The following is a 117,909-nucleotide window of genomic DNA, read 5'->3' as shown; positions in this document are numbered from 1 at the left end:
TTTGAGAACTTGACTGTATTTTTAAATTATGAACTATGTAAGTCAAACCTAAAACAGCAGTTTACAGCATAAAGCTAACACCTCCTCATATCCACTGTTAGACTTGATTTGTAACCTTTCACCTTTTCCTATGCTAGTAATAGATATGTAGGGCTTTTCCATTTAAATGAGAACACAATAAAATATCTGAAATTTCATTCTTTTTTTGAAAGCCAGTTGCATGCCTGCAAAACGACTGTGGCAATGCACAGAAACAGGGTGAAAAGGAAAAAAGAACACTAAAGGACTGTGCTGTGTTAGTCCGCTACAACTTTTAGGAATTTGGAATGAGAGAAATACAGGGTTACCTAAATAAACTCAATTTCAGCAAAGAACTTGGAAAAATGAAAGCTTACAAATACTACATTAGATCATCAAGAGATCATTAATTCCTCTTTTCATTTTGTTATTCCTACTGGCCCAATTAAACACGGAAATAACTGGTTGTGCCATCTGAAATGTACTGATTGGTTCACTGAGTTGGCCACAGTTCCTTGGAAAGTGATCAAAAAAATTTTTTTTTTGTTTGAGAAGGTAAAAAACTCTGCCACTACTTAGCCATAAGATCTTAAAGCAAGTTCCCCAGACTCTCTGAGGATGTTTCCTTCCCTGCTAAAATAAGACGTATGGAAATGTATTTTGCAGGGTTGTGTACATACCAAAAACAATGTATAAACTATCTGGCATGTAGAAGAAGTTCATTGAATGGAAGACATAACTTTTAACTGAAATAGTTTATCTGGTTGGCAGGGTACTAGATAACGACCCTAAAATATTTTAACTTGGATCTTAAATCCAGTTAACTCTTGTATTTAAGGAACTGTAGGCATGGATCAAAAACTCGTCCCTCTCCCAGACCTTTACCAATACCACAAGCAAACTTCATTTTAAAATTTGCTCATCAATCACCTTACTCTTTAATCAATGGGGACTCCTTCCCACAGAAATTTGACAAAAGTCAGAACACACTTTCCCTTGTTTCAAAATACTACTTTTTGCACTGCAGAAAATACTGAGTATTTACTACAAAATACTTTGATGAAAATTACAAAATGGTAAGTTCATCCACAGTGTGCAAATTCGATACACTAATCTGAAACTATCATTCCAAAATAAATACCTTACTGTTTGCCTGAGAACAGCCAGCTGTTCTTAGGTCAAATGCTTGGGGGATAATATTGTAACATGACGAGAAACTCGTTGGCATATTTAAAGCCAGTTAAAGAAGCATTTCAACGTCCAATTCGGAGTGTCCAAAGATATTTTTACTAAAGCTCTGGCCTTCCTCTTTTCCAATTTTTCCTTTGAAAACACTCAAATTGCAAATTATATGCCCCATAAAGAAGAGTTAACATATTTCAAAAAATGGAGATACTGGCTTAGACCAAATAGTTTGGTTTATGGAATGGAACTGTATGGTTCCATTCTACATTAACAGTTTGCAAGCCCTGAGAGATCAATGGTGCTCAACTCTAGTCCTGTAAGGGTCCCTTCTAGATCTTGACCTAGTGCTCATTTCCTACAGGATTGGAACATGGAACACACAGGCTCCAGCACGAGTCTGATAAGGTGTGGGCCCGAGGACCAACTACGACGGAGTAACTTGCCAGCCTGCAGGCGATGGCCAGGCGACGCTGGCAGAGCCAAGAGTCACCTTTCGCCAGCAGACTCCAAAAGAGTAAAACAAACGGTGCCGGGTGGTGGGGAACCTGGAGGGCGGGAAGGAGTTGAATCACTCCATAAAATGCCTCTATGCCCGCGCATAGTTTTCGTCGAAACCTCTACCTTTACAGAACCTTAAATAATTGTCCCTACAAGCTATCTGGATTCCCCTCCCCGAAGGGATATCAAATTGGGCGGGAGCTCCGTGAACTCTGACCTGGCGCCTCCACGAAGGCTTGGGACCGGGAGGAAGGACAGGGTTGGGGGGGCGCTTTAAAAAAAAAACAAAAAAAAAACGCCGCTGAATGCTGCTTCCTGCCCTCCTTCCCCTAAGATGCTCTCCCAAGACGTACGCCCTAAACCATATTCTCCCTACCCTGCCGCCACCAGTGACCTTAGGGTTTCCCTTTGGCCTCCCCCTCGGGACTTCCTCCTCCCGCTCCGCTAGGCCCCAGGATCCCGCGGCACACACGGCGCTCGGCCTGAAGGCCCGTCAAGGCAGGCGGGCAGCGAGGTACCATCCCGGCACATTCCCGCCGCCATTTTCCGGCCACCGTCGCCGCCGCGTAGGGGGGACGATTCCGGAGGAGGAGACTGCGCAGGGGCGCACCGGTCTCCGCCGCAGCGCGGGAGGTGGGGGGGGGGGTGTTCGCCGGCACTAGGATGATCCTTAGGATCTCCGAAGCCTCCCCTCGCTGGCCACTCTGTCTTAACCTAAGGGCTTCTACCAGGCCTTACCAAGAAGCCGCTGGCCTCACCCCAGCTCCCCGCGCTTCTACTTACGCGGAAGAATCCCGCGTCCATCTTGCCGCCTCGCTCGGAGATCGCTCCCTATCCCAGGGTGCACCGCGCCGCCGCGACGGAGGGCGGGACCGGCGGAGGGAAAGCCGAGCGCCGGGACGCAGCGCGCGCCGCTCCGCCCGCCCCCTCCGGCCGACACGAGGCGGCGCCTGCTCAGTGCGCCGGAAGCTTGCCACGCGTGCGCAGGAGTGCCAGGGGGGCGGGCTTCTGTCAGGCCCGAGGCTCCCCGGTAGGCAGTGAAGGAAGCAAACCTGACCACCGCAGCCAATGGGAGCACAGGGGAGGGCTGTCAGGTCGTCCCACCCTGCGGATCCCTTTGTGGCGCGTGACCAGCCTTGTTCGCGCAATGTGACGTGACCCATTCTTCGACCCGTAGTGGGGGAGGCCTGGCGTCCTGGAGTTCCTTGAAGCGGTTGCAGAGAAGGGCTGTTACCTCAGAGTGACGCGAGGGAGGCGGCCTCCCTGTGGTTGTGAAAGTTGTGATTGTGCGGGGTGTGCGCGTTTGCCAGACGAGAGGATTGGCTGAAGGCAGTCGGGCTCGGTGGCCGACCTGCCATCTGCGTCGCGGCCCAGCTCGCTCGGCCTCTGGAGGAAGCTGGAAGGGGCCGGCAGATGAGTTCCGGGTTCGGCGGCCCCTCGCCACGCCGCGGGACTGGACGCCGGCGACACGGCCGTGGCCCTCGGGCTCCGCCTGGGGCTCTCGCCGGCCCGAGGCTCGGACCCCGAGAAGCACCAGCGCCTCTGCTCTGGCTGCGGGGCCTCGGGTTGGATGCGCTCTGCTAGACTTTCTTATGTTTTGAAAATTATTTGTATCTAGTAAAGCAGAGACGGGGGGTCTCGCTCTGTCGCCCAGGCTGGACTCGAACTCCTGGCCTCCCGCAGCGCAGGGACGAGGCCTGAGCCGCCGCGGCCGGCCCCGCTCTGCCAGCTTCTCCGCAAGCGCTCGCCCTCCCTTCTTCCTCGGAGGGGGAGCCGGCGCCCCTCTCCCGGGCCGCCTCCGGCCGTCTTTGGTCTGGCTTCCGCGCCCGCCTCCGCCCCCCGCGCGCTCGCCGTCCTTTCTCTGTTGGCGGCACGTCGCCCCCCTGGATGTGTCTGTGGAGACGCCAGCCGTGCGCCGGCGACATCCGTGCGCCTCCAGCTTGGGCTTCTCTCCGGAGCGTCCCGCGCGCCCCGGCCCCCGCGCCCTCCGCGGAGAGCGCAGACCACGTGCCCCTCCCGGGGCGCCCGCCGGCCGCGGGACGCAGGACTCGGTGTGACCCTCGGCGCTCAGACCGTCAGGAAGCCCTCCCTGCTGTCATCCCGGTCCGGGGCTCCATCGCCTCCCGCCTGGACCGCGCTCACCCCTCCCTGGATTTCCTGCTTCCAGCCTTGCCACTCCGCTGCTGTTTGCAACGTAGCCGGCGGGCTCGTTCCGTTAGAACACCTTCATCACTTTTTTCAGAACCTTCCAGCGGCCTCTCATTTTTCTAAGAACAAAAGCCGGAATCCTACCTGATGCTCACTGTTCCTCCTTTTATGTAATCCTAAACGCTCTACTCCCAGGCATCTTTTTTTTTTTTTTTTTTTTTTTTTGAGACGGAGTCTCGCTCTGTCACGCAGGCTGAAGTGCGGTGGCTCGATCTCAGCTCACTGCAACCTCCGCCTCCCGGGTTCAAGTGATTCTCCTGCCTCGGCCTCCCTAGTCGCTGGGACTACAGGCACAGGAGCCACCTCGCCCGGCTAGTGTATTTTTAGTAGAGATGGAGTTTCACCATGTTGGCCATGCTGGTCTCAAACTCCTAACCTTCAGTGATGCGTCCGTCTCGGCCTCCCAAACTGCTGGGATGACAGGCGTCAGCCACCACGCTGACCTACTCCCAGATGTCTGCTGGGCAGACTTACAAGTTTTTACTCGATTGTCACTCACTGAGGCTGCCTGGTTGGAAATTGCTCGCATATCCTCTCTACGTCCTGATGCCCCTTACTCTTATTTTTTCATAGCTTTTATCAACTTCCAATATGCGTTTAACCTGGGTTTTTTGTTGTTGTTGTTGTCATTTGTTTGTTTGTTTGAGACCAGGTCTGGCTCTCACCTAGGGTGGAGTGCAGTCATATGATTTTGGCTCCCTGCAGCCTCGCCTTCTGGGTTTAAGCCATCCTCCCACCTCAGCCTCCTAAGCGAGTGGCTGGGTCTACCGGCCTGCATCACCATGCCCAGTCAGTTTTTGTATTTTTTGTAGAGATATGATTTTGCCATCTTGCCCAAACTGGTCTCCAACTCATGAAATCAGGGGATACCTTCCTTGCCCTCCCAAAGTGCTGGGATTACAGGTCTGAGCCAGCCACCACGCACAGTCATTTAACCTGTTTTTGATGTTTGCTTATTACCTGTTCCCCACATTAGAATTTAAGTGCCTTAAAGTCAGGGCTTACTGTCTTGTCTTGTTCATTCATATGTCTCCAGCACCTAGAAAAGTGACACATGGCACGAGCTCAATAAACATTTGTTCAGTGAGTGAAGGCTTTGTCAGATGGCTGAAGACAGGGAAGTGCAGGCCTCCACAGAACAAGCTACTGGACCAGATGGGAACTATGAAATCACAACACCCCACATCTCTCTGACTATTCTCTATGCTTCTGATTAGTCGTTCTGTTCTCTGCCTCTTTGCTGTCAATCCTATAAATGCTGGTTTTTCTGGTGGTTCTGTCATTGCCTATTTTTTTCTTCAACAAAAGTGCCCTCTCTTACCTCTCTTGGTTTTGATTACCTTTCATATTTCAAACCTGTGTATCTCTGGCACAGGTCTGCTCCAGACCTATATTTTCAACTTCCTGCTCACCTATTCATTTGGTTGTCCTGTAGACACCTCAAACTCAACATGGCCTAAACGGAATTCATCTTCATCCACTTGCCTTCAGCCTTCTGGTTTCCCATTCTCAATGAATGAGCCCACCTTTCTTTCTATCATGATTCTTCTCTCTTTCTCACACACTATAACCAAGTCTTGCCTTTTCACCTCTTTTAATAGCTGGTCCTTTCCTCACTTCATCCCTCACTTCTAAGTTGCAGCCACAATAAACTACAGATGCTTGTCTGATTAGGAACAGATTTAGGTTTCAAATGACAATTTCTTAGTCTATATATTGGTAGCCTAAAATGACTAAGAGGTGATTCAAATGGCACCTCTTCATCAAGCCTTTTCTGAACAATCTTCCAAAAAGGACACCCTCAATCCCCTCACTCTGTCCTACCTTTCTTTTTTTCTTTTCTTTTGGAAACGGGGTGTTGCTCTGTAACCCAGGCTGGAGTGCAGTGATGCAATCACAACTCACTGCAGCCTCCTCGATTTCCTCTGCTCAAGCAATCTTCCTACTTCAGCACCGCGAGTAGATGGGACTACAGGCATGTGCCACCACACCCAGCTAATTTTTAAATTGTTATTTAGAGACAGGGGCTTCACTATGTTGCCCAGGCTGGTCGTAAACTCCTGGACTCAAGTGATCCTCCCACCTCAGCCTCCCAAAGTGTTGGGATTACAGGCATGAGCCACTCTGCCTGACCTATTATTCTTTTCTTTTTTTTTTTTGAGACAAGGTCTCACTGTGTCACCCAGACTGGAGTGCATTGGTGTGATCCCAGTTCACTGCAGCCTCCAGTTTCTGGGCTTACGCAATGCTGCCACCTCAGCCTTATGAATAGCTGGGACTACAGGCTCGCACCACCACACCTGGTTCATTTTTTTCTTTTTTTGAGATGAGGTTTCACTGTGTTGCCCAGGCTGCTCTTGAAATTCTGAGGTCAAGCAGTCTGCCTCCTAAAATGCTGGGATTATAAGCATGTACCACCGCACCTGGTCCTTTTTTTTTTTTTTTAATAGCACTTAACATTATCTGGGATTATTATCTATTTTGTTTATATGTTTACTACCTTCTTCCCCCACTTTTAAAAATAAAAATAATAAAAGCTCCATGAGGTTGTGGATTTGTCCATCCTTAGAATGCAATAAACATTTGTTGAAATGAGTATATGAATAAGCATCTAAGGCTGGGCATCATGAATCATATCTGTAATCCCAGCTCTTTGGGAGGCTGAGGTGGGAGGATTGCTCCAGGCAAAGGGTTTGAGACCAGCCTGGACAACACAGTGAGACTCCCCCATCTCCAATCCGACTGCCCCATCTCTTTTTTTTCCTTCTTTGTTTATTCAGTCTCCATAGAGACTGTCAAAAATTGCTAACGCCAACTATATTGCAAGTCATCACGGTGGGGTATTGGGAAAAGTTTTCAATTAGCAATAATTGTGCCTGGGTTAAACCTCATTGGCTACGATACTGCCACTGTGCAAAGCTTGCCCCATCTCTGTTTTTAAAAAAGAGTCTAAGGCTCAAGTTTCCAAAGGCATTTTTATCAGTGAGTGAGTCTGTTGGTTAAAATGTTACAACCACTTGTTCTTTTTTTTTTTTTTTTTTTTTTTTGAGACAGAGTTTCGCTCTTGTTACCCAGGCTGGAGTGCAATGGCGCGATCTCGGCTCACCGCAACCTCCGCCTCCTGGGCTCAGGCAATTCTCCTGCCTCAGCCTCCTGAGTAGCTGGGATTACAGGCATGCGCCACCACGCCCAGCTAGTTTTTTGTATTTTTAGTAGAGACGGGGTTTCACCATGTTGACCAGGATGGTCTCGATCTCTTGACCTCGTGATCCACCCGCCTCGGCCTCCCAAAGTGCTGGGATTACAGGCTTGAGCCACCGCGCCCGGCCACAACCACTTGTTCTAACACAGTATACACTGGAGAATCTGCTGGGGACAATGAGCTGCTTCCCCGATGATCCCTGCAAAAGCTGTGGATAACTACTTGGCAGTGAAAGTTTTTGCATACACCACCTGTTGCTCACTTTGATGCTGGGAAGATCAAAATAGGTCTTGGCTGGGCAAGGTGTCTCACGCCTGTAATCCTAGCACTTCGACAGGCCGAGGAGGGTGGATCATTTGAGGTCAGAGTTCAAGACCAGCCTGGCCAACATGGTGAAACCCTGTCTCTACTAAAAAACACAAAAATTACAGGCGGTGGTGGTGCGTGCCTGTAATCCCAGTTACCCAGGAGGCTAAGACTGGAAAATCTCTTGAGCCTGGGAGGAGGAGGTTGCGGTGAGCTGAGATGGCGCCACTGCACTCCAGTCTGGGCAACAGATTGAGACCCTGTCTCAAAAACACAAACCAAAAAAAAAAAAAAAAAAAAACCAAACAAAATAGATACTGTCAAGAAGCCACTCATAGAGAATCCACCAGTGGCTCTTTTGCTGCATCTGCTCTTCTGTGTGTGTGTGTGTGTGTGTGTGTGTGTGTGTGTGTGACAGTCTTGCTCTGTCGCCAGGGTGGAATGCAGTGGTGCCATCTCAGCTCACTGCAGCCTATGCCTCCCCAGTTCAAGTGATTCTCCTGCCTCAGCCTCCTGAGTAGCTGGGACTACAGGCATGCGCCACCACGCCCAGCTAGTTTTTGTAATTTTAGTAGAGACAACTGTCCACCAAGTTGGCCAGGATGATCCTGATCTCTTGACCTTGTGATCTACCCGCCTTGCCCTCCCGAAGTGTTGGGATTACAGGCTTAAGCCACTGCGCCTGGCCATGCTGTGTTTGGTCTTTAAGTCCTCAAACTCTGAGTCTCAGAAGACGAATAGGCATCCAACCTTAGTGCTGATCCTCGAGACACAGACTCAGATTTTTCCATTTCATCAACAGCTTTTCCCCATTTGCTTGGTGATTTATGTTGATGGTTTAGGAGTTTCACCTGTTGCTTGTTCCTTATGTTCTTCGGAATCCCTCCTACTGAACATTTATTCCATAGGCTGGGGCAGGTTTTGTAATTTTCTTATTTTTGTTATCTTCACTTTTGTTTCCATCATTTGCTTTTTCCTTCCAACTCTGCTTTTGTGTTTCCTGGATACAACAGAATTAAAAATCTTCCTAAAATACTTCAAAAATGTATAAAGCATAAATTTACCAAGCAAACTATGGAATAAAATAAACTGATAGCTGAGATGAAAATGACTGAAGAATAGAAACAGATGCATTTTGCTCCAGGAGATATTTTTGAGCATATTAGTGAGTATATTATCAATTGCTGCATAACAAATTGCTCCCCAGATTTAGCAGCTTAGAACAATAAACATGTGTTATCTCATTGCTTCTGTGCATCAGGAATCTGGGGAGGCTTAGTCGGGGAGTACTGGCTCAGGGTTTCTCGAGGCTACAGTCAACTGGGGCTGGAAAATATATTTTCAAGAAGACTTGTTCGTATAGCTATTGGCCAGAGGCCTCAGTTTCATGCCACAGTGATAGGGCTTCTTTGATTTCCTCATGACATGGCAGCAAATGATCCAAAAGAGAGCAAGACAGAACCCACAATGTCTTTTGTAACATAACCTCAGAAGTCATGCACAGTAGTTTTCATAATATCCTATTGGTTACACAGGTTACCCCCAGTTAGTGTTGGAAGGGACTACAGAAGGACATGAATATTAACAGCGGGGAGGGTCATTGGGGGCTATCTTGGAGGCTGGCTTCCACAGTAAGTGTGTAAGTGGAAACCACGGTAGATGTATAAGTTGTATACTTCCAGATTTAGAATGGACTGTATTATTTCTCTTCCTCCCCTCAGATCTTTGCACATATTCTGTTCCCCTGGTCTGAAACCACTGTTCCTTCCCAGCCCTGCCTTTGCCCTCTCCACCTTGCCTTTCTACCCTTTAATCCTTTAACTGGCCAGCTCTGATTCTTCCTTTAGGATTTAGTTTAGATATTACCTCTTCCAGGAAGCATTTCTGCTTAGTAGACTCAGTACTTATCATCTGATTATCTTTTAGGGGGTTGCTGAGCCTCCCAAAAGCCCTGGGTCCAGACCTTTCAAAACAGGATTCCATTTTTCACCTATGTTCTCATAGCATATTTTCCGCTATATTCTAATTATATACATACTAATCTCTACTCTGTTCCCTATATAAGAGAAACTCTTTGGAGACATATACTGTGTGTGTCTCTCTCCTCTCTTTGTCCTCAGTACCCAAACCAGAATTTGGCAAATAATATGTTCTAAGTAGATATGAAACAAAAATGCATCTTGGCCAAATGCGGAATGGTTGAATGTTTAAACCAGTATTCTGCTAAAGCTGACGATTTCTGTCATACAATAAACTTTTGAGATAAAAGAGTAAACTTTTTTTTTTGAGGCAGAGTCTCCCTCTGTCACCCAGGCTGGAGTGCAGTGGTGCAATCTCGGCTCACTGCAACCTCCACCTACTGGGTTCGAGCAATTCTCCTCCCTCAGCCTTCCGAGTAGTTGGGATTACAGGCATGTGCCACCATGCCCAGCTAGTTTTTGTATTTTTGACAGAAACGGGTTCACCATGTCGGCCAGAAGGATCTTGAACTCCTCACCTTCAGTGATCCACCCACCTCAGTCTCCCAAAATGCTGAGATTTCAGGCATGAGCCACCGCACCCAGTCAAGAGTAAACTTTTATCAAGAGAGTATGGGGGCTCCTGCCGCACCTCTCCTCCCACTCCCTGTGCCTTCTCAACCCTCCTGTTCAAAAAGAAAAAAAAGGAAGTATGACATAACAGGTATAACTACAATTGTATTACTAAAAGTTGTATTAGTCAAATTGTTTCAGCCTCTCATTATAGTACAGGAACAATAGTTTCACATCACTGGAATGTTCCCGCACTTAGTATACTGCATTTTTTTCATACCAAATCGATGCTTTATGGCTTCTGAATTTCTCATGGCCATCTGTATAATTATTCCATTGTCAGTGGTAATTCCATACCACTTTTATTTATTGCTTCTCCGTTCTATAAATAATCAGATTCACTGAGGTTAACTATACGAAGGCCAGAAGTCTCTTGGCAATTAAGGGAAATAAAAGCTTAGTTGAATTTAGTTGAATTTATCATTAATATATAAAGCTGCCAAACTATAAGATATCTAGTTGGTTTTGCATATACAGTTATCAAATAGATGAGACATGGAAGTAACAATCTGGAATTTCCTGAATCTCACAGTTTCCTAGTCTGATAACAAGAGTCACTAGATGGCATTCTACCCTCTCAGTATAATGTGCCTTTGATTGGGCTGGACTTGTTACTGAGACTAAGCAAACTATCACAAGAACATGTGGTTTGATTAGTTATTTTTTTACTGAGTCTTTCCTATGAGCTTAGCATGGTGTTCTTAGATAGTAAGGGGCACCAAGGAAGCGTAAGTCCTTGGAGAGTTCATAATATTACTAGAAGAATAACAGCAAGAAACATCAGAGAAAAACATACCATCTTTGCTTGTCATCCCGTAGAAAGACCTCCACAGATGTTACATTCAAGTATTATGTTTGCTTTTTTTTCTTTGAGACACGGTCATGCTCTGCGGCCAGTCTAAAGTGCAGTGGTGCAATATTGGCTCACTGTAACCTCTGCCTCCCAGGTTCAAGCAACTCTCCTGCCGCAGTCTCCTGAGTAGCTGGAATTATAAGCATGCACCACTACGCCTCGCTAATTTTTGTATTTTTAGTAGTGATGGGGTGTCACCATGTTGGCCAGGCTGGTCTTGAATGCCTGATCTCAAGTGATCTGTCTGTCTCGGCCTCTCAAAGTGCTGTGATTACAGACGTGAGCCACGCTGCCTGGCTGCATTTTTTTTTTAAGAGGAAGTCTCACTGTGTCACCCAGGTTGAAGTACAGTGGCATGATCTTGGCTCACTGCAACTTCCACCTCCAGGGTTCAAGTGATTCTCTGACTTTAGCCTCCTGAGTAGCTGGGATTGCAGGCATGTGCCACCACACTCAGCTAATTTTTATATTGTTAGTAGAGACAAGGTTTCACCATGTTGGCCAGGCTGGTCTCGAACTTTTGACCTTAAGTGATCCGCCTGTGTCTCAGCCTCCCAAAGTGCTGAGATTACAGTTTTGAGGCGCTGTGCTCAGTCATGTTTGCATGTTTTTAAAACAAGGGCTGGCATCAAATACGATGAGTTCGTGTCCTTTGTAGGGACACAGATGAACCTGGAAACCATCATTCTCAGCAAACTGACACAAGACCAGAAAATCAAGGCCGGGCGTGGTGGCTCAAGCTTGTAATCCCAGCACTTTGGGAGGCCGAGGCGGGTGGATCACGAGGTCAAGAGATCGAGACCATCCTGGTCAACGTCGTGAAACCCCGTCTCTACTAAAAATACAAAAAAATTAGCTGGGCATGGTGGCACGTGCCTGTAATCCCAGCTACTCAGGAGGCTGAGGCAGGAGAATTGCCTGAACCCAGGAGGCGGAGGTTGCGGTGAGCTGAGATCGCGCCATTGCACTCCAGCCTGGGTAACAAGAGCGAAACTCCGTCTCAAAAAAGAAAAAGAAAATCAAACACCGCATGTTCTCACTCATAGATGGGTGTTGAACAATGAGAACACATGGACACAGGGAGGGGAGCACTACACACTGGGGTCTGTTGGGAGGAAATAAGGGAGGGACAGTGGGGGGTGGGGAGTTGGGGAGAGATAGCATGGGGAGAAATGCCAGCTATAGGTGAAAGCAAGGAAGGCAGCAAATCACATTGCCACGTATGTACTTATGCAACAATCTTGCATGTTCTTCACATGTACCCCAAAACCTAAAATACAATTAAAAAAAAAACGGGCTGGAAGAACAAGAGCAGCACCTGTCAGAAAGGAAATGAAGAGCCATGGTTGGAATTCCCTCTTCTCGCCTGTGTTTTCTCTGTATTTACTTAGATGGCAGTATTTTTCTTTTTTTCTTTTTTTTTTTTTTTTTGAGACAGTTTCGCTCTTGTTACCCAGGCTGGAGTGCAATGGCGTGATCTCGGCTCACCGCAACCTCCGCCTCCTGGGTTCAGGCAATTCTCCTGCCTCAGCCTCCTGAGTAGCTGGGATTACAGGCACGTGCCACCATGCCCAGCTCATTTTTTGTATTTTTAGTAAAGACGGGGTTTCACCATGTTGACCAGGATGGTCTCGATCTCTTGACCTCGTGATCCACCCGCCTCGGCCTCCCAAAGTGCTGGGATTACAGGCTTGAGCCACCGCGCCCGGCAGTATTTTTCTTTTATATGGGATTTCATAATAACAGTTACCATTTTATGTCAGGCTTTATGTTAATACCTTAAACACATTAGCTAATTCAGTCTTCACAATAATACCCAGTAGATTGTTATAGGCTGAGTTGTCTCCCCTTCTCAACGCTTGCCCTGCCCCTTCACCACCTCCAAATTCATACTGAAGTACGAACCTCCAGTACCTTGAAATGTGGCTGTATTTGGAGATAGGTCCTTAAAAAGGTAAGTAAATTAGAATGAGATCATTAGGTGGGCCCTTATCCAAAATAACTGGTGTCTTTATAAGAAGGGGAAATTGGCTGGGCACAGTGACTCATGCCTGTAATCCCAGCACGTTGAGAAGCTGAGGTGGGTGGATCACTTGAGGTCAGGAGTTTGAGACCAGCCTGGCCAACATGGTAAAAACCCATCTCTACTAAAAAAAAAAAAAAATCAGCTGGGTGTGGTGGCCGGTACCTGTCATGTCAGCTACTTGGGGAGGCTGCCGCAGGTGAGTTGCTTGAACCCAGAAGGCAGAGATTGCAGTGAGCCAAGATCGCACCACTGCACTCCAGCCTGGGTGACAGAGCAAGACCCTGTGTCAAATAAATAAGAAGAGGAAATTAAGATACACACATACACACACACACACACACACACACAGAAAAGACTAAGTGAAGCCACAAGGAGCAGATGGCCACCTATAAGCCAAGGAGAGAAGCTTCAGAAGAAAACTACCTTGCTAACACTTGATCTTGGACTTCTAGTCTCCAGAACAGTGACCAAATACACCACCTGTTGCGTAAGCCCACCAGTGTGTGGTACTTTGTTATGGCAGCCCTAGCAAACTAATACATAGGTATTATTCCTGTTTTGCAGATGAGTACAGTGAGATGTCTAAAATCACAGGGGCAACAAACAACAGGACTTACTTTCAGGGTTTGGTCCATCTGCTTAAGGTTGAGAAAACAACATTACCATTGCTTGACATTCATGTAGCTGTTAAAGCAAATGGTCAGAGGAAGGAATGTAGACAGATCTTATCCTCCGGTGAATGAGCAAACAAACCTTTCTTCATCTGGCCAGTGACTGCCTCCCAGTTGGTTCCCAAACCCACAAGGTGAGAGGAGGGGAAAGCCAGTGTGGCCTGTGCCAATTTTCCTTACCTTCAGGCCCAAGAACACGTATAGGCTGGGCGCGGTGGCTCACACCTGTAATCCCAGCACTTTGGGAGGCTGAGGCGGGTGGATCATGAGGTCAAGAGATCGAGATCATCCTGGTCAACATGGTGAAACCCCATCTCTACTAAAAATACAAAAAATTAGCTGGGCATGGTGGCACGTGCCTGTAATCCCAGCTACTCAGGGGGCTGAGGCAGGATTGCCTGAACCCAGGAGGCGGAGGTTGCGGTGAGCCGAGATCGCGCCATTGCACTCCAGCCTGGGTAACAAGAGCGAAACTCCATCTCAAAAAAAAAAGAACACATAGACCGCAGTGGCCATAGTGGTCAGTGATTAAAAATCATCCTTGACTTCATTTAAAAATAGTCAACAGCTCTTATTGCTCTAAGTGGCCTTTCTTTTTTCTCTTTACCACCGATACCCCAATTCCCTAGCTAGGCAGGGTCCTTAACACATTGTCTTATAAGTGTAGGGCTGCTAGAGACCATTTGGCATATGTAAATTTGGAACAAGACTTCTCCTTTGGCCCTGGGAATTGCAGTCCAGTTATCCATGGGCCATAGATAAAGACCTTAGGCTGGATAGGTATGAAGTCTGTGAGTCCATGAATTATTGAAGTCCCAGTTCTAGCCCATGAGGGTTGCTTACATTGCAGGGAGGGTCATTACCTCTTATCAAGTGGACAAACTGTGGCTGTTTGTTTACATGTCAAACCTACAACCAGATAAGTGGGGGTGGTAGAACCAGGATGTGCAGCAATCATATCTAGAATCAACATAGTCACTAATATGCATATAGCCAATATGCACATAGCAAGGATGAACAGCACCACCCCCATGGAAACCATTCACAGAAAGGAAGCTCCCAACTACAGAATATAAGAAGGCTGAGCTTTCATAGCTCCATGACACTGGCTTCCACAACAGGAATGCCTGTTATTCCCCCATTCTGCTAAGGCTCAGGCAGCAGCTGGAAAGAGAGTGAGGAGTTTCTGTATGTACAAGGCAACTAATGGACCATCATAGACACTCACTGTGGCCTTGGCTGGGCTCAGTGGCTCATATCTGTAATCGCAGCACTTTGGGAGGCCAAGATGGGTGGATCACTTGAACCCAGGAGTTTGAGACCAGCCTGGACAACATGGTGAAACCCTGTCTTTGCAAAAAAATAAAAGATAAGGGCCGGGCACGGTGGCTCACGCCTGTAATCCCAACACTTTGGGAGGCCGAGGCTGGTGGATCACGAGGTCAAGAGATCGAGACCATCTTGGTCAACATGGTGAAACCCCATCTCTACTAAAAATACAAAAAATTAGCTGGGCATGGTGGCACACGCCTGTAATCCCAGCTACTCAGGAGGCTGAGGCGGGAGAATTGCCTGAACCCAGGAGGCGGAGGTTGCGATGAGCCGAGACCGCGCCATTGCACTCCAGCCTGGGTAACAAGAGCGAAACTCCGTCTCAAAATAAAATAAAATTAAATTAAAATAATAAAATAAATAAAAGATTAGCTGAGTGTGGTGGCATGTGCCTATATTCCCAGCTACTCTGTATAAGGGTAGCCAGGAGAAAGGAGAATAGACCCCAAGTCAGGCAAGCAAGTTTTATTAACCTGCGGCTCCGTAACAGTCAGAGGAGGCAGTCCTGAGCTTACAAGACACAGGTTTATATGGGGTGAGAGGGGCAGAATGGAGTTTCAGGTTACAGGCACAGAGATAGTTTGTTAACTTGCAACAGACCTACAATACATCACCCTGTGACTTCTGTGGCAGCAGTCTTTAAAAAAAAGACAGTAACCAGGATTTTTTACAGATTCGTGTCAAACAAAAATTTACAAGTATGGTTAACCAACATATGTTTTCCCTGTCCTCCCTGGAGCTGCCCGGATGGCTGTAATCAGGCTTTGCTTAATTGCCACACGTCTGGCAGCCTTGGTGTGGCGCCTGGGTAGGGGTTCAGCAGTACAGCTGCAGAGCAATCAGAGGAGGATCCGGTCAGTCTGTGCGGAGGGGGTTTTCTGAGACATCACAACTCATCCCTAACACTGGAGGCTGGAGGACTGCTTGAGTCCAGGAGTTAAAAACTACAGTGAGCAGTGAGCTGTGATTCTGCCACTGAACTCCAGCCTGGGCAACCAAGGAAGACTGCCATATCTAGAAAAAAAAAAAAAAGGCTGTTTTAGTGGAAGCTCAGGAGATGGGTTAATGGCTGAAGGAGAGAAATCATTCTAATGCCCTGAGAGGCTAGAGGCTGAACCAATCTATATAATGAAGAGAAAAGAGTGTGGGCTGGGCATGGTAGCTCACGCTTGTAATCCCAGCACTTTGGGAGGTCAAGGTGGGCGGCCCACATGAGGCCAGGAGTTCGAGACCAGCCTGGGCAATATAGCGAGACCCCATCTCTACTAAAAATAAAAAATTAGCTGGCATGGTGGCACATGCCTGTAATCCCAGCTACTTGGGAGGCTGAGGCACAAGAATTGCTTGAACCCAGGAGGGAGAGGTTGCAGTGAGCGGCCATTGTGCCACTGTACTTCAGCCTGGATGACCGAGTGAGACCCTGTCTCAAAAAGAAAAAAGAAAAAAAAGAGCGTTAACGAAAGAAGACAGATTTTGGAGAGGAAGAGGCAACAGAGCTGCTACAGGTATCAGGGAACTGAAAAGAAGCAGAAAAGATTATTAACTGGATCCCCCTTGCTGGTGTTTAAAAAATATGATTGGATTTTGGAATTTGTTTTCACTGTTTTTGACTATTGGACTCTTTTTATTTTAATGTGTGGTACTAACATCTGGGCCATAAAGGACCCAAAATTTATTCATATTATTCAGATTCTTAAAACAGAGGAAAATGACTCTTCACTTATTATGATCATTATTATTTTTAGAGACAGACTCTTGCTCTATCACCCAGGCTGGAGTGCAATGGCACAACTATAGCTCACTGTAACCTCAAACTCCTGGGCTCAAGCTATTCTCCTGCCTCAGCCTCCTGAGTCCCTGGGACTGCAAGCATGTGCCAAATGTGCCAACATCCCTGGCTAATATTTTTTTTCTTTTTGTAGAGATGAGGAGATCTTGCTATGTTGATCAGGCTGATCTCAAACTCCTGACCTCCAGCAATCCTCCCACCCAGCTATGCCTCCCAGAGTGTTGGGATTACAGGCGTGAGCCACCATGCCCAGCTGCAGTACATTTTTGGTGGTGATGGTTGGGAGGCTCGGACGTCAAGCTAGCTTGCCATAAAACTCAAGTTTACTTCTCCTTGATTATAAACCCCTCTCAAACCAGCATGATTCCAGTTCATCTGAAACTCTAAGAATATTCTGCCACCTTGGTAGATGGTCCTCTGTGATTGCTGTCATCAGTTACCAAGGTTCTGTTTTGTGTTTTTTTTCCTGACTGCTACTTGTGAATCCAGCCATGTATCAGAGGTTTGTCATAAACCCCTGGCCTATGAGGCCATCTCCCTGGACAAGATAAGTGTTTTTGGCTGTAACCCACAAAAACTGGGGAGGAAAGGAGAGTACAGTCATGTTTAGATCTCTTGGGTTATGATGAAGATTGCTTAAGAAAATAAGATTTTAGACAATTTAAGTATGGGCATGTGTCAAAGTTTTGTTACAATCATGTTACAAGGGAAAGGATTTTAGTAGACCAACTAATAAATTTGTTCTCCTAAAGAAAAAGAACATGAGTAAATAATCATTGCTGGAAAAGATAAAGAAAGAAAAAAGGATTGGATAAGGATTACTAGGCTCTTAACATAATACTCACAGGTAGCCTCTTAGAAAAAAGTCAGTTGGTGGCTAGGTGTGGTGGCTCACACCTGTAATCCCAGCACTTTGGGAGGCCAAGGCAGGTGGATCAGGAAGCCAGGAGATAGAGACCATCCTGGCCAACATGGTGAAACACTGTCTCTACTAAAAATACAAAATTTAGCCAAGCATGGTGGTGCGTGACTATAGTCCCAGCTACTCAGGAGGCTGAGGCAGGAGAATTGCTTGAACCCGGGAGGCGTAGGCTGCAGTGAGCCGAGATCGTGTGACTCTACTCCAGCCTGGGTGAAAGGAGACTCTGTCTCAAAAAAAGGAAAAAAGTCAGTGGGATAGGTGAGTAGTTAGTTTCCCTGAAGAAGTTTTTTTTTTTTTTTTTTTTTTTTTGAGACAGAGTTTCACTTTGTCTCCCAGATTGGAGTGTAGTGGTATGATCTTGGCTCACTACAACCTCTGCCTCCCAGCTTCGAGAGGTTCTCCTGCATCAGCCTGCTCAGTAGCTGGGACGACCCGAATGCGTGCGCCACCATGCCCGGCTAGTTTTTTTGTGTTTTCAGTAAAGGTGCAGTTTTACCATGTTGCCCAGGCTGGTCTTGAACTCCTGATCTCAAGTGACCCACCTGCCTCAACCTCCAAAAGTGCTGGACTACAGGCTTGAGCCACCATGCTTGGCATCCAGGATAAGGTAGTGAGTTGATTGCTCACAGTCAGTTACAGATCTCTTTGTTCTGCTCTTTCACCCTTCTCACTGCTGCATTTAACTAGTCCTAAAAAAAGAAAAAAGAAAAGATGTTTGACTGATCAATGCATGACAAGATGTTCAATCTCTCTAGTAACCTGGGGAAAATGCAAATTAAGGTAATAAAATACCAACTTATCTCTGTTAGCTTATTCAAAATTAAAAAGTCTTGTAATGCTAAGTGTTGTTGAAGATGTGGATAAAAAAAGAAGATGTGGATCAACTGTAACTCTTTTTTTTTTTTTTTTTTTTTTGAGACGGAGTTTCGCTCTTGGTACCCAGGCTGGAGTGCAATGGCGCGATCTCGGCTCACCGCAACCTCCGCCTCCTGGGCTCAGGCAATTCTCCTGCCTCAGCCTCCTAAGTAGCTGGGATTACAGGCATGCACCACCACGCCCAGCTAGTTTTTTTGTATTTTTAGTAGAGACGGGGTTTCACCATGTTGACCAGGATGGTCTCGATCTTTCGACCTCGTGATCCACCCGCCTCGGCCTCCCAAAGTGCTGGGATTACAGGCTTGAGCCACCGTGCCCAGCCAACTGTAACTCTTATATACTGCTGGTAGGAAGGTAAATTGGAAGAAACACTTCGGAAAACAATTTGGCATTATTGAACAAAATTAAAGATGTACAAATTTTATGGCTTAGCATTTTCATTCCAAACTCTTGCATGTGTGCATCAAGAGAAATGTATGGAATATTCCTAGTGATATGAATGTATGGAAATGTATGGAAAATTCGTAGCAGTTTTTCCCACTGGCGCTAAACTGGAAATAACCTAAATGTCTGTCACCAGGATAATAGATCAGTAAACTGTAATATGTTTTAAAAGTGGAATATTATGCAGAAGGAACGAGAATTAAGTACAGCTACAGGCAACAAAATAGATACAACGAGAAATATAAAATTGAATGAAAAAACAAACGAAAAAGAATGAAAAAAACAAATTGCAAAATATATGTTATGAGTTCATGTATAAAAACTGGAAAAAACTAGCAAAGCTAAATATTGTAGTATTTTGGGAAGCATCCGTTTGTGATAAAATCATTTTTAAAGTGAGGAATGTTCAGGAAAGGGGTTCCCTCTGGAGGACAGGGTGGAAGAAGAGAGGGAAACAGCACAGAGGTGAATTGCTTAGCAGTACTGCTGAGACTTCAACTCCTGATTTGAGTTATGGGGTGTTCAGAGCCATTTAAAAAATTGTTTCCAAAAAAAAATTGTTACATGTGTGGTTGCTCACACCTATAATCCTAACACTTTGGGAGGCTGAGGCAGAAGAATCACTTGAGCCTAGGAGTTCAAGACCAGCTTGGGCAACATTAGAGAGACCCTGTCTCTACAAAAAGAACAAAAATACACATGCCGGGCTCGGTGGCTCAAGCCTGTAATCCCAGCACTTTGGGAGGCCGAGGCGGGTGGATCACGAGGTCAAGAGATCGAGACCATCCTGGTCAACATGGTGAAACCCCGTCTCTACTAAAAATACAAAAAATTAGCTGGGCGTGGTGGCACGTGCCTGTAATCCCAGCTACTCAGGAGGCTGAGGCAGGAGAATTGCCTGAACCCAGGAGGCGGAGGTTGCGGTGAGCCGAGATCGCGCCATTGCACTCCAGCCTGGGTAGCAAGAGCGAAACTCCGTCTCAAAAAAAAAAAAAAAAAAAGAAAAAAAATACACATATATATGCATACATATGTATGTATATGTATATATGTATAAGTATGTATATGTGTGTATATATACATATGTATACGTATATACACACACACACACACACACACACACACATATGTATATATATGACGAGTGCAGTGGTGTGGGCTTGTAGTCCCCGAACTTTGGGAGGCTGAGGTGGGAGGATCTCTTGAATCCAGGAGTTTCAGGCTGCAGTGAGCTATGATCATGCCACTGCACTCCAGCTTGGATGACAGAGCAAGATCCTGTCTCAAAAAAAGAAAAAAAAAGTTACATTTACAGATATAACACAATATGGGGAGAGGAGAAACTTGTGGAGAGAAAAGCAGATTGTCAACAAAAAAGCAGATTGTTAACAAAATATACGTATATTTTTTTCTGAGAGGGTCTTACTCTGTTGCCCAGGCTAGAATGTAGTGGTGGGATCTCAGTTCACTGCAGCCTCAACTTCTGGGGCTCAAGCAATCCTCCCACATGGCTGGGACTACAGGTGAGCACCACCACGCCCGGCTAGTTTTTGTAGAGACAAGGGTCTCGCTATGTTGCCCAGGCTGGTCTTGAACTTTTGGGCTCAAGCATCTGCCCGCCTCAGCCTCCCACAGTGCTGGAATTATAAGCATGAGCCACCATGCCTGGCCCCAAAAGAACTTCTTAATTGCTGGGATGCAAAAAAGCCAATGAAGTGACATTTTCAAAATGCTGAAGAAAAAGAACTTTAAAACTAGATTTTTTTTTTTTGAGACAGCGTCTTGCTCTGTCACCCAGGCTTGAGTGCAGTGGCACAATGTTGACTTACTGCAATGTCCACCTCCTGGGGTCAAACGATTCTCCTGGCTCGGCCTCCTGAGTGACTAGGATAACAGGCGCCCGCCACCACGCTTGGCTAATTTTTGTATTTTTAGTAGAGATGGGATTTCACTGTATTGGCCAAGCTAGTCTTGAACTTCTGACCTCAAATGATCCACCCACCTAGGCCTCCCAAAGTGCTGGGATTACACGTATGAGCCTCTGTGCCTGGCCTAGAATTTTTATCTCTAGATGTACTGTGAATTAAATGCTAGAATGTGGTCAATATTTATTCAAGGCCTCAAAAATGTTGCCATTTAAAGACCTTCTTTGAAATCACTGCTAAAGTTAAGTACAAAGCAAGAGAAGAACTGAATCTAGGAGGAAATGATGAGCTATGCAGAGTAAAGGTGAGTAAATGACTTAATATATTTTGTTAGTGTTTAAATAAATTGTGATCTTTCCCTTCTCCCCCCACAAATGTTACAGACCTTAGAACTAAACTCTGTGAGCTCTAGCCTGGTAATCAGACAAATCCAAATGTAAACAACAGAGATAATATAATATATCCATAATACTGCCAAAAAATAGACAAAGTAATTCAAAGGGCTGGCAAGGATGTGGTGGAACAGGAATTTCTACAATCTGCTAGCCAGGATATAAATTACGTGTGCCTTTTGTCTGAGAAGGCCTTTTGGCCCTACTTAGTCAAATTAAGTACATCTGTGTTTGTCTTATGACCCAGGAATCTTGCTTCTGAGTATATATATGATCCTTGATTTATGACGGGGTTACACTGTAAATTGAAAATATCATAAGTTGGACCATCATAAATCAGGGACTATCTCTATAAACCATCCCCAACTCCTCCCCCTCAAAAAACCAAAAACAAACAAGTGAACCCTCTCTTACAGGTTTATAAGGGTATATTTTGAGAAAGTTTATTTCATGTTGTGTACGTAATTGGAGCTGGAGGCAGACTGTGAGTCTACCATTAAGGAAAGGGTAAGAAAAACATGGCATTTGATGAAGTATTATGCAGTGTCTAGAAAGAATGAATTGGATTCACATTCAGCAATATGGTGAGGTCTTATTTTTCTTTTTTTGACACACAGTTTCACTCTTGCCCAGGATGGAGTACAATGGTGCCCTCATGGCAAACTGCACCTCTCGGGTTCAAGCGATTCTCCTGCCTCAGCCTCCTGAGTAGCTAAGATTTCCGGCATGCGCCACCACGCCTGCCTGATTTTGTATTTTTAGTAGAGATGGGATTTCTCCATGTTGGTCAGGCTGGTCTCTGACTCCTGACCTCAGATGATCCGCCTGTCTCGGCCTCCCAAAGTGCTGGGATTACAGGGATCAGCCACCGCTCCCGGCCAATGCGGTGAGCTCTTTTAAAAAAAAATATGTTGAGTGAGAAAAATTAAAAAAAGAGTATCTGGATCACACTTAAGGAAAATTAGTGCAAACTTCTCTCTAATAGGGTTGACCTTTGAGCTGAGTGAGGCCTGCTTTTCGAGGAGGAGGAAGACTGTGGATTTGTGAGGAAGGAAATTCCAGGTGAGAACAGGAGGTGAAAGGTCCTGAGGTGGGAGCCAAGATCTTTTTTTTAAAAAAGTGCTCGGCCGGGCGCGGTGGCTCAAGCCTGTAATCCCAGCACTTTGGGAGGCCGAGGCGGGTGGATCACGAGGTCGAGAGATCGAGACCATCCTGGTCAACATGGTGAAACCCCGTCTCTACTAAAAATACAAAAAAATTAGCCGGGCATGGTGGCGTGTGCCTGTAATCCCAGCTACTCAGGAGGCTGAGGCAGGAGAATTGCCTGAACCCAGGAGGCGGAGGTTGCGGTGAGCCGAGATCGTGCCATTGCACTCCAGCCTGGGTAACAAGAGCGAAACTCCGTCTCAAAAAAAAAAAAAAAAAAAGTGCTAACCATAAAAGAAAAAATTGAAAACCCGACATTGAGTGAGACACATTTGTTCATCAATAGATACCACAGAGGGTCAAAGACAAATTGCAAACGGGAAGAAGATACTTAATTTAAACAGAGCAGCCACTACTAATGGGTGGGTATGAGAGAATGAGAGGAATCAAGGATGTTGCTGAGGATTTTGGCCTGAGATTCTGGAAGAATGCAGCTGCTTCTTAATGAGTAAGAAAGACCAGGGATTGACCGGGCGAGGTGGCTCATACCTGTAAGTTCAGTACTTCAGGAGGCTGAGGCGGGTGGATCATGAGGTCAGGAGTTCCAGACCAGCCTCGCCAACATAGTGAAACCCCGTCTCCACTAAAAAATACAAAAATTAGCCAGTTGTGGTGGCACACGCCTATCGTCCCAGCTACTCGGGAGGCTGAGGCAGGAGGATGGCTTGGGCCCAGGTGATTGAAGCTGCAGTGAGCTGAGATTGTGCCGCTGCACTACCGCCTGAGTGACAGAGTGAGACCCTGTCTCAACAAAAAAAACAAAAAAGAAAAAAAAAAAAAGAAAAGAAAAAAAATGGAAAAGGAAAAAGGATATCCAAGTGTCTAGGATTATATCCAGGATTCAGGAGAGAGGTTTGCTGCTCCACATTTAGAAGCTGCAGCATATAGATGGCATTTACATCACGGGGGCTAGATGAGGGTCCCAAGGGAGTGAGCTTAGGTAGCCTGAAAGTCTAAGAGCAAACTCAGGCGCTCTATTGTTTAGAAGTAGAGAAAGTGATGAGGAGCCAGCAAAACAGATTGAAAAGGAATGGCCACTGCATTCCAAAGAGAACCAAGAGAAGGTAGCGTTGCAGAGGCCAAGCAAGAAGGTAATTCCAGGCCAGGTATGGTGGCTCACGCCTGTAATCCCAGCACTTTGGGAGGCTGAGACAGGGTGATCACGAGGTCAGGAGTTCGAGACCAGCGTGGTCAACATGGTGAAACCCTGTCTCTACTAAAAAACAAAAAACCCAAAAAAACAAAGAAACAAAAATTAGCCAGGTGTAGTGTCTCATGCCTGTAATCCCAGCTACTCAGGAGGCTGAGGCAGGAGAATAGCTTGAACCTGGGAGGCAGAGGTTTCAGTGAGCTGAGATCATGCCACTGTACTCCAGCCTGGGTGATAGAGTGAGACTCTGTCTCAAAAAAAAAAAAAAAAAAAAAAGTAATTCCAGAAGGAGGGAATCTTAGACTATGGCCAATTTGGCTAAGTAGATAGATGAGGGTGGAGGATTGGGTAGATTTGGCAAGGCCAACCTAGTGCAACGAGGGATCAGAGCCTGATGGGACAGGGCTCTAGAGAGGCATGGAAAAGAAGGCGATGTAGCTGTAGAGACAGCACTTTCGAACAGTTTTGCTGTCCAGGAAAGTAGAGAGGTGGAGCAGCACTTTGAAGGGGCCTGTGTGGGCTGGGTGTGGTGGCTCATGCCTCTAATCCAAGCTCTTTGGTGGCCAAGGCGGGTGGATCACCTGAGGGTGGGAGTTCAAGACCAGCCTGACCAACATAGTGAAACCCTGTCTTTAAAAAAAAAAAAAAAAAAGAAGGGGCCTGTGTGGTCAACAGAGGGTTCTTATTTGTTTGTTTTAAATTCGAGACATATTAAAGAAATTAGAGGGGTATGTCTATAGTGGAGAAGAAAAGTAGGAGTGGGGCTGGGCGTGGTGGCTCACACCTGTAATCCCAGCACTTTGGGAGGCCGAGGCAGGCAGATCACCTGAGGTCAGGAGTTTGAGATCAGCCTGGTCAACATGGAGAAACCCCGTCTCTACTAAAAATACAAAACAATTAGCCACACATGGCGGCTGGCGCCTGTAATTCCAGCTACTGGGGAGGCTAAGGCAGGAGAATGGCTTGAATCGAGGAGTCAGAGGTTTCAGGCAGAAGCTGCAGTGAGCCAAGATCACACCACTGTACTCCAGCCTGGATGACAAGAACGAAAATGCGTCTAAAAAAAAAAAAAAAAAAAAAAAAAAAAAAATGTAGGAGTGGAAATTCAGGATGAAGCAGAAAAAAATTATAAAACAAGAGGGGTTCTACATGGTCAAAGATGACAGTGTGCTGTGAATTGGAGAGAATGGTAGAACCATCTCATGTGGGGACCAAGAAACAAACAAAACAAAATAAACATTACCCTCTTATCCCCTTTTCTTCTTTATCAAGTGGAGCAAACTGTCCAATTCACAGATCCTTCGATTCAAGGTTGTAGTTACACATATATTAATTTTTAAAAATCCCTTTTACTCCCATGGGCCTTCCAGGGCGAGAACTGCAAAGCTGGAAAGAATGAATAAGTTGCTTGTTATATTTCTCTGAGGTCAATTAAGTCACTGCAGCATTCTGTAAGAGCATGGGGGCTCAGGTAAAATTTATTTAAGAGGTTGGATTTGAGCCAGCGAGCGATCCTCCCTGATAATAGCTGAGCTGAAGTCAGACAAAGAGGGTTTCGTATCGCCAGAGACCTGAAGGTCATTCTTGTTTCTACCTGCTTCTCCCAAATGTGAACAGACTGGCCGCGGCCAAGGCAGTAGCATTGCTGAACTACAGCAGTTTGCTTCTTTGCCAGGAAATTTTCTGTGAAGGGGATGGGTGTCCCGGGACAAAGGGCTACAGAGCTGAGACAATGCCCCTGCTGTGTGCCCCCATCCAGTGGGCCCCAGACGATTCCTGGAGACATTTTTGTTGGGTTACTCCACACCCACAAATAGCCACTTAAAAAAAGAAAAAGAAAAAGGACAAAACTTAACAATTAGAGGGCTATTTGGAAAAGGCATTTTAAAACTAACAGATACACAGATGCGCCTGTCGCTTCTTGCAATAGACTCTAAATTGTTCTTCCAGCCTCCAGTCTCTCCCACACCGATCCATTCTGCACATTGTCGAATTAATCTCCTTAAAGCACAGATCCCATCTTGCCACTTCCCCACTCAAGCTTTTTCAGTGGCTCTCCACCGCCTTCAAATAGCCAAGGAATGAAGATCGTTTGGCTTCTTTTCTCTTGGCAGCCCATCTCCCGCTACCTCCTTTGGGCTTTTGCAAAACCGAAGCTTTTTTCTCCTGCAGAACTCTCTTCTTTATCTCTCTTCTTCTCCTGCTTCCCTTCACTCACTACTACTCCATTTTTTCTTTTCTGAGTTTTGCTTTTTTTCTGGAGTTTTGCTCTTGTTTTTCAAGCTGAGTGCAATAGTGCGATCTCAGCTCACTGTAACCTCTGCCTCCCAGATTCAAGCAATTCCCCTGCCTCTGCCTCCCAAGTAGCTGAGATTACAGTCTTCTCCACTAAGCCTGGGTAATTTTGTATTTTTAGCAGCGCAGGGTTTCACCATGTTGGTCAGGCTGGTCTTAAACTCCTGACCTCAGGTGATCTGCCTGCCTCAGCCTCTCAATGTGCTGGGATTAAATGTCTAAGCCACCGTGCCTGGCCCTACTCCATATTTTGTTTTTTGTTTTTTTTGTTTGTTTGTTTTGTTTTTTTTTTTTTTGAGACAGGGTCTCATTCTGTTGCCCAGACTGGAGTACAGAGGCATAATCACAGTTCACTGCAGCCTAAAATTCCCAGGCTCAAGTGATCCTCCTGTGTCAGCCTCCCAAGTAGCTGGGACTACAGGCATGTACCACCATGCCAGCTTTTTTTTTTTTTTTTTTTTTTCTGCTAGAGACAAGATCTTCATAAGTTTCCCGGGCTGATTGATCTTGGATTCTTGGTGTCAAGTAATCCTCCTGCCTTGGCCTCCCACAATGCTGGGATTACAGGCATGAGCTACTGCTTCTGGCTCCTACTTAATCTTTTACTCTTAGTTTATATGTTATTTATTCTGGGGAGCCCTTCCTAATTCCCACTCCCAACCTATGAACCTCCAGACTGAGCTAGGTGCCTCAGCAAGAGGTGTATGTAACACCTTGAACTTCCTCCTATCACAAAAGAAATTGTTCTATATTGTGGTGTTTGTTTAATTGTCTGTCTTCTCTGGTAGAGGATGATATAGCTTGGCTGTGTCCCCACCCAAATCTCATCTTGAATTGTAGCTCCCATAATTCCCATGTGTTGTGGGACGGACCCAGTGGGAGGTAATTGAATCATGGGGACTGGTTTTTCCCATGCTGTTTTCATGACAGTGAATAAGTCTCATGAGATCTGATAGTTTTATAAAGGTGAGTTCCCCTGCACATGCTCTCTTGCCTGCCACCATATAATATAGGACTTTACTCCTCGTTCTCCTTCCGCTGTGATTGTGAGGTCTCTCCAGCCATGTGGAACTGTGAGTAAATGAAACCTCTTTCCTTTATAAATCACCCAGTCTCGGGTACGTCTTTATTAGCAGCATGAGAACAGACGAATACAGGGGATAAGTTCTGAGGACCATGGGTAAGTCAGGGACCATGTTTATCTTCCTCATCATGTTAACTCCAATGACTGGGATGCACTTATAAAAGTAAGCAAGACAGATACTGGCCACAGCAGCACCCCTATAGTCCCAGCTACTCAGGCAGGAGCACTTTGGGAGGCCGAGGCTGCAGATCATGAGGTCAGGAGTTCGAGACTAGCCTGGCCAACATCGCGAAACCCCATCTCTACTAAAAATACAAAAAATTAGCTGGGCATTGTGGCAAGCACTTGTAATCCCAGCTACTTGGGAGGCTGAGGCAGGAGAATCACTTGAATTCAGGAGGCAGAGGTTGCAGTGAGCGGAGATCATGCCGTTGCACTCCAGCTTGGGTGACAGAGCAAGACTCCATCTCGTTTTTTGTTTGTTTGTTTGTTTTTGTTTTGTTGTTCTGGTCTTCTCAGTATACAAAAAGACTCCATCTCAAACAAAACAAAAAAAAGGAACAAATGAATTCAGTGTTTTTCCTTGATTTCAAAGTTTTACTATTCCCTTTATTTACCCCACCTGACTTACCTTTGCCACAATTCCTATCAATAAAATTTCTACTGAAACCAAATGTAAACAGTCACTGAATTTATGATAAGGTGATATTTTAGTAACACAGGAAAAGAATCATCTTCTTGACAAATGATTCTGAGTCAATCAGATGTCAGATATGGAAGAAAGGAATCTTGACTCCACCTCCCATACAAGGCAAAATCAATTTCAGGCAGCTCTCATATCCAGATATGAGAAGTAAAACAATGTGACTTTTGGAAGAAAATATAGAAGAAAGATTTTCAAAACCTTTAGGTAGGCAAAGATTTCTTACGCAGGATACAAAGAGCACTAATTATAAAGGAAAACATTAATAAGTTAACATTCAGATTAAAAATGTATTTTTACTAAAAGAAACTGTTAAGAAATATAAAAAGGCAGACACCGGATAGAAAAACAATAGAGAAAAAAATAAAACCAAAGATTGGATTTTTGTAACAATCAAGAAAATTAAGAAAGCTTTAGCTCAATTGAACAAAGGAAAAAAAAAGAAAAAATTCAAATTACTAAAATCAGGAATGAAACAGACAGCATCACTACTGATCTTTCAGAAATAAAAAGGATTATAAGGGAATAGTATAAAAAATTGTGCCCTAAGAAACTAGTTAACCTAGATGAAATGAACAAATTCCTGAAAAGACACAAATTACCGAAACTGACTTAAGAAGAAATAGAAAATCTGAAGAGACCTGTAACAAGTAAAAAGACTGCATTAGTAATAGTAATTAAATCAACAACAACACACTTCTCACAAAGAAAAACTCAGACCCAGATGGTTTCACTGGTAAATTCTACCAGATGTTTAAAGAATTAATACCAATGTTTCCAAAAAACAGAAAAGGAGAAAATGCCTCCCAACTCATTCTTTGAGGCTGGTATTACTCTGAAACCACAACCAAACAAAGACATCATAAGAAAAGGAAACTACAGACCTATTATGTCTTATAAATATAGATGGAAAAATCCTCAACAAAAAACAGAATCCAGCAACATATAAAGAAGATTTTACACCAGGACTAAGTAGGATTTATCACAGGAATGCGAGTTTGACTTAACTTATGAAAATCAATTGATGTAATATTCTATATTAAAAGAATAAAAGATGAAACAATATGATTATTTTGATAAATACAGAAAAAGCATTTGGCAAAATTCAATCCTCTTTCCTGATAAAAACACTCAAACTAGAAACAGAAGTGAATTTCCTCAACATAATAAAGGCTATCTGTAGAAAAATTCATGGATAACATCATATTTAATGAGTGGTTGCTTTCCTCTAAGATCGGGACAAAGACAAAAATGTTTGCTCTCACCACTTCTATTCAACATAGTACTGGAAGTTCTAGCCAGAGCAATTTGGTAAGAAGAAGAAATAAAAGGTATCCAGATTGTAAAGGAAGAAGTAAATTATCTCTATATGCAGCTGACATGATCTCATATGTAGAAACCCTAAAGATCCCGCAAAAAAACAAAAAACCCATTAGGGCTGATTTTGGAAATTCCTCAATATTGCCTTATATAAAACGAACAGGTAAAATTAGTTGCATTTCTATGAATAGCAATGAAAAATTCAAAAAGGAAATTAAAACATTTATAATAGTATCAAAAAGCATAAAATACTTAGGGAAATATTTAACAAAAAAAGTGAAAGACACACTGAAAACCACAATTTCTTTGAAAAAATTTAAAAAGACCAAAATAAATAAAAATACATCCATGTTCATGGAACAAAAGATTTAATGTTACTAAGATGGCAATACTACCTAATTTGATCTGCAGATTCAACTTTAACTTTTATCAAAATCCCAGCTGCTATTTTTGCAAAATTGACAAGCCAATACTAAAATTCATATGAAGATACAAGAAACCTAGAATAGCCAAAATACTCTTTTGTTGTTGTTTTTAAGACGGAATTTTGCTCTTGTCCCCCAGGCTGGAGTGCAATGGTGCAATCTTGGCTCACAGCAACCTCCACCTCCGGGTTCAAGCAATTCTCCTGCCTCAACCTCCAAAGTAGCTGGTATTACAAGCATGCACCACCAGGCCTGGCTAATTATAAAGATGGGGGTTTCACCATGTTGGCCAGGCTGGCCTTGAACTCCTGACCTCAAGTGATCTGCCCACCTTGGCCTCCCAAAGTGCTAGGATTACAGGCATGCACCACCATGCACAGCCCAAAGTGATCTTGAACAAGAAAAACAAAGATGGAGGAAAGAAAAAAGTTTGAGGACTCACACTTCCTGATTTCAAAACTTATTATAAATCAGCACTGTGTGATAATGGCAGAAGAATAGAAATATAGATCATGGAACAGAATTCAGATATAAACTTCATATAAAATATGAAGTTTATATCCAAGTATAAACCTTCATATTTATAGTCAACTGTTTTTCAACCAGAGTACCAAGATAATTCAATCGGAAAAAAAAATAGTCTTTTCAACAAATGGTGCTGGGACAAGTGAATATCTACATGCAAAAGGATAAAGCTGGTCCCCTATATAACAATTAACTCAATAACTTGGTCCTCAGTTTGATCAGATGAAAGAAAAAAATTAACTCAAAATGGATTATAGACCAAATTGTAAGAGCTCAAACTAGAAAACTCTTGTAAGAAAACGTAGGAGTAAATCTTCAGAACCTTGAATCAGGCAATGATTTCTTAGATATGAAATCAAAAGCACAAGTGACAGAAGACAAAAATAGATAAATTGGCCTTTGTAAAAATTAAAAATGTTTGGGCCCAGAGTGGTGACTCACGCCTGTAATCCCAGCACTTTGGGAGGCTGAGGTGGGCAGATTGCCTGAGGTCAGGAGTTTAAGACCAGCTTGGCCAACATGGTGAAACCCCACCTCCACTAAAAATACAAGAATTAGCTGGGCATGGTGATGGGCACCTGTAATTCCAGCTGCTGGGGAGGCTGAAGCAAGAGAACTTCTTGATCCTGGGAGGTGGAGGTTGTAGTGAACCAAGATTGTGCCACTGCACTCCAGCCTGGGAGATAGAGCAAAGACTCCGTTTCAAAAAATAAAAAAAAAAAAAAAATTTGTGCTGCAAAGGACATCACCAAGAAAGTGAAAAGACAACCCACAGAACAAGCGAAAATGTTTTCAAATTATGTATCTTATAGGGAACTTGTATCCAGAATACATAAAGAATTCTTTTTTTTTTTTTTTTTTTTTTTTTGAGACGGAGTTTCGCTCTTGTTACCCAGGCTGGAGTGCAATGGCGCGATCTCGGCTCACCGCAACCTCCGCCTCCTGGGTTCAGGCAATTCTCCTGCCTCAGCCTCCTGAGTAGCTGGGATTACAGGCACGCGCCACCATGCCCAGCTAATTTTTGGTATTTTTAGTAGAGACGGGGTTTCACCCTGTTGACCATGTTGGTCTCGATCTTTCGACCTCGTGATCCACCTGCCTCGGCCTCCCAAAGTGCTGGGATTACAGGCTTGAGCCACCGTGCCCGGCAAGAATTCTTACAACATGACAACAACAAAAATCAAATAACTCAATTTAAAAATGGGCAAAGAAGTTGGAATAGACATTTCTTCAAAAATGATATAAAAATGGCCAATCTGTGCATGATAAAGACACTCAACATCATGTCACTAGGGAAATGCAAAGCAAAGCCACAATGAGATTCCATGTCTTTTTTTCTTTTTTTTAATTTTTTTTTTTTTAAAGATGGGGTTTCACCATGTTGGTCAGGCTGGTCTTGAACTCCCGATCTCAGGTGATCCGCCTGCCTTGACCTCCAAAGTGCTTGGATTACAGGCATGAGCCACCACGCCCGACCTCCATGTCTTACTCATTAGGATGGCTGTAACAAAAAAGATGGACAAAAAGTGTTAGTGAGGAAGTGGAGAAATCAGATCCTCATGTGTCACTGGTGAGGATATTAAATGGTGGAGCCCCTTCAGAAAACAATTTGACATTTCTTCAGAAAGTTAAACATAGAGTTATCATATCATGCAGCAATTTCTCTCCTAAGGTATAGGCCCAAGAGAATTAGAGCCTATGTCTGCACAAAAACTTGTATGTAATGTTCACAGCACTGTTATTATCATTATTATTTATTATTATTTTTTAGACTGAGTCTTGCTTTGTCACCAGGCTGGAGTGCAGTGGCACAGTCGTGGCTTACTGCAACCTCTGACTCCTAGGTTCAAGCAATATCGTGCCTCAGCCTCCCAAGGAGCTGGGATTACAGGCGTGGGCCACCATGTCCAGCTAAGTTTTCTTTTTTTTTCTTTTTTGAGATGGAGTCTCACTCTGTTCCCCAGGCTGGAGTGCAGTGGCATGATCTCAGCTCACTGCAGCCTCCACCTCCTGGGTTCAAGCAATTCTGCCTCAGCCTCCCGAGTAGCTGGGACTACAGGTGCACACTAGCACACCCAGCTAATTTTTGTATTTTTAGTAGAGACAAGGTTTCACTATGTTGGCCAGGATGGTCTCGATCTCTTGACCTTGTGATCTGCCTGCCTCACCCTCCCAAAGTGCTGAGATTATAGGCATGAGCCACCATGACTGGCCGTCCAGCTAATTTTTGTATGTTTAGTAGAAAGTTTCACCATGTTGGTCAGGCTGGTCTCAAACTCCTGACCTCAAGTGATCCACCCACCTCAGCCTCCCAAAGTGCTGGGATTACAGGCATGAGCCACTTCGCCTCATCTCACAACGCCATTATTTATAATAGCCCAACAGTGGAAACAACCCAGTTGTTCTTCAACTGATGAATGGATAAACAAAATGTGGTATGTCTATATAATGGAATATTATTCGGCCATAAAAAGGAATGAAATATGGATACATGCTACAACATAGATGATACTTGAACAATTATGCTAACCATAAGAAGCCAGTCACAAAAGATCACATAGTGTGATTCTATTTACATGAAATGTCCAGAATAGGCAATCCATAGAGACAAAAGATAGAGTAGTGATTGCCAGGGGCTCTGGAGAGAGGGCAGTGGGAAGTGACTGCTAATGGGCATGGAGTTTCTTTTGGGGATGACAAATTTGATAGATGGCTGCAAAAGTCTGTGGATATACTAAAACCACTGAATTGGGCCCTTTTCAAAAGTGAACTTTGTAAAAAAATTCTATCTCAATAGAGCTGCTATGCTTTTTTTAAAAAAAAAGGCAAGCCAGAGATGGCTCACACCTGTAATCCCAGCACTTTGGGAGACCAAGGCAGGTGGATCACCCGAGGTCAGGAGTTTGCGACTAGCCTGGCTAAAATGGTGAAAACCTGTCTCTACTAAACATACAAAAGTTAGCCAGGCGTGGTGGTATGTGCCTGTAACCCCAGCCACCTGGGAGGCTGAGGCAAAAGGATCCCTTGAACCTGGGAAGCGGAGGCTGTAGTGAACTGAGATCACACTGCACTCCAGCCTGGGCGACAGAGGGATACTGTCTCAAAAAGGAAAGAAAGAAAAGAAAAGAGAGAGAAAGGAAGACAAAGAAAGAGACAGAAAGAAGAAAGGAAGCAAGGAAGGAAGGAAGGAAGGAAAGAAAGGAGGGGGGAGGAGGGAGGGGGAGGGAGGGAAGGAAGGAAAGAGAAGGAAGGAAGAAAGAAGAAAAGAAGGAAAGAAAAAGAAGAAAGAAAGAAAGGGAGGAGGGAAGGAAGGAAAGGAAAGGCAGGAAGGGAAAGAAAGAAGAAAGAAAGAAAAGAAAGAAACAGAAAGAAAGAAGCAGAAAGGAAGGAAGGAAGGAAACAAAGTTTAAAAGGCAAGCCACAAGACAACAAATGACTTATTAATATATCCAGAATGTATCTAAAATGCCTACAAATAATAATAAAAATGGCAGATAACCAAATACAAATATACGAACTGAGCTGAGCACAGTGGCTCATGCCTGTAATCACAACTACTTGGGAAGCTGAGGCAGGAGGATTGCTTCAGGTCAGGAGTTTAAGGTCATCCTGAGCAACATAAGGAGACTTCATATTAAAAAAAAGTAAAACAAAAAAATAGGCTGAAAAGTAACTTCTTAAAAGATGAAATTAAATTGGCCAATAACTTATGAAAAGTGATCAATTCCGTTAGTCATCAGGGAATACAAATCAAAGCCACAGTGAGAGACCATGGCACACATATCAGGATGACTAAAATTAAAGATTCTGGAGATACCCTAGTGTTACTGAAGGATGGGGAGCAACTGGAATTCTCCTACATTGCTAGTGAAAATGTAAATTGGTACAACTCTCTGGAGAACTGTTTGGCTCTGTTGACTACGGCTGAATACACACATATCCTATGACCTAGTGATTACTCTTCTGGAAATATTCCCAACAGAAACACATATGCAATCACCAAAATATTCATAGTAGTAACACTGGACAATCACCAAAATGTTCATAGTAGCGCTATTCATTACAGACCCAAAGTAGAAACAACTTTTATGTACATCAGACAGCAGAATGGATACATAAAATGTAGTTATACTCACAAAATGAAATACTACTGCAAGGAGAATTAATTATCTTCGACTGCATGTGACGACAAGAATAAATATTATGAATACAATGTTGTAAGAAAGAAACCAGAGACAGAAGAATTGATATTGTATTATTCAGCCTGTAGGAAAAGTTCTAGGATGGTAGAAGCCAAGGGAGTGGTTACCTTTGTCAGAGGTGAACAGAGCAGGAGGAAAAGGAAGGTATCTGGGAGGCTGATCATACTTTATTTCTTCATCTTCATGCTGGTTACATGGGTGTTGTCAATTTTTTCAAAGCTGTGCTTGTGTGTGTGTGTGTGTGTGTGTGTGTGTGTGTGTGTGTATTGCATTTCAACTAAAAAAAAAAAAAAAACCTTTATTTAGAACCATTCTACCCATTCTCCCAGATTCTTTTTAAATACTCCCCTACCACTTATTTATTTATTTTTTTAAATTTTTTGTTATTTTTTGAGATGGAGTGTTGATCTGTCACCTAGGTTGGAGTGCAGAGGCATAATCTTGGCTCACTGCAACCTCCACCTCCTGGGTTCAAGCCATTCTCCCACCTCAGCCTCCCAAGTAGCTGGGACTACAGGCATATGCCACCATGCCCGGCTAATTTTTGTATTTTTAGTAGAGACACGGTTTCACCACATTGGCCAGGCTGGTCTTGAACTCCTGACCTCAAGTGATCTGCCCACCTCGGCCTCCCAAAGTGCTGGGATTACAGGCGTGAGCCACTGTGCCCAGCCAATACCCCTTTATTAACATTCACCAAATCACAAAGTCTCTGGGATACCTGCAGTTGGAGACAACTCTACTTTCTCCAAGATTCCACAGCACTTGGTAGAATCCTTGGATGACTCAGCCTCATGTAGAAGCATCTATATGGAAAGAGCAAGAGCTTTGGAGCCCTGGGTTCTAGTGAGCCCCTTCCCAGGTGGGTGACCATGAGCAAATTCCCCACAGCTGATCAGTTGTTCAGTTCTTAGCTACACACAGCATGAAGTGATTTTTTTTATATATAAGGGGCTCAGGTAGTTGCTGGAATCTCCAGAAGACCCGAGAGAGGCTCAGAGGTATGCTGCAGGTGTGTCTAAATCACACTAAAGAATTCATCTGGTGCAGGCACCATTGCTGTTGCTGTGGGCATCACTCAACATAGCCAACTTTATGGACACTCAGTATTTCTGCTAGAATTCTTGATATAGCTGCCCCTTGAAATGGAGGGTACCATATACACACCACCAGGGCAGATTCTGCTAGGCTAATTTAGTGTTTTTAGTAGATTTTGTATTTTTAGTGGAGACGGGGTTTCTTCATGTTGGTCAGGCTGATCATAAACTCCTGACCTCAGGTGATCTGCCTGTCTCGGCTTCCCAAAGTGCTGGGATTACAGGCATGAGCAACTGCACCCAGCCATCTTGGGACTCTATTTACTTTGTCAGGGAAAGGAAATTTTAGAAAAGGTATTTGTTAGCTCTAAACTTGACTGAAATCAACTCAACACGTTTGATTTAAACCTTTTTATTGTCAGATAGTTTTCTTTAAGCATTTAATAGCTTTGATTGGTTCAGTGGCCAAATAAGGCAGCATCTACTAAGAAAGGCACCTCATCAGAAACAAAATACACACATAATCACGTGGTAAGATCCCCGCCATGAGACCAGCTGCTACCTCCTTGAGAGCAGCGGTTGTGTCTTAATGTACTTAGTAGCACCTAAACTTGCACATAGGAACCTTCTTACAGGCTGTTTATTGAGTTATTTTCATTAGTCAAAAATGAGACACAAATCCTTTTATTAGCCTCCCCCTCATGACTCTATCCCCTCCTCTTTTTCCATCTCCAAGCCTTCATTTAGCAAAAGAACATATACTAGAGGGTAATCCCTAGAACTCTGCACTGTGGTCAGAAGAATCCAGTTTTAGGGCTGAAATATGCTTTGAGACAGGGTCTGGCTCTCTCACCCAGGTTGAAGTGCAGTGGCGCAATCTCGGCTCACTGCAACCTCTGCCTCCCAGGCTCAAGACATCCTCCTACCTCAGCCTCTCAGCCTCTCAAGTAACCGGGACTACAGTCGTCCACTACCACACTTGGCTAATTTTTGTATTTTTTGTAGAGACGAGGTTTCACCATGTTGCCCAGGCTGGTCTGGAACTCCTGGGCTCAAGCGACTGCCTGCCTCTGACTCCCAAAGGGCTGGGATTACAGGCGCGCATCACCACACCTGCCCCAAAACAACTTTTTAAAGCAGAATATGTTTAGGGGAGCATATGTATTTATGGCTTGAGACCTGAAACAAATGGCTTCGCTCTGGTTAGATGCCATTCTATCCCTTGCTCCTTGAGTCTAAGTAGTAGGATGAATGAAGCAGGAATCCTTAGTGCTTGGAATGGGTTGAGAAGGGGCATCTTTGGCCGTGATCATGGAAGCCCAAAGGAGGCTACCAAAGTGCTTTCCCTCACTTCCGCCTGGAAGCCAGAACCCTGATTTCCACCCAAACACATGGACAACCCTGTGCTCTTGTACAGCCCATAAACTAATCCGTGCTGCTTTGAGCCTGGCCTGCAGAAGAGTGTGATATAACAAAAAAGACGGGCTTTGGGAGTCCAGAGACCTGGGTTTGAGTCCCATCTTTGTGACTCACTAGCTGTGTGACTTTGGGAAAGTACTTTTTTCTCTCTCTCTTTGAGTCAGAAATTTTCATCTGTGTTGGAAAAAATAAGTCCTCCCCAGGTTATTGGGAAAATTTAATCCTATGAGATAATTTATGTGAAATTATCTGGCACGTGGTGGATATTTAAACACCGTAAGAAGAAATAATGGCCAGGGAGGAAGAATTTGCTAGTATTTCTCCAGAGCTATTCCACGGAGTATTTTTATAGTGGGATGTCATGAGCTGTGTGACCCTGGGTTAGACTTCTTACCTCCCTGACTCTTACTTCCCCCACAAGGGATTTCTCTTTTTTTGAGACACAGTTTCACTCTGTTGCCCAGGCTGGAGTGCAGTGGCATGATCTTGGCTCACTGCAATGTCTGCCTCCTGGGTTCATGCCTCCCTATGTCTCAGCCTCCCTAGTAGTGGGATTACAGGAGTGCACCATCATGCCCAGAATTTTTTTTTTTTCTTTTTTTGTATTATTAGTAAAGACAGGGTTTCGCCATTTTGGCCAGGGTGGTCTCAAACTCTTGACCTCAAGTGATCTGCCTGCCTCAGCCTCCCAAAGTGCTAGGATTACAGGCATGAGCCACGGCACCCAGCCTCAAAAGGGATTTCTGATCCCAAGAAGGAGAGACTCCTAAGATTTGAGATTAAATGTCAAAGTGTGTCACTTTCTATAACAGAATAGAGATTTATTACCTTGTGTCCAAGATGCCATCAATTATAGGATAAGCAATTGATTAAAAACAACTTTTTGAGAGGCAGTAAAAAACTACAATTACATTAATTAACCCATTAATTGCAAGATATGTTCTGAGTTCAGAATCATTAAAATGTGAAGAAATGTCTATCTTGCAATTGAAAAAAAAAACCTGTAATAATAATAATGTTAGTTCTTAGGCTGGGCACCGTGGTCCATGCGTGTAATCCAAGCACTTTGGGAGGCCAAGGCAGAAGAATCACTTAAGGCCAGGAGTTCAAGACCAGCCTGGGCAACACAGTGAGACCCCATCTCCACAAAAATAAAAAATAAAAAATAAAAAGTTAGCCTGGTGAGGTGACACATACCTGTAGTCCCAGCTACTCCGGAGGCTGAGGAGGGAGAATCCCTTGAACCCAGGAGGAGTTCAAGGCTGCAGTGAGCTGTGAGCATGCCACTGCCCTCCAGCCGAGGTGATGGAGTAAGATTCTGTCTCAAAAAAACAAAAAACAAAAAAAAGGAATCCTGGTTCCCATTTATTAAGCATCTCCCGGGTGCCAGGCACTAGAATCAAGGTGTTTTGCTAAGCCCTTCCCTTGTTACAGTGCCCCAGTGCGGCAGGTGTTATCATTTCCACTTCACGCTTAGGAAACTGAATATAAAGAGGTTGAGTCATTTTTCCAAGCCCACACCACTAGGAAGGAGGGCTTGGATGGCAGGACTTCTTAATTCCAGATACTTTCTCTTTTTGGTAGATTGTTCTCCAGGCTAGGGAGTCAGAGACAAGGTCTCTGTAGAATAGAAACGGGTTGTGAACGTGGTACTTTGAACATGTTTTGAATCTCTGAAGGTGACCAGGAAGGTCATAGATGACATTGATAGAGCTGGAGTCTAATTAATCTCCAAATACTGGTCCTTGGAGGTAAGGTGTTAACAGGACAGTCAAGGTTGCTGAGAATCAGATAAAGGGGAGCCAAGAACTGAGACAGAGTCAGGGTTGCCTCAGCCCAGTGTGGAAGAAGGAGCCTGCTGAGCCTCCAGGATCATTCCAGGCCCACGGACAACGCAACAAGCTCTTACGTTAGAGGCCACTATTCTGCAGCGTCACCCTGTTCCTTCACTGACTCTTTACTAATGCAGCAGAAATCTTTTGAGAAGAATCTAGTTCTTCTCGCAGCCTTTCTTCAAGAGGGAAAAATGTGCTAAGCAGTCATCATCAGTCAGCAGGCAGACATCTAGAACAACTAGAACAAGTTACACATTCACAAGGTTTTCTGGTTAGTCAGCCCAAGTTAGTTCCCCTGTGCCTGGTTATGGGATCGGATGTTTTGCTCTGGGAAGCTGTGGATATGGCACTTACTCTGATACGAACCCCGTGACAGATCATATTGCGATACTCTCAGCAGTGTTCCCTGACACCCGGCTCCTGGGCTATCTGTCTAACTATAGCATGGGGGAGAGCCAAGCCCACCTGAGTGGATTCCCAACATAGCTCTACTTCATCAGATGACAAAACAATGTTCTGGAGCTTTTTGGTGGGGCGGCAGAGGGGATGTGGACATAGTTGGGGTAGGGCAGGGGAGACAAGGTTGAAAATTGCTGGAAGCATCAGAAATTGCGTAAAAGATGTTTCTGTTGACCTGACCAGGAGAAACTCATCGTCAAGCTGCCAGAGAGTGTGCCTCTGGGTCTTGACTCTGGAGAGGCTCTTTGGACAGTGGTGGAGATAGCACCAGGGTAGAGGTCACCGAGTCTCCATGTGGACGTCAACAGGGCTGAAGGTCACAGTCGCAGGCTGTTGGCTGACGTTGTTGTTTGGGCCCATGGCAGAAGGGGCGGTTGGCTTGGGGCCCTTGGGCTCCAGTTCCCGCCTCGTCCTCATTTTCCTGTAGGGAGATAACGTGCACATGGTTGAGTCTTTCCCCTGATAAACTGTGGGGAATGGGCTCTGTGACTGCAGTTCTGGCCAAGAGATTAATGTAGATTAACGTAGACATTAAATCACATTGCTTACTTGCTGCCACATAATTTTACAACTGGAAGGGACCTCACGAATCAGCTAGTCTGCCCTTCAATTTTTACTTTTTATTTTGAGACGAAGTCTCACTCTGTCACCCAGGCTGGAGTGTTGTGGCACGATCTCAGCTCACTGCAACCTCCGACTCCCAGGTTCAAGCAATTCTCCTGCCTCAGCCTCCTGAGTAGCTGGGACTACAGGCATGTGCCACCATGCCCAGCTAATTTTTGTATTTTTAGTAGAGATGGGGTTTCACCATGTTGGCCAGGATGATTTCAATCTCCTGACCTCGTGATCCGCCCACCTCGGCCTCCCAAAGTACTGGGATTACAGGCTGAGCCACTGCTCTTCAATTGTTTAACTTAGACCAGATATTTAATTTGTTTGTTTCTTTTTTTTTTCTTTTAGAGATGGAGTTTTTCCATGTTGGTCAGGCTGGTCTCGAACTCCCAATCTCAGGTGATCTGCCCGCCTTGTTTCCCAGTGTTGGGAATACAGGCATGAGCCAACGTACCTGGCCAATTTTATTTGTTTCTATTAAGGAATGAGTAAAATGTCAGAGGTGGCTATATAAAAGATAAAAATAAAGATATTACATTTTTTCCTGTCCAAAGTGGCATTACATTTTCCATGTATTACATGTATTACATTTTGCAGCCTCACTCATTAAGCTTGCTAAGTTTATTGTTAGAAGTATTTAAGAACTTTTTACATAGTTGAAAAGAGAATGTACTTAAAACATATATCTTGGCTTCATTTAATATGCTGTGAAATTCGATAATGAACAATTTTGAATTCTTTATTATTTTTCTTTTTTTGAGGCAGAGTCTCGCTCTGTCACCCAGGCTGGAGTGCAGTGGTATGATCTCACCTCACTGCAACTTCTGCCTCCCGGGTTCAAGCAATTCTTATGCCTCAGCCTCCTGAGTAGCTGGGATCACAGGTGCCCGCCACCACGCCTGGCTAATTTTTGTATTTTTCAGTAGAGACGGGGTTTCGCTATGTTGGTCACGCTGGTCTCGAACTCCTGACCTCAGGTGACCACCTCGAACTCTTGACCACTTCGGCCTCTCAAAGTGCTGGGATTACAGGCATGAGCCACCATGCCTAGCCAAATTTTTGTATTTTTAGTGTAGATGGAGTTTCACCATGTTGGCCAGGCCGGTCTTTAATGCCTGGCCTCAAGTGATCCTCCTGCCTTGGCCTCCCAAAGTGTCAGGATTGCAGATGTGTGCCACTATGCCTGGCCAACAATTATGAATTCTCGTGTCTTCACGATCTTTCATCTTGCTGACATGTCATATATATATATATATATATATATATATATATATGAAATTTATTTATTTATTGAGACAAGGTCTCACTCTGGTTGCCCAGGCTGAAGTACAGTGATACAGTCTCAGCTCACTACAGCCTCAACATCCTAGGATCAGGTGATTCTCCCACCTCAGCCTCCCAAGTAGCTGGGACTACGGGTGTACACCACCATGCCTGGCTAATTTTTTGTATTTTTAGTAGAGATGGGGTTTCACTATGTTGCCCAGGCTGGTCTCAAACTCCTGGATTCAAGCAATCCACCCACCTTGGCCTCCTGGGGTGATGGGATTACAGGTGTGAGCCATGGCACCTGGCCTTATAATTCTTTGTTAAAAATGTCAAATCTGCCAGGCGCGGTGGCTCAAGCCTGTAATCCCAGCACTTTGGGAGGCCGAGGTGGGTGGATCACGAGGTCGAGAGATCGAGACCATCCTGGTCAACATGGTGAAACCCCGTCTCTACTAAAAATACAAAACATTAGCTGGGCATGGTGGCGCGTGCCTGTAATCCCAGCTACTCAGGAGGCTGAGGCAGGAGAATTGCCTGAGCCCGGGAGGCGGAGGTTGCGGTGAGCCGAGATCGCGCCATTGCACTCCAGCCTGGGTAACAAGAGTGAAACTCCGTCTCAAAAACAAAACAAAACAAAACAAAACAAAACAAAACAAAACAAAAAGTCAAATCTTCAGGAATGTTGCACTTATAGTACAATTAATACTCTAATACCTTTGCTGTGATTTGAATGCAGCCCTCAAAAGCCTGCATTGAGAACTTAATCCCTAATTGAACAGTATTTAAAGGTAGGGCCTGAGGGGAGGTTCATGAATCCGTTAATGCCAATTACCCGAAGGGCCAATTATAAAAGGGCTTCACAGGCTGTGAATTTGATCTTTTGCTCTCTCTGGCTCTCTCTTTGCCCTTCTATGGTGGGATGACAGAGCAAGAAGGCCCTTGCCAGATACTAGTCCCTCAATATTTTAGATTTCCCTGCCTCCAGAACTGCAAGAAATAAATCTCTTTTCTGTATAAATTACCCAGTCTCAGATATTCTGTTATAGCAGCACAAAATGGCCCAATTTGCCCCACCTGCTTTCTTGTTTTTCTTTCTCTTACTTTTTCTTTCTCTATTTTCAAACACACACAGTTTGTTTTGTTTTTGTTTTTTCTTTGAGTTGGAACCCCCAGGCTGGAGTGCAGTGGCGTGATCTCAGCTCACTGCAACCTCTGCCTCCCAGGTTCAAGCAATGCTCCTGCTTCAGCCTCCTTAGTGGCTGGGATTACAGGCGCCGGCCACCACTCCTGGCTGATTTTTGTACTTTTAATAGAAATGGGGTTTCACTGTGTTGGCCGGGCTGGTGTTGAACTCTGGACCTTGTGATCTGTTCACCTTGGTCTCCCAAAGTGCTAGGATTATAAGCGTGAGCCACAGCACCCGGCCGACACACACAGTTTTAAAAAATCATGAACCACTGAGCTGGGCGTGGTGGCTCACACCTGTAATCCCAGCACTTTGGGAGGCTGAGGTGGGCAGATCACCTGAGGTCAGGAGTTTGAGATCAATCAGTCTGACCAATATGGTGAAACCCCGTCTTAAAAAAAAACAAAAAAGTCATAAACCATTTGTCAGTTGCAGGCATCATGCCACTTTACTCCTAAATACTCCTAATGACAGAGACATTCTCCAATATATCCATAATGCAGTTATGAAGCTTCGAGACTCTTCATTTTAAACACGACAACATACAGGCAGGTGGGGGTTAAATAACTTCCTTGATTTTGACAAACCAAAGACTACTGGACCCAGGTCTCTCAATGCCCACTAGGCATCACTACAGACAGGGTGGGTTGAGTGGATTCTCCATTCAGATTACAACCTAAAAAAGAGGTTTGGAGTGCCAGCAACAGTGGAGATAAATAAAGGTTAGACATTGGAGTTTGATACCACTTCTTACTTTGGGATAGACCAAAACTGTAATACCCTGAAGATTTTTTTAAAATAAAATTTTAATATTATTATTATGTGTAATTGTGGGAGTATTTTCTTTGAAACCAAATGACCTAGGTTTGAATCCCAACTGTGCTAATTAGGGCTGAGCAACTTTGGGCATATGACTTAATCTTTCTGTATCTGTTTCTATACCTATAAAATTGAGGATAATAGTAGTACCCACCTTGTGAGGTTGTTGTGAGGATTAAATGAGTTAACACATGTAAGGAGCTTAGAACCATGCCTGGCATTTGGTATGAGATCAACATATGTTAGCTACCTTTACTTGATTGATTGATTTATTGATTGAGACAGAGTCTCACCTTCTCCCCCAGGCTAGAGTGCAGTGGTGTGATCCCAGCTCACTGCAACCTCTGCCTCCCAGGTTCAAGCAATTCTCCTGCCTCAGCCTCCCAAGTAGCTGGGATTACAGGCACCCGTCACCACACCCAGCTAATTTTTTGTATTTTTAGTAGAGACAGGTGTTAGCCAGGCTGGTCACAAAATCCTGACCTCATAATCCACCCGCCCCAGCCTCCCAAAGTGCTGGGATTATAGGCGTGAGGCACCGTGCCTGGCCTAGCTACCTTCATTTTGAAAACTGTTTTTTTCAGAGACAGGGTCTTGCTTATTGTCCAGGCTGGTCGCAAACTCTGGGCCTCGAGTGATCCTCCACCTCAGACTCCTGACTAGCTGGGGTGACAGGCAGAGCCACCACACCTGGCAGCTACCTTTATAAATCATAATCATATTTTTATGAAAACAATGCATATGTACTGTTCCTCAAAAATCAGGAACATCCCGCTCCCAGCAAAAACTAACAACACCATCATGCAGGCATACCAGTGGTGAAGACCTTGCTGTGTTACTCTTTCTTGGGGATGTGTATGGGCAACCTATGTGTATGATCATGATTACAATGTATATATTGTTTTGCAAACTTTGACAATATATTGCAAACAGCTTTCCTTATTAACCAGTGCACTTAATGTATATCTTTACATATATATATATACACACACATACATTTTTATAGACAGGGTCTTGCTATGTTGCCCAGGCTGGACTCAAACTCCTAGACTCAAGCCATCCTCCTGCCTCAGTCTCCTGAGTAGCTGGGATTACAGATGCACACTACTGCACCTGGCCATATCTTTTTAAAGAAATGGCTTCTAGGTCTTCTATGATATGTTTAATTTATAATCTTTTAATTTTGATTTCTTCCCTGAAAAAAATTACCTTCCATCAAGGTTGTGACTGACAGTAATTACACATAAGGTGATAACATATAACATTTATTTTTTATATGATCAAATTATATTCTTTTATTTTCCCTTATATGCTTCCAGAAAGCAGAGTCAGGGTACAGGTATTTATCACTTCAAATACTTATGTGGCCAGCTCATGCAACCGAGCAGAGGGGTCTCTGAGAGAAGAGGCGTAAACATTCCTCTATGAGCTGTAAATTACATACAAATGTTTACCACGGTGCTCAAGACAATTAGCACTGTCATTAACATTATTATATTTATTTATTTATTTATTTTTTATTGCATTTTAGGTTTTGGGGTACATGTGAAGAACATGCAAGATTGTTGCATAGGTACACACATGGCAGTGTGATTTGCTGCCTTCCTCCCCATCGCCTATATCTGGCATTTCTCCCCATGCTCTCTCTCCCCAACTCCCCACCCCCGGCTGTCTCTCTCCTATTTCCCCCCGACAGACCCCAGTGTGTGATGCTCCCCTCCCTGTGTCCGTGTGTTCTCATTGTTCGACACCCGCCTATGAGTGAGAACATGCGGTGTTTGATTTTCCATTCTTGTAACATTATTTATTATATTTAAAAAATATTTCTCCAAGTACAAAAATAGTCACTTTGAAATTCCTTCAACAGAACAGACTTCAAAAAGGACCCTCAAGGGACAGACCATTTACTAAAGGCTCAGGGATACTGCCTGCCAGGCACACGCTGGCCACCCACATATCAGCTCCCGTTTATTCTGATGTCACTGAAGGGTCTGGGCAGTTCCAAAGCCCAGGACGTGCGTACCTGTTGTACATCTTCAGCAGGATCAGAACCACAGTGAAGATGATGATGACAACCACCACAATGCCAGCAACAATGGCTCCAGAACCTACGGAGAGGAGAGGAGCAGAGAGCGTGAATGTGCCAACCGAAGGAAAACCGGGAGGGCACCCTGCTGTGGTCCCTGACATCCTCACTGGGGCAAGGGAAGCAGGAGAGAGGGTAACGTCCTGGGACACTCCCAGTTGACTGCAGGACAGTCACATCTGGAGTGGCTGTGCACCCCTGCCCTGAGCTGGGCTTGAAGGACCCCGTCCTCAGCACATCATCTTCCAAAACACAGCTTCCAGCTTCTGGGAAATAAATAAGCAAAGTACCCTCCCTTCTTTTTGGTGATGCATAGCATGTGATTTCTGTAGATAATAATTTTGAAAATATAAATAGGTGCAAAAAGGAGGGGGAAGTTGAAGAACTCGTTGGCCCAACAACTGCTGATTATCTACCTACATTCACCAACATGATCGTGTTGATGCATGGTAAATATCTATCGGCCAGGCCCAATGGCTCATGCCTGCAATCCCAGTACTTTGAGAGGATGAAGTGGGAGGCTCGCTTGAGCCTGGGAATTCGAGACCAGCCTGGGCAACATAGCAAGATCCTGTTTCTAGAAATAAAAAATTAGCCAGGTGTGGTGGCATGCACCTGTAGTCCCAGCCACTTGGGAGGCTGAGGAGGAAGGATCTTTTGAGCCTGGGAGGTTGAGGCTGCAGTGAGCCAAGATTGTGCCACTGCACTGCAGCCTGGGTGACAGAGCAAGACCCTGTCTCAAAAACTAAAAATAAATACATAAATTAATATCTGGCTAGGTGCAGTGGCTCACATCTGTAATCCCAGTACTTTGTGAGGCTGGGAGTGAGGATCACTTGAGCCCAGGAATTCCAGACCAGCCTGGGCAAGATAACAAGACTCCATTTCTATGCATTTAAAAAAAACATCTATCATAGTTTTAAAATAATTTAATAATTATATATTTGAATATTGATCCTAAAGGAAATATTTCTAAGTATGGAAAAACATTCACTTGGTAAAAATAGTACCATGTTTCATATACTGTTGTTTTTTTTTTTTTTTTTTTTTTTTTGAGACGGAGTCTCACCCTGTCACTCTGCTGGAGTGCAGTGGTACAATTTTGGCTCACTGTAACCTCTGCCTCCTGGGTTCAAGTAATTCTTCTGCCTCAGCCTCCAGAGTAGCTGGGACTACAGGCCCGTGCCACCATGCCTGATTAATTTTTGTATTTTTAGTAGAGATGGGGTTTCACTACATTGGCCAGGCTGGTCTCGATCTCTTGACCTCATGATCCACCCACCTCGGCCTCCCAAAGTGCTGGGATTACAGGTGTCAGCCACCGTGCCCAGCCTCATATACTATTTTATAATAATACCATAATCATCCTTCTGTTGAATTATATATTTTTCTTCATGACTTTCCATGGCTGCATAGTATTCCATTGTTTGGATGTGCCAGAATTTGTTCACCAATTCTCTGTTGAGAATACTTATGTTGTTTACAGTTTTTCACCATTAAAAACAAGGCTGTGATGATGTCCTTATTGCTTAATGTCTTAGACTCTAATTTAAATATTAGTTCCCAGTTCCAATGTCATACTCCAATTTTAGTTTAGGTTTTTGATTTCTGTTTTTTGAGAGGGAGTTTTGCTCTTATTGCCCAGGCTGGAGTGCAGTGGTGTGATCTCGGCTCACTGCATCTTCCACCTCCGGGGTTCAATTGATTCTCCTGCCTCAGCCTCCCAAGTAGCTGGGATTACAGGTGTCTGCCACTATGCCTGACTAATTTTAGTTTTTTTAAATAGAGACAGGGTTTCACCATGTTGGCCAGGCTGGAGGCCACCACGCCTGGCCTCCAATCTTAGTTTCAAGATCAATATCCTTGTCAGAATTGATATTGAAAATATCAAGAACCTCTGGGTGTGGCGGCTCATGCCTGTAATCCCAGCACTCTGGGAGGCCAAGGCAGGCAGATCATCTGAGGTTTGAGACCAGCCTGCCTAACATGGTGAAATCCCATCTCTACTAAAGAAACAAAATTTAGCTGGGCATGGTGGCAGGCTCCTGTAATTCCAGCTACTCAGGCGGTTGAGGCAAGAGAATCACTTGAACCCAGGAGGCAGAGGTGGCAGCGAGCCAAGATTGTACCATTGCACTCCAGCCTGGGTGACAAGAGCAAAACTTCGTCTCAGACAAAAAAGAAAAAAATCAAGACCCATAAGCATGTTTATACTTTAAAGCAATCTATTTGCTTCTGGAGAATTTATCTTAAGAGAATAATTCTAAATACAGAAAAAGTTGAGTGAATCAAGATGTTTATTATGACAATATTCATATTCTAAATATGAGAATGGTTAAATAAGGCATGGTAACCTATAGAATAATATATTATACTGTCATTTATTTATTTGTTTATTAGAGACGGGGTCTTGCTCTGCTCGCAGGCTGGAGTGCAGTGGCACAATCATAGCTCATTACAGCCTTGAACTCTTAAGCTCAAGTGATCTTCCGTTTTAGCCTCATGCAAGCTAATGTTTAAAACAATTTTTGTAAAGACAGGATCCTGCTATATTGCCTAGATTGGTCTCAAAATCTTGACCTCAAGCAATCTCTCTGCCTTAGCCTCCCAAAGTGTTGGGATTGCAGGTATGAGCCACCACTCCTGTCTATAAAATAATTTAAACGATGATTATGAAGACTATGGTAACCTGGGAACGCTTTTGATGATGTTAAGTATAGACAGCAAGTTGGGAGGAGTGGCTCATGCCTGTAATCCCAGCACTTTGGGAGGCCGAGGTGGGCAGATCACCTGAGGTCAGAAGTTCAAGACCAGCCTGGCCAACACGGCAAAACCCCATCTCTACTAAAAATACAAAAATTAGCTGGGCGTGGTGGTGCATGCCTGTAATCCCAGCTACTCAGGAGGCTGGGGCATGAGAATCGCTTGAGCCTGGGAAGCAGAGGATGCAGTGAGGCAGTGAGCCGAGATTGTATCACTGCACTTCAGCCTGGGCGACAGAGTGAGACTCTGTCTCAAAAAAGGAAAGAAGAAAAGAGATTATATACATCCACCCAATATGTATTTATATACCATATGTTACAACCGTTTAAATATGTGCATACAAGTATAATGTAGAATGAAAGAAGCCAGATACAAAGGAGTGCATATGGTCTATCTATGAGCCATTTATATAAAGCTCAAAAGCAAGCAGAACTAATCTACGGTGGTAGAAGTCAGGATAGCGGGTCTCTTGGGCGGGTGGAGGATGGTGATTAGAAGGGGCACCAGGACTTCTGGGATACTGGTGGTGGCTCTGTTTTTTGAGATGGGGGTTAGTTGCACACGTATGTTCACTTTGTGGCAATTTACCCAACTGTGCACTTATGATTTGGCCACATTTTGAATGTAAGTAATGCCCTTATAAAAAGTTTGCTTAGTAAGCAAACAACCATGTGCGAATATTCATAGGAAGAAATGCTGGAAGGGAAAAAACAGAGGGCAGGAAATCCGTCGTGGGCAACTTAGCTTTTTTTTCTTCTTGGGGAGACTTTAGTTCCGGGTTTTTCAACCTCAGCTAGCTAATTCTTTGCTGAGGAGGCTGTCCTGTGCTTTGCAGGACGTTTAACCTTATTTCTCGCCTCTGTCTGCCAGATGCCAGTTGCAATCCCTGCAGGCTCCCTCCACCCACACCAGACTGTGACAACCAAGGTATCTCCAGACAATGCCAAATGGTCCGTGGTGGTGGGGCTGCCGGATAAAAATCAGAATTTCCAACAAACAATGGATAACATTTTAGTATAAGTACATCTCAAATACTGCATGATACAAACTAAATAAAGTATTCATTGTTTATCTTAAATTCAAATTTAACTGGGCATTCCATATTTTAATTTGTTAAATCTGGTAACTTTACCTGGGAAAGCAAAATCGCGTAGCTGAGAACGCTGCTTTCCTTCCTTTCCTTTCCCCTCTCCCTCCCTCCCTTCCTTCCTCTCCCTCCCTCCCTCCCTCTCTCTCTTTCTTTCTCTGTCTCCGTCTCTCTCTCTTTCTCTCTTTCTTTCTTTCCTTCTCACCCAGGCTGGAGTGCAGTGGTGCAATCTTGGCTTACTGCAACCTCCACTTCCCAGGTTCAAGCGATTCTCCTGCCTCAGCCTCCCAAGTAGCTGGGATTACAGGTGTGCCTGGTTACTTTTTGCGTTTTTAGTAGAGATGGGGTTTTACCATGTTGACCCGTCTCAAACTGTCAACCTCAGGTAATCCACCCACTTTGGCCTCCCAAAGTGCTGGGATTACAGGGCATGAACCACTGAGCCCAGCCAAGAACCACTTCAGTTCGATAAAACAGAATGATTCTCGTCTTTCTGATAGTGATTCTCTCTATCCTGCGTTTCCCTCAGAACTGTTTGGAGACACACCTCCCTAGGCCTCTGTAGGTGGCCTCTGTAGGTCTGCCCACCCAGCAAGGAGCAGAATACCCATAGGACCCCATCCTGGGAGCGACCCCTTCTGAGTCTTCACGGAAGAGATATATCCTGCCATTCATCCAGCCAGCTGCCAGAACCACAGCCTGAAGCTGTTCGTCACTGTGGAATACCCGCCCTGTGTGTGGGGAAGTCTGTCCCATGCCCAGCGGTATCTGTGTAGCCGGCTGAAATGGCTGACAGGCACCCAAACTTCTCCTTATACAATCAATTGATTTTCTGAAGAGTCATCCTGAATGTTTCCTTCTAGGGACCACTTGTTCATGGCAAATGTCTCCCCAGAACTCCCCTACATTCATTTACTTCTTCATCAACTGATGGGATGTTTTTTTTGCCTTGCAGAAATGATATACAAATAGCTACTTGGGATTTTTATTTGTTTGTTTGCTTGTTTGGAGACAAGGTCTCGCTGTTACCCAGGCTGGAATGCAGTGGTGCAATCTCGGCTCACTGCAGCCTCGACTTCCCAGGCTCAAGAGATCCTCCTTCCTCAGCACCCTTCATGTTGCCCAGGCTAGTCCTGAACTCCCAAGCTCAAGGTGTCTGCCTGCCTTGGCCTCCTAAATTGTTGGGATCACAGGCATGAGCCATTAGCTATATTTTGAGGTGACCCATTTACAGCCATTTTACAAGAGATCCAAATTTCAGTGCCCTCTAGACCCCAAGACTTTTTTTTTTTTTTAAACACAAATAATAGTAATTGTAGTACTAGTAATATTTGTTTGTTTGTTTTGGATTCTCACTCTGTTGCCCAGGCTGGAGTGCAGTGGCACTATCTTGGCTCACTGCAACCTCTGCTTTCTAGGTTCAAGAGATTCTCCTGCCTCCGCCTCCAGAGTAGCTGGGGCTACAGGTGCACATCACCATGCCCATAATTTTTGTGTGAGGTCTTTTAGGCTGACTGATGGTGCCGTGGATGCCATATTAACCTCTGTGACCTGCATGGACACTCCAGATGAATTCCTGGAAAATCTGAAGTAACTGGAAGACCATGAAAAGAGGAAGAAATGATTAACCCCTGTGGCACCTAATTAACTTTGAGACATTCTCTATCGTTCCTTATTCCTGCCCCAATTGACAAGTCAATTGGACTTTGTAACCGATCTTGGTCAGTCTCGTGACTCCAGACCCTACGAACCCCTCCCAGGTTGCAAACCTACGACCCCCTCCCCGCTTGTAAAAAACCGCCCAAACCTATAAAACCAACTCCTATCCCACCACCCTTCGCTGACTCTTTTTTTGGACTCAGCCCTCCCGCACCCAGGTGAATAAACAGCCATGTTGCTCACACAAAGCCTGTTTGAGGGTTCTTTTCAGCACTCGAGTTTTAACACATTGTATTTTTAGTAGAGATGAGGTTTCACCATGTTGGTCAAGCTGGTTTCAAACTCCTGACTTCAATGATCCACCTGCCTCAGCCTCCCGAAGTCCTGAGATTACAGATGTGAGCTACCACACCCAGCCATCAGGAATTAACAATCATCATCATCATCATTAGGTACTTAGTATGTATCAGAAGCTGTGCTAAACTGTCTATCTGGATTATCCCCTTCAGTCATCACAACTGCCTTATGTGATACCTTCATTAATATCCCCATTGTATAGATGAGGAAGTGGAGGCACAGAGCAGTAAAGTCATGTGCTCAGGGCAATACAAGAGGCAGGTGGCAGAACTGGGCCTGAGACCCAGGCATCCCACCTCTGGAGCCCACACTCTTAACCTCTGCACCATGACCACAGCCATCCCTCCCCGAGCCTCCAAGCCAAGTCGACCTTACTCTTATACAGGAAGTCTTCTCCCCTCGTGGTCATGTTCAATGAGAAGAAGGTGGTATCCCCCAGAGGAGTGGCTGTGGTCATCTCGATCCTGATGAGAAAGAAGAGATTTTGTTTAAAGTTAGATCAATCCATATTATTGCTACTTAATGTCTCTTTTGGTCTTTATCTAGATGACTGTAGACTATTCAAGCATGCAGTTTCTCTTGGCAGCAAGTAAACACAAAACTCATGATTAGATACCGTGGGGGATTTAATAATAATACCTGACATTTGTAAGTAACTTTGATTTTCAAAGTGGTTTAAATTTATTCAATAATATGTATTCAACTCCTTCAAATATTTAGATCAATCTCTTGAAACTATGTGAGGTGGGTGACTGTTGCCATTTTATTGGTGAAACCAAAGCCCCCAAAGCTATCTGGAGTCCCAAGTTTACCCAACAGAATTTTTTTTTTTTTTTTTTTTTTGAGACAGAGTTTCGCTCTTTCTTGCCCAGCCTGAGTGCAGTGGTGCAGTCTCTGCTCACTGCAGCCTCTGCCTCCAGGGTTCAGGCAGTTCTTCTGCCTCAGCCTCATGAGTAGCTGGGATTACACATGCCAGCCACCATGCCCAGCTAATTTTTGTATTTTTAGTACAGACAGGGTTTCACCATGTTGGTTAGGCTGGTCTCGAACTCCTGACCTCGTGATCCACCTAAAGTGCTGGGATTATAGGCGTGAGCCACCACACCCTGACAAATTTTTGTATTTTTAGTAGAGATGAGGTTTCACCAAATTGGCCAGGCTGGTGTTGAACTCCAGACCTCCTGATCCATCCATCTTGGCCTCCCAAAATGCTGGGATTACAGGCATGAGCCACCATGCCCTGGCTACCCAACAGAATTTAACCCAAGATGTCAACTTCCCACTCTAGTGAGCTTCCCTCTGTGCTGTAATGACACTTGAACTGGTGTTCCTACTTTCAAAGGCTTTATTATCTGAGGATGCAAAAATAAATAAATGAACAGATGAAAATTAACTATGTTTAAAAATCTTTTTTTTGAGACAAGGTCTTGTTCTGTCACCCAGGCTAGAATGCTAGGTGCAACCACGGCTCTCTGCAGCCTCGCCCACCCTGGGCTCAGGTGATCTTCCCACCTCAGCTTCCTGAGTAGCTGGGACTACAGGCGTGTGCCACCACACCTGGCTAATTTTGAACTATGATCATCAAGCAGTCAGTGACACGAGCCATTGGGCTGTGAGGAACAATTTCATGGAAGAGATATAGTTGAATAGGCCTTGAAGAATGCGCATGGTTGGGGTGGAAGGGGTAAGAGAGCAAGGGCTGGTTCGAACAAAGCCCTCAGTCGGAAGAGTTAATGCAGTTTGGGAATCTACCATGTACCAGGCTCTGTCTCAGAAGCCTTCACACAACATATCTTCTCATTTAATCCTCTCACTCACCGAGAAGTGGCTGTCATCTACGCCCTCCTATTGAGAAGCTGGGACTCAGAGTGTTTGAGTGATTCAACCAGTCGTACAAGCAGGAGGAGGTGGAGCTTGGACTCAAACACTCTCTAGTGTAAAATGTATTTTTTTTTCCCTGAGGCCATTAAGAATCAAAATGCACAAGGCTATGATGTTCCATGTGAGGAGTGAACCGGAAGTTACAGTGAATATGATGTCACCCCTGGAAAGAAGTGTTGAGATCCTCCACCAAGAACCACTGCACGATGATATAAATAATTGTTCTGGGCCAGCATGGTGGTTTACACCTGTAATCTCGGCACTTTTGGGAGGCTGAGGTGGGCACATTGCCTAAGGTCAGGAGTTTGAGACCAGCCTGGTCAACATGGTGAAACCCTATCTCTACTAAAAATACAAAAATTAGCCAGGCGAGGTGGTGGGTGCCTGTAATCCCAGCTACAAGGGAGGCTGAGGCAGGAGGATTGCTTGAATCTGGGAGGTGGAGGTTGCAGTGAGCAGAGATTGCACCACTGCACTCCAGCCTGGGCAACAGAGTGACTCTGTCTCTAAACAAATAAATAAATAATCACTCTGAACTATAGGGATCAAGAAAAGAGGGAAGCAAACCACTTTTGGCCTCGTTATTTCAGAGTGGGACTTTTACTCCAGCCGCTGACAATTTGGAAGCCCACAAAGAGTCTACGTCAAGAGAGTTACCTAGGCCTGTTCGTAATCTTAAAAGCCATAGGCTTCAATATACCATCTACCTGAGAAAGAGGTATTTCGGACATTCAAAAAAAAATGGTGTATAAATTTATTTTCCTTTTAAAAGTAAGAAATGTGTTTTACGTTATGAAGATGAATATTATAGGAGCCCACATACTTACCACTCAGAATTTTTTTTTTTAATGGAGTCTTGCTGTGTCGCCCAGGCTGGAGTGCAGTGGCACGATCTCTGCTCACTGCAACCTCCACCTTCTGGGTTCAAACAATTCTTCTGCCTCAGCCTCTCAAGTAGCTGGGATTACAGGAGCACACCACCACGCCTGACTAATTGTTTTTGTATTTTTAGTAGAGATGGGGTTTCACTATGTTTGCCAGGCTGGTCTTGAACTCCTGACCTCGTGATCTGCCCACCTCAGCCTCCCAAAGTTCTGTGATTACAGGTGTGAGCCACTGCGCCCAGCCTGATCACTCAGATTTAACAAATGTTTACAGTCATGTTTTCTTCAGCCCACCTTTCTTTCTTCCTTCCTTACTTCCTTTCTTTTCTTCTCTTTCTCTCTCTTTTTCTATTTTTCTCTTTCTTTCTTTCTTTCTTTCTTTCTTTTCTTTCTCCTTTCTTTTCATTCTCTCTCTCTCTTTCTTTCTGAGAGTTCACTCTGTTGCCTAGGCTGGAGTGCAGTGATGTGATCATAGCTCACTACAGCCTCAACCTCCCAGGCTCAAGTAATCCTTCCACATCAGCCTCCAGAGTAGCTGGGACTACTGGCATTCACTACCATGCCTGGGCAATTTTAAAAACTTTTTTTTTTTTTTTTTTTTAATACAGATTCTCACTCTGTCGCCCAGGCTGGAATAGAGTGATACCACCTCCGCTCACTAAAACCTCCACCTCACACGTTCAAGTGATTCTCCTGCCTCAGCCTCTCAAGTAGCTGGGATTACAGGCGCCCGCCACCATGCCTGGCGCCTAATTTTTGTATTTTTAGTAGAGATGGGGTTTTACTATGTTGGTCAGGCTGGTCTCGATGTCCCGACCTCAGGCGATCTGCCTGTCTCAGCTTCCCAAAGTGCAGGGATTACAGGCGTGAGCCACTGCACCCAGCCTAAAAAAACTTTTTTTTGTAGAGGCTAGGTGTCACTACGTTGCCCAGGCTGATCTCAAACTCCTAGAGGCAAATCGATCTTCCTGCCTCGGTCTCCCAAAGTGCTGGGATTATAAGCACGATCCACCAAGCTCAGCCAAGTTGTTTTTTTTTCTTCTTCTTCTTTTTTCTTTTTGAAGAGTCTCACTTTGTAACCGAAGCTGGAGTGCAGTGGTGCCATCTTGGCTCACTGCAACCTCTGCCTGCTGGGTTCAAGTGATCCTCCCGAGTAACTGGGATTACAAGTGCCCATCACCACATCCAGCTATTTTATATTTTAATAGAGACAGGGGTTTACCGTGTTGACCAGGCTGGTCTCAAACTCCCGACCTCAAGTGATCCACCCGCCTCGGCCTCCCAAAGTGCTGGGATTACAGGTGTGGGCCACTGTGCTGGTCTCAGTTCTTCTTTATAAGAAAAAAAGTCAGACATAGCTGAAATCCCTTTTGTAGTCTATCTCAATCCCATTTTCTCCCTTCCCCAAAGTAACCACTCCCTTGACCATTCGTGTGTATTCTCATCAAAGTTTTAAAATGTTTACTATATAACATACATATCCATAAACATTGTATATATTGTGGCTGTACATATCTATTAAACATGTCTATTAAATATCAACCTGGCACCTACTAAGTGACTGATGTTGTGCTCAGTGCTGGGAACACACAGGGCATACAAGACTAACTCCTTGCCTTGGGAAGCCCACATTCTAGTGAGCACAACAGACTATAGATTTGATCACAGGATTCTGGGGCTCAAAAAACAATCATTTCCCTTGTCGACTCTTCAATATCTGGTAGTGAAAGTCCTTCACCAGCTGGTTCCACCCTCTGTTTCCAGCCTCTCAGCTACTCACACCACCCTCTGCCAAACTGCTGTGACAACAGGGCACCCCATCTTCCCCCATCATACTTGGTCTGCCTCTGGGCTGGCTGCCCCAGGCACTGGCCTCCCCAGTCACCACCCAGGGTCTCTCCAGAGAGTCCCTATCTATGAGCTGCAGCTTCCCTGCCCTCCCAGCTCTAATGGAAGCAGACTTGAAACATGCAAAGTAGGGTCAAGGTATCTGCAGCCTGACTTGGCTCTGGTGGCAGTGACCTGCCCTGGGGGCTCCTCGGGGTCAGAATGGCCTCTGTGGCCTGGCCCTGTTCATCTGTAGGGTGGGCTCTGCCTCTGCCTCCTCTCAGCTCCCTTAATCCGGGGCCCTGTCTAACCCTCCCTAGCTCTTATCTACCCCTCCTTCCAAAGATCAGACCCTCCAGACTCCCAGACTCAGGCTCCCACCGGGAACCCTGTTTGGCTCCACCTGAGCTCCCCACTCCTGCCACTCTGTCTCCCTGCCTGGGCTTTCTGTCTCCCAACACCTGAAACAGGCTCAGGCTGGCTATGCAGTATCGCTCCCCAAGAAAAAGAGCACAGTCTTCAAGACACAGCCCAGGCCAGGCACGGTGACTCATGCCTGTAATCCTAGAAGTTTGGGAAGCCAAGGTGGGTAGATTACCTGAGGTCATCTATATCAAGCTAAGTTCGAGACCAATATCAAGCTAATATCACCAATATCAAGCTAAGACCACCCTGGCCATCATGGTGAAACCACCTCTCTACTAAAAATAAAAAACTAGCTGCTCGTGGTGGTGTACACCTGTAGTCCCCGCTACTTGGGAGGCTGAGGTAGGACAAACACTTGAGCCCAGGAGGTGGAGGTTGTGGTGAGCCAAGATCACGCCACTGCACTTCAGCCTGGAAGACAGAGCGAGACTCCGTCTCAGCAAAAAGACACAGCCTAGTCCCCAGTCGCCCCCCAGGAAGACTCCCACTCAGACAGAAATAGCAATGCTGTCCCCTACCCTCCCACAGCAGTGCCCTGCAAAGGAACACTGCCGAGGCACGTGTCCATTGCTTCGTCTGCCATTAATGCCGCATGCTCATTGCCAGGTCCTTGAAGAGAGAGACTATTTCTCATTCCTTCTCATGTCCTTCTACCTCCCTCAGATAAAGTGTCTGGGTCTTTTCTCCTTTGCCAGTGCAAGGGCTGGAATGAGTAACTGGATTTTTCCCAGCTTCATCTGCTCGTCTGTAAGGTGAGCTGCCTTTCCCTTTCTCTGAGGGAGCTGAGAGTGAGAGGTGAGGTATGGAAAGTGTTTTTTATGCCCTCACCCCTCCCTCCCTGGAAAGTGTTTTAAAGTGCTCACTAAATTGTAGCTCTAATTATTATAGTGAATATTAGTAAATATTTGCTGAACTCAATCAGAGACAGGGGAATCTGGAGCTGAAAACTTGGAGACATTCTTTCTATAAAAACAAGCACAAATTAGCTGGCCTGGTGGCAGTCTGTGCCTGGTGGCGGGCTGTGCCTGGTGGCGGTCTCCCTCTATTTGAGAGGCAAAAGAGGAAGGATCACATGAATCCAGGAGTTTGAGGCTGCAATGAGCCATGATGGCACCATTGCACTCCAGCTGGGTGACAGAGCAAGGCCCTATATCTAAAACTAAATAAATAAAATAACATTTTTAAAAGACAGACGAATATGAGAATTTGGAATGAAAGCCTTCCCACCCAGCACTGCCCACCTCTACTCTCAAGGGGATATGCCTGCCCCATCTCAGCATGTGAAGGGTATTAGTATGCATTTCCCTAAACCTTCTCCTTCTAGCCCCACCAATATTAAGCTAAGAAGACTCACCAAAAGAAAGTGAGGCTTTCTATTTATTGATTTATTTATTTAGAGACAAAGTTTTGCTCTTGTTGCCCAGGCTGGAGTGCAGTGGCATGATCTCGGCTCACTGCAAACTCTGCCTCCTGGGTTCAAGGGATTCTTCTGCCTCAGCCTCCAGCCTCCCGAGTAGCTGGGATTACAGGCATGCACCATCACACCCGGCTAATTTTGTATTTTTATTAGGGGTGGAGTTTCTCCATGTTGGTCAGGCTGGTCTCGAACTCCTGACTTCAGATGATCTCCCCGCCTTGCTTCCCAAAGTGCTGGGATTACAGGGGTGAGCCACCGAGCCTGGCCAAAAGTGAGACTTTCTTACAATTTCTTTTAAAAACAGAAAGGAGGTACAAATCGATGGCTGCTGATCAAGGTTTGCCTAGTGAGAGAGACATGGAACAATCACTGGCAAACCCAAACCCATGGACATATTCGCCGTGAAACCAACATGCACAAAATGACAGAAGCCACCATCTGAGTGTTTGGCATGTGCCAAGACCTTGCACCAGATATTTTCTGTCCATGCCCTGATTTAACCAGCAACATGCCAGGTAAGGTAAGTTTTCCTTTCTCCTTCTCGCAAATGAAGACCCCAAGACTTGATAATATACAGCTAACTTCGGCTGGGCGCAGTGGCCCACACCTGTAATCCCAACACTTTGGGAGGCTGAGGCAGGTGGATTATTTGAGGTCAGGAGTTTGACGCCAGCCTGGCCAACATGAAAAATTAGCCGGGTGTGATGGCAGGCACCTGTAATCCCAGCTACTCTCTAGGGAGGCTGAGGCAGAATTGCTTGAACCCAGGAGGCAGAGGTTGCAGTCAGCCGAGACTGCACCACTGAGCTCCATTCTGGGTGACAGAACAAGACTCTGCCTCAAAATAAGAATAAAAATGAAAACCATTGAGCTGAGGTTGTGCAATTGCACACCAGCCTGGGCGATGAAGCGAGACTCTGTTTAAAAATAAAATAACATAAAGCGAACTCTCCGTGCTCACGGAGCTCCGAAGCTACAGAACTGATGTGTGAACCTGGGTGTTGCGAGCGGCAGTGCCTGCCCTCTTCCTACCGTGCCACCCTGTCTCTGACACACACTAGTGGGGTCTATGACCGATGGCTGCAGGAATACATGCATGCACACACATACACACACTGACCAGTAATGCAGCCACCTAAGGCCACCAGGGCGCAGGCTCCACCACAGGTCCTGCAGGGGTGACCTCCTGGGTGCCGAGTTCCAGGTGCAGACTGTCTTTTGGATGGGCTGAGTTGCTCTTCTCTCTCAGAGAACAGTGAGGAATCTCAGAGCGTATCTTGCCTCATCAGGGAGCGAGGGCTCTCAATTGCATCTCTGTTTGAGAAGGTGGGAGGGAGGGTGGTAGAACAGCCATGGCCAAGGATGTGGGTGTTTTCATGTGTGGGGCCCCAGCAACTGCTGTTAACCAAGTGAGGGCCAGCAGGGCCCTTCGGTATCAAACGTGCCTATGAGTAGGGGCCATGGTCCCAGAAAACAGGGAGAGGACAGGGAAAGGGAGACCAGTTTTCACAGGCAGAGGTTAATTTAATAAAAATAATAATCATGCACTATGTGCAGGCACTGCACTTTGTGCTTTACGTTTGAGATCTCATTTAATCCTCATCCCAATCCAGTAAGGAGGGCAAGGCACTCTGTCCTCTACAGATGAGGAAACTGAGGCTCAGAGCAAAGAAGAAACTGCCTTAACTTCACAAGGCTAACATGAAAACCATGCCAGGATTCAAGCCAGGGTCTGTCCGATTTCACAGCCTCTTCTTCAAAAACCCTCCTAGCAAATGCACAAGGCATAGGTAGCCCAGCTTCCAGGGCCCAAATCAATGTGGGGCTTTGAGGAAAAATCCCATACAGGCTAGGATGCAGCAGACAGAGCGAGGGCCCTTGCCCCAGGCCCCTGACCCTGACCCTGACCCTGACCCTGACTTCTACCCAACTTCTCCTGCCCTTGGCCACACTCTGAGCCTTCGTCTTTGGCAGAGCCTCAATCACGTTTATGGAACCTACAAGGGACTATTGTTTTCTTGGGGTTGTTTACAAATGGCCCGAGTGGGAGGTCAGTTTGGGAAGTGATGGAGGGTCATAACCACTCACAGATCCATTGCTGTCTGCCTAGCTCTTGATCAAGTGTAAGAGTTGAATCTGGAAGATGAATGTTGGTCCTCCCCTGCCCAAAATATCTCCCCTGAAGCTCTGCCCTAGGGGTACCCCTTCTCTCTTTGGCCTGGCTTACAAGTTCCTCCCTGGATAAGACAATAAAGATAGTGCCAAGCCTGGCAGACCTCTCCTCAAATGACCACGTGTCCCCTCAGAGCAGGTAACCCATGAAAGCCCTTGATCCCCCACAACTTTGGGATTGATGTCTCCCAATCCCCAGAGAGATGGGAGATTCAGCAGGACTTGATCTCCTCCACAGACAAGCGGCTCACTACTCCCAAGCAGCTCCTGGAGATATTGGCATGTTTTAATTGACAGCAAATTGACCTTCAGGCCAAGTGTGGTGACATGAACCTGAAATCGTAGCTACTCAGGAGGCTGAGGTGGGAGATTCACTTGAGCCCAGGAGTTTGAGGCTGCAGTGAACTGTGGCTGGGCCACTGCACTTCAGCTTGGGTGACAGAGCAAGACACCGTCTCAAAAAATTAAATTAAAATAAAAAGAAAATTGGGAATTTTCCTCTCAGAAGTCCTCTCTTTCTCACCAAAGACAGAGCTGTTTTCCTTTGCTTTTTTCCCTTTCTTTTGCGTATTAAACCTCTACTCCTAAACTTCTAAAACTAATAATAAAAATAAAAGATAAAAGAAAAAGAAAATTGACCTTCATATTGGCACCTTGTAATTTTTACTTACTGGTGCTAATTATCTTCCCACAAAGGTAAATCTGCTACCTTTTCTAAGTGAAAGCCTTTCAGGATTAAAAGTACTTTTGTGGTGGGGAATGGTGGTTCATGCCTATAATCCCAGCATTTTGGGAGGCTGAGGTTGGTGGATTGCTTGAGCCCAGGAATTCAAGACCAGCCTGAACATGGTGAAACCTCTTCCCTACAAAAATACAAAAATTAGCCTGGCATGGTGGTGTGTACCTGTAGTCCCAGTTACTTGGGAGGCTGAGGCTGGAGGATTGCTTGAACCCAGGATGTGGAGGCTGCAGTGAGCCAAGGTCGCACCACTGTACTCCAGCCTGGGAGACAGGGTGAGACCAGTATCAGAAAAAAAAAAAAAACAGAAAAGAAAAGAAAAGAAAAAAGAAACAAGGCACCTTTAACCATTGTGTATGAAAGGGTCAAACTTCCAGGGCTGGAACAGAGCAGTTAGGGTAGCTGGTATCAGCACATCAATGTTACTTCCCACCAATAGGTGGCGACAGCGGGTGGCTGTAGGTTGGTAAACACCCTGCTGAAGCCAACCTGTTTTTAAGCAGTGGAGCTTTCTGCTCTTGAAAACAGCAACTGTATGTTTTCTGATGATTTTCTTCTCTGGGGTAAAGATTTTCAGCTCCTTCAAACAAGCCTTCGGCTGAGTGTCCCTCATGGGTTCCTTATTCCTCTGTGTCAAGGACTCCCTTAAGAATGACCCCAAAACTGGACACATGACTCGAGAGGGGGGCTGACATGTTCAGAATGACACTTTTCTTGATACTTATCAGACGTGACCTGAATTCTGCTATTTACTAGCTGTGTGACCTTGGCCAGCTTTCTTCACCTCTTGGTTTTCTGGTCTGTGAAATACGAATTACAATAGTCACAACTCCACAGGGTTGTTATGAGAATTAAATGAGATGAAACATGTCATGTATTCAGTGCAGCGCTGTATACAATATCTTATTGATATTACCCTAGATCGATGCAAACAAATAGCTCTCTGGCCTTACAGGCTGCCATAGCGCACTGCTCATATGCACCTGCTAACAGACACCCCGCCCCCAGCCCTTTTTCAGACTTACCCTTACATTCATTTATGGTCAATCAAAGCCCTAAGACCAGCAAGTGAAGGGGCTTTTTTTTGAGATGAAGTCTTGCTCTGTTGCCCAGGCTGGAGTGCAGTGGCACAATCTTGGCTCACTGCAACCTCTGCCTCCCAGGTTCAAGGGATTCTCCTGCCTCAGCTTCCTGAGTAGCTGGGATTACAGGTGCTGGCGATCACGCCCAGCTAATTTTTTTATTTCTTAGTAGAGACAGGGTTTCTCCATGTTGGCCGGGCTGGTCTCAAATTCCTGACCTTGTGATCTGCCCACCTCAGCCTCCCGAAGTGCCAGGATTACAAAGCAAATGAAGGGGCTTTATGAACTGCAAAATGGAAAGAGAGGGGCAATGACAGCCGCATGATGAGTAGCGACAATATAATGACCGTCTGCTGTCCAGTTGCCAGGACCCCATTCTGCACTTGTGCAAATGACTTTTTGACAATCAGGACTTTGCACTGATCCCTGCTAGCTTTGACCTTGTTGATTTGGACCCTCAGGAGAAACGTCAGCTCCTCCTGGATGGCTGCTGAGAACGCTTGATGGTGCTGTGACACAACATTGTCCAGGGGCTCACGACCCAGCAAGGGCTCTGGGGTTGGGTAGACTTGGATTTTAATCTTTGCTTTATCACTGACCAGCTTGAGAAGCTGAGCTGCTTTTTCCTTTGTAAAACAGGGCTAACATCTCCTATCTTGTGGGGTTGTGAGAATAAGTGAGATGCCATAATTGCCCAACTGAGGGCCTGGAGTGCTCATGCCAGTTCCCAAAGCCTCTTTTCCTCTCCCTGGCTCCAGTCTGTGTTCTCCCTAATCTCTTTGGAGCTTGAACACTCTGTTCTCTGTCTGGTCAAGTGTTGGTTGCACTGGTCAAACTCAGGTCTAAACAGGTCAGGGGGCCAGACTGTGAAACCTGGTGTCCCAAGGAGGGGATCCGAGCAGGGCTTCACCAGGACCTCTGAAAGACCTGATCTTCTCCATCTCCATCTAGAGCAGAGACAGAGGAAATAGTGAGACCTCCCCCAAAGAGAAAAAAAAGTCCTGATGCGACTGGTGGGGCACAGGGGCTGTGGCTGGGCAGAGGAAGAATAAGCTATAGGTTCATAACCTAAGACTTGGAAGACCAGGATTTCCCTTGCTACATGATCCTGCAAAGTCCGCTTCCTTCCCTGGACCTTGGTTTTCCTGCCTGTAAAATGGCCCAGTTTGGAGATGATCTCTCAAGGTTTTCCAACCAGCAGTGTTATTACATGGAACTGTTGATAGCTTCACTCAAAAACCAGTGTCTTCCAAAAGCTTATTCTTCTTTGTAGATACGGACTTAGGGAATGTGAGGAGAGGGAAGTCAGCCTTAGCAAGTCACTCTGGAAGGCAGCGATCCTTCCTAGAAGGCACTTGAGACTGGAACAAACTGAAGCGGATTCCATGAAAGGGCTTTGATTTGGCAACGGCGGTGCACGGGAAAGGAAACCTGGGGGTGATCTTCCCAGCACTCTGCAGGGCACACAGTCACCCCGGCCGCCCGATTCCTGCACGGCCATTTCCTTCACCCTCCATTCCTATTGGGTCCCATGTCACAAGCTCCCCACCCTGTCTGCCCTGTCTATTCATGGCTCTGTGTGTCACAGCTCCTGAAGATGGGGTGGGGATTCTGCCGAGTGCTCCCCTGAACTGGAGGCCATACACAATTACATATTGAACATGTGTCCCTTGCAGCTGGTTCCCAGAAATAAGGAAGCACATGTTCTGCTCCATGTACCCAGCCATTCTTTCACCCTCCCATCCACTCATGCCCCTATCCACCTGAACACTCACTGGGCACACAATCCTCCCTCTACCCGTTCTGTGCATCCGTCCTCCCATCCATTCAACCAGCGCCCACCCTGTGCATAGGACTGAGAAGACTCAGAGAGGGCCATGGGTCTGTTTGAAACCAAAGAACAGTACAGAAATAAATAAAATAAAAACACAAAAACCAGAGGAGCCACGGGGATTATGTCCTGAGGAACTCAGACGAAAGGATGTGAAATGGAATTGTTTCCTTTCAGAATCTTTTCTTCGATCCCATGTACTGGGCATCAACCCACCACAGGCCTAGCCCAGCACTGCCCGCAGAAAGGTGCCCGATCGATGTCCTCCTGCAGTCCTATGGCAAAAGCCGGAGTCTGTGGCTCTGGAAGTCTGGGCTTCAGGCCCACCACACTTGTAGAGTCTGACTTCCCCACCTTGTCAAATGGGGGCTCAGCAGACCTTTGTTCCTCTGATTTTGGTGGCCCGCATTATAAGGAAAGGGGACTCCAGGAGCTTCTAACCCAAGACCTGCAGATATGATCAGCTCTAGGTGCTGAGAGCTATAAATAGAAACCCTGGCTGAAAGTGGTCACAAGGCATATTTTGCCGGTGCCAAAAGGGTGGCACACACAGTGCCAGAAATCAGTGGGACGAAGAGACCTGTGGGCACGGTGGTGGAGACTGACGGAGCTGGAATGTGACCTGCGGCTTCCATCTGCCCCTGTCGTTGGGCTGAAGCCAAAGATCCAGCTCTTGAGAGTCCTCAACCTCCGTAGGAGCTCGCACATCAATCTCCACGTGTCCCACTGTCCCTGCGCGACAGTGGGGAGACACAGGGTTCATGAGTTCATGCCCCTCGGTGAATATGTCACAGGATAATAATGCCACCTTGACATCCTAGGCCAGGAGAGAAGGAAGCCAGCACTCAAGCCAACCCTGCCCAAGCGCCAGGCACTCTGCGTTCACATGCTCCCTGTTTAACCCACACAACAAGGCGGGGCTTTTCATCTCCACCGCGCTGAAAGGAAACGGAGGCTCAGAGAGGTTAAGAGACTTGCCTAAAATCTAACAGCAGGTCAGTGGAGGAGCTAAGTCTCAAACTCAGACCTCGGGGTCCTCGGCGACCCTGGTCCCCAGGAGGTAAGCAGTATTCTTGGGGACACTCTTAGGGTCAATGGCCCTGCTAGGGAAGGACTCTGCTCACTTTCTTTTCTTTTCTTTTTTTTTTTTTTTTCTGAGACAGAGTCTCATTCTGTCGCCCAAGCTGGAATACAGTGGTGCAATCTCAGCTCACTGCAACCTCCGCCTCCCGTTTTCAAGCAATTCTCCTGCATCAGGCTCCTGAGTAGCTGGGATTACAGGTACCCACCATCACACCCGGCTAATTGTTTTGTATTTTTAGTCTAGACGGGGTTTCACCATGTTGGCCAGGCTGGAACTCCTGACCTCATGGTTTGGTTCCCTCAGCCTCCCAAAGTGCTGGGATTACAGGTGTGAGTCACCACACCCGGCCACTGTCTGCTCACTTGTCTTTCTACCTGTTGATATTTTGAGTCCGAGAGGTACAGCCAGGCCTCAGAGTATGGCAGGGTTTCTGATCCTTGGTACTACTGACATTCGGGCCAGGTAATTCTTTGTTGTGAGGGCTGTCCTGTGCATTACAGGATATTCAGCAGGATATTCTCCTCCTCTCTCTCTGACCCTTATGATGACATTGAGCCCATTCAGCTAATCCAGGATAATCTCCCCACTTCAAGGTTCTTAACTTAATTACTTCTGCAAAGTTCCTTTTTTTTTTTTTTTTTTTTTTTTTTAGACGGAGTTTCGCTCTTGTTACCCAGGCTGGAGTGCAATGGCGCGATCTCGGCTCATCGCAACCTCCGCCTCCTGGGTTCAAGCAATTCTCCTGCCTCAGCCTCCCGAGCTGGGATTACAGGCAGGCGCCACCACACCTAGCTAATTTTTGTATCCACCCGCCTCAGCCTCCCAAAGTGCTGGGATTACAGGCTTGAGCCACCGTGCCTGGCCCTTTTTTTTTTTTTTTTTTTGAGATGGAGTTTTCTTGTTGCACAGGCTGGAGTGCAACGGCACCATCTTGGCTCACTGCAACTTTTGCCTCCCGGGTTCAAGCAATTCTCCTGCCCCAGCCTCCCACGTAGCTGAGATTACAGGCATGTGCCACCAAGCCTGGCTAATTTTGTATTTTTAGTAGAGATGAGTTTTCTCCATGTTGGTCAGGCTGGTCTCAAACTCCCAATCTCAGGTGTTCCACCTGCCTCAGCCTCCCAAAGTGCTGGGGTTACAGGTGTGTCCCAGCCAAAGTTCCTTTTGTTATGTAAACTAACATTCTCAGGTTTGGGGGATTGGGATGAGGACATTTTTGGGAGGCCATTATTCAGCTTCCTATATAGCAGCTGGGCTCTTATCTGTCTGATCCCAAGGTTTGCACTCTGAATCCACTCCTGCTTCGTCTACACTGCCTTTACATGCGGACATGTAGGCCAAGCACTGAAGGAGGCAGTGAGGTGGCTCAGACGTGTGCAGGGTGGTTGGCACCAGCAACACGTCAGGAAGGACCACATGAGAAGGGCTGCGAGAGACGGACAGAGAGAGAGCCCCGGAGCCGCCGGGCCAGCTGGGGTTGGGGAATAGAGAGTGGGCTCAAGAGGCAACTGGGCAGGCCTGATTCCTTCCCTGCTGAGCAAGCTGATTTCATGTAAGTCTAGCACCAACCTACATCCAACCCAAAGGCAACTTCAGTTCATTCTGTCCTGAAGGACCACTCCAGCCCCACCCCTGCCAGCCAGAATTTTATCCCATCTGGGGGATTTAGTTGCTTCGTTAGCTCATAACCATTCTCAAATCTTCCTTTCCAAAGCTCCGTCCTGCCAAGGGCTTAGAAGGTCTTTTGTCTTGTGAGGACTTTAGTCTTGTAAATGTCTACTAAAGGAGACTGTCTGCTTGAGTCCACTCCCTGGCCAATTCTGATTTGCAAGGATGTCTTTCAGCTATCTGGCCCCTCCGTGAGCCTCATCAATCCCTTTATAGGCTAGAGGAAGTACACTGGGTGGGTTAGCTGGGCTCTCTTTCCCAGACAGACAGAGCGTTGGACTTCTCCCAGCGACTCTCAGGCCGTGCAGGAACATAGGGTGGTTTCTCTAGGCTACCATACACAACGAATTTCCTGCCTGCAGGAAACTTACAGGTAAGATGGATGAATTCTGGATGGCCATATCTTGAGAGCAAAGGATGGGATATATCTTTTAAACAAAAGAAAGCAGGGCCCAGGCGCTCACATATGTAATCCCAGCACTTTGGGAGGTCAAGGCGGGTCAATTACTTGAGGCCAGTAGTTTGAGACCAGCCTGGTCAATACAGTAAAACCCCATCTCTACTTAAAATACAAAAATTAGCCAGGCGTGGTGGCAGGCACCTGTAATCCCAGCTACTTGGGAGGCTGAGGCAGGAGAATTGCTTGAACCTGGGAAGTGGAGGTCGCAGTGAGCTGAGATGGCAACATTGCTCTCCAGACTGGGCATCACAGCGAGACCCCATCTCAAAAAAATAAAAGGAAAAGAAAAGAAAGGAAGGACTTCTGGCTGGTTAAACAAACCAGATGGCGCATGAGTATTCATCTCAGCTTCATCCGGAACCCCCACACACATGACAGCAAAGGAATCAAGAATCAAGAGGTATCAACTCTCAAGGCCAAAAGGAACAGAAGAGAAAACATCCACTCTGGAGAGAGTCCAATACAGGTTTGAAAGCTGGAAAAGCCGATGGCTGAGTATGACTTACAGCCTGGAAAAGGCCAAGGCCCAGACCTACGGACTGGGTGAACCAATGAAAGCTGATTGCACTGAAGAAACCCCCAAAAGACTCAGGAGTTCGTGGTGACAGAAATCACCAGAAGTCAGGGTGCCAGGTGAGTCTAAAAAGAGGAAGATGGGCCCGGGCATCAAGATCTGGCCCTTGAACCTTCTATGAACCTGTTGTCAATGCCTCTGGTTTTTCTGCCGGTTATGCTTAATTTTGATGTATCGGTCAGACCGGTGCCGGATGCACTGCTTGTCTCCCTTTTTGACGATCTTGGGCTTCACAAGGGGTCTGAGGGCGGCCATGATGCTGAGGAGGAGATGGCTGCCACTTCCATAGGCAGCACTCGCCCCTGTCATCCAGCACTTTGGGAGGCTGAGGTGGGTGGATCACCTGAGGTTAGGAGTTCGAGACCAGGCTGGAACTTGACAAAACATGACAAAACCCTGTCTCTACTAAAAATACAAAAATTAGCCAGGTATGGTGGTACATGCCTATAGTCCCAGCTACTCAGGAGGCCGAGGCAAGAGAATCTCTTGAACATGGGAGGCGGAGGTTGCAGTGAGCCAAGCTTGCACCACTGCACTCCAACTTGGGTGACAGAGCAAGATTCCATCTCAAAAAAAAGAGGAAGATGAAAGTTACGGCGTAGCTCCACTCTGACCACTTCCACTCCTTCCCTCCGTCCTTACCACTGCGAGCCGCCTCCACCCTGTAGATTAGAGTGACTTCTGTCCCCTCTGCAGAGACAGCCAGGAGGAGCTAGGCCTGCACGGCCCGACATGATAGCCACACGTAGCCATGGCGAGTGAAAGAAAAATTAATTACATTTAAATACAATAAAAAATGTAGCACCTCCATCGTATTAGCCACATTTCAACTGCTCAGTATCCTCTGTGGCTGGTGGCTCCCACATGGGGCAGCACAGGACTGTGTCAAGTCATTTTGGGCAGTGGCCGCCACAGGCTCTGTCCTTCACACGGTGGTCCACGGATCAGCAGCCCCGGCAGCCCCGGGCGCTTTGATAGAAGTGCAGAATCTCACTCAGGCCTGCTGGCCAGAACCTGCCCTTGGGCCAGACCCCAGGCGATTCACAGGCACATTTGTCTGGGAAGCTCAGCTCTGCCAAAGGCTAATCTCTGGCTGAAAATGGGAAGCAGCCTCGGCTCTGGGAAACTGACCAGCCAAAGAGAACAGACCTACAGATACTAATTGGCTAGAGAATCCTCAAATACCACGGCCTATGGAGAGGCTGCTAGTTGACAAGCTCCGCCCACCTCACCTAGAGTTTTCAACGGGTTTTTGTTTCCTTCGTTTTTGTTTTGTTTTGTTTTGTTTTGTTTTGTCTTGCTCTGTTAGTCAGGCTGGTGTGCAGTGGTGCCAATCATAGCTCAATGCAGCCTTGAACTCCTAGGCTCAAGTGATCCTCCCACCTCAGCTTCCTGAGTAGCTGGGACTACAGGTGCACACCTTCATGTCTGGCTAATTTTTTACTTTTGTAGAGATGAGGTCTTGGACTCCCAGATTCAAGGGATCCTCTAGCCTCAGCCTCCCAAATCGCTAGGAGTACAGGCATGAGCCACCACCCCCAGCATGTATCTTACTCTTAACTAGGAAGACATAGCCAAGGACAATCGGCAGACCTTTGAGAGGAGAAAAGCCCCAAACACAAAAAGCAGACAGCGAACAAAACAAAGGAACAGATGGAGGCATTTAAGGCAAGGAGGGACAATGCACAGAGCAGAGAAAACATCGGTATACCCAGACAGCTAAGATACTGCATCTATAAAACAAGAACAGGGGCCGGGCACGGTGGCTCACACCTGTCATCCCAGCACTTTGGGAAGCCGAGGTGGACGGATCACAAGGTCAGGAGATTGAGACCATCCTGGCTAACATGGTGAAACCCGTCTCTACTAAAAATACAAAAAAACTAGCTGGGCGTGGTGGCGCATGCCTGTAGTTTCAGCTACTCCGGAGGCTGAGGCAGGAGAATTGCTTGAAGCTGGGGGGCGGAAGTTGCGTGAGCCGAGAACCTGCCACTGCACTCCAGCCTGGTGACAGAGTGAGACTCCGTCTCAAAAAAACAAAAACAAACAAAAACAAAAAACAAGAAGAGGATGTTATGAGAAAGGACACTTTTGGGCATGCAAGTCTTTAAAAAAAAAAAAAAAAAAAAAAACCAGAACCCCACCCTACGCCATGCACCTTTTCCCAGGAAGCTCCCGGAGGATGCACCACTAAAGTGAGGGGGTGGTGGAGCAAGAGGAGGGCAGGGATTCTGGGGACCAGGGGCTCCGGCCTCCAGCAGGAAGGAGCAAGAAGATGCCCAGGTCTGAGCTGCTGGGCACAGTCTGGGGGTAACCAGCCTGCCTGGGGTGGGGGAGATTCTATAGTCCAAGGAAAAAAGGAAACCTTTAGATTTTCTGATGTGTTTGTCTAGATGGAAAGAAGATCTACTCTTCTCTTCTGTTGGAGAGTTTGGGGGACGAGTTTATGATAGAAAACTAAGCTCTCAGGCGGGTCATTTGGCCAGCTAGGCTGGTCTCGAACTCCTGACTCCAACAAACAAAGAAAACAAGACCTTAGAAACTCCAAAAATCTGAGCTTATCCCTAATGGATCTTTCAGTGGTCTTGCTTCTGATTCTCTTTCTCTTCCTCTGCCCTGGGGACCAGAGTCCTCCCTCCCAGGCCCCTTCCTCCTTGTGACTCTTTCAGCTTCTCGCTTGGTTCAGGACGTGGTCCCTCCCCGTCCCTGAGGCTTGTTTGTCTCCACACCCTCCATTCCAGAAGGAACACCCCTCCCCCTTCCTGCCAAGCCCGGACCTGGCAGCCGCTGGACTCCAGAGAGGACAGGAGCTGGGGAAGCAATCCCAGCCATTCAAGCTGCCCGCGGTGTGAGCTGGCCAGTGGCCATTCACAATAGGCCCCAAGATACAGAGGGGCGTTTGTCTGGGGGACCTGCGGTGTCATTTAAACTTACACTCTCGCCTTAGCCTGCCGCCTCTTTTCTTCCCACCCTCTCGAGCAGCAAGTGGCAGCCCCCAGCTTTGTTGGGAGGTGGGATGTGGATGCCGCACGGACCTAAGTGGCCTTTCTGTGGCTGGAAACTGGACCCAGAAAGGGAGGTGAGAGGACAGGCAGGGGAGCCAGGCGTGCAGGGTGGCACTGACGACGGTGGATGGTGGGGACAGTGAGGGAGGGCAGGAGAAGCTCTGGACAGGGCAGTGCGGCTGTACAGAGAGGATCAGGATGAGGGGGCTCGTTTCGACTCCTTCACTAACTAGCCAAGTGACTGTGGGCAAGGCACTTCCTTCTCCTCTCCAGGCCTCAGTTTTCTCAGTTTTAAAATGGGGTAATTGGGGCTGGGTGTGGTGGCTCACGCCTGCAATACCAGCACTTTGGGAGGCCGAGGCAGGTAGATCACAAGGTCAGGAGATTGAGACCATCCTGGCTAACATGTCTCTACTAAAAATACAAAAAAATTAGCTGGGCATGGTGGCACATGCCTGTAATCTCAGCTACCTGGGAGGCTGAGGCAAGAGAATGGCTTGAACCTGGAAGACAGAGGTTGCAGTGAGCCAAGACTGCGCCACTGCACTCCAGCCTGGGCGACGTGGGGAAACGGTGGCAAAAAAAAAAAAAAAAAAAAAAAGGGCGGGGGGGCAATTGTCCCTAAGCCATGAGGATTGGATTAAATGCAATGATGAGTGTGGTTTGGTGAAGACAACAAGGGCTGGGATTCAGATGGACCTAGGTCCAAATTCTGCCACTGTCACCTTTAAACTCACTGCTGTGGACAAATTATTCACCCTCCCGGAGCCTCATCCCCTCCTCTGGATTATAAGGATCAAATAAGAACTGACGGGCAGCACCTTGCCCAATAGACCCGTCTGGATGAATGAAGACCCAGTTGGGCACATCGTGGCTTCTATGGGGTCCTCCCAGCATAAAAGTTTTCATGGACTCTAAAAATTTTATTTTTTTTTCCAACCTGAGAGGAAAACCTGAAACATTTTTTTCTGCTCTAGAAGTTCGTTTCTTGATTTCAAAAGAAATTAAAACATCTTTTTTTTCTGAGATGGAGTCTCACTCTGTCGCCCAGGCTGGAGTGCAGTGGCACGATCTCAGCTCACTGCAACCTTCATCTACCGGGTTCGAACTATTCTCATTCCTCTGCCTCCCGAGTAGCTGAATTAAAGGTACCCGCCATCACGCCTGGCTGAGTTTTCTATTTTTGTAGAGACAGGGTTTCACCTTGTTGGCCAGGCTGGTCTTGAACTCCTAACCTCAGGAGTTCTGCCTGCCTCAGCCTCCCAAAGTACTGGGATTACAGGTGTGAGCCGCCACACTCAGCAGAAATTAAAACATCTTAATGGGCCCTTAAAAATATTACAGGCCTTGGCCAGGTGTGGTGGTTCACGCCCGTAATCCCAGCACTTTGGGAGGCTGAGGCAGACAGACCACCTGAGGTCAGGAGTTCAAGATCAGCCTGGCCAACATGGTGAAACTCCATCTCTACTAAAAATACAAAAATTAGCTGGGCGTGGTGGTGGGTGCCTATAATCCCAGCTACTTGGGAGGCCGAGGCCTCTTGAACCTGGGAGGCAGAGGCTGCAATGAGCCGAGATCAGGCCATTGCACCCCAGCCTGGGCGACAGAGCAAGACTCCGAGAGCAAGTCTCAAAAAAAAAAAAAAAAAAAAAGGTATTATGGGCTTTGTCTACTGTGCCTAGTGGTCCTGGTACTACTGGTTCCGGGTTCTCTCAGAGCCGACCTGTCCTGGACACCATCTCCAATGTCTACCAGGCCCCTGATGTTGTTTCTGAAGAATCTGCCATGGAACTGAGTCCTGGGACATGGTATATGTCAGGGTTCTCTAGAGAGACAGAATCAATAGGCTATACAGATACAGAAGAGGGGACTTACGAGGGGAATGGGCTCATGCGATAGTGGAGGCTAAGAAGTCCTGTGATAGGCCATCTGCAAGATGGAGACCTTGGGAAATCGGGAGTGTGGCTCACTCCAAGCCTGAAGGCCTCAGCGCCGGGGACGCTGATGATATAACTCTCAGTCCCGTTGGCCGGGTACAGTGGCTCATGCCTGTAATCCCAGCACTTTGGGAGGCCAAAGTGGATGGATCACTTGAGGTCAGGAGTTCAAGACCAGCCTGGCCAGCACGGTGAAACCCCATCTCTACTAAAAATATAAAAATTAGCTGGGCATGGTGGCACGCACCTATGATCCTAGCTACTCAGGAGGCTGAGGCAGGAGAATCACTTCAACCCAGGAGGTGGAGGTTGCAGTGAGCCAAGATTGTGCTACCGCACTCCAGCCTAGGTGACAGAGCAAGACTCCATCTCAAAAAAAAAAAAAAACAAAACAAAAACGAAAGACAAACACATAAGAAAACAAACTCTCAGTCCCCGGCTGAAGGCTTGAGCACCTGGGGGCCGCTGTGTGAGCCCCGGAGTCCAAGCGCCGGGGACCTGGAGTTCTGCTGTCCAGCGCAGGAGACGAGTATATCCCAGCTCCAGGAGCTAGACCCATGCATTCCTCCTTTTTACTGTTCTTGTCCTCTCTGGGTCCCCAGCCGAGTGCACAGTGCCCCCACACTGAGAGCAGATCTTCCCCAAAGTCCACTCAGACACGCTTGCTAATCTCCTCTGGAAAGACCGTGACAGCCATGCCCCAAAATAATGCTTTACTCAGTTTCCAGGGTTCTTTTCTAAATTTAATTATATTTTTTGTGGAGATGGGGTTTCACTATGTTGCCCAGGCTGGTCTGGAACTCCCGGGCTCAAGAGCGCCTCCTGCTTTGGCTTCCTGAAGTTCCGGGATTATAGTTGTGAACTGCCCTACCTGACCAGTTTCTAGGTTTCTCAGTCCAGTCAAGTTTTTGTTTTTGTTTCTTTTTCTGTGTGGGGTGGGGAGGGTAGAGTCTTGTCGCCCAGGCTGGAATGCAGTGGTGAAATCTCAGCTCACTGCAACCTCTGCCTCCCAGTTTCAAATGATTCTCCTGCTTCAGCCTCCTGAGTAGCTGGGATTATAGGCACACACCACCATGCCCGGATAATTTTTGTATTTTCAGTAGAGACGGGGTTTCACCACATTGGCCAGGTTGATCTTGAACTTCTGACCTCATGATCCACCCACCTTGGCCTCCCAAAGTGCTGGGATTACAGGCACGAGCCACCATGCCCAGCCCCAGTCAAGCTGACATCTGAAATTAACCATCATAGACACCAATGCCTTGCCCCCTGCAGAGCTGAGCTCAGGGATTCATGTTTGTGCCAAACTTCCTGGTTTCAATGTGATGTGAGTCCTGTCCCTAAAGGCTGACGGGGCCCAGGGGAACTTCAGGTGTGCAGGCTGGGAGGACCCAGGTCTGCCCTGTAGACAGGCACAGAGGTATATGAACAGGGCCTGGCTTTCCTCGACCTGGGGTGTGGGTGGTGGACACCACCCAGTCATGGTTGTTCCTTCTGGGCACCTCTTCTATGCCCACACTGGGCATGGGCTTCATGTTCACAGTCCCACTGGATCCTCACCAAACTTCATTCTGCTTCACACCCAGGGACACTGAGGCTCGGAGAGACTGAATAAATCGTCCAAAGTCACAGAGCTACTGGGGCAGGATTGGGACTCAGTTTTCTGTTTCCCAAACCAGGGTATCGCAGCAACCATCCTCCCCAGTCCTTGAACTGTCAGAGGAAACGTGGAAGAGACTTTCAGGACGTGCCAAATGTGTGAAGTGAGTATGAGCCAGGGGTCCAGGAAATGCAAACATGCGCAGGAAAGAGGTTCAGGAAGGGATGCGGTGGGTGTGCTGGGGTGTGGAGCTCTCCAGGGTGTCTGTGTACCACGGGGAGGGAGCTGAGCAGCGGTGAGGGGTGGCGAGTGTGTGAGCAAGTGTGCGAGTGTGCCTCTGTGGGCTGGTGTGTCCTGGGCTGGTGTGTCCTGAGCCGGGCCTGGCAGGGGGAGCTTGGCCAGGCAGGGGCAGCAGGTTCTTCACTTCCTTGCCGAGCTGCCCAGAACCGTATCTGTTACCTACCAACCACAGCAGGTGCCGAGATCAGCCCAAACCTGCCGCATTCAGTGACTACTGACCGCCTCTGGAAAGAGCAGGCCCGAGGCACAGGACGGAAGGGGCTGGTAGGGGTTGAAGCCTCAGACCTGACATTCACCTTGGATGGGTGGGTCCTTCTTGGGTGTACGCAGCCCATCTCCACCTTCAAGTCACATCCTGGGGGCTGGGAGGGATGCCCTCACTGTGATCTGTCCACCTTAGGGTGGAGAGGATGGAAGAGCCCTCCCCCCTCAAAACCCATCAGCTACAGAGGACTTTCTAGAAATACATCTGACCGTGCTCACCACTGCCCCGACCTTGGACTGCTGCTCATCAGCTAAGGTGAATGAAGTCCCAGTCGTCAGCCAGGCTTCTACCACCCGCCAGCATCCAGACCTGTGCTATCCAGCATGGTGGTCCCTCGCTGCACGTGGCTATCTGAGCCTCTGAAATGTAGCTGCTGTTACGATGTACTTTAAGTGCAAAATGCCCATGGGATTACAAAGACTCAGGACAAAATAAAAGGATGTAAAACAGCTCATTAACAGTTTTTTTTCTGCCAGGCATGGTGGCTCATGCCATATGTATTTTTTTCTATTGATTACATGTGGGAATGCTTATATTTGGAATGTACTGGGTTATATAAAATATCAAAATTTAGCCCATTTCTTTTTATTTTTTGAGACGAAATCTTGCTCTGTCACTCAGGCTAGAGTGCAATGGCGCAATCTCTGCTCACCGCAACCTCCCTCTCCTGGGTTGAAGCGATTCTCCTGCCTCAACCTCCTGAGTAGCTGAAATTGCAGGTGTGCGCCACCACACCCAGCTAATTTTTTTGGATTTTTAGTAGAGACAGGGTTTCACCATGTTTGCCAGGCTGGTCTCAAACTCCTGACCTCGTGATCCACCTGCCTCAGCCTCCCAAAGTTCTGGGATTACAGGCGTGAGCCGCCATGCCCGGCCCTCCTTTTACTTTTTTTAAAGTGGCTACTAGGACACTCATATGGCTCACATTATATTGCACAACAACAAATCAAACTCTGTCCTTTTCTCTCTTTGCTTTTTTTTTTTTTTTTTTTTTTTTTGAGACAGGGTTTCGCTGTTGTTACCCAGGCTGGAGTGCAATGGCGCGATCTCGGCTCACCGCAACCTCCGCCTCCTGGGTTCAGGCAATTCTCCTGCCTCAGCCTCCTGAGTAGCTGGGATTACAGGCACGTGCCACCATGCTCAGCTAATTTTTTGTATTTTTAGTAGAGACGGGGTTTCACCATGTTGACCAGGATGGTCTCGATCTCTCGACCTCGTGATCCACCCGCCTCGGCCTCCCAAAGTGCTGGGATTACAGGCTTGAGCCACTGCGCCCGGCCTTCTCTTTGCTTTATGCCCAAGGACGCTGAGAACTCCAAGATAAATCTCAGTGTCCCTGGGTGTGAAGCCGAATGCGGTTTGATGAGGATACAATGGGACTGTGAACATGAAGCCCATGCCCAGTGTGGGCACAGACGAGGCACCCAGAAGGAGCAGTTATGACTGGGTGGTAAGTGTCCACCACCCACACCCCTCTCCTACCGACACCAACTCATTCATTTGTTGGTACATTAATTAATCCATTCATTAAGGAAATATTCATCGATCATATTATGAGCTAGAGACTGTGGCACTGAGCAAGGATTGGGCACAGGACATCTGGCATGTGCCTACCCCCCCCCCATGTGTGTTCTGCATCCCCAGGAGGCAGACGTGACACTAACACACAGGTGCTGTGAGCTCAGGGGCTGAGGGTGCCGGGCAGGGGCCAGGGGAGGGCAGGCAGCCTGTAACAGTGGAATTTGAGTGGCACCATGTGGTCATGAAACCCTGTGGCTGTGGGGTCAGAATGACCTGGATCTGAATCCCAGGAATACAATAATAGGTTGTATGCGTTTAGTTCCAAGTGCCAAGCCCCCTGCTAAGCACTTTATTCTTGTTTATTTGTTTATTTATGTATGCATTTATTTTTTGAGATAAGGTCTTGCTCTGTTGCCCAGGCTGGAGCGCAGTGGCGCAGTCATGGCTTACTGCAGCCTTGACTTCCCCAGCTTAAGGGATCATCCCATCTAAACCTCCCAAGCAGCTGGGACTACAGGTGCACGCCACTGCACTTGGCTAATTTTAAAATATTTTTTTGGTAGAGACGGGGTCTAACTTTGTGTATTTGATTGCCTCTCCAGTCTAAGCAAAAAGTATACTGTTTGTTAAAATTTCTAGGCTGGGCACAGTGACTCACGCCTGTAATCCCAGCAGTTTGTGAGTCCAAGGTGGGCAGACTGCTTGAGCTCAGGAGTTCAAGAGCAGACTGGGCAACATAGGGAGACCCTGTCTCTACACACACACACACACACAGACACACACAGACACACACACAGATTAGCCAGGTGTGGTTGCTCACACCTGCAGTCCTAGCTAGAGGTTGAGGTGGGAGGATCTCTTGAGACCAGGAGTTCAAGGTTGCAGTGAGCAGTGATTGTGCCACTGCACTCCAGCCTGGGTCACAGAGCAAGATCCTGTCTCAAAAAAATGTTTTTAAGTGAGGAAACTGAGGCCCAAGGATGTTAACTAACTATTAAAGGTCACCCACTAAGGAGAGACATGACCCCAGAGAATCTGACTTCAGAGTCTGCTCCATGTATTGGGGGCTTGAAGATAAGAGGAGCATTTAATGAACACTTATTATGTGCCAAGCACTTGTCTAAAAACTTCATAAATGAGTTTTTATTTGTATAGTTTAAATTTTTATTTGTATAACTAATTTCATTCCATGCCAGCTCTAGGAGGTGGGCATCGTTATCTCCATTTTACAGGTAGAGAAACTGAGGCCCAGAGAGACTAAGTATCCTGAGGTCACATAGCCAGTGAAAGCGGCAGAACTAGGTGGAACTTAGTTCAAGTACACCAGAGTTCATGCTTTTGACCACTTCACTTTACTGCTGCTGCTCAATCAATGAACATTGTTATTATTATTTTACTGGGACTTTCTGAGGTGGGAAGGGAAGAATGCCAGTCTAGCTGGGAAGAACAAGGGGAGTGAAGTCTAGGGAGTAGATTCGGTGACTGGGTGGGTGAGTGACGGTCTCAGGACAGTGAAGTCTAGAGCCCAGGGAGGGCTGGAGTGGAGCCTAGACTCAAGAAATATATTGGGGCCAGGCATGGTGGCTCATGCCTATAACCCCGCACTTAGGGAGGCTGAAGCGGGTGGATCACCTGAGGTCCGGGAGTTTGAGACCAGCCTGACCAACATGGTGAAACCTCGTCTCTACTAAAAATACAGAAATCAGCCGGGCATGGTGGCAGATGCCTGTAATCCCAGCTACTTGGGAGGCTGAGGCAGGAGAATCATTTGAATCCAGAGGTTGCAGTGAGCCAAGATCTCACTATTGTACTCCAGCCTTGTCGACAGATTGAGACTCTGTCTTCAAAAGAAAGAAAAATACACTGGGAATTAAACCATAGAACTTCCTCCACAGTAAGAAACCAGTGCATAGTGGGCTCTCAGGAACCCCTACGTTATGCGCTGGGTATGGTAACACACACCTGTAGTCCTAGCTACTTGGAAGGCTTCTTTGGAGCTACTTGGAGGCCGAGGCAGGAGGATCTCTTGAGCCCAGGAGTTTGAGTCCAGCCTGGGCAATATAACGAGACCCCCATCTCTAACAACAACAACAACAACAAGGATCCCTACGTTATGGACTCAGTTTGAGAGGTTTGAAAATGAACCAGTAGTGGTCAGAGCCAGAGCGACCTGGCTCAGCTGGGTGACCTTCAGGAACTTACTTAACCTCTCTGTGCCTACATCTCCTTTTCTGTAAAGTGGAGGTAAGAACAGGACCCTCATGATGGGGTTGCTGTTTAATAATAATAATAATAATAATAATAATAAATATAAAGCCTCTGGCAGTGTTTGGCACAAAGTAGCCCTTTCATATATTTCCTTCTTTCCCCTCCTCCACCTCTAGTAAGATCTCCTCAAACCCCCAGCCACAGCAGAATTGAAATGAAAATCACAATGGTCTAGCACCACCAAGGTCCCTGGGGACCCCAGGCCAGTAAGGCGAGGGCGGAAGAAGAGAGGGAAATGTCAAGCCATCCTGTTCTCGAATGTGTCAAAGATGGAGAAAAAGGAATAAGGAGAACTTGTTTCCTTCTCTTTGCTGCCGTGTCAAGTCCGATTTATGTAACTCAGCTTCTCCGTGAGGTGCCCCGGGGGCCTCCAGGAGGCAGGGCTGGCAGTGACATGAATAAATATTTCTGTGCTCTCTGCCCCGGGGCTCAGATTCTGAGCAAACACCACAGCCTGAGGAGGCCGTGACAAGGAGGAAGCGTTCCAGGCGCAGCCCTGCAGTCATGGGAGTGTGACCTGGAAGGAGAGATTCTAGTGTGGCCAGGGTGTCACAGAACCCTCAGTCAATTCTCCCTATGAACAGAATCAAGCCCATTCTCCTACCCCAGCTGGTATTCTCCTGCCCCACCTGGTATTCAGCCCCGGTTGCCTCTCTCCTGCCACCTCTCCCACCCCATCTGGGCACCCACATACTTCACACTCTGGCTCCTTGAGACTGCTGAGTATTTTCCCCAAGATGTGTCCCCTCTCTGGGAATGTCCTCCACTCCTTCTCTCCTCCATGAACTAGAAAGGTGATACATGAACTAGACAGAGATACAGGCTTCAGAATTAAACTGGGGACTGAATTCCAGTTTACCTGTGTCCACCTCAGCTCACGACTTAGCCTCCAAGCCCTCAATTGTAAAGGAGGCTCCGCGACTCCTCTCTAGTTCCCTGTTACGACGCTCAAAGGAGATGATAACTGTTAAGAGTAAGTGTCAATCACTTACCCGTACCTTATAGACAGGCCTGTGAAGGGTTTTGAGTGCATAAGTCGCTTAGCAGTGCACACTATCCCCTCACAGAATGCCTGGGCCATAGTGGGAACTCATAATGTCAGTTTCCTTTCTCTCCAAGACCTGCCCAAAGCTTCTCCTCCTATCTCAAGGAGGCCAGGCTCCTCTGAGAATCTTCACGGCATCTCACAGGTGTCTTAGTTATAGCACTTACCCATGAAAGTGTTGTCATTAGTAGCCAGTTCTGGCTTCCTTCTGTTCTAGGTGCTTCCTGGGGACAGACCTGCCTTAGTTATAGCTCTCCTGCCAGCACGCCCCGTGAGGCCTGCCATTCAGAAGGCACTTGAATGAATAAATGAGTGAATGCATGCATGCATATAGGCTGCATGGAAGAAACAGACTTAAGCAGGTATCTGAGCATAGGTTGGCTTCGAACATACACTTAACTCTCTGGGGTCTGACTCCCTGAGCTCAGGGCCTGGGCCGTCACAGCCCCCTCAGCTCCATGAAGACTCAAGGGACTAGTCACAGCCTCCTTGGTACTTTTACATTGCTTGGACTTGGATATTTTTCTCGGCAAAGGGTTTTTGGACCATGAGGCATGCAGGAAGGGATCTAGAAGCTGTGGACTGGAATTTCCAGGATTCAGGTTTATGAATCACAGATGCACCTCTGCAGTGCCTGGCCTGGCCTTGGACCCAGCATACAACAATTGTATAATAAATGCTCAGTAGATTCGAGGCGGTGTGTTTCTTACGCCACTGTGGGGCTGGGATATGTTACTGTGAAAAAATAGAAGCCTCCAGTGTCTTCTCTGGGGACCCACTTGCTGAGGAATCAGAATTATAGACCTTTGCTTTCCACATGGCTCCTCCATTGTTCCAATATCAAGGATCATTTCCCACCTGCTACAGAATAAAGTTCTAATTATCTGTTGTGGCAATCAAGGTCTTCCATGAACCTGCCTCCGTCTTATTCCACTAGCACCTGTCTCCTCCTCCCTTCCCCCACAAGGCAGAATGAGCCACTTCCTGCCTCCAAAACTCACCAGTGCTTCCCCGCTATGCACATTGCAGTTTCCAAAGACGGCCTCATAATATCCCCCATGCCACATTCTCTCCTGCCGTGTGACCCAAACACTGCCCACACCAAGAGGCAGAGTCCATTTCTCCACTCTCTGGAATCTGGGTGGGCCCTGTGACTGCTTAGACCACTGGACTGTCAGAAATGGCCAGGCACAGTTGCTCCTACCCAGCATTTTGAGAGGCTGAAGTGGAAGGACCTTGAGCCCAGGAGTTAGAGACTAGCCTGGGAGTGTTAGTCCATTTTCATACTGCTATAAAGAACTGCCCAGGACTGGGTAATTTATAGAGGAAAGAGGTTTAACTGACTCCAAGTCCAGCATGGCTGTGGAGGCCTCAGGAAACTTACAATCATGGAGGAATGAGAAGGGGAAGCAGTGATTTCTTCACAAGGCAGCAGGTGGGAGAAGTGCCGAGCAAAGCGGGAAGAGCCCCTTATAAAACCATCGGATCTGGTGAGAACTCACTCACTGTCATGAGAACAGCATGGGAGAAACTACCACAATGATTCAATCATGTCCACCTGGTCTCTCCTTGACAACTGGGGATTAAGGGGATTACAATTCAAGATGAAATTTGGGTGGGGATGCAAAGCCTAACCATTATCACTGGGCAAGATACTGAGACCCCATCTCTACCAAAAAAAAAAAAAAATTAGCTAGGCATGGTTGTGCATACCTGTGGTCTCAGCTACTTGAGAGGCTGAGGTGGGTGGATTGATTGAGCCAGAAAGTGGAGGTTGCAGTGAGCCATGATCACACCACTGCACTCCAGCCTGGGTGACAGAGTGAGATTCTGCCTCAAAACACACACACACACACACACAGACACACACACACACACACACACACACACACACACACATTCTATCACTTCTAAAAATGGAAAACCAGTGTCACTTGCCATTAATAGAAGGTAACAATGACATAAATTGGATAAACTAGATCAGTGTCATTTAATTCTAGCTGGACAGTGTCACCTCCCAAACTGTCCAAGCCCCCAGGGCTCACTCTCTCCTTGTTGAAAAGATGAACGAGTGTTGCAGTGACGACACTGGTACCCAGACTCTGGGTTCCAATATCTGGGTAGTTACAGTGTATCAGTTTCCAGGTCCCTGGATCCAGGATGTATATGTCCTTGAATTCAACAGTTCCCTGTGAAGTTCAGCTTCAATCTCCAGAGCAGCCTTGAGGTTCCTCCACTTTACCGGTTATGGTAGATGCTATAGCTCCCCAGTCTGGCCGGTTCTGCAGCATTTTGGGAGCCTCTAGCATTTCCAATAGTAAAAACAAAACAAACAAAACAAAACTAGGTGTACAAAATCCACTTCTGCCTAAAATGCCCAGTACTGTTTCTATTTCTCGCACTGAAGCCTGACTTCCCCAGCTCTTGCAGCATCTCCTGAACATTTCTTTTATTATTTATTTCCTGCAAGAGTATTTTCATTGTGGGTCTTTGTGTATTCCACCTTCTGAGGCTTTATTTGCCTAAGCATATTTTTATTATGACCTCATATTTGAATGAAAAATTGGCTGGCTTTAAAATTCTGGATTGAAAGAGTTCTTTTTTAAAAATTATTAATGACATCACTTCTTTGACTTCCTTTATCTGGTATTGCTGTTGAGAAGTATGATGCCAGCCTGATTCTTGTTCCTTTGTACATCATCTGTTATTTCTCCCTGCTCTTCTTCCTGGTCTTTCATATTCTTATTTTTGCCATAATACCTATGTGTGAATTTATTTACCCATCTGCACTCTCCATCTCTCTCAGCTTTTTTTTTTTTTTTTTTTTTTTTCCTTGAGAGAGCATCTCACTCTGTTGCCCAGGCTGCAGTGCAGTAGCATGATTTCAGGTCACTGCAACCTCCACCTCCCAGGTTCAAGTGATTCTCCTGCCTCAGCCTCCCAAGTAGCTGGCGTTACAGGTGCCTGTCATCACACCTGGCTAATTTTTGTATTTTTAGTAGAGATGGGGTTTCACCATGTTTGCCAGGCTGGTCTTGAACACCTGACCTCAAATGATCCATATGCCTCAGCCTCCCAAGTGCTGGGATTACAGGCGTGAGCCAGCGTGCCTGGTCTCTCTCAGCTTTTCTTTTCTATTTGTTGTCTGTGTTCCATTGCCTGTTGCTTTTGGGGATAATTATCAATCTGATCATCCTATGTACTTGCAAATTCTTCAGTTGTATCCATCCTGATATTCAGGCCATCTATTATGTCTTTTATTTTAAATCTTAAATTTTTCATACCTAAATGTTTTGGCTTGGTTCTCCTTTTTTTTTTTTTTTTTTTCTGTTCATTGCAGTTTTTTTTTTTTAATGAAAGCTGTATGTAAGATTACTTTATTCCTACATCTTCTCAAATATGTTTTCCTTATATTTGCCCCTTTCCGTTCCCACTTGGTGAGATTTAGCTTTCTGCTCAGGGATCTTTCTGTAGTCTTTGTTCAGGGTTAAGCACCCTGCTAGGGCAAATGGCCAGCCTTCTACCCCTGCACATGTCCAATGTAGATAACAGATTTCTTCCCATAAACTTGGATCACTTTGCTAATCTGCCGACTTCTATAGTGTCCGTGTGCAAACTGAGATTCTTCCTCCTTTCAGATGGGCATGGATCGAACGTTATATTTCTGTCTCAGCTCTTTGGAAAGAGGAGAAGACATAATCTTCCTGTAAATATGGGAAAGTACATTAAAATACTGCTTATGGACCAGGTGCTGTGGCTCACACCTATAATCCCAGCATTTTGAAAGGCCAAGGCAGGTGGATCACCTGTGGTCAGGAGTTCAAGACCAGTCTGACTAATATGGTGAAACCCCATCTCTACTAAAAATACAAAAATTGGCCACATATAGTGGCGTGTGCCTGTAGTCCCAGCTACTCGGGAGGCTGAGGCAGGAGAACTGCTTGAACCCAGGAGGCAGAGGTTGCAGTGAGACAAGATTGTGCCACTGCACTCCAGCCTGGGCGATGGAGCGAGACTCCGTCTCCAAAAAATAAATAAATAATAAAAAAATTAAAAAATAGAAATACCGCTTATAGTTCTTGTGAGAGTCACAAAGATTTCTTGACTTTCAGAAGTCACTGAATTTCATTTTGGCCACTGTTACTTCAGTGATGCTGAGAAAGGGAAGCACCTGTGACTTCTTGTTCTTGCATTATTTCATGAATTTCTTCCCTTATCTCCTGAAGTATCATCACGCTTTACTTTAAAATCTTGGTCCGTCTGCTTCAAGGGCGTATGTGGTTGATTTCTCTTTCTTTGGTAGTAGCTGCACTTCTCAAGTGTCTCATTGTTTGGGAGGTGAGTTCATGGTCCCCAGGGGATGCCAGCTCTCTGTCTGGTAATGTGCCTTGGAGAAAGGGCATAAGGAGAGGGAAGGGATGAGCCCCAGGGCAGGAAGCCATGCGAACATCCTTGGCGTTTCTGCCTGGCACTCTGCCAGCTTCATTTTTAAGTTAGTTCCCAGAGAGAAGCAGGCTCAGCAGGAGATAAACTCTGCTTGGGAGATTCCCTAGCTGGGGGTGGGGATGGGACTGTAGGAGTATTAGTGGGAGAATCAATGCCTGATCCCTTGCCTGCTTTTATAATTCCTCACTCCAGCAGGGCTTTGAGCTGTCCCAGCCCACCCAGGCTGTAGCTGCCAATATCTGCACTCAAGTGACAGGCAGTGTTTGTTTCAAGACAAAAAGCAGGGGAAATAAAGCAGATAAGCTTCCCTGCAGGGCAGGACAGTGGAAAGGGTAAGAGTTCAGGCTCTGGGGTCTGTCCAACATTCATTCATTTCACATGGAGAGCTGGTGTGTGGCAGGCATTGTGTCGGGTGATAGGGAGATGGTGGGAAGCAGGGCAGTCCTCACCCTCAGAGAGGTTACACTCTGCAACAAACTAACAGACATGGATCCATCTTGGCACTGCCAGCTGGGCAACTCACTTCATCTTTCCAAGCCTCAGTTTCTTCATCTGCAAGATGGAGATGACACTCATTTATAGGGTTCCTGGGGCTTTCAGGAGACAAGGCTGGGAAGTGATTCGTAGAAAGCCTGGCATGCTGAAAGCTCTCAAAAATGTTAATTATTGTTATTATTGTGACTAATGATGCTGTTACTGGGGATTAGGTAGGAACTTGGAGCTGCTTAGAAAAAAGATAAATGGGGCTGCATGTGGTGGCTCATGCCTGTAGTCCCAGCACTTTGAGAGGCCAAGACGGGCAGATCATGAGGTCAGGAGTTCGAGACCAGCCTGATCAATGTAGTGAAACCCTGTCTCTACTAAAAATACAAAAATTAGCCACGTGGTGGCACACACCTGTAATCTCAGCTACTCAGGAGGCTGAGGAAGGAGAATCGCTTGAATCTGGGAAGCAGATGTTGCAGTGAGCTGAGATAGTGCCACTGCACTCCAGCTTGGGTGACAGAGCAAGACTCTGTTTCAAATAAATAAATAAATAAATAAATAAATAAATTGGCTTTTCATCCTCTGGGCAAACCATTTACCCTTGGGAGATAGAACACTCAAAGAAAGAGGATTGAGTAGGTGTGGCTCTTAAAAAGTTTAAGTAAAAAGCAGTCAGACAAAGAAACAAACTAACCAACAAACCAAGCTTCACTTTCCAGGAAGAACTATTAATACCACTAAAAGTGTTAAGATTTTAGATAACTGGTCCCCTTCTCCAGTTCTTCTTCATCCCTCCCTTCCTTCTTTCTTGCTCAGGGCAGTACTGTGAGGTTAGAGCTTCCACAGCGATGGGCCTGGCGGGAGTTTTGTCCTTTTGCTTGTTGGCTGGAGGACCCATGTCTCCATTAGGTGCAGGTGGCATGATGCCCAGAGTACTTTTAGGGTCCCACAAAAAATGTTTTCATTTCTTTTAAAATCCAGAGGAAAAAGTGACTTTCAGGTTAAAGAAGATGTTTTGATATACCCATGCAGTCATAAATATAATTGCAAATATTTCTTTTTATTTTTTTGAAACAGTTTCACTCTTTTCACCCTGGCTGGAGTGCAATGGTGGGATCTCAGCTCACTGCAACCTCCGCCTTCCCCATTCAAGTGATTCTCCCACCTCAGCCTCCTGAGTAACTGGGATTACAGGTGCCCACCACCATGCCCGGCTAATTTTTGTATTTTTAGTAGAGATGGGGTTTCACCATGTTGGCCAGGCTGGTCTTGAACTCCTGACCTCAGGAGATCTGCCCGCCTTGGCCTCCCAAAATGCTGGGATTACAGGCATGAGCCACTGTGCCCAGACAATTTTAAATATTTCTTATGGAGCATGTGGCCCATGAAGGCAAAATTGCCCCAGGCTCAGGGAAGTGAGAAGGCATCCCAAGGGCACCATGGAACAATAATACTCATTTCTGGGGATGTTAAAGGGCCAGGGCTCCATTGCATTCAGCACTATGTAGGCACCTAAGAAGCTCTCAACAAGCAAGTTAACCATTTATCTTCCTCTACCAACTGCAAGTTGAAACCTTAGGAAACCACCAGGAGGGTCATGGGGTTGGGCACAGCAGTGATGGGAAAAGTCACACAATTGCTATTTTTTTTTCTACGAGGTAGGGTCTTGCTCTGTCACTCAGGATGGAGTGCAGTAGTGCCATCATGGCTCATAACAGCCTCAACCTCCTGGGCTCATGTGATTCTCTCACCTCAGCTTCCCCAGTAGCTGGGACTACAGGTGCACACCACCACACCTGCTAAAGTTCTTGTTAATTGTAGAGACAGAGTCTCCTTATGTCACCCAGACTGGTCTCAAACTCTTGGGCTCAAGTAATCCTCCTGCTCTGGCCTGCTGAAGTGCTGGGATTATAGGTGTGAGGCACACTCCAGGCCCACATTTGTTTTTTATTGCACGACAGACTGAGGAAATACGCCAGGTGGAGGAACAGATCAAAACTTCAAAGCGAGGCTACTGTGTTCCGGTCTGCAAGAAACCAGACTGGCAGCAAAAAGAGCTCTTTCTGGATTCCCAGTGCAGGTGTTAGCAAGCGCTGAAGAGGTGGGCTGAGTGAACGAACAAGTACATGAATCAATGATGAGAGAACCGCGGGAGGAATTTTTTAATCCTGAGTTGTTTGCCCGGAAAGGTAGCTCCCCAGATACAAGTTTCTTTAGAGGCAAAGGGAAACAAATTCTTGTGTGTTTTTTCCTTCTTTCTTTTATTGTTTTTTTGAGATGAAATTTCGCTCTTGTTGCCCAGGCTGGAGTGCAATGGCGTGATCTTGGCCCACTACAACCTTCACCTCCCAAGTTCAATCGATTCTCCCACCTCAGCCTCCTGAGTAAGTAACTGGGATTACAGGCATTCACCACCACGCCCAGGTAATTTTTGTATTTTTAGTAGAGATGGGGTTTTGCTGCGTTGGTCAGGATGGTCTCGATCTCCTGACCTTAGGTGGTCCACCTGCCTTGGCCTCCCAAAGTGCTGGGATTACAGGTGTCAGCCACCATGTCCAGTCACAAATTCTTTTAAAATTTTCTTATAGAGATGGGATCTCCCTATGTTTCCTAGGCTGAGCTCAAACTCCTGGGCTCAACCAATTCTCCTGCCTCAGTCTCCCAAAGTGCTGGGATTTCAGGTATGAGCCACTACGCTTGGCCGGGAAACAAATTCTTAATAAGTGATTGCAGAGGCTACTATTGTCTCTGGTTAAATTCAGAAACTGAGGTTCAGGGAGGTGATGTGGCTTGAGGCAGAGTAGAGGGGTTAATGCTCTGCTCTTCTTCGCGTCCTCAGGACTATTACTTGGAGCTAAGCCTTCCAAGCCCAGAGGCCCCAAGCAGGTACCAGCCCCATGAGGGCCCCTGCAGTTCAGGTGTGTCCAGCCCAGGCAGGAGGCCCCTCGGAACAGGCCTGAATCCAGCTGGAGAACAGGCCTCTCTGTCTTAGAGGTTGGCACGCCCTCTGTTCCTTCCTTAGGCTAAACTGCAGCCACTACCTTGGGGAATTTCAAACCACATGAGAAGGTCCAGCCCCACCGTCCAGCTCAGGCTCTGGCTTCACCTACACCCCTGCCCTGCTCAGGAATCCACAGAAACTCACTGCTGGCTCTTTTTTGGGGGGCTCATTCCCCTTCCTTCTTCCTGCCTCCTCCTGCCCACCTGGCATTTATACTTCTGACTATGAATTCATTTCAGTGTAACCAGCAAGAAATCCATCCTGCTAGATCCCAAAGCAAAAAGTGGGACTCCAGGGACCAAGATGCCAACGACTGCCTCAGGAGGCTGGCTGGATGGAGATGGGAAAACCGATAAGAAAAATAGCACAGAGCTTGGAAGTTATCCAAGAGAAACAAACTGGCCGCTGCTTCCGGGCTGACTTCAGAGGCCCCTGGACAGCAGCATGCAAAGTGGACATCTCAACACAGGCACTTCGGGCCAGCAACAGGTTAGTCCAAGTTACGGAAGTTCTGTTTTGGACATTTCTCTTCAATATTAAATATATACCTTTTTAAAAGTCAGGTGAATAGATATAATTTTGGATCTTTGTTTTCATTATACATGCGGGGGGTTTTTTTTGTTTGTTGTTTTTAAGAAATTAAAAGAGTTCGTTGGGCAACTTAAAATCCACTTTACCTTTCTTTTTCTTTTTAACATTTCATCCCAATTTACTGGAAGACTGAAAAATAAAGGGAAGTGCTGCTGCATTTACAATTCCCAGAGAATTTCACTGCTTACTGAGTCTCGAAAGCACTTGGAATTAGGAGACGATGGTCTCCCCCAACTCTACGTGACCCTGAATGGTGTGTCCAGACCCTGGTTTGCAAACCCTGAGAGTGAGGGTGCGTTCCACTACCTGTAGAGATTCTGTCGCCTCTAACACACCATGACCCCGTGTCCCAGGAGCAGCAGGATGGGGGTCAGCTTGGACGTCACTTTCTCTGCTGGGAGCCCCAGGACAGTGACATAGTGTGAGGCCTCCCCTTCAGGTATAAATGTCTAGCACTAGATCCTTCTCTGAGAAAAGGCATTGATGATGGTACGAGAGAGGGTGGAGGTACCAAATGTGAGAGAGGGGATGGGGACGGGTGGGGACCGCACAACGAAACAAAAAGCTCATGGTCAGTTTCATCAGAATCTCCTCCCTCAAAGCCAAGAGCCCCGTCCTCAGTCTAGACCGATGCATTCCATGAAGATTCCCTGAGCACCTCCTGTAAGCCAGATGCCGTGCGAGGTGGGGACACAGTGAGAAGCAAGGCAGGCCTGCTCCCTGCGTTGCTAGAGCTTAGGGCAAAACACAGATATTAAACAAGGGTTGCTGGCAACCGTGGAAGGTACTGCAAGGAGAAGCTCGAACTTGGCCTCTTAGGGGTCCCACGCCTCCCGGCTGTTGATGGACTCCTGCAGGCTCCACCTCCACTTTAGACCTTTGCTTCTCACCTATTCCTGGTCAACCCAGGGAGATGGAAACCCAGTGAAGCTGCCTGCCAGGATGTCACAAAACTAAAACTAGCTGTGCTTAGAGTGGCTCTACCTCAAGGGCACAGCTCCTTCCTGGCTCGAGGCAGGAATGGCCACAGTCCACACGGTGATATGGAGCCCAGGAACTGGCCCAGGGGATAAGTTGTTGATAGGAATCCCCTACACCTGATTCCCACAGAGCCCAGCCAGTTCCTCAAGCCCAGCTCACTATATGCCCAGCTCACTATAGGCCCAGCTCATTGCACACGCCGTGGGTGGCTGGCAGGTCCCATGCTTCCTCCCTGCAGCTCACCTTGGCTTCAGGCAGCACAGAGCCCGGCAGGGACGAGGTGAAGAATGCCCCACGCCATGAATGGGTCATGGGAACCCCCTTCCCTTCTCCTCCCCGCCTCCCGCCAGGCATTCATGGTCCTTTGCTATCTCTTGGCTGTTCTTCATCCCCTCTCCCTACTTAGAGGACATGAGAAAGGTATTGACATCCACTCCCACAGGCTGCTGGGGCTCAGGATTCCAGGGTGTCACGTGCCTGGTGCTCCGGCTGTGCCTGTCACTTTCTACTACCACCGCCAACACACACACAGGCATGCACGCACACACACGGGCACATGTGCACACACTCACACACATGTGCACACACACACAAGTGCACACACACACATACACACATGCACCGTAAGAGGGGGTGCCTATAATCTGTTGTTCTGGGCTTATGCTTATAACTGTTCCATCCACTTAGACCACTGCCTCCCGTATCCACACACACCTCTCAGAACCAGTCATCTGTAAATTAACTATTTGTGCCAAGCATTGTACTTCATACTCATTCATTCATTCATTAGATAAATATGAACTGAGACCTACTGCATGCCGGCCACCGTGCTGGTGCTGGGGATACAAGGGTGAACCGAATAGGCGTCATCCCTGCCCCCAAGGAGCTGCGGTCTCACAGACATTAATAGCTGTTTATTAAGTGCCTACTAGATATCCACCCTGTATTAAACACTTTATGAATTATCTGATTTAATCTATCAGAGAAATTGTTTCATTTAAGGAGCACGTCAAACTGAACCATAGAGAAAAATGTGGACTTGTCTAAGACTGTTGGACAGCCAAGGCTGAGGCAAGCAGGGACTCCAAAGCACTGCTCTAACCACTGGGATATCCTCTCCCCGCTCCACTAAGATTCCACCTCCTCCATGGAGCTTTCCGGAATCTTCCTCTCAGGCTCAAGGCCTTCCTTGGTCTCTCTAAACCAGCCTTCATATTTGACACAGCCATCTCCTCCTCCCACGAAGACACCCAGAGAACTGGAGGCGTGTCTGTATCCCCTCTGTATTCTTCCCCGGAAGCGCTGTTGGATGAGCGACCCTCGAGCCCCTCCAAACATGCAGCTGAATTTGCTGCTCTGAACTAGTACCCTGGGTTTTCTCTGCCATGGGTTTTCAACTCCCGGGATCTCAGATCTTCAGAAGGGGCCTCTGCATAGGGCCGACCCATCAAGGTGTCCATCTAACAGAAGAGGCGGTCAAGGCTCCAAGTGAGTAAAAGCTCCCTTTACCTCCAGCCTGGGTCAAGGTCGACTCCCTTTTCTTCCAGCGAACCTCGACCCCTCGCCAGAGGTTTGGGTGGGGAGGGGACAAGGAAACCACCTCGTCTCCAAAACGCACTGGAGAGGGTCGGCCTCCCTCCCACCACCCCGGACCAACGCCCTCCCGCGCAGACCTCAGGCACTTCCTCCAACAGAGGTGGGGCGAGACGGGGGACCCCTGGTCCCCACCCCCGGGCCCTCCTTCGCCCAGCGCGGCCGGCAGGTGGACAGGAAGCCACCGCACCTGGGCCGGGCCGCTCCTCGCTCCCCGTAGCCCGGGGCGCCCCGGCGGCCAGGCGCCTCCTACCTGCTCTGTCGAGCCCCGGTCGGCCTCCTGCCGGCCCCGCCGCGCTCCCTGCCTGGGTCCCCGCCGCCGCCGGGCACTGCCAGCCTGCGGATCCCGCCCCCGCCCGGGGGTCCCGCCCCCGGCCCCGCCCCGCGCAGGTGATCCCGGGGAGCCCGGGGGCGGCGCCGGGGGCGCCAGGGTCCCGCACACTGGAGTGGCGGCGCCTCCCCGTGGTGTCCCCGTGCCTGGGTCCTTTCTGGCACTCCCGGGCACTCCGTCCAGTGGAGAAGTCCAGCCGGAGGCTTCCAGGAGAGAGGGAAGGGGCCTCGCAAAGCCGAGAGGAACTCCAGGCACTCTGAGTAGGGTCTTTTAAAGGAGCATGGCGCTAGTCTGATGGAAGGATTTGCGGGGTGCAGGTGGGGATTTGACAAGCTCAGAACGTTAGACCCGGAGGAAACGGAGGCTTGGCAGCCGGCAAGTGTCAAAAACTCGGCCCCTGTAGGATCAAAGGCTCCTTCCTCCCCAGGCTGAGCCCAGGGCGGTATCCCTAGCAGGCAGCAGGTAATCAACATTATGGAAAGCGAGAAGAGACCTCGAGAGAGGGTCTCTCCTTTCAGAAACAGGGAAGCTGGGGCCCAGGAAGCAGAGGTGAGCGCGAAGTCTTACAGCAGCTTAGTGACAGAATCAGGAGTAAAAGGCAGGTTTCCCGGTTCTGTTTTCAAATGATTTCCAGAAAGTGATTGGATCTGGGCCGACGACCTTGCGGCTTGGTGCCGGTAAGATGCTTTCAAACTCTCCCCAGCTGACTAAGAACTGAGATTTGTATAGGGAAAAAAATGTATTTTTATAGGAAACTCCAAGGTAGTAGTTATTTATTTATTTTTGAGAGAGGGTCTCACTCTGTCGCCCGGGCTGGAGTGCAGTGGCGCAATCTCGGCTCACTACAACCTCCACCTCCTGGTTCAGGCAGTTCTCCTGCCTTAGCCTCCCAAGTAGCTGAGATTACAGGCACATGCCACCAAACCGGCTTTTTTTTTTTTTTTTTTTTTTTTTTTGGTAGGGATGGGTTTCACCAGGCCAATCTTGAACTCTTGACCTCAAGTGATCTGCCAGCCTTGGCCTCCCAAAGTGCTGGGATCACAGGCAGGAGCCACTGCTCCCAACCTACTTTATTTTATGGAGACAGGGTCTTGCTCTCTTGCCCCAGCTGGAGTGCAGTGGCATGATCTCGGCTCACTGCAGCCTCTAATTCCTAGGGTCTAGCGATCCTCCCACCTCAGCCTCCCAAAGTACTGGAATTACAAGCATGAACCACCATGCCCAGCTGCAAGGTGGTATTTATTAACAAATATTGATTGAGAGTATAATTCTGTAATTCAACCTTCTCACCAAAGACTTGAGACACCTGAGTAGGGTCTTTAAGAAGCATGGCACCAATCTGTGGCTTCAAGAGCTTCCCACTGGAGGCGAGGCGGACCTGGTTACAGGGAGAGGCCACAATGGGGGCAGAGGAGCCCAGAGGGAGCCTGCTCTGGCCCTGAGGCCTGAGTTCCATGGTAAACTGCACTGGAGGCCACTTCAGGATGCTTCAGGAGGCTCTTCCAGGTTTGTTTGTGGAGGCAAGAACCCCCAGTGCATGGTCTGAGGTTCAAATCCTGGCTCCACTGCTTACTACTTGCAAGATGGGAGCAGTTTTTAAAACTCTCGGAGACTGTTTCTTTCTGTAAAATGAATAGAATGTACTTCGGTATAGTTGTGGTAAGGATTAGAAATGAGATCACGCTCGTGAATTGCCAGGCAAATGGGAGAATGATTATGCCAAGTGGCGGGAATTGGGAAGCGGGGGTCTTGGGGTCTCAGGTAGATCCTTCTCTGTGGGGTTTGGTGATCTTCAGCCTTCTGTTACCATGGCTCAAGCCCACCTTCTGCTTTGTCCCTTAATCCAGGCTGGCTAAGCCACAGGACGCCTGCCATGGCGGAATGAGTTTGTGCACACCCACAGTTAGGGGTTCGGGAAGGGAGCTCTTGCTTCACCAGCCCTCCCATAACCAGGGGCAGCCACACCAGCCAAGCCCAGGAGACAGAAGCCTGAAAAGGCCCTTCAACGCTCAGTGCATTCACTCATTCCGTGCTACGGAGTGTTCACTACAGGCCGGGCACTTTGCAAGGTGGGGCAGAGTCAGTGGCGTCCCCTCCCTGCCCTGTAGACCTCACCTTTTAGTAGGGCTGGGGTTGGGGGGACAGATGACCCAAGCGCAAAAGATGATAACAAGATAATAAGACTGTCTGACAAGTTCTAACGTAAAGAATGATATGGTGTCATTGATTATTATGGGTGGGAGGTCAGGGGCTCCCTCAGAAATGGAGAAGAAGGTAAAAACCCATCTGTCAGTGGAGGACACGGGAGCTGAGACCCAAAGGACAAAAGGCAGGGGAGAAGGGGCTGGAGCTGGGGCTGGGGAGCATTCTAGAAGAGGGCAGGGTGGGACAGGGTGGGGGAAGCAGAAGGTTGGTTTGTGCAAAGATCCTAGGACCAGTATGGCCACCAACGCCAGGAATGGTTTCCGGGAGAGTGGGCAGAATGAGGTCAGAGGCAGGCAGAGATCAGATGGGAGGTCTTCAGGTCAGAGTAAGGATTTTAGTCCAAGGACTGGGGAAGCCATGGACGGTTCCCCCTTGCCACTAAGAAAAACAACAGGCTAGGGGCGGTGGTGCATGCCTGTAATTCCAGAACTTTGAGAGGCTGAGGCAGGAAGATTACTTGAATCCAGGAGTTCGAGATGAACCTGAGCAACATGGCAAGGTCCTGTCTCTACAAAACAAATTTTTTTTTTTTTTTTGAGATGGAGTTTCGCTCTTGTTGCCCAGGCTGGAATGCAATGGCGCGCTCTCAGCTCACCGCAACCTCCGCCTCCTGGGTTCAGGCAATTCTCCTGCCTCAGCCTCCTGAGTAGTTGGGATTACAGGCACACGCCACCATGCCCAGCTAATTTTTAGTATTTTTAGTAGAGACGGGGTTTCACCATGTTGACCAGGATGGTCTCGATCTCTTGACCTCGTGATCCACCCGCCTCGGCCTCCCAAAGTGCTGGGATTACAGGCTTGAGCCACCGCGCCCGGCCTACAAAACAAATTTTAAAAATTAGCCGGCCATGCCTATAGTCCCAGCTGCTTAAGAGGCTGAGGCAGGAGGGTCACTTGGACCTGGGAGGTAGAGGACACAGTGAGCTGAGATTGCACCACTGCACTCCAGCCTGGGGGGACAGAGCCAGAGCCTTTCTCCAACAATAGGAAAAAGGCAAAGAAAAAGGTTTTGAAACAAATTTAATGGAATGTAAAAAAAAGTGTGGTGATTTTCCATTTTTTAAATAAAGATGACGTATATATAAATCAGTTTTATAAGTCAATGAAAATTGCTTGTAAAATTACCCAACATCCAGCACTTTGGGAGGCCGAGGCGGGAATATCACCTGAGATCAGGAGTTTGAGACCAGTCTGGCCAGCACAGCAAAACCCTGTCTCTACTAAAAATGCAAAAAAAAAATTAGCTAGGTGTGGTGGCATGCACCTGTGATCCCAGCTACTCGAGGAGCTGTGGCAGGAGAATCACTTAAACCCAGGAGGTGGAGGTTGCAGTGAGCCAAGACTGAGCTGCTGCACTCCAGCCTGTGACAGAGTAAGACTCTGTCTCGAAAAAAAGCAATAACCCAACAAACCACTTCTGTTTCAGACGGTACCATATGGAGTCTCAGGTGCTGGGGATTTTACAATCACAAAAAACCAGCTGCTTCCACGTGGAAAATGCTCAGATGCAACCAGTTATCCTTCCCTTTCTTATTAGCAGAAGGTATAACTACAAACTAGCCTTGGGGCGGCTGTGTTTTCCTCTCCCGGCCGGGGTTCTCCAGTCTTTCATGTCTCCCCTCAAAGCCTTAGTCTGCTGTTTATGGCTTTGAGATGGTTGCTGGGGAAACCAACCAAATGTCATGTGGGATTAGAATGCAATCTCAGGGGAGGAGACGAAGCACAGAGAATCATGGGTCCAGAGAACCCCAAGTCCACATTGTTTAACCTAGTACAGAGAGAGAGAGAGAGAGAGAGAGAGAAAGAGAGAGGAAGGGAGGGAGGGAGGGAGGGAGGACGGGAGGACAAAGATTCCTAGACCAATTGATTTTGAAACAATTCCCTGTCTCTCAACTAAGGGGGTGGAGGGAGCAGCAAAGCCACAGACACAGGCCAAGGTTCTAAATTACCTAGAGGGCACACAGTGCAGTGTGTCACGTGGCCGTTCCCCAGATGGACATGCGCTGGGTGGACGTGAAGTCCAGAAGAGGGCCAGTGCCTCTTCCCATGCGCCACTGTCCTGAATGCGGGCTGATTCCCCTCTGACCTCTAGGAGCATTTGGCCATAGAGGATGAGGAGACAAAAGACTGACAAGGACTGATCTCGCTGCAAGCCACCTGATCTCCCCGCGCCTCTGTGTTCTCATCTGTGAAATGACAGGTTGGATGGCTTAGTCTCTGAGGCCTCACCCAGTGCCATGGTAAGGCTGATAATCGTGAGTGTACCTTTAAACAGCTAGCCCACATAATTACCTGACAGCTTCCTCATTTTTTGTGCTACGCTTTTTTAAATGTGCGTTAGCACAAACCGTTTGTTGGCAATTACAAGGGAAAAACTTCTATTCCCAGAATGAAAACAGGAAGCTGTAAATTAATTTATTTAAGTCCTTCTGCCATCAGCAGAAGCCACTCCTCCCCACCTCGACAAGGAGCCTGTGCTCTCCTGGTGGCAGTCAGCCCATTCACAGCTCTCTCAGCTGCTGAGTCCTCAGCAGTGAAACCCCATCTCTGCTAAAAATCACAGTCCAGTCACTCTAGGAATTCCAGAGCAAGAGCAGAGAAAACACAGCGAGGAAAGATGCAATCCAATGGCTATGCCATCTACTTGTGCTGTGACTTCAGGCAGATCTCTTAACCTCTCTGGGCATGAGTTCCTCTTCTATAACTCATTCGTTCAGTGAATATTTACCAAGAAACTGCGATGTGCCAGTGATGAATAAAAGATGATAATCCCTGCTCTGATGGAGCATGCATTCTGATGGGAGAAAAACAACAAAATTGAAGAAGGCAGTCTGGGCATGGTAGCTCATACCTGTAATCCTAGCACTCTGGGAGGCTGAGGAGGGTGGATCATTTGAGTCCAGGAGTTCAAGACCAGCCTGGGCAACATGGAGAGACCTCGCCTCTACAAAATAAGCAAAAATTAGCCTGATGTAGTGACACACGCCTGTAGTCCCAACTGCTCGGGAGGCTGAGGTGGGAGGATCACCTGAGCCTGGAGCCTGGGAATTTAAGGGAACAGTGACCTGTGATTGTGCCACTGCTCTCCAGCCTGCGTGACAGAGTAAGACCCTGTCTCCAATAAATATATAAGCAAGCCAATGATACGGCATGTTGGAGAGTAGGAAGTGCTCTGGAGAAAAATAAAGGGAAGCTGGGATGGTGATATCGGCCTACTGCCCACCCTAAAAGGTGTGGAGTATGAATGAGTTTATAACCTTACTTTCAAAGAATAGGCCAGGCGTGACGGCTCACACTTGTAATCTCAGCACTTTGTGGGGCCAAGGCTGGAAGATCACTTGAGCCCAGGAGTTTAAGATCAGCCTAGGCAACATACTAAAACCCCGTCTCTACTAAAAATACAAAAATTAGCCAGGCGTGGGGGCAGGTGCCTGCCATCCCAGCTACTCGGGAGGCTGAGGCAGGAGAATTGCTTGAACTTGAGAGGCAGAGGTTGTAGTGAGCAGGTTTTGTGCCATTGCCTTCCAGCCTGGGTAACAGAGCGAGACTGTCTCAAAAACAACAACAACAACACACACACATGCACACACACAAAGAGTAATTCCTCTTGATATTTGCACACACTTTTATGCAAATATCAAGAATAACTATAGTATTATAGATGGACATTTTGTTAAATGAAAGCATTTACAGTCATTCTAAAGGCCCAGAAAATGTGGTGGTCTAAGGAGTGAGAAGCCAGTTTGGGTGAACTTGGACATCCCTCAGCCCTGGGTGTCTCAGTCCTGGTGTCCCTCAGAATCCCTTGGAGGCTTTGGAAAACTCCTGCTAAGGTTACACTTTACAGCCATAGAGCTGGGGGCTCTGCAGTGGGGCCAGACCAGTCATGGATTTTTATGAGGTGCCCAGGGGATGCTAATGTGTGACCAGCTTTAGGAGCCACTGAGGAGCCCAAGATCAGAGAAGGGGAGTGACTTGCTCCAGGGTGGGCACCCAGGGCTTTTGGCACCTACACCTGAAGTCTTCCCACTCCCAGCTGAATGTGTCACTGTGTGCCACTCAGCACATTATTCCCCTCAGTGCTGGAAGCTCCTGCCAGGGTGTCATGGCATTGTACCCTCCCCCCACCTTCCTGCGGGCTGGGATGTCTCTGTTATCTGAAAGCCAAGTGTTTTCTCACTTCTTGTGTCACTTATTCTTACAAGCAGTCTTCAAAACAGGATCATTACTCTTGTTTGACATATAAAATGATTCACCAAGATGTCATGTGGAGGCGAGTCTTTTTTTTTAAGTTTTTTTTTTTTTTTTTTTTTTTTTTTAAGACAGAGTCTTGCTCTGTCACCAGGCTGGAGTGCAGTGGCAAGATCTCGGCTCACTGCAACCTCCACCTCCCGGTTTCAAGTGATTCTCCTGCTTCAACCTCCCCAGTAACTGAGACTACAGGCGTGGGCCACCACATCCAACGAATTTTTGTATTTTTTTTTTTTTTAGTAGAGGCAGGATTTCACCATGTTGGCCAGGATGGTCTCAATCTATTGATCTGGCAATCTACCTGCCTCGGCCTCCCAAAGTGCTGGGATTACAGGCGGGAGCCACCATGCCCGGCTGGAGGTGAGTCTTTAAGCACAGCAATTTAACTGCAAATCCCAATTTATTCCAGATTTTAAACACACAAATTCTCCAGCCTGCTTCCTCACCCCAACTCCAGAATCCCCGGAAAATACGGGCAGTCTGAGTTTCAGGAGGGTCCGCCGTCCTTCTAGGGGGTCTTCTCAGACTTGGTCATTTCTGCCTTTCTGGCTTCACAGATGGGAAAGGGTCCTTCTTCAGAGAAAGGAAGGGGCTTGCTCACAGTCACCATGGGAGCTAGGAGGAGTCAAGATGTGAACTTCCAGCTGCCTCTTTCCTACATGGATCAGGTGTGAAAGCCTATGGCCAGTGGAACCAGAGCCTATTGCAGAGAAAAATAATTTTACAGAGTAAGGGGCTGATTGCAAATAAGTGGCCTTGTGAGGGGACAGCTGCTGGGATCCCAGAGAAGCAGCCAGCTTTGAGAAGTTGGTGGCAGTGCCCCAAACATAACACTGGTCATAAACAGGAAATACACTAACAATTATTTTCAGGACTGTGCCTTTCCTTTTGCTATTTGTCAAATGCAAAGCACAGTCAAATTTATAATGATTCAATTCAGAGGCCCTGGCACAAAATCAGAGTAATTCCAAATCATGTAACTTACAGCTGATGGGATTGCTTTTCAACCTCCGTGTATGCCACGACTGTCAGGACCAAGTGCACGCTCAGGTCCGATTCAGGCCCCACCTTGTTTGGTATGAGTCCGTCCTTCCAGCATCGTCTCCTGCTGTGCACATATTTATGCCCATTCTTCCACCAAACTGTACTTGTTCCCCAAAAGGTTGAATACTTTTCTATATTTAGACTTTTGTTTCTTCTGCCTAAAAACCCATTCCCTTCCAAATCTCCTTTGTCAGAAGTCTGTGCAGAATTTGTGAAGCCCTGGTTCATTTTTCTTTTTCCTAGCTTCTTTTTTTTTTTTTTTTTTGAGACGGAGTTTCGCTCTTGTTACCCAGACTGGAGCGATCTCGGCTCACCGCAACCTCCACCTCCTGGGTTCAGGCAATTCTCCTGCCTCAGCCTCCTGAGTAGCTGGGATTACAGGCACGCACCACCATGCCCAGCTAATTTTTTGTATTTTTAGTAGAGACGGGGTTTCACCATGTTGACCAGGATGGTCTCGATCTCTTGACCTCGTGATCCACCCGCCTCGGCCTCCCAAAGTGCTGGGATTACAGGCGTGAGCCACTGCACCCGGCCTTTCCTAGCTTCTTGAGTGGAATGTGTTAATTATTTAGACTGAGTTCTTTTTTTTTTTTTTTTTTTTTTGAGATGGAGTTTCACTCTTGTCGCCCAGGCTGGAATGCAATGGCGCGATCTCAGCTCATCACAACTTCCACCTCCTGGGTTCAAGCAATTCTCCTGCCTCAGCCTCCCAAGTAGCTGGGATTACAGGCAGGCGCCATGATACCCGCCTAATTTTGTATTTTTAGTAGAGACAGGGTTTCTTCATGTTGGTCAGGCTAGTCTTGAACTCCTGACCTCAGGTGATCCACCTGCCTTGGCAGGTGAAGACACAGAAGACACCAACTATGAACCAGGAAGTGGGTGCTCACCAATCACTGAATCTATTGGTGACTTGATCTTGGACCTTCCCAGCCTCCAGAACTGTGAGAAATACATTTCTGTTGTTTATAAGCCACTTGTAATCCCAGTGCTGGGGTTACAGGCGTGAGCCATCGCTCCCGGCCTCTTTGTTTTGTTTTGTTTTAGAGACAGGGTCTCTCTCCGTTGCTCAGGCCCAGGCTGGAGTACAGTGGTATGATTATAACTTACTGCAACCTCGAACTCTTGGCCTCAAGTGATCCTTGTGCCTTGGCCTCCCAAAGTCCTGGGATTTTAGTCATGAGCTGCTATACCCAGCCAGTCCTTTTTGTTTTTTGATACATGCATTTAACGCTACTATGCATTTCCCTCTGGATCCTGCTGTGGCCAGATCCCAGGTCTCAATAGGGAGCACTCATGCTCATTTCCCCAAACCAGGCTTTCCAGAAACAGGTTTGTTTCCCTCTTTAAGAGATATTTGAAGAGTAGTTTTGTATTTCCCAGTGGTTAGATTGTTTTTCTATCCTTTTATGGTAATTTTTTAATTTTATGAAATCGTGGTCAATGGATGTGGCATACCGGATTTCTGCTTTTTTGTAATTTGTTGCAAATTTCCTCGTGATCTGATACTTGACGACTTTTAGGGATGTTTAATATATTCTTTAAAAATCACATGTAATGCTATTTTTTATGGTACAGTTTTTGTTATGGTCTGAATGTTTATGTCCCCTTCAAATTCATATATTGAAAATGAATCCTATTTTTTTTTTTTTAGAGAAATGGGGTCTTGCTATGTTGTCCAGACTGTACTTGAACTCCTGGGTTCAAGTGATCCTCCTGTCTCAGCTTCCCAAGTAACTGGGACTATAGGAACATGCCCTGTGCCTGTGCTTGCTTAATTTATTATTTAGATTTTCCCTTCAAATTCGTATATTGAAAACAAATCCTTAATATGTTGGTATTAGGAGGTGGGGCCCTTTGGGAGGTGACTAGGCCATGAGGGTGGAACCTCATGATGGGACTAGTGGCCTTATGAAGGGCTAAAGAGACCAGAGTTCTTCTACCATGTGAAGACACAGAAGACACCAACTATGAACCAGGCAATGGGTGCTCACCAATCACTGAATCTATTGGTGTCTTGATCTCGGAATTCCCCAGCCTCCAGAACTGTGAGAAACACATTTCTGTTGTTTATAAGCCACCCAATTTATGGTATTTTGTGAGAAACACATTTCTGTTGTTTATAAGCCACCCAATTTATAGTATTTTGTTATAACAGTCCAAATGAACTAAAATAGTTTTATTTATTTACATATATATACATAGATGCATGTGTGTATATATACACACAGTTAATCTATTATACATAATAGAGCATATAGTTATGTATCATGATATTAGATTATGGTGTTATATATTTTATATAATATGATATATGTAATATAATGTAATATGGTATATATAAAATAGATAATTAAGCTGTCAGGTTTTTGTGGGGTTTTTTTTGGAGGGGACAGAGTCTCACTCTGTTGCCCAGGCTGGAGTGCAGTGGCACAATCTCAGCTCACCACAGCCTCTGCCTCCTGGGTTCAAGCGATTCTCTTGCCTCAGCCTCCCAAGTAGTTGGAACTACAGACGTGTGTCACCATGCCTGGCTAATTTTTGTATTTTTAGTAGAGACAGGGTTTCACTATGTTGGACAGGCTGCTCTCAAACTCCTGATTTTGTGATTCACCCACCTCAGCCTCCCAAAGTCCTGGAATTACAGGCATGAACCACTGTGCCTGGCCAGGTTTTTTTTTTGTTTTTTTTTTTTAAGAGATGGAGTCTTGCTATGTTGCCCAGGCTATACTCGAACTCCTAGACTCAAGGGATTATGGCACATGCCCCTGTGCCTGCTTTGCTTAATTTATTATTTAAATTTCTACTATCTGTGCCTATTTCTTGTTTATATAGTCTCTTAAGATATATACTAAAACCTCCCCTTCCTGCGCATGTTTCGTCTACTCCATGAACTTTCTCCATATGCTCCAGACAGGTTTTGCCTCAAAGCTACCTGCTTTCTCTAAGATGAGCGCTTTCTGAGTCAATGGTGTCTTAAACGTGGCTTCGTCTTCCTGTGTCTCTTTCCCTTCATGCAGGGAGCACCATTGCTCCCATGTCCATCCTCAGGTGCCCACCTGTTCTCTGAGGTCCACGTTGCCTTCTTCTTTTCCCTCATGCCTTCATCTGGTACATTCTTGGCTTCCTATTGCACTTGACAACTGTGGTTTTATCTATAAAATAGTAATAATATATGCCTGACTGACCTCCTGGGTTACTTGGCAAACTCAGCTGGTTGCTTCAGATCTCCTATGAAGATCCAAAGGAGATACTGAATGTGAAAATGTTTTAAAAATGGTGAGGTACAAATATCAAATTCATTACAAAATTTAACAATTAAATCTATGGTGACTGGAACAGAAAACATCCAGATTGTGCTATGCCATGGAATGCGGTAGGAAATAGGGCAATATTATCAGAAACCACTAACAGCAATGGAGAGGTGACTGTAAGTCAGGCTTGCAGATTGCTTGAGAAACAAAGCAGGCCAGGCATGGTGGCTCATGTCTGTAATCCCAGTGCTTTGGGAGGCTGAGGCAGGAGGATTGCTTGAGGCCAGGAGTTTGAGACCAGCCTGAGCAACATAGCGAGAGGCCATCTCTACAAAAAATAAATTAGCTGGGCATGGTGGTGCGTGCCTGTGTGGTCCCAGCTACTGAAGAGGCTGAGGTGCGGGGATCACTTGGGCCCGGGAGGTCAAGACTGCAGTGAACTGTGATCGCAGGGTTGCACTCCAGCCTGGGTGACAGAGCAAGAAACTGTCTCAAAAAAAAAAAAGGGGGGGAAAAAAGAAGAAGAAAAAGATAAAGAAAAGAAAAGAAAAACAAAGTAAAACGTCCTTTGGAGCTCTTTTAATATGACTGGTTATGGAATGGCATTTTGAAATCAGAAACTCTTCCTAGAAGCAACCTTTGGAAGATTTCTCAAGGTTTTACTTCTCGTCTGTAAAACTTGGTGATTCTTTGTTTAGATTTCAACCAAAGTTATTATTTTCCTCATGGGTACCCTCAATGTTTCTATATTGTGAGGAAATATAAACCCATCATGGAAAAGCCATTTATTTATTTACTTATTTATTTATTTTTTGAGACAGAGTTTCACTCTTGTTACCCAGGCTGGAGTGCAATGGTGCGATCTCGGCTCATCGCAACCTCCGCCTCCTGGGTTCAAGCAATTCTCCTGCCTCAGCCTCCTGAGTAGCTGGGACTACAGGTGTGTGCCACCATGTCCAGCTAATTTTTGTAATTTTAGTAGAGACGGGGTTTCACCATGTTGACCAAGACGGTCTCGATCTCTTGACCTCATGATCTACCTGCCTTGGCCTCCCAAAGTGCTGGGATTATAGGTGTGAGCCACTGAACCAGCTGGAAAAGCCATTTTTTTCCATCTTAAGGGGCAGAGAGAGTAATCCTCCCTAAGCAGTACATAAAAATGTTGGTCTGGACTGGTGTGGTGGCTCATGCTGTAATCCCAGGACTTTCGGAGGCTGAGGTAGGTGGATCATCTGAGGTCAGGAATTCAAGACTAGCCTGATAAATATGGTGAAACTCCATCTTTACTAAAAAATGCAAAAATTAGCTGGATGTGGTGGCACATGCCCGTAATCCCAGCTACTGGGGAGGCTGAGGCCAGAGAATCACTTGAGCCTGGGAGGCAGAGGCTATGGTGAGCCAAGGTGATGCCACTGCACTCCAGCCTGGGCATGGGCAACAGAGCAAGACTCTGACTCAAAAAAACAAAAACAAAAAATGTTGGTCTGTTTTTTTGCTTCCCACCAAATCAGCCACAAAATATTCATCATCATCATCATGTTATTGTTTATTTAGAGCATATGACTGACCTCTGCTATGTGATTTATAAATGTTATCACTAACCCTTACTGCAAGGTGTTTTATTTCCATTTTACAGATGAAGATACTGAGGTTCACAGAGGTTAGATTTAGAAATATTGCCCCAAGTCACACAGTAGTGAGTCAGCATCTGACCCTGGGTCTGTCTGACTTCAAAACCTGGGTTTTATCGTCAGAGGCATTTGAACAAGAGTGACTCCATCTTGAATAGGGGCTGGGTAAAATAAGACTGAGATCTGCTGGGCTGCATTCCCAGGAGGGTAGGCATTCTTAGTCACAGGGTGGGAGAGGAGGTTGGCAGGACTGGTATCACAAGATACAAATCATAAAGACCCTGCTGATAAAACAGGATGTAATAAAGAAGCCAGCCAAACCCCACCAAAACCAAGATGGTGATGAAAGTGACCTCTAAACGTGCTCGCTGCTCATTATACGCAAATTATAATTCATTAGCATACTGAAAGACACTCCCACCAGCGCCATGACAGTTTACAAATACCATGACAATGCCCAGAAGTTACCTTACATAGTCTGAAAAGGGAAGGAACTCTCAGTTCTGGAAATTCTCCACCACTTTCCTGGAAAACTCATGAATAATTCACCCCTTGTTTAGCATATAATCAAGAAATCATCATAAAAATAGCCAACTCTTGGGACTGCTCTGTCTATGGAGCAGGCTTTCTTTACTTTCTTAATAAACTTGCTTTTACTTTACTCTATGGACTTGCCGAGAATTCTTTCTTGCTCCAGATCCAAGAACCCTCTCCTGGGATCTGGAACGTGACTCTTTTCCAGTGACACTATTGACCTCCTGCAGAGCTCCTCACCACCTGCAATCCATGAGAAGTCTGCTACCTGGGCTTCTGGCCTCTCCCTCTCCCTGCTGCAAGGCATCCCTCCCACTTCTGCCAGATCAATTGTCCCGAGGCCCCACCTGCTCAATCCACCTTCACTTTCACCCTTTCTGCCAACCATAATCATTCACAGGATAAAGTCCAAACTCCCCTGCCTTGCCTGTCCTTCACAAACACCCTATCTCCAGCCTCATTTCCTACTCATTAATTGTGCACACTCTACACTGGGCCAATCCAGTGGCTGTTCTTTGCTGCTCCTTGGCTCAGGCTCTTCATCTTCTCTGCAGGCTCTTTCCCCTTTATCTCTGCTTCCTTGGGGCTTACTCTTTCCTTACAGCCCATTTCTCTCCTTCTCTTTCATGAGGACCTTCTTGCTGATTTCAGCTCTAAGTGACTCCTGTACCCTCAGAATATCTGTCCATTCGTCTGTCCATCTACCCATTCATCCGTCACTGTCTGTTCGTCTGTCCATCCATCCATCCATCCATGGTCCATCTGTCTGTTCATCCATCCATCTATCCATGATCTGTCTGTTGATCTTTCCATCTATCCATCTATCCATCCATCCATCCATCATCCACTTGTCTGTCCATCTGTCCATCCATCCATCCATCCATCCATCCATCCATCCATTCATTCATCATCCAGAGCTGATCTTTATCAGGCACAGTGCAGAATCTGGGGACATAGGCAGAGTTCTAATTCCATAATTATGAACAGATAACTTACAATCCAACTGAACAGCCTTGGGCCATTTCAAGAGATGACAGTGTACCCAGCACCATGGGAACATGGCAATATACAACAGAAACATGATCACTGGTCTGGGGAGCTCATGGCCTGGTGGGGAAGTAGAGTGCTCCAGTACCTTTGGTGGCAAGGTGGAAGAGGCACAGGGGTAGAGAGGGAAAGAGAGCGTGTGGAGGCATGAAGGCTGCACTGGAAGCCCAGGCAGTGACTAGAAAGGAGAGACCAGAGATGGTACAGACATCAGGAGATCTTCATATGGAGTGAGAAGTATGACTGGCTGACTTCTGCATCTTCCAGACTGTGAATGGGTGCTGTTGACTATACTAGGGTTACTGTAACAAAGTCACATGATCTGGGTGGCTCAAACAATGGAAATGTATTGTCTCGTAGTTCTGGAGGCCCAAAGTTTGAGCCCGAGGTGTTAGCAGAGCTGGATCCTCCAGAGGGCTGAGAGCAAGATCTGTTTCATGCCTCACACCAGCTTCTAGTGGTTTGCTGGCAATCTTTAGTGCTCCTTGGCCTGTAGAAACATCACCTTTATCTCTGTCTTTATCTTTACATGGCATTCTCTCTCCCTCCCTCCCTCCCTCCCTCTCTCCTTATCGTGTGTGTGTGTGTGTGTGTGTGTGTGTGTGTGCGTTGGTGTCCAAAGCTCTCCTTTTGGACACCAGTCATACTATATTGAAGCCCACCCTAATGAGCTCATCTTAACTAATGACATCTCCAGTGACCCTATTTCCAATGACTCTGGATTGGTTGTTGTGGTTGATGCAGGCAGCCAAGCCGTAGGTTGGGGCTTAGCCCAGGAGGGTTCTTGACTTTGCCTGGGAACAAATTTAAGGGCTCCCAGTGGCAGAAGAAAGCATCTTTACGGAAGTGGCAATGTCACAGTTCCAGCGGTGTTACAGCTCTTCTGCAGAGCAAGGCTCCCCCACAGGCTGAGAGTAGCAGCTTGGGGCATTCTGCGGTTGTGTTTATACCTACTTTGTTGTTGTTTCTTTCTTTTTTTTTTTTTTTGAGACAGAGTCTCCCTCTGTCACCCAGGCTGGAGTGCAGTGGTGCGATCTTGGCTCACTCCAACCTCTGCCTCCTGGATTCAAACGATTCTCCTGCCTCAGCCTCCTAAGTAGCTGGGATTGCAGTGCATGCTACCATGCCCAGCTAATTTTGTATTTTTAGTAGAAATGGGGTTTCACCATGTTGGCCAGACTGGTCTCAAACTCCTGACCTCAAGTGATCCGCCCTCCTCTAGGCCTTCCAAAGTGCTGGGATTACAGGCGTGAACCACTGCGCCCAGCCATTTACACCTATTTTTAATTGCATGCAGATTAAGGGATGGTTTATGCAGAAGTTTCTAGGAAAAGATTAGTAACTTCTGGGTCACTGGGTCATTGCCATGGATAGGGGAGGTAACCCTATGTGTTGCGTAAGCTGATGTGGAACACTGGTGGGTGTGTCTCAGGGAAAGCTGCTTCTGCCCTGTCCTTATTTTAATGACGCCTCAGTTTGATCTGGTGTCCAAGTCCCAACTCCAGAGTCTAGTCCCACCTCCTACCTCATGGCCACTGTTAATGATCCAAAAGAATCTCAGTTATGAAAGATAATCATATGTCAAAGTGATGGAAATCCAGTTAATCGTGTCCTCTGCTCTGGCCATTTGTCTTGGGAAGTAGATTCCTCATCTCAGTTGATTTCAGGAGAACAGCAGGGGCTTTGAGGCTAATTTAAGACAAAAAAAAAAAAAAAAAAAAAAAGAAAGAAAGAAAAAAGAAAAAAATCACAAGGAGCCGGTGGGCCATCTCTGGCAATTAAAAATGTCTGATCACATGGCCAGGTGCAGTGGCTCACACCTGTAATCCCAGCACTTTTGGACACTGACTGGGTGGATCGCTTAATGCCAGGAGTTTGAGATCAGCCTGGCCAACATGGTGAAACCCCATCTCTACTAAAAATACAAAGATTAGCTGGGCATGGTGACATGTGCCTGTAATCCCAGCTACTTGGGAGGCTGACACATGGAACCAGGAGACAGAGGTTGCAGTGAGCTGAGTTCACACCACTGTATTCCGTCCAGCCTGGGTGACAGAGCAAGACCCTGTCTCAAACAACAACAACAACAACAACAAACCACTCTGATTAGGTTTTTCTAACAAATGATTACAATTCTAAAAAGTAAAGCACAATTTCTGTGAAAATATCTGGCATTTGGAAAACCACCATCCTGCTTTTAGAAAGTTCTTCCTGAGCTGTAGGATTGACTTTTATTCAACTTACTCTATGGGGACTGGAAGTTACCTTTTTTCTGGCACATACAGGTGCTCCCTCAGTTAGCTACATGTGTGAGTTCATTTGAGTAAACACTTCCTGAGAGCCTAAATGGGCAAGGCGCTGAGCTGGGCTCTGTGAGAGACACAGAGGCTGCATTCTCTGCTTTTTCTTAGGTGTTGGCTCCCTTACCAGACGTCTCTCCTCATCCTGCCAGGTTCCACATTCTCCCGTGTGTTTTATCCACTGTGAGATTTCCACTGTATGTTTTCTATTTTCTAAACTTTGTGCAAACTACATTTTTAAACACAGAATTCCTTCCACTGATTTTTGTTTGTTTTCCTGAGACAGTTTTGCTCTGTCACCGAAGCTGGAGTGCGATGGCGTGATCTCGGCTCACTGCAACCTCTGCTTCCTGAGTTCAAGCAATTCTTATGCCTCAACCTTCCAAGTAGCTGGAATTACAAGCACCTGCCACCATGCCTGGCTAATTTTTGTATTTTTAGTAGAGACAGGGTTTTGCCATATTGTCCAGGCTGGTCTCAAACTCCCGGCCTCAAGTGATCGGCGCCCCCTTGGCTTCACAAAGTACTGGGATTACAGGGATGAACCACTGCACCCACTGTGAAAACTCTTTTAGTTTAGATTGGTTTGTGTTTTTACTTCTTGATTCTATATTTTCTGTCTTATGGCCAAAATATAATCAGAAAATATATAATGGTAAAAAGCAAGGTTCCAATTGGCGAACCTGCTGGATGTAGTTGGGATATTTGTCCCCACCCAAGCCTCATGTTGAATTGCAATCCCAATTATTGGAGGTGGGGCCTGGTAGGAGGTGACTGGGTCTTGGAGGTGGATTTCTTATGAATGGTTTAGCGCCTTCGTCTTGGTGCTGTCCTCCACAGTGAGTGAGTTCTCGAGGCATTTGCTCGTTTGAAGTGTGGCGCAGCCTCCTCACTTCTCTCTTGCTCCTGCTCTCACCATGTGCAAGCTCCTGCTTCACCTTCGTCCATAAGTAAAAGCTCCCTGAGGCTTCCCCAGAAACGGAGCAGATGCCAGCACCTCACTTCCCGTAAAGCCTGCAGAACCATGAGCCAATTAAACCTCTTTTCTTTAGAAATTACCCAGTCTTAGGTATTTCTTTCTAGCAAGGCAAGAATGGCCTAAGTATTATAACACACCGTCTTTTGACCTGCTCGGATCCCATAAACCACTGCATCGCCCACACTTGTGCTCAAGAACCTGCGAGCACGGGAGCACCTGCCGACCAGAGCTGGCTGACACTAAAGTCAGGGTCCCCCCAAGGTGCCTGACAACAAAAGAACAATGCACTTTTTCTGTTAGGAAGACATTCTTATCCAGGAAAAATGATATTTTGCATTTTGATTTGGTATTAGTTAAGTCAAGGTAGCTCCTTAATTTTTTTTTATTTTATAATTTGAACTTTTAGATTAGATTCTGGGGGACATGTGCAAGTTTGTCACATGGGTATACTGTGTGACGGTGAGGTCTGGGGCACAACTGATTCCCCCACCCAGGTAATGAGCATTGAACCCAGTAGTTAGTTGCCTCTCTCCCTGCCTCCTTCTTCTAGCAGTCCCCAGCGTCTGTTGTAATGCTCATTTACTTACAGCTCAGGCTTCACTGCTTGGATGGCAAACCTTTCAGAAGACATTAGTGACCAGGTGCGGCGCCTCACGCCTGTAATCCTAGCACTTTGGAAAGCTGAGGCAGGTGGATCACTTGAGGTCAGGAGTTTGAGACCAGCCTGGCCAACATGGTGAAACCCCACGTCTACTAAAAATACAGAAAAATTAGCCGGTGTAGTGGTGCATACCTGTAATCCCAGCTACTCGGGAGGCTGAGGCACAAGACTTGCTAGAACCTGGAAGGCAGAGGTTGCAGTGAGCTGAGACTGTGCCACTGCATGCCAGCCTGGGTGACAGAGCGAGACTCTGTCTGAAAGAAATACATTAGAGATTAGAATTCCAGTAATAAAGAGAAAAACACCGAACAGTGCAATAGAAATAGCTTTAAATGACAAGATTATATGAAGGTATAATTTCATTTTTATAAAAGAAACCAGTCATATTTACACAGAGAACAAAGATTGGAAGGGCATGCATATATTAAGAAGTTTTTAATAGTTATATGTGAATATGAGAATTATGAATATCTTTATGTTTATTTTGTAGAATAGACATGTAGGTAAATAAGATTTTTTAAGAAGCAATAATAAGGGAAACTGGGGGAAAGGGGAAGAGAATATATGAAAACTCCTTACTTTCTCCTTATTTTTTCTATAAACCTAAAACTGCTCTAAAAATAATGTTTATCAGTTTTTTTAAAAGGCTATTAAGATAACTATACTTGCTTTAAAGCTTAGCACGGGCCGGGCATGGTGGCTCATGCCTGCAATCCCAGCAATTTGGGAAGCCGAGGTGGGAGGATCACCTGAGGTCAGGAGTTTGCGACCAGCCTGGTCAACATGGAAAAACACCCTCTCTATAAAAAATACAAAAATTAGCCGGGCATGGTGGTGTGTGCCTGGAGTCCCAGCTACTAGGGAGGCTGAGGCAGGAGAATCGCTGGAACCCAGGAGTCGGAGATAGCAGTGAGCCGAGATTGTGCCACAGCACTCCAGCCTGGGCAACAGGGTGAGTGAGACTTCATCTCAAAACAACAACAAACAAACAAAAAGCTTAGTGGGGATCTTAATGCATTAGTGTTAGTAAACAGACCTAAAAAGGGGGAGAAGTAACTTAGTCTGAGAGTGACAGTGAAACGTCTGTTTGCAGGTCTTGCTTCCTCCACTAGAATTCATGCTCAAGGGCAGAGTCCATGCCTTTGTCATCCAAGGAGAAGGCACATAAGACGCTTGTCATATGAATGAACAAATGAATGAAAGTAAGCCAGGAACAGGGTAAGGCATTTATTGAAAGGAGCTCAGCCACTTGCGTCTTCTATCTCTTCGCCCACACCTTCCCTTACAAATTGTACCGCTTTTCCTAACAAATATAATAACGTGTGTTTAAAATCATTGCAAGGATAGGAAGACAAGTGTTTAAAACAATCATAACAAAATATGGGCTGGGACCAGCATGGTGGTTCACGCCTGTAATCCCAGCACTTTGAGAGACGGAGGCAGGTGGATCAGCTGAGGTCAGGAGTTTGAGACCAGCCTTGCCAATGTGGCGGAAACCCCGTCTCTTACAAAAATTAGCCGGGCATGGTGGCAAACGCCTGTAGTCCCAGGTACTTGGGAGGCTGAGGCAGGAGGATTGCTTGAATGGGAGAGGTGAGATCGAGAACCGGCACCACCGCATTCCAGCCTGGGTGATAAGAGTGAAACTCTGTATCAAAAAAAAAAAAAAAAAAAAAGTCTCTTCTTCTTTCTCTGGCCTCACTATCTCCCTCTGGTGGCCCTTATTAGGAGAGTCAAACACAGAGCCTGTCAAAACAAAAATGTGATTTTCAAAGCCCCAGCTCCAGTATCTCATTGTAGAGAACATGTGGGTGACTTTGGAGCTGAGGGACAATAACTTAACAACTAGCACTGTTGTATTTATAAAGTATTCCAAGAAAGAAGTGAGTTTCACTTCTTTCAAGTGATCCACCTGCCTCAGCTTCCCAAAGTGCTAGGATTACAGGGGTGAGGCACTATGCCTGGCTACTAATGTCTTTTAAAAGTTTTGCCTTCCAGTAAGGCCTGAGCTATAAGTAAATGAGCATTACAACAGACGCTGGGGACTGTTAGAAGCGGGAGGGAGGGAGAGAGGCAACTAACTATTGGGTTCAATGCTCATTACCTGGGTGGGGGGATCAATTGTGCCCCAAACCTCACCGTCACAATATACCCATGTGACAGACCTGCACGTGTACCCGCCCCCCCCCCGAATCTAATCTAAAAGTTTAAATTATGAAATAAAAAAAAATGTAAGGAACTACCTTGACTTAACTATTACCAATCCGGCCAATGGGAATCCTACTGGAGTATGGAATCATAGAAAGAAGCTCTCCTGGGCCGGGCGTGGTGGCTCACACCTGTAATCCCAGCATTCTGGGAGGCCGAGGCGGGTGGATCACCTGAGGTTGGGAGTTCAAGACCAGCCTGACCAACATGGTGAAACCCCATCTTTTAAAAAAAAAAAAAAAAGGCTGGTCGCGGTGGCTCAAGCCTGTAATCCCAGCACTTTGGGAGGCCGAGGCGGGTGGATCACGAGGTTAGGAGATCGAGACCATCCTGGTCAACATGGTGAAACCCCGTCTCTATTAAAAATACAAAACATTAGCTGGGCATGGTGGCGCGTGCCTGTAATCCCAGCTACTCAGGAGGCTGAGGCAGGAGAATTACCTGAACCCAGGAGGCGGAGGTTGCGGTGAGCCGAGATCGCGCCATTGCACTCCAGCCTGGGTAACGAGAGTGAAACTCCGTCTCAAAAAAAAAAAAAAAAAAAAGAAGCTCTCCTTCCACCTGAGTTGTTGGCTACCATGTTCTCTGCTGTGAGAGGACATTCTCTTTGCATTAAGAAGGAATTTGGTGGACATGCAAAGAGAGGTAGAGACAAAGACAGCTGAGAGATGAGGAAAGAGTTCTTACCCCATGCCCTTCTGAGCTCTTAATATAGGCATTTAGAGCCATACATTTTCCTTTCTGCTGTAGCCCCTTTTTCTCCTCCCACATTGTACCAGGTTGGTCTATGACCCATACCATATGACAGAAGTGATGGTATGCCATTTCTGAGATTAGGTTATAAAAATACTTCATCGTGGACTCTCTCTCTTTCTGTCTCTCTGATCACTTGCTCGGGGGAAGCCAGCATCCACGTCCTCTGAGCAGGCTTCTAGAGAGGCCCCTGTGGTGAGGAACTGAAGCTTCCTGCCAACAGCCATGTATGTGAGTGAGCAGGGAAGCAGATTGTCCAACTGAAACAGGAAATTTCCCTTGACCCCGTAGTGGCCTTGTGACAGGGGTGCCTCGCTTACTCAACCTGCAGCTTTCAACCTCGTATGGGAGGGGGAGCACAGGTGAGCAGGTGCGGGAGCCGGGCATGTGCTTTTGGGCAGCGGTGAGAGAAAAACTCCTATGGCAGCATCTAGAGGGGAGTACCTGCGATCCCCCAAGAGACTGGAGGCGTGTTACAGTAAACACTCTGTTAGCTTTTGCTGTCCACCAACAGCTTAAGTGTTAAACAGTTCAGTGGGCCCTTCGCCTTTTCACGTGAGGTGGTTGCTTTCCACCAGCGAGGGCAGAGGGTCAGTGTGACAGCCTTCTGTATCCCGAGCTCTTGTCTGGCATCTAGAAAAATCAAATTGCATGAATGCATTGAAGGATAGTAAATGTGGGGGGTTTTATTGCTGACAGAAGTGGCTCTCAGAGGGAAGGAAAGCTGGAAAGGGGATGGAGTGGGAAAGCGGTCTTCCCCTGAAGTCCGACCATCTCCGACTGAATTTTTCTCCAAAGTCCTACTGTCAAGCCGCCCCTCTGAGGTCAAGTTGTTTCTCTCTGTCATCCAGCTGCTTCTTCTCTTCTCCCCTTCCCTGCTCTCTGCCAAGGGAGCCTGGGGTTTTTATGGGTACAGGATGTGGGGTGGGGTGAGCCAGGGTTGGTTTTGGAAAGGGCAACATTTGAATGGGAAAACGGGGATGCTCTCACTTTGGGCCATGGTTCCAGGCTTGAGGGTGAGGCTTTGCCGGGGTCCCTGTCCTTTTCAGCCTAGAATTTCTCTGCTTCCTGTCCTGATCACAACATTGCTAATAACTTGAGGGCAACCTCTGAGAGACCCTGAGCCACCACTGTCCAACTTAGCCACTTCCAGATTCCTGACCCTCAGAAACTGTGAGATAATAAATGTTTTGTTGTTTTAAGCTGCTAAATTTTGAGATAAGATAACTAATAAACCCCTCAATGGATTTGTATTAAACCTGCAGTTTAATTGTCTCTTTTTTCTCTAGCATGAACAATTAGTAAACTTCTCTCCAGGAAAATACATCTTAAAGAGTTCAATTCATACAGTTGGAGATGTCTGGAGAACAGAAGCTGAGCTGGAGGACAGCTCTGTGCCCTCTCACAGAACTCAGTAGTATACGGCATCTAGAATGAGCAGGATGTCCAAGGGCTTTTTCTCATTTGCAAAGGAGACAAATCTCCATTCTAGACGTTCCAACAGTTGTTAGAAATGTCTAATGGGATAGAATAAATAGCCTGCCAAGTGACTAAAGTTATCAAGGAAATAAGTCAGAGGAGACAAGTCTATTTGGTCCATAAAAGACCTTTCATTCACATGGGATCACTCAAGCAATTTCTCAGAAATCATTTTCTGTTTAATTTCCTCCTTTAGGGGAAGGGGCCTAGTCAAATCTCTCAGGACAGAAGACTGTGTAATTTCCCATTAAAGATCTCAATTATTCAAAAGATATTGAAGAAAGATAGCACCAGGCCGTGAATTAATCTCATTACTTCTTTGAACCAAAAGGAAATGGTGAATCTAGAGTCAAACCACATACAACACTTCTTCATCTGTAGTTCAGAGAATGAATACAGTATATTTTTTTCCATCCATATGGGAATACATTTAATATAGAATCTTTATCTACATATTGTAATGAGATAAAAAAGAAAGAATCTATGTAACTTTTTAAAGTCTATCAAAAGTTGATATAAAGTCTCATAGGAAATCAGACTTCTCAATTCATGGCACATTATCCTTGATGTGTGCAAGATGCCTCTTACGGCTGGAGGTATATGTCTAATATCTTTTTATTTGTATGTATTCTTGCAAAGTGCATTACTATCTTTGCGTGTTACTTTACATAATGCAAATGTTAGATACATCTTACTCCTTTTGCCACTCAGCTGTTTTCAAGATCTATCCATGTGGCTGTGTATATTCCAGTTGCAAACACAGCTTGTCTCCGTAAATTATGGTGCAATGAACATCCTCAGTAGATCTTGTCATGGCCGTCTGTGAGAATTCCTTTGGGATATTCTTGGAACATCTCTCTCTCTCTCTCTCTCTCTCTCTCTCTCTCTCTCTCTCTCTCTCTCTGTCTCATCTATCTCCAGGAGCAGAACTGTAGAGTCAGAGATTTTGTTCTTATTTATATGACCCAGGACTGCCAGTTTGTTGTTCAGAATGACTAAACTAGTCTATACTTCTACGAGTTGTATATCAGATTTTCAATATTCCTGCCCTCCGGCTATACTTGGCATTAATTGCTTTTACATTTCAAGACTCCAATAGGTGTGAATGGCATCTTGTCATTTTAATTTGCACTTTATCTGATTGCTGGGTTTTAGTATTTCTTCGTGGGCTCATTTTTTCCTTTTCTGTCAGTTACTGTTCATATCTTTTAGCCTATTTTTCTATTGGGCTGCTTTTCCTTGTCAATGGCAAAATCTCTTTGCATTTTTTTTTTTTTTTTTTGGAGACAGAGTTTCGCTCTTGTTACCCAGGCTGGAGTGCAATGGCGCGATCTCGGCTCATGGCAACCTCCGCCTCCTGGGTTCAGGCAATTCTCCTGCCTCAGCCTCCCGAGTAGCTGGGATTACAGGCACGTGCCACTATGCCCAGCTATTTTTTTGTATTTTTAGTAGAGACGGGGTTTCACTATGTTGACCGGGATGGTCTCGATCTCTCGACCTCGTGATCCACCCGCCTCGGCCTCCCAAAGTGCTGGGATTACAGGCTTGAGCCACCGCGCCCGGCTAATCTCTTTGCATTTTATACTTATTTACCTTGTGCTAGTGTCAAACCAGAATGACTCCATCTTGAATAGGGGCTGGGTAAAATGAGGCTGAGACCTACTAGGCTGCATTCCTAGAAGGTTAGGCGTCCTTAGTCACAGGATATTTACAGTTAAGGGAACAAGTTAATAATGTTAATGTTAGTAATGGGAAATAATAGACCCAGGAAATGTCCTGATGTCCCAGTATCTTAAGAAGAAAAGCATTTTTAGTTTAAGAATATGTTTCACTTTAAAGATAATAATATAGATACTTTTGGAAGACAGTAGTTACACAAAGATTAACAATCTTTTGTCACAAACCTTTGTAGTAGAGCACATCTACATGATTTTTGCCTTATCTTCTATGTAAACAGGCACTGTACCTTAGGCAGGCATGTTTCCCCCGTGCTTTTGGGAATACCCTACTCTATGGAATATCCATTCTTTGATTCCTTTACTTTCTTTTTTTTTTTCTTAAGACACAGTTTCTCTCTGTCACCCAGGTTGGAGTATAGTGGCACAATCTCGGCTCACCTGCAACCTCCACCTCCTGGGTTCAAGCGATTCTCCGGCTTCAGCCTCCCGAATAGCTGAGACTACAGGTGCGCACTACCATGCCTGACTAATTTTTCTGTTTTTTTTTAGTAGAGATGGGGTTTCACCGTGTTGGCCAGGCTGGTCTCGAACTCTTGACCTCCAATGATCCACCCCATTTAGCCTCCCAAAGTGCTGGAATTACAGGTGTAAGCCACTGTGTCCGGCTCATTTTTTTAAACTTTCTTAATAAACTTGCTTTCACTCTACTCTGTGGGCTCATCCCAAATTCTTTCTTGCATGAGATCTAAAAACACTCTGTAGGGGTCTGGATCAGGGCCCCTTTGTGGTGACATCAGGACTGCAACTGTTTCTCCAGTTGTCAACATTTTCATGGCATTCTTCACTGAGCATTAATCATTGCTTTTTATGTAACCAATTAGAATTTTTACTTTATAGCTTAGGCTTTTAAAGTTTTATGAAGTCTTTCCCTGTCTCTAGGTCACAATAATATTCTCCCACAATTTGTTCTATTAGTAATTTTATATTCTAGATTTAGGTCTTTAACTTTTAACATTTAACTTTCCCAAACATTTTGGATCACAAACTTTTCCCAAGTAATGTACTTTGAAATACCTTAGTGAAATATCTATCTAATCTACACATCACTTCTATTTACACCTTCTATGTCTCAGAAGACCCAGAGAAGCTTGCAAGATGGGATCCTTCCTATGTGTGTAAGAATTTTAATATTTTCTTCTTCCAGATTAGAACCACTTTTTTTTTTTTTTTTTTTTTTTTTTTTTTTTTTTTTTTTTGAGACGGAGTTTCGCTCTTGTTACCCAGGCTGGAGTGCAATGGCACGATCTCGGCTCACCGCAACCTCCGCCTCCTGGGTTCAGGCAATTCTCCTATGTCAGTCTCCTGAGTAGCTGGGATTACAGGCACGCGCCACCATGCCCAGCTAATTTTTTGTATTTTCAGTAGAGACGGGGTTTCACGATGTTGACCAGGATGGTCTCGATCTCTTTTTTTTTTTTTTTTTTTTTTTTTTGAGACGGAGTTTCACTCTTGTTACCCAGGCTGGAGTGCAATGGCGCGATCTCGGCTCACCGCAACCTCCGCCTCCTGGGTTCAGGCAATTCTCCTGCCTCAGCCTCCCTAGTAGCTGGGACTACAGGCATGTGCCACCATGCCCAGCTAATTTTTGTATTCTTAGTAGAGACGGGGTTTCACCATGTTGACCAGGATGGTCTCGATCTCTTGACCTCGTGATCCACCCGCCTCGGCCTCCCAAAGTGCTGGGATTACAGGCGTGAGCCACAGCGCCCGGCCTGGTCTCGATCTCTTGACCTCGTGATCCACCCGCCTCGGCCTCCCAAAGTGCTGGGATTACAGGCTTGAGCCACCGCGCCCGGCTAGAACCACATTTTAATGAGCTCATCGAGGGCAGGAATATAGTGGTTGCTCACTCTTGCCTTTTTAACATACTTCTCAGTGATAACAGAACTCGGAAACATCTGATACATACATTACATGTATTTAGCTTTAAGCCAGTCTATTAGATGAATTACTTAAATCTTGATTCTTGTATTTTCTATTCTGCATTAAAAATTTTGCTTTTCGGCTGGGTGCAGTGGCTCACACCTGTAAGCTCAGCCCTTTGGGAGGCCAAGGTGGGCAGATCACCTGAGGTCAGGAGTTCGAGAACAGCCTGGCAAACGTGGTGGAAACCCGTCTCTACTAAAAATACAAAAATTAGCCAGGCATGGTGGCCTGCACCTGTAGTCCCAGCTACTTGGGAGGCTGAGGCAGGAGAATCGCTTGAACTCGGGAGGCAGAGGTTGCAGTGAGGCAAGATTACTGCACTCCAGCCTGGGCAACAGAGTGAAACTTGTTCTCAAAAAATATATGTATATATTTTTTTGCCCTAAATTATTTGCGGTGGTTTTCCAATTTTCTGTTTTAGCCAAGGAATCCTTAGCTGAAGTGAAACCTGATGCTAGGACCTTTAGGAAAAGCAAGTAATAGGGGAGCTGAAGCAGGAGTGCAAGGGAACCTGGAAGCATGGCGCCCCCTGGAGGGAGCCCTATAGAACACAGCCTGGAAAAGCATTCATTCAAGTGGAAATGTCCCCAGAGACTCCGCTTTAGTATTTTAAAAACAAAGGCGGCCAGGTGCAGTGGCTTATGCCTGTAATATCAGCATTTTGGGAGGCCTAGGGAGGTAGTTCACCTGAGATCAGGAGTTAACAGACCAGCCTGGGCGACATAGGGAAACCCTGTCGCTACAGAAAATATAAAAGTTAGCCGGGTGTGGTGGTGCACACCTGTGGTCCCAGCTACTTCAGAGACCGAGGTGGGAGGATCACTTGAGCCTGGGAGGCTGGGGCTGCAGTGAGCTGTGCTCACACCACTGCACTCCAGCCTGGGCGATAGAGCAAGACATTGTCTCAAAAACAGAACAATTTCAAGAACCTTTGAAGCCAAACACATTGATCCAGAAAAACTAAAGATTTTGGTGTAACAAAGTAGTGAAGTGTGGTAGAATGTCAGGAAATGGGTTCTAGTCCCAGGTCCGCGACCATCCGGATGTGTGCATTTGGCAGTGCCTCTGGGGCCACTTTCTTGTAAAGGTGTTTTGGGGGTGGGATGGGGATGGAGGAGGAAGTGGAGGGAGGCAGGCAGGGGAAATAGAGGGGTGTGTCTGGGTCTGCTCTGCTCAGCTCTCACGGAGTCCCTACTCCTCCCTCAGCCCCTTGAAAAGGAGCAGCTTTGTTTACCTTTATTTTTTGTTATCAGTTTTACATTGGCTTTGTGTCAGATTTCATTTGAACAAAGAGCAGAGTCCCATGGCTTAAAAGTAAGTCTTCAAAATCCCACTGCGCTCGATAACTTCTACGTCATTTACTTTCCCATTTTGGAGACATTTTTTTTTTTTTTTTTTTTTTTTTTTTACCCAAGACAGAAAGTAAGTCTTTACCAGGAATAAATCATTTTTAACCAAAGAAGAAACCAGGGTAAAAACGTTTCTTGGGGAAGAGATGAAACTGCAACGGTTATTTACAGAGCGGGCAGTGACTCACCACCTTGAACTCTGGCACTGCACAGCATTAATATTCAACAGGACTCTTGTTAAAGGAACAGACATAATATTGCACTTCTCTGTCTTATTATCTAAATGTCAATGATACACATTGAAAACACTACACACACAAAAACTCAATTCAATGGAGCGATTTAAAAAACTAACTTTATTTGTATTTGTTTTAAAAACAGAACTTGTTATAGGT

General features: G+C 46.4%; 2 protein-coding genes and 1 non-coding gene across 21 annotated transcripts in view; all 3 read right to left on the bottom strand.

The window, feature by feature from the left end:
• SRRM1 (serine and arginine repetitive matrix 1) overlaps window positions 1-2,590 on the bottom strand; it is a 30,327-nt gene extending 27,737 nt beyond the window's left edge. For 10 of the 18 annotated variants that reach the window (XM_039473697.2, XM_039473702.2, XM_039473699.2 and 7 more), the window contains exon 1: window positions 2,485-2,531. Coding sequence is in view for 8 of the 18 variants with exons in the window: in XM_039473684.2 (XP_039329618.1) it covers window positions 2,485-2,505 (21 nt within the window). In the remaining 10 variants the exon portion in view is untranslated. Of the gene's footprint in view, window positions 1-2,484 lie in introns of all 18 variants that reach the window. The other 8 variants (XM_039473684.2, XM_039473688.2, XM_039473685.2 and 5 more) reach the window with 1 other exon arrangement.
• Window positions 2,591-6,689: 4,099 nt separating this feature from the next.
• Window positions 6,690-6,830, bottom strand: LOC120366281 (U4 spliceosomal RNA). Its single transcript, XR_005581008.1, has one exon. It is a non-coding gene; the product is annotated as a U4 spliceosomal RNA (small nuclear RNA).
• Window positions 6,831-35,592: 28,762 nt separating this feature from the next.
• Window positions 35,593-90,157, bottom strand: NCMAP (non-compact myelin associated protein). 2 transcript variants are annotated; one of them, XM_010345436.3, is made up of 5 exons: window positions 90,074-90,157; window positions 58,292-58,485; window positions 51,112-51,200; window positions 44,808-44,892; window positions 35,593-39,319 (listed from the first exon to the last, which is right to left on the bottom strand). In XM_010345436.3, exons 3-5 carry the CDS (start codon window positions 51,191-51,193, stop codon window positions 39,178-39,180), a joined length of 309 nt encoding a protein of 102 aa, XP_010343738.2. In that variant the 5' UTR covers window positions 51,194-51,200; window positions 58,292-58,485; window positions 90,074-90,157; the 3' UTR covers window positions 35,593-39,177. The 2 variants fall into 2 exon arrangements, with proteins under 2 accessions (XP_010343738.2, XP_003934899.2); XM_003934850.4 differs by lacking the exon at window positions 58,292-58,485.
• Between the last annotated feature and the right edge of the window lie 27,752 nt (window positions 90,158-117,909).

The sequence above is a fragment of the Saimiri boliviensis genome, chromosome 11 (assembly GCF_048565385.1).
Source record: "Saimiri boliviensis isolate mSaiBol1 chromosome 11, mSaiBol1.pri, whole genome shotgun sequence".
Classification (NCBI taxonomy): domain Eukaryota; kingdom Metazoa; phylum Chordata; class Mammalia; order Primates; family Cebidae; genus Saimiri; species Saimiri boliviensis.
Note: the sequence above shows the minus strand (reverse complement) of the source record. Positions and strands in the feature narration are given on the sequence as shown.

Bases quoted from the DNA above. Each gene is read 5' to 3' on its own strand.
- NCMAP (XM_010345436.3), bottom strand. From the start codon at position 51,193: ATGACCACAGCCACTCCTCTGGGGGATACCACCTTCTTCTCATTGAAC. The intron at 44,893-51,111 runs GTAAGGTCGACT...TCCTCTCCGTAG, and splicing joins AGAAGACTTCCTGTATAAGA to GTTCTGGAGCCATTGTTGCT. The intron at 39,320-44,807 runs GTACGCACGTCC...ATCTCCCTACAG, and splicing joins CTGCTGAAGATGTACAACAG to GAAAATGAGGACGAGGCGGG.